This window comes from Dunckerocampus dactyliophorus, chromosome 14, assembly GCF_027744805.1.
Source record: "Dunckerocampus dactyliophorus isolate RoL2022-P2 chromosome 14, RoL_Ddac_1.1, whole genome shotgun sequence".
In the NCBI taxonomy this organism is placed as follows: Eukaryota; Metazoa; Chordata; class Actinopteri; order Syngnathiformes; family Syngnathidae; genus Dunckerocampus; species Dunckerocampus dactyliophorus.
In genome coordinates, this window is record NC_072832.1 from 26791057 (window position 1) to 26922500 (window position 131444).

A 131444-nucleotide genomic window follows, 5' to 3' on the forward strand; every position below is an offset into this window, starting at 1 on the left:
TAATACCTGGACTAATCAACGTCAACTTTGACTAATATTTGGACTTCATTATGTTAAATTTGGCTAATACTTGGACTAATCAACGTCAACTTTAGCTAATATTTGGACTTAATGATGTAAAATTTGGCTAATACTGGTAATCAAATTTGGACTAAAGGATATCGGATTTGGCTAAAAATTTTCATCAGATTTGTTTAATTCTTCAACTAAATAACATCAAATTTGACTAACACTTGTAGAAAAACGTGGCAAATACTTGGACTAAATGGTGTATATCTTATACTTGGTCTAAATGACAAGTGTTCTGCTGGAAATCGTGGACAAAATTATTTAAAACGTGTCCAACACTCGAGCTTAATGATCTAAAGCTTGTTTAATTTTTTTAACAAAATGACATCAAATTTGAATAACAGTCTGCTTGAGACTTGGGCAAAATCACCAAAAATATGTCTAATATGTATTGGACACAATTAAATAAAGATTGTCTAATATTCTTCACCTTTTTGTTTACTAAAGAGAAAGAAATGTATACTTCTATGCAAGCTACTGTGTAGTCATGTTTATCATTCTATACCACAAAGTACCTGTATGTCAAAGTTTTAGTGCTTTACTGCCATTGTAATTGTGAGGAGCGTCTCACTTTTTTTCTCGCAAGTGCAAAACAAAGAAGACTGTACTAATATTAAAGTCCAGCCTAGAAGCAATTATTTTTTGTCTCCATAGCATCACTGGAAGAATTTTTCTATCCAAATACATTCACAAATGTGAAAGATTCATTATCTATTGGGCAGTTTGGGGAACTAAATAATACATCATTACATTATATTTACCTTGGTGCATACCACCTACTTAACCAGCCTGCAAACCATAAAAGGGCTCCCCCTTGTGGCCTATTTTAATAAAACATCACATAACAAAACTGTAATGTTACACTAAAATAAAATAAGTCGCCCTTTCTTCAAGCGAAACGTGTCAAATTCTAACGAAACATACAAAAACAAGTTTTAGTCGCAAGGAAAACATTAACTGGTGTGGTTTGATTTGTTGATTCGTTTTACTCAACTGAGTTATCTTATCCGGGCGCTCCTACTTAACTTCCAGGAACCGCACCTCACGTGTCCACATCTCGCCGTGGAACATTGTGGTCTTGTTTTACATATGTCCACTATACTTTGCGTATCCGCGCCGTGAGTGGAAAATATGTTCGCTTTAGTGACGTTGTCATGTTACGTAACAGGGCGGCGTGACAGCCGGAGTGACACATCGTGTCGATGGGCGGGCCTCTTCAAGGTGGAAACTGTCTCAAGTGCCCCCACCCACTTCTGCCGCAGCAGGCTGAAACGTTGACAAGCACAAATACCAACAGCGGCACCAGGAAGAGACAGCTAACAGGCCAAAAGTAAGTAGTCAATTCCAGGATTTTTTGGGGGGGGACAATGGCTTCACTAACATACAAAGATAAGTTTAAAGACGGAGGGACTATTTTTGTGAGTCGTGCGGAGGTGTAATGTTACACTTTTCCCTCGCTAACTCGGCCCAGCGTCACTGCATGTTTATCTTTAGCTCGACCTAAAAATGTTATGGTTAAACATTCTGTTCCCTAAGGCCTGTTCATGCCGTCTTTGTGCCTAATCGTCATCATTTAAATGTGGTTAGGGCGACTTTGAGAAAATTAGAAGTGATTTATATTAGTCCGAGGCACGGGCTCCCTCCCACTGGGCGTGCTTCAAAGTTAGCTAGCCTTATTAGCGGATCACTATGTACTGCAAAAAAAATATTCTTATTTTGCAGATAATGTCAATGCAAGACTGTGCCATACCTTCAAATGGTAAAATCGTCATCAAAAAAGTTTTGAATTATTAAAAAAAACAAAAACATAAGACCCTATGCAAAAACACTTGTCAAAGATCCTCTATCCGCATCAAGGTTTTCTATGTTTAGTAACAATGTTTTGTAACATCAAGGGTTAAACGGCAGCACCCTGACCTACTGCAAAAATGCTAGTCAAAGATCCTCTATTGGACAGGAACACCCTGGCTTAGAGCAAAAATACTATCAAATATCCTCTATCAACTTCAGGGTATTGTATGTTTTGTTAACATCAAGGGTTAAACGGGAGCAAGTCCAGTAGATTTGCTTGAGTTATTTACAGGATCTTGTGGGTTAGATTGATAACCCTTGAATCAAAGAGGAATAGCATCACATTTCTACTCCGACTAAAAACACAGTTGGATTTTTGAAGCAACAATAGTTGCTCCATACCAGCGATGTCTCCCGTCTTCTCTCGTTCCAATCATTTGAGTGGTAGCGTCTTTTCATCAATCTGTTAAATCTACCGATTATTTACATAGCATAACAATCACCCAGCATCATAATGCATGTCATGTGTATGTCACATAGATATCGAACAAGTCCATTTTGCATTGTATTTATCAGGGATTTGAAAGATGTGCATTTTTTTTTTTGCTTAGTTTTTTTAGCGTTTAATTATATTACTGCAATGCGCCACGGACAAATAATAAACAGCCGCGGGCTAAAAATGACCCCGGGGCCGCAGTTTGGACACTGATGACTTAGACAGATTCTTAGTGTCGGGGACAAAAATCATCTTGTTGGCTGTCATAAGTACAGAGCCCCCGACGGGAGATGGTTTAAAAAAAAAAAAAAAAGAAAGAAATTTGATGGGTAAAAAGACGAACATTTGCAAACGCAATACCTTTTGCGAGATGTCTCACAACTGTTTACATTAAGAGCATTGTCCTTCCGCTGCTGCCGTGTTCAGAGCGGAAACAGACAGGACAATGCCGTGGGAGACGTTTATTGAGTTTTATTTTGGGCTGGACCTAACAGAGATATTAAAACAGTGCTTAGCAGTAACCACAGGTTAATAAGCACACACTAAGAAGGTGAGTAATTTAAAATGTAATCTTAGCCTCGTTGTTCTCCACGTCGCAAGCGGCAGGACATATGTCCGTCACAGACCGATCCTACCAGAAACAAGTGCTTGCCAAACGGTAGCTCACATATTTGTGACAGTAAGCGTTAAGGGGTAATGTACAAAAGAGCCCAAAGCCATGCTGCTTCTTCAAATAGTTCAATATTTGCTTGACATTTACTTGTCTTGTTGGTGATTTAGATTGTCCATATGACGGAGGGCTGTGCTGTTTTCAAGACCAACTGAATTGAAAAAGCAATAAAGGCTGCTAGTTGAATAGCCGTGATGTAGTGTTGAAATAACCGCTGTGCTTTTTGTTGACTCACTTGTCAGGGCTACAATAGACTGGGAGCTCAAACAAGACTTGTTACTGGAAGTGACACATTGTATCTCGTGACACCACCTTAGACACTAACATTTTATTACAATCATTGACCTGGACCTTCTCTTAAAGTCATATTTTCACCAGCAACACTACAACAGAAGTGAAACGTGGATATACTTAGTAATCAGTGTACAGCTCGTATTGCAGTATAGATTTACTATCCACTGAAAATGACTACACACAAACATGTTGTCTCAACGGCTGGCAACACAAGATAATTGAGACTTGCCTTACACGGTTCGGGGCTGCATGAGTGTTGCCGACACCGAGGAGCTGGGGTTTATTGCGGTGAAACAGGGATTCTGATTCTCGAAATAGCTGGCAACACAACTGAGTACCAAGATAGTTGTGATTTGGTGGTGGCTGCATGAGTGCTGCCAATACCGGGGAGGAAACATGAATCCCAACATGAGCATGATCCCTGATGATGATCACCCCATTTTATATTGATTTTTTTTTTTTTAAGTATTTTACACTCTTGGAAAAGTGTAACGCTATGTTAACAACAGATAAACAAAAAAAACACCCCCAACTGAAATGGCATAGCCGGTCCGCTGCAGCTACTGTCAGTCGCCTCTTGAATAACCGACTCTCCTGTTTTGTTTTCAAAGACATGAGCTACCCTGGGTACCCTCCTCAGGCTGGCGGTTACCCCCCGCAACCTGGTGTTTACCCACCTCAGCCTGGAGTGTACCCTCCCCAAGCAGGGGGCTACCCACCTCAACCTGGTGCCTACCCTCCTCAGGCAGGAGGAGGATACCCGCCCCAGGCAGGGGCCTACCCACCCCAGGCAGGAGGCTACCCACCCCAAGCAGGCGGCTACCCACCCCAGGCAGGGGGTTACCCACCCCAGGCAGGGGGCTACCCACCCCAGGCTGGAGGCTACCCACCGGCACCGCCTACAGGTAAGGCAAATGAGTTAGTGACACCATTTTTCTGGGCAACAAGGTTCTTTTAAATGTAGCTTGGAGAACATCCCCCACCCCTCCTTACTAAACAAACAGTCCTCCAGTGCCGTTGCTAGGAGAGACACGTCCCACAGTGCTCCCATTCTGAGTTCATCACACATAACTAGTTGGAATGTTCCAGTCATTCCTCCATTCATTGCTTGACACTCATACTCTGTAATTCCATTTCCTAGCAAACACAATCCTCAGCATGATTGGGAGCAACAATTGAGTGTCTTTGTGTTGCAGGCGGCTGGGGAGGGGGGCCGACTGGCGGATATCCCTCCATAGGTATGGACAACCTCACCAACCCTGGATACAACGCTGGCATGGTAGGTTGAATCTTTTTTTTTTTTTTTTAAATGCTTCATTGATACCCGCGATTGTATATGATGAGATTATTGCAGTTAGAATGAATTTCACAGCCGCTACTGGAACATTTGGCCCTTGCACTTGACGGTAAGTCTGCATCCTAAATGTGTTGCTTTTGTCGTCAGCGGATCTTTCTAGCTTTCTTGCATGATTTATAATTAAAAAAATTAAAAAAAACATCCATGCCTCTAAAGCTTGGCCATCCTGTGCGACTCCTAGTGCAGGAGTGTTTAAAGTGTGGCCTGCAGCACATTCATAAGATTAAAGTCAAAATATTCAAAGAAAAAAGTTGTAATCTAACAAGAAAAAAAAATTAACTTTACAAGAATGAGGTCGTAATATTATGAAGAAACATAACATCATTTTAGTAGCAAAGGTGAAATTTTAAAGAAAAATGCCGTAATATGAGAAACAAACAATACAATGAATAAAGTTGTTTAGGTTGCGGAAAAAGTTACGATATTGCGAGAATGAAAATCAAATTATTATGGCAATAAAGGCATAATTAGGAGACAAAATTTACAACAAGAAAGTTGAAATAGTTGGGGGGAAAAACAACAGCAGAAATGGGAGAATAGTCAAAATGTTAAAAAGTCATATTCCAACAAGAACAAAAAGTGTGTTATAAAAACTAAAAAAAAAAAAAAAAAAAAAAACAGCAAAAATTTGCCGTAATTTTACAAGAATAAAGTCAAAATACTAAGAGGAAAAAATAGAATAATGTAATATTATGAGGAAAATAACATTATTTTTGTGACATAAAGTCATAATAATAAAGAAAAAATGTAATATTATCAGAAACAACACAATAAAGTTGTCATTTTTTGAAAATTAGGTTGTGGAAAAAGTTACAATATTACAAGAAGAAAGTCATATTATTGTAATAAAGTCATAATTATGACAAGAAAATATACAAGAAGAAAGTTGAAATATTTCGGGGGGGGAGGGACAGCAGTTTTTTTACAAGACTAAAATAAAAATATTAAGAGAAAAGAAACACTTTCTAACAAGACAAAAGTTGGAATTTTACCAGAATAAACTTGTACTATTATGAGGAAAAATAATGTCATTTTAGTAGCATAGTTTTGAAATATTAAAGAAAATAATACTTTATTTTTTAAAAGTCATAATGCGAAACAAAACAAAATAAAGTTGTAATTTTTGGGAAATTACTTTGGGGAAAAAGTTATAATATTATGGGAATAAAGTCATATTCAAAAGCGCAAAGTTGATTCTAGTAGGTTTTTTTTTTACCTATACCACAAATGTGAGATGCATTTTTTTTTTCTTTGCATATATTACACGTGCGCCCACACACACACACACACACACACACACAAAATAAAAGGAAAACTAAAATATCACATCCTAGATCTAAATTCATGAAATATTCTGATTAAATATTTTGGTCTTTACATAGTTGAATGTGCTGACAACAAAGCCACACAAAAATTATCAAATGAAATCAAATTTATTAACCCACGCAGGTCTGGATTTGGACTCACACTCAAAATGAAAGTGGAAAAAGACACCACCTGTTGTCTATTCCATTTGCTGAACAGCATGTGAAATTGATTGTCAGTCTGTGTTGCTTCCTAAGTGGACAGTTTGAATAACGGCGCAGCTGTTTTGACTGAGTGTGAATTGAGTGTTCCCTTCATTTTTTTTTTTTGGAGTGTATGTATATTAGTTGCATCCTTTCATTTTTCACTATATGTGACCCTCGCTGGAAAAAGTTTGGACACCCCTGTCTTAGTGCTTTCTCTTTGCTCATCCTTTTACTTGTTTGCCGTGTTGTCGTTTGTGATGTCACAATTCCCATTTCACTGCACAGCACGGCCACACCTTGTTTGGATGCTCCCGCGAATGAACTTTATTGCAAATATTGTTGGGCATCATCAGAACAGGATCCAAAAAGGTGTGCCTTGCATTGAAGTAACATTGCACGTGTTACGGAATGCCAATCTTTCCAAATTACAGGCCAACCAGATGTGCCACGGCATTGGGTGTTTTTCTCCAAACCCATCCGTGTACCCCTACGTCCCTGGGGGGTACCCACCTGCCTACCATCCAGGCGGGTACGGTGCCCCATACCCTAACCAACAGTCATATGGCCTCTACCCACAGCCAGGAGGAACCATGCCCCCGCCCCAAGGTCCAGGGATGGGCTACCCAGGCCAGCCTATGCCCGGTTACCCCCGTGCACCATCTCCCAACCCTACAATGCCCGGCTACGGGGGAGCACCAGCACCTATGCCAGGGTACCCGAAGGTTCCCTCGCCAAATCCGTCCATGCCAGCCTATGGAGGTGGATCCATGCCAGTGGCCGCACCCATCAGTGTAAGGACCTCCACATGAAAGACTCATTATGATTTGAATATGCATTTGTACAGTTTAACTACGAATTTTAACATTAGAATTCAAACAGACCTTAGTTTCTGACCTTAGACTAGGTGACGGTATACGTAGTGCACCAAACACCTTCCTGTTCCATTACATGTCAAACAGGCGTCTTCAGCTCCATTTTTCCACTATTACACTTCTTTTTGCACTTATAGCCATTTGGAATCTTAAATTTCTTGCTTAAAGGTGCCCTGTCCTACATTACCAACGTTACAGACTTGCATACATGAGGACTTGATGAGTGACACCAGACTTGCATAAATGAGGACTTGACAAGTGACAACTTGTGAATTTCTCAGATCACAACTTTAGGAAATCCACAAATGGTAACTTGTTGACAACTCCCTGACTAATCACAACAAAGTAGGTGTACTTGGGAGGGAGGCTGCAGAATCCGAGCATACAGGCTTAGAGGAGAAGAGTGCAGATTTACTGTGAACACAACTTGATATTAATGGAGTATTGTATTCAAAGAAACTTACTATGGGGACCCTGCGGGTTCCAATATCATTTTGAAAGTTCCTGAAATGAACACTTTGTTTCCTATGGGTTCTAGTTTCATATTCTGAAACTAGTACCACTCAGGAGTTGTGTTTTGACTTTGTAGGTCCCACTGTGTTCATCTTGTACCCCAACGTTGTGCTGAAGATTTAAAACAGAATACTAAACTAACTCTTTGTTGGACTTGTGTTATCTCAGAAAGGATTCAGGGGGACAATCAAGGACTTTCCTGGAGCGGACCCTCTCAAAGACGTGGAGGTCCTGAGGAAGGCCATGAAGGGCTTTGGTGAGTTACACCTAAACAAAGACCTTCACGCTGTTTTGGCTGAATGTGTAATAGTTGTGCGTAGTCAGGTTTAGTGTAGTACTGTAGAGTACCGTAGTATAAACCATTTCTTCCTGTGTGCGTGTGTGAAGGTACTGATGAGCAGGCCATTATCGACCTGCTGGGGAGTCGCTCCAACAAGCAGCGTGTGCCTTTGCTCCGTGCCTACAAAACCTCCTATGGGAAGGTAAGCATACCGTCCGTGCTTATTCTTAACTTTCTCTCCCTTGTGTGGCAACCAATGCCTGTTTCTATTGCGGGAGAATGTACGCTTTTTAAAATAGTGTTGCTGTTTGAGACAGCGTTCTCCAATATAGCCTCACGTACTGTAGCTTGGTGTGCATTGACAGGCACACGACAGGTGGTGCCAGATAAATGGAAAGAGGGCTGGAGGATGCCTTTAGTGCTTGTTATAGTCACACCACAGCTGGAGTAATTCATGGTGGATTTCACTTATTCCATGCATGTTTCCGTTTTCAGGATCTGATTAAGGACCTGCATTCAGAGCTGTCTGGTGACTTCAGGAAGCTGGTCATGGCCACCTTGAAGAGCCCCGCTGAGTTTGACGCCTCTGAGATCCATTGTGCCATCAAAGTAAACCCACCTACTGTCATCCCTCATTTATGGTGGTTAATCGGTTCCAGACTCGACCGTGATAAGTGAATTTCCACCAAGTAGGATTCCTTATTTATAAATGGAATATCTTTGTAGGCAGGGCATTTTTAAACATTATTAGTGCCCTCTAGACGTGAAATAAACACCCCTGTTGTCAACTTCACACTCCTATTACCTAATATACACTGCTCAAAGAAATAAAGGGAACGCTCAATTCACACTCAGTCAAAGCTGCTGCGCTGTTATTCAAACTGTCCACTTAGGAAGCAACACAGATTGACAATCAATTTCACATGCTGTTGAGCAAATGGAATAGACAACAGGTAGTGTCTTTTTCCACTTTCATTTTGAGTGTGACTCCAAATCCAGACCTGCGAGGGTTAATAAATTTAATTTCAGTCGATAATTTTTGTGTGACTTTGTTGTCAGCACATTCAACTATGTAAAGACCAAAATATTCAGTCAGAATATTTCATGAATTTAGATCTAGGATGTGATATTTTAGTGTTCCCTTTATTTTTTTTTTTTAGCAGTATAGTAGACATAATATGAAAAAACAAGGCAAATAACAGATAATATAGACTCACATGTTATCATTGGGAGCCTGTCGCCATAACAAATTTTGCTGGTCGATACTCGACTTGATCAACATTTTTTGAGACAATTTTTTCAGTATTGTCATGAGAGGTGTAATTCACATTTGAACCACTACATGGTACTCAAGTATAGTGTACGTGTGTGAGGCACATTGGCGTCATACAGTTCAGGAATTGCTGTCTGTGACATGTACGTTCTCACAGGCCATTCGTACTGTCAACATTTGTAACATTTTCCCAACTGTTGGCTTTTCAACCGTATTGAATGGTTGCATTTCTTTTGCAGTGTAGCGAGCGACACTGTCTATGTCTATGTAGTTTGTTTATATTTACATTGCCGACCAAACTCCTCAGTAAGCTTTGACTGTCGGGATGAAGGCTCCGCTGCACCTCCTCCAGCGGTAGTTATTTTTTTCCCAGTTGGGAAATCTGAAAAGGATGGTTGTGTTTCATGTGTGCATACGACATGGTTGTGTTCCCCCGCTTCCTCATCACTACTTTCGAACAAATGTGACATATCGGTTCATCGGTGTTCATGCGCTTACCTTGTTCATTATGTTTAAAAGTGAAATATTCCCACACTGGAGCTGTTGCGTTCCATCACTTCTGTGCCTTGATTCATGTTAGCATATGCTTTGTCACGAGGCTAATTTGGTTCTAGCATCCTGTATCCACTCATTAGTAGCCCCGCCTCCACAAAGAGGTTCCACTAAAGAACCGATGCACAGGTACAGAGAAATGAGCAGATGAATCACACACACATACAACTTACGCAACACTTCTGTAGTTACTTTTACACTACTATTACCCAATATAGTCGACATAATGATAGAAAATAATATGTATTAGACATAAATAAGACTTTACATAGACTCACAACATTGACAGCATTCTTGGTGGCTATTATCTCAGTGTAACGTTCCTGACACCTAGTGGCCAGTGTAGTAGAATATACTGCAATGGCGCAGTGAACATTCACACAGGAGCTGCTGTCAGCCACAATTCAGGCCAGTCGCAGACACTCTCCACTAACCATGCTAACACTCAGAAACTCTACAGTAGCTAGCTGATGTCACACACGTCACTTCCCAGGCCCCACTTCTTAAAGGCACACACAACGTTATATTTTACACTCATTTATTTAGCCATTTTTATGATTTAAAATGCTTGATTTGGGCCAAGAATACATACAATTTGCTTAAGTATGCATATGTTTTGACTAATAGGCCGTATTCAACCACGAAAGAGCGATCATTTAAAATCCATTTTTATAAAACCACGATGGAGTGAGGGAGCGATATTTGAACCAATGTAGCGAGTGACGACTATTTGTAGTTTACTTAATTTAGCCATTTGTTAAATTTGCTTAAATATGCAAAAAAAAAATTCAAACGAATAACAGGCCGTACTCGACCATGAAACAGAGGTGATTTATTAATTACTATATTTACAAAGAACATGACAGAGTGACTCTGCTAAATTTTGAAGCACAAAGTGGCAGGGGCTTGCTGTATTGCTATTTTTGTCGTATTATTTTTAATGGGATGTCAGTGTTGCGTTGATCAGAATGAGACTGCCTGGAAGATTATTACATATTTAATATAGGACCGGATAATTCTACAACTATTTCCACACAATAGACTAGAATTATGAACTATTGATTGTAATTGTTCCTTTTTCCTCGCAGGGTGCTGGAACCGACGAAGCCTGTCTGATAGAGATCCTGTCGTCTCGTTCCAACGCCGAAATCAAGGAAATAAGCCGTATTTACAAAACAGGTAAGATGCTTGCACATTCTTACTCAACTGGCCTAAATCTAAGGAATTGTTGTTTGATAGCAAGACTTGACAGTGTGAGTGCTAGGATGTCTTTTATGGATCCTCCTATTCCAGAATACAAGAAGTCTATGGAAGATGCCATCAGCAGTGACACGTCAGGACACTTCCGCAGACTCCTCATCTCTCTAGCACAGGTACAACAACAAAACCTGCTTTCCTCATGTTTCTTTGCATTGACTACGAGACATAAGACTTCCTTTCCTCTATGTAGGGTAACCGTGACGAAAGACAAAATGTCGACCTTTCGCTGGCCAAGCAAGACGCTCAGGTAACATCTACTTTACCTTGACTCATAATCCACTTGCTTCTATGTTATCAGCATTTACTTCACAACAAATGCAACACCTTTCTCCACACAGGCTCTCTATGCTGCTGGGGAGAACAAGCTGGGGACAGACGAGTCCAAATTTAATGCCATCTTATGCGCCAGGAGCAAACCACATCTCAGGACAGGTAGAACCCAAGCACAGATCATCCTCGTGTTAGTGTTTTGTGTTCCCATGTTTCGTAGTAACGTACGCACTCCCATAAGTTACTCATATTGTGCATAAACAAAAAGAACTATTTTGTGTGGCCCGCGGAAGAATACATAGTCAGGCTGTCAAAAATAAGTAATTAAATTATTAAAGTAATTACAGTCGTCCCTCGTTTATGGCGGTTAATTGGTTCCAGACACGACCGCGAGGCGGACAGGTAAATGTGTTCCCCATGGAACCTTAATGACGAGTCTAGTGCCTGTCTCACTGAACAGTTACTGACACCTAGCGGCCAATGTACTAAATTCACAATTAGAATGCTTCCTCTGCCTTGTATTTGTATTTTAGCTCATTTAGTTAGCTCATTTAGCCGTTTTTATTCTTGAAAATGCTTAATTTAGGCCAAGAATAAATGCAATTTGCTTAAATATGCATTGTTTACCAATAGTAGGCTGTATTCAACCACGAAACGGGGATGATTTATTACTGAAAACACGTGATAGAGTGAGGGAGCAATGTTCAAACTGCAAAGGACGACTAAATGTTACATTTTTTAACGAAATTGACGCACAAGCATCACGGGAGGCCACACCTCTCTGTTACGATGGCGGACAGAGGCACAGTTAGCCTCCTTTGTTTGTGTCCAAGCAGGACCTAAATAGCGCTGTGCCCTCCACGCTGGTGAGGCACTGCACATGTGATCATGCGTTCAAGTGCACTGTGTAGTGGTACAATTTGCTACGTTCAAATGTGCTTAGAAAGCCCACTCAAAACCTGAGTTCAACTGAAAAGACGCAATTCCTCATTCCTTATAATAACGCGTGTGATTCAAATAGATGTTCACATGTGTGTGGTATCTTTCAGCTTGATTTAAAATTTCAGTTTAGTTGGAGCACAGCCAGATTTGGCCCGCCATATTGTTTTATGCGGCCCGTGAAAGCCTGGAAATTATTGACGTATGAAAGACACTTAATACATTTTTATTTTTGTTTATTTATTTTATTTTATTTTTGTTGAAATCCATTTAAAATTAATGATACAATTATAGTAATATGATATGAGTTCTTTAGTCAAATTTCTGCTTCACACCTTGACTTCTGATTTCTGTGTAAGTTTGTTAGTATAACATGACAAAATGAAAAGTAATCAAAGGTGTATAATATCATGAGGCGATGCTACATTTGCAGTATAAGGTTTCACAGTTACAGGCAGCCCTCTGAGGGCAACCATAACTGCATGTGGCTCACAGTGAAAACCAGTTTGACGCTCCTGCGTTAATTCACGCCAGTGTACATAACCCTCTCCTGTCATTTATTGATCTTTCTGTTCATAAAAATAGAGTACAAATGGGCACATGTCAGGCACATTTGCAAATGGTGATTAATCATGATCAACTCATTTGAAAAATTATTAATCTGATTAAAAACATTAATCATTTGACAGCCTTAGAATAAAAAGTGTTGTAAAACGCTCCGAAAGGGAAAAACAAAAGGAGTTGTTCTTTTTTTTTATTCTTGTTTCATCTTTTTGTTACCGTGTTTTATGTCCTTTAAGTTATAAGTTTAAGTTCCATCTGACATGGCCATTGTAGGAAGGGTACGTAGACAGTGTGTGAGTTTGGATAAACGGTGTTAAATATGTGCGTGTTTGCAGTTTTTCTTGAGTACCAGAAGATGTGTGGCAGGGATATTGAGAAGAGCATCAGCAGGGAGATGTCAGGAGACCTGGAGAGCGGCATGTTGGCAGTGGGTAAGTTAAAAAAACACACACACACACACCAGCAAGGCACCACACCCCAAACACGTGATTTTCCTGACATACGCACTTAATGACATGTTTAGTGCAACATTCACCTGGGAAATACTTTCACAATGATTAACATCCTGCTTTTTCGTCCTTTTGTTGTTGTTGCCACCATCAGGGTCATGGTACTGTAACCTGCATTTAGACCTTTCAGTGGCTTTGCAGAGTTGTCATTGTGATGTGTGCACTGCCGTTTTTACCTTTGCCTTTTTATTTTTATACTGATGCATGAGGTATAAAAGTATATGTCAATATATAAGGTGAGTTTTTGGCTTGAAGGAAATGAGGTCACCTCATGCAGAAAGCTGCAGATAGCTCTCTGTAAGTACACGATTCTTACTATATCTCTCGCATTAGAACCCACTATCACAGCAGGGGTGTCCAAACGTTTCCCAGTGATGTGAAACATCAAAGGATGCAACTTTGCCACTTTTGATATTTTGTAGAGCATGTAGATATGCTAAGAAGTTGTCGAGACCGCAAGAAAAAACTGCATCTCAGCTTTGTGACACAGGTAGGCCTGTCACTGGACAATAAGTTCTATTTGCCAGTAAACGATACTATTGCTGACATTATTTTGAGAGCATTTTTTCATTGATGTAATGAGAACGATGCGAGTACACCGTATCACAGTGGTTCCCAAACTTTTTACAGTGGCCTTTCTTTCATTAAAATGAAATATTAAACATGATTAATTGGTTAATTAATTTTATAGTAAGTAATGCTGGTTCAAAAATGTGTATTGTGCAGGGTCAAATTTTGAAAAAGGTTTTACATGGGCACTGATAAATAGACTAGATGTGAATTTCTCTTGGAGATGAATAAAGTATCGAAGTATCGGTCCTACATATATTTTATTTCAGCCGGCTGTTGGGATCCTTCCCTTTTGAATGGGTTGAACTTGAGCTTCACTTTTGTCCACTTGATACCACATTGAAAGGGAAAGTTGAACAAACATGATGAAGCAGTATCCAAAGTAGAAAAATACACACAAGCAGCGATAAAACCCTCATTTTTCAGCAGACTCTCCACTCTCTCATCCTGAGAGGTTTTCACAGTGCAGGGATTGGAACATCAATATAAGGTCAACCTTCAAGATGAAACACTCTTAATACACAAATAATCATCACATGTACTTACTTGTTCAGGTAACGCACACGGAGCAATGAACAATTTCATGCCGTGTCTCCTTCCTTCTTTCTGCTATGATGGTGCGCTCTTTGCTATGAGACGTTCGGGTGCGCTCGTAATTGTGAGTGTCAGGCGCTAATTGTTTTTCATTTTTATTCACGTACCCCCAGCGACAATTGGCGTACCCCACTTTGGGAAACTAGGCCATTTCTAAAGCAATAAGCTTTAAGAGTATTTAACATTTAACAATTGGAAAATCAAGGGCTTTTAAATAACATAAACGTAATAAACAAACAAAAAGTAAATAAAATGCAGTCTCTTATAGCAAAAATTGCACTTCAATAAAAATTCAAGATTCAAGAGTTTTATTGTCATATGCACAGTAAAACTGGTGGTTCTGCTATGCAATGAAATCCTTGTTCTGTTCATTCTCCCAAAAAAAGAAAGAAAGAAAACACAAGAAAAAGAATAAGAACATAAGAAACATAAATACCAATAAATTAAGCAACAACAACAGAAGAGACATTAATACAAATAAATAATACAAATAAATAAATAAAGTGCTATGAGTGTGTGCGTGTGTTGCGTGCGGCGTGTGTGAGTGCTTCGTTGAGAAGCCTGATGGCCTGTGGGTAAAAGCTGTTTGCCAGCCTTGTGGTCCTGGACTTCAAACTCCTGTAGCGTCTGCCTGACGGTAGGAGTGTGAATAATGAGTGTTGTGGATGTGTGCTGTCCTTGATGAGGTTGTGTGTTCTTCGTAGGACTCTAGTTTTATAAATGTCTTGCAGTGAGGGGAGGGCTGCCCCAACAATGTTCTGTGAGGTCTTGATCACCCGCTGGAAAAATATTTGTGGTTTTGAATCAGTGTCACTTTGGTTGTCTGAACATTGACAAAAAAACCCCTGAGAAATAACTGTGAAATACTTTGAAGTTGACAATGCGTGCCAATGCAAACGTCAGCTCATTTGCGTTTACACTTAATTTTCCCAACATTGTGTGTGGAGTGCGCGGTTTACATTTAATGTCGGAGTTTGGCCAAAGTACATATTTTGGATGCAGCAAAATGCGTTTGGTACACAATGAGGTGTTATACTTTGGGAGTCAAGGCAGCTGAAACGTAAGTTCCGGTGTTTTGTATTATTTATTTCATTGTCTTTGTCCCAAACAGTACCAGGGGCAAACGGGCTGAAATTGACATCAGATAGTGTTTTATACACAACAGGCACCAAGAAAGTATCGGTAGCACACGACATACACAGTGCCCCGCCCCGCCTCTCCCAGAGAGTGAATGACTGACAGGAGGGTTCACTCACTCCGTTCATTCTGCTACAGAACCAACACGCCCAGGTGCTGGGCCATGTACAGAGTGAACCCTCTTGTCATCCAGCCTGTTCGGTAGAGAGAGGAGGGAAAACAAACACGCATGCACGTCAATATACCGAAGCTGGCAAAATTAGGGCGTTTGTTTTTATTTATCGTGCGATTAATTGATTTATTGATTATGGTGACAGGCCTATTTGTAGCCTATTTGTATCAGCTTCACTCATTGCGCTTTTTTTTCCCCATTTTTGCTGTTGCTTTTTTTTATTTGCCAAATATTTCAACTTTCTTTTTAGATAATCTTCTGAAATGTTCTTTATGTAAATAATATGGCTTTATACCCATAATATTTGGACTTCTTTCCCCATAACATATCTTTTTACCCCAACCTCATTTTCCAAAAATGCCAACTTTATTTTGGTAATGTTTGAATTTATTTTGAACATGCGTACAAGTTACATTGGAATAGGTGCACGTAGTACAATTCACAGTTCATGTCCAAAAACGAGTAGGAAGAAGCAAAGCTTCAACATTTTGTTTTGTTTCTCATATTAAGACTATAAAAAAACATTTTCTTTAATAGTTTAACGCTAATATAAACTAAAATGACATTTTTCCTCATAATACTACATGTTTGTTCGTGTAAAATTGCAACTTTTTTGTCATAACAATACGACTCTTTTCTCTTTCATTCTCGTGAAATTACAGCTGTTTTTTTCCATTTCTGCTGCTGTTACTATTTTAACTATTCTTCCTTTCTTTCAACTTTCTTGTACATTTTCGTCTCGCAACATGAAGACTTTTATTCCCATGATATTTTGAGCTTATTATTCTACTTTTTCCCCAAAATTACAACTTTACTTTGTCTTTCTGATATTACCTTAAAATTGAATAACATTTCGTGAATTTTTTAAGTCAGTGCTACGAAAATGACATTTTTCGTCAGATTTTTATGCTATTCTCGTAAAATTATGACTTTGTTTCATTAAAGTAAGTTTTTCACTTAATATTTTGACTTTATTTATGTAAAATTACTGCTTAGTTTTCCTTTCATGTGGTAGCTACTGCGTGCTTTTGGTGTTTTTTTTGTTTTTCTTGTTCAGTTATATTTTTAGAATGCACTGCACGCCACAAATGGCCCCTGGGCTGCACTTTGGACACCTCTGCACTATCATTAACTACACATGTGCTTGTGTGCGTGTTGCGTGTTTTTTGGAGTTTTTTTTCTCCAATATTATTTAACAAAACATTGTAGTTAATTAAAGGCATTATTACTTTGAAGTGACATATGTTCTGTGTTGCAGTGAAATGCATTAAGAACACACCCGCCTATTTTGCCGAGAGACTTTACAAAGCCATGAAGGTGAGACACTAGCATGGAAATGTGTGTGGAACATTTCATAATGTGTGTGTGTGTGTGTGTGTTTAGGGAGCTGGCACCAAAGACACCACTCTGATCCGAATCATGGTGTCCCGCTCGGAGGTGGACATGCTGGATATCCGCCAGGAATATGTGAGAAACTACAGCAAGTCGCTGTATACGCACATCTCTGTAAGTATTATTATCATTGCACGCGAAGTAGTCGAGCACTGCAGATGCATATTGTTTATTTCCACCTCCGAACAGGGCGACACCTCTGGCGACTACAAGAAGCTCCTACTGAAGCTGTGCGGTGGGAGTGACTGAAACAATCACATGACACGTGCCTTCCATAGTAATTGGCTTTCTTTATATTGTATATGCACTATGTACTACACAAGCTGCATGCCAGCCATGCAAAGTTTACCACCTTGTGTTGCCACATGCTGTTTGCTGCAATGCAATGCACACAAAGCTTTTCTATTTTTTACAAGCCTTACATGAATATTACTGAGTTACACTTTATATATATATATATATATAAAGAGTTCAAATACATTTGAGAAAAAGCTTTATATTTTTTAAAATGATATTACCGCATCTGCACCTATATGATCAGATATTTCTATATCTGCTGCATCTAGCAATAGTGTCCTAATAATAATGTTCAGGAACGCTGGTGCCACAACACACCACGCCATGTCATCTACTTTAAAATGTCCATATTGGCATTGTTGTGCCAGGTCCTCTGAATTGTATTCAATTTATATCACATTCAATCGTATTTCAATTGTCCGTCTTGGAATTTGAAAACCTGACCAGTCTTGGAAAATAAAACTCTGAGAACTGAAGACTTGCTGCTTTGTGGCTCCCGTTGAAAATACACTCACAGCATTTCAACACGATATACAGTCTATTGATTACATTACAGTGTATTGATTACATTTACATACACTAAGTCCCCTACTAACGAACATCCGACGTGCGAACTTTCGGAGATACGAATCCATATTTATACTGCTACATGCTTGACCAGCAGAGGGCACTGTGACACTGCTAATGGGACCAACAGCGGAGAACAAGAGGAGGCGGAGGGGAGGAGAGAGAAAGCTAAATTGTAGCTGTATGATACAACCCGGACAGAGCGTGTGATTAAAGTTTATGAAGAGTTAATAGGCCTGCTTAATTCTACACCACCCACAGAACACTACCTCTTTTAGAAGAGTCTAACCACCACGATGATTTGTCTTTTTTTTCAATATCTCCTCCTCCACCACCACCACAACGACGTATGCTCGACCACTCCTCTTCAAAGGTAAACAACATTTATCATTACATATTATATCATTTTTATTATTGTTTTTTTCATTAAATATCCTGGTTTAATATTACTACTGCATCCAAACTCATATTTACATACATACACATATACTGTATATGTATACACGTACATGTAGTACCTATATCATTGGTAATATTACCTTTTCCCCTACTTAAGAACAATTCCACAATGGAACGGTCGTCTGGAACCAATTGTGTTCGTTAGTTGGGGACTTAGTGTATACACTAATCTCTCCTTTATTGTCGTTCATTGCTTTTAGACCCAACTGTGAAATTCTGCAAAAAAAATTGAATATTTTCATAGTTAGTGTTCCCTCGTTTATCGCTGGGGATAGGTTCCCAAAGCAGCCCGCAATCAGTGAAAACGGCAAAGTAGCCAGCTATTGTTTTTTTTTTTTTACAATGATTCTACATGTTTTAAGGCTGTAAAAGCCCTCACCATACACTATACACTTTTCTCAGACAGGCATGAACATTTTCTCACATTTCTCTCTTGTTTAAACACTCAAAGTTCAAATTTAGTTTGAATTTTAATGATTACTCTACTAGGTTGGGCATTTCACTCCTCTGACTGTTCTGGCACCGCTGGGCTGTAGCGTTTTTGTATTCTTGTTAAAACATTTTGCTCCTGTTGTATTTTCCTCCTCATCATCCTCCATGAACCAAAGATTCATTTATTCCATAATGGCACCCTGCAGCCGCAACTTCTACCTTCCTTCAGCAAAAAGAAGGAATGGGAGTGAGACAAAAAAGCACCGGGGAGGGGGCGCCATCATGGTCCTTCGAGGGAACAATGGAGCTTTAGGCTTCAAAGTTACCATATAGAAGATAAAATATTTATCAAATTAAAATCAAATTCACACTCCAAAAAACACCAAACCCACATCAAAAGCAGGAGGTGGTAAAATCAAAAGAAAACAAAATACATTTTTACACATTGAAACAAATTTCAACTCAGAACCATGACGAAAATACAGTTAATGACTAATTAGGCCAAAGCGTGACCATGCGCGCGTGCACAGGCAGTAACTACGTGATCCGTCCCGGAAACGCAATCGGTTCTGCGCATGCGCAACACTTACGTCCCCTGTAGCAAATTTTTACGGCAGCGTTTCCTAGACGTCACGTGCTGTGGTAGCTCTTATTTTTTAAATGTATCAACATAACCGTACTTCAAATATGTAATATACTGGGACACACTGCTACATACCATTACCAGGATTGCGCGAGGTGACCAAAAAGGGGCGTGCCTCAGCACCAACAAGCAAGAGGTGGAGGAAATGACACAGGACACCCCCCACCCCTTTTTTTTTATCAGACGGCCCCTAGCGGTGATCAGCTGGAATCTCAATTACAGTAGCAACGTCACACTCAATAGGCTGGATGGCAAAGTCCATCCTGCTACATATGTGATGCCACACTGTGGACATACTTCTAGTCATAGCTTGCCTCCACGTAGCGAACATCATGTCATTTCCATCTTCAGCATTTCTGCATCCTTACTACAATTGTAGCGGTACAAAGTAAAGGAACAAGATTTCATTTCCGTGGTGGTTATTCGGCTCGTGTTTTGAAAATAAAATGCTAACATCCGGTCGTAGCTAGTGTTGCTGGAAAACTTATCTTTGTGATTACTGGTGCTCGAAAGGAAATACGTTGATGGAAATACATCGATTAGCAATACATCGGATTCTTTCACTTGTGTGCACTGCTTGTGCTAGTAAACAGTCATATCAGAAACTCAACCAATGTCCTTCTCTTAGTTTGAAGTTTCAACGCAAGCATCCGCTCTGAACATAGAAGTAGCGGAAGTACAATGCGCTTAATGTTTACTCGAAAAAGTATTGCGTTATCTTGGAAAAGGTTTGCGAGGTCTCGCAAAAAATCGTCATCGTCAAGTTTTTTTTCTCCATGTCCCCTCGGGGGGTCCCTAATCAAGTTACAATCAGTTTTGTGTTTTCTAATGGGAAGGTTGCTGTGCCAGGCATAGAAATAGATATCCGCCGCATCGAGTGGGTTTGTTGACTGCTGCGATCCGTCAACGTCGCGGCCATATTGGATGGGTCAAGGCTGCGCTGTAAATGAATTCGTAAAGCGTACTTTGACAAATATGTCAAAGTACTTTCTTTATGGAATTAACTTACATTTGTTTGTAGAAATGCGCTTTACGAATTCATTTACAGCGCAGCCTTGACCCATCCAATAAGGCGGCGACGTTGATGTCTTTCTACAGTATGTCTATGGCGCCAGGCTTTGGGCTTGTTGATGATTTTAGCCGGCAGGGGGCAGTAAAACACTTAAGCAAAACTCAGCAGTTCTTTACACAAGTACTCTTGTGTAAATGGATGAGGACTTGAGGGCATTTGGCTAGGGTCTTGTGATGCTGTAACATAACACTAAAATAAATCCCTACGTATGAGAGTCCTGTTAGCATGACTTGAATTGCTGTTCAACATGCATTACATTGCTGGCTATAATGGTGTGTGCTAACTGCACTGCAATCAATACCTACATGGAGGACGGCTGAATTAATGGCATCCATAAAGCGGCATTGGTAATGTTGAACATGTCTGGGAGAACCCTTTTTTTAATAACTTGAAAGCTTGGATGGTGACAATCATAATTTTAATCAAGATAAGACACAACCTCATCATTATGGGGCAATCATGTAGTTTCCATATCCTGATGATGATCTGCAGCCTCCCATCTGTTGCAGGTATTTAACTGAAGCTGGTGATGTTTACTTTTAATTAAAAAAAAGGTTTAATTTGATGTCTCATTTCCCCCGGGACTTACTGTCACATTGCTGGGGAAAATAATCATGTAGAAAATGTAGGCGTGATGCTGAAGGACACCAATCATGTCCTTCCTCGTCATTAGCACATCTTTACAGCGTAGATGCACATACTCAATGAAAAAACACAGACACAAAGTATCCAATCTGTCTGTAGCGGGCACCTGCTTCCCTTTTCATATGAATGAATCTTTATTAATTTTTCATCTCAAGGGAGAGCACATTTGCACAAGCTCCGCTGCCAACGTGGCAGACTGGAGAGTGGCGGTGGGGGGTGGGGGTTGTGGATGTCACAATGAGATTGGGTGCCTGCATGAATAAGGTCAACACTCTTGCGAGCGCTTCGCCCGCAGACGCCTGCCTGCCTCTGTGCCAACAATCTTTATTCCTGCCGCAGACTGGAAGCGGACTGCATCCATCATCTTCATGTTGTATTTTGCAAATGCTAATACCATTTGTCAGCACTTGCATATGTATAGCTGAAACAGCCTGCGCACACTTGAATGGAGATGAATGCAGCCCGTGGCTGTACAGCAACAATACACAAGGACCCAAGAATCCAATGGTACGATGGAGTATCAGGGCCATGTTGAAAAAAAAAACAAATCTGAGATTTCAAGAGTAAAAGCGGTAAATTTAGGAGACGAAATTTACCGTCTGGTGTCATACGTGCCAGAGAGGAAAATAAAGCATAGCTCTTCAGGAAGAAAGGAAACTTCCTTTTATTTATGATGTGGCAGCAAAACAGATTAGCATGGGTTAGCATCATCTCACTTCCACTGTCTCACATACAACTTTATGTACGTACATTTTTTCTCGTAAATTTACCACTTTTGTTCTTGTCAATTTACGACTTTTATTTTCTTAAATTTCCATCCATCCATCCATCCATCCATCCATCCATCCATCTTCTGCTGCTTATCCCATGTTGGGTCACGGGGGCAGCAGCCTAAGTAGGGAAGCCCAGACTTCCCTCTCCCCGGCTACTTCGTCAAGCTCTTCCTGGCAGATCCCGAGGTGTTCTCAGGCCAGTTGAGAGACATAGTCTCTCCAACGTGTCCTGGGTCTTCCCCAAGGCCTACCGGTTGGACGTGCCCTGAACACCTCCCTGGGAGGCATCCTGACCAGACGCCCAAGCCACCTCATCTGGCTCCTCTCAATGCGGAGGAGCAGCGGTTCTACTCTGAGTCTCTCCCGGATGACAGTGCTTCTCACCTTATCTCTAAGGGAGAGCCCAGCCACCCTATGGAGAAAACTCATTTTGGCCGCTTGTATCCGCCATCTTGTCCTTTCGGTCACTACCCAAAGCTCATGACCATAAGTGAGGGTAGGAACGTAGATCGACTGGTAAACTGAGAGCTTTGCCTTTCGATTCAGCTCCCTCTTCACCACAACGGACCGATGTAGAGTCCGCATCACTGCAGACACCGCACCAATCCGCCTGTCGATCTCGCGTTCCATCCTTCCCTCACTCGTGAACAAGACCCTGAGGTCCTTCAACTCCTCCACTTGGGGCGGGATCTCATCCCCGACCCGTAGATGGCACTCCACCCTTTTCCAAGCGAGAACCATGGCCTCGGATTGGAGGTGCTGATTTCATCGCAGCCACTTCACACTCAGCTGTGAACTGATCCAGTGAGAGACCCAATCCTGCAGCGACCAAACCGGAACCCTCAACACCCTGGCTGCACCTAGAAATTCTGCCCGTAAAAGTAATGAACTCTCCTGGAGGTGGGAGTTGAAACTCCTTCTGACAGGGACTCTGCCAGACGTTCCCAGCAGACCCTCACAATACATTTAGGCCTGCCAGGCTGACCGGCATCCTCCCCCACCATCAGAGCCAACTTACCACCAGGTGGTGATCAGTTGACAGCTCCGCCCCTCTCTTCACCCGAGTGTCCAAAACATGTGACCACAAAGTCGATCATCAAACTGCGGCCCAGGGTGTCCTGGTGCCAGGTGCACATATGAACACGCTTATGCTTGAACATGGGGCTCGTTATGGACAATCTGTGACGAGCACAGAAGTCCAATAACAAAACAGCGCTCGAGTTCAGATCAGGGGGGCCGTTCCTCCCAATCACACCTCTCCAGGTTTCACTGTTGCTGCCAACGTGAGCATTGAAGTTCCCTCGCAGAATCTGAGATTTTGAGACTTAAGTCATACATTTCCGAGAATAAATTTGTCAATTTAAGAGAATAAAATTTGTATATTTACGTTACAGGAATGAAAAGGTGGGCCTTGTGTGGAGGGGGCGGGGTAAGGAGGGCGGAAGTGAGATGATGCTAACCCATGCTAATCTGTTTGTTCTCAGCTGCTGTGTTTTGCTGCCACGTTCTAAATAAAAGCTTGCCTGAAGCAAGAGGAAAGTTTCCTTCCTTCCTGAAGAGCTGTGCTCTATTTTCCCTCCGACACGTACGACATGTAATATTACCACTTTATTCTCGGAAATGCATGTCTTTAATGCTCGTAAATTTATGATTTCTTTTCACAAAATGTCAGATTTTTTTTTCAATGGCATTTTTGTACAATGGCAGCCTTGTATGTCCCATGAAATGAACAGCTGTGGCTGCTGCATAGTAAAGTACGCATGCAAATGTGGCGGTACGTCGGGTAACGTCCACCCCGGTTAGCGCATTGGTTAACATACCCAAATCTTAACTCAAATTTTGCCTTGTCTTGTGTTCGCTCGCTTCTTTAGCATCCAAAAGACCGTCCGGTTGATTTACGCCGCCGTCTGAAATCGGACATTATTTGCACGTGAGTGTGCTATGCATTCAGGGCCGCGGGCGCCATTTTAGGACGACAGCGTTTGTTTATATCAGAGTTGTCGAGAGATACACCACGTAACAAACACATGGACTGCACAAAGGAAAAGGGCGATGGACCGTACCAAGACAAGGGTGCAAGACCTCCCGGCTTTAAGAGAAGATCGTCGTCACTTCAGAGAGTGGCTACGTCATTGGCTGCGGTGCACACACATCTACTGAACAGTCTATCCACTCCGTGGTGCATCGAGGGTGAAACTCTGTGTCTCATTTTACATCCATAACACTCATTTCAGGTTCCAATGACAAAACACGGCAGCCAGAGTCAAACACAGCACACGTCACCATGCATCCTCGCCGGCGCACTTCTGCGACGTCGCTGCCACATAATGATATAATGAAGTTTGATATATTTTTACATTTCTGCAAATTGTGGTTGGAGCAGACTAATGTGTTTAATTTGCGTTATTTTGTTCATTGATGGTTTTCTGGGATTTTTTTCCCAACAAAGCCGGATAAAAATGATGTTAAATGTTCAGTTGTCATTTGTAATTATTTTTGCATCATTTTCTGCATGTAAAACTATAATTATCGTCTATGAAATGTGTTTTGTGTTAACATTTTTGGGTGTCTGGAACAGATTAATTGGATTTACATTATGTTTTTATGGGAAAATTTGCTTTGATTAGAGTCCGTTTTGGTTTGAGTCGGGCCTTCTGGAACAGATGAATGGCGTTAACCAAGGCATCCATGCATCCATTTTACATCCTCATTAGGGGCATGAGTGAGCTGGAACCTATCCCAGCTGAGTTTGGACTCTGGACAAAATAAATATGCAAAATGAACAACGCAATAATAACAAAGATAATGGTAAATTATGATATGCAATTAACATTAAATACGTTTGTATTGAATAAAATGATAAACAACCTCACCTTTTATATTGGATTTTTTAAATTAGAAATGTAATGAAAATTGACCTCATGGGTGTCACATTCTTTTTTTCCACATTTCTAGCTGGCATTTTTTTTTATTTCGACGTAACGTGAAGTCATATTCACGCCCATTGAAGAAATGGGCGTGTTTTTGTCAAACCCTGCCCCCTGTGACCATATACGGGCATTCGACGGAGCGTTGATTGACAGCGGACAGCAGCTGCTGAGTTGCCCAGACATGGCGGAGGATACAGTGGAGCAGAGGCACGGCGGCGGACTTCCATGACTTTTTCCCAGCAGCAGAGTCGTCTCCGAGCGCGTTCAACGCTACACCAGAAGAGGGGAAATGTGTCGGGCTGACGCACACACGGAAACGAGGCGAAAAACGACGTGAAAGGCCAAACGAGAGTAAAAAAGATGGGACAATGTATCGCTGTTTAGTGCAGTCAACAGCCTTGGGCAACAAATATGGCTCCTTGTGCCTTTTTGCTGTAAACATTCATCTCCCGATGCCGCGGTGGCTCCGGCGAACTTCTGCTGCAAGCCGCGATAGTAAGCTGACTTCCATAAGCTCTCGGTACTTTTAATTTCGCTAAGGATATTCCTTGCGTTAGCTGGACAAGCTAAGGCGACTACAAGTAGCAATGGAGCCAAAGCACAAAGAGTTGCTCGACCAGTGCCACCAGAACTTACTGGAGTCCATAACAGACGCCGACAGAGTCATCGAGCTGCTCATCGTCTCCGGTGCCTTGAGCCAGCTCGATCGGTTCGAACTGGACCAGAACTGCTCGTCCAGCGCGGAGAAAGTGGAGCACCTCCTGAAGATGCTGATGAACAAGGAGAGCGACCATTTCCTGGACCTGTGTGTGGCCCTGGAGAAGGCGTACCCTGACCTGCACACTGCCCTGTTCAGCAGCAGCAACGGTGGGGGACCTGTGGACCACAACACCGGTAAGGGAGCACTTCTGACCCCTTCTTGTGACCTGGTGCATCGATGTTGTGTTGTGCACATGACATGATGTGAAAGTGGCCATCTGTATGCATGTAGTTCTCTTTCTACATAGTGCCAGTCTTTCCTGTGCTTCACTCACAAGCCCTTCCTAAACGTCCTCTCTGTGATGTAATCCAAAGGAGACGACCATCAGTTCGCCAACGTCAGCATCAAGTTCGCCATCGGTGGCGTGCTAAGGTCACGGCACATTAGGTCGGCTGACTTGTTTCCATGACGACGGGGGTACCACTGTGCAGCACCTGCACGCATGCACGGGGCGCGTGCACGCTTACAAACCTACAACCTACGGGTTCGGGAGTGCGAACCTGATTTACCGTATTTAAAGTACATTTCATTTGTAGCTGCGCTTGACTGCCGGCAATGAGCCATCTGTGCGTGAAAGCCTCATCTGACTGAGCCACAACCGCAGACCCAAATAGTAAGCAGGAGATGCAGATGCACCGCGCGGAGCGGGTTCGCTATAGCCGGAAGCTTTGCTTGAAACATTGAGGTCCACTGCCGCCAATCCTTCCTGAAGTCGTAATACCTCTTGTATTGATTGTTGCCGCTGCAGATTAACGCTGATCCTGAAATACTGTTCATTTTTAAGCAGCTGCCAGTGTTCTCTTGTTCTCTCTGTGCCTGTGTGTTTCTTTACACACATTATGGAGCTGTCACGCTGTGTGCAATCATATACTCCATATGGGTCATTTTTGAGACCACAAGGGCCCAGGGCCTCTAATGCCCCCTTTTCACTACATGCTACCTAGAGGGTTCGCCATGACTGTGCTCACTACTGCTGGATTTCCACCTACAAAATCAGCTGGTATTTCTTGTACTGGTCAACCATTGCTTTAGGGTTGGGCATCGAGTCTCGAGCGCCGATGGGAACCGGGACTAACATTCTGATTCTCCCGGGATCGTTCGAATGTTTTTAATTCGATTCCTAGTTTGGATGTTCACACATTCGTGGTGTAGAAGTAACACAGTACCTCGTCAGACTTCCTCGAAGCCGTCAGAACCAGGGAAGTCCAACAATAAACGATGGCTCTCTCATGCTAATGTCAGCCAGGGTTTCAGGATGCTAGCTGATGTGGAAGTTTGGTGTAAGTAAAGGACAGGAACTACGGTAAGGCTAGGCAAGTTTAATTTGCACAGTCCATCTGTTAGCAACAATCAAGGGACCTTCTCAACTCACACAACACACTTCCGGCCATCAAAATAAGAGTGCTTAGGTCTATGTCCTGTTTACTTGTGGTAACAAAATAGGGGTGTCATAAAAAATAGCTTACGCAAACATTGAGGCAGCACAGAAAGTAACTACTTTTCAAAAGTAAACATCTTTTGTGAAAGTCTACTCCGGTAAAACGAAACTGCGTAACATTTATGTTCAAGTTGAATGCTTTGATGTTTGTGTACTGTTTGAAAATGAAATAGTCCTGTAAGAAATTCATAGTAAAGTTGATTTAAAAAAAAAAAAAAAAAAAAAAAAAAAGTTCATACCATTAAACAAGTCATGGAGAAGTTCAGACATTTCATTCTAAAATAATTTTGGTTGGCGCCCTCATTTAAACCATGCAAACTTTTATGGCCCTGCCTCTTAAAGGAATCGAGGATCGTTAGGAATCGGAATTGAAACGAGGGATCAGATTCGGAACCGGGACTGTTCAAATTCAACTGATGCCCAAACCTACATTTGACATGTCCACTTCTGGTCGGGCATTGGTACCGAATTTGCCTTTGCCGCATAACATTTGAGGATACATGGCTAGAAATAAACATGTTAATCATGCTAGATAGATAGTTTTTACATCCCTATCTATCTACAGTATCTATCCATCTACAGTATCTAACTTATTTTCTTAGATGAGTAATCTGAAGCTTGTTGTGGCCTAGTGGTTAGCATGTTGGCCACACAGTCGGGAGGTCTGGAAGATTGGGGTTTGTATCTCCGTTTGGGAATCTCTGTGTGGAGACTGGAGTTAGCATGTTCTCCCCGTGTGTGGGTTTTCTTCGGATACTCCAGCTTCCTCCCACATTCCAAAAATACGCATGTTAGGTTAAGCGGCGAGGCAGATAATCGGAGTCCAAGCTAACCATATTTAATTAGGTAGCGATCTGAAGGGTACAGTAGGTATGATTCCAAACTGTCACGCCAGTCAAGGGTTTAGAATTAAAGTGGTACCTTGGTGTTTTCCCTCAGGAAATAATGTTAATCTGATTAATACATTCCACACACCCAAAATATGAACAAAAAATGATTATAAATGACAAATGAAATAGATAAGGAGCAGGGGATCCACACCGGTATCTTCCATCGTTTGTGATCTCTGTTTTGTTCACACCTTTTACAACATTAGCTTCTTTGATTTATTCTTGCTTGGCCAGGATGGAATTTATCGTTGATGCGGCCAACAGACTAGTTTGTGTAACGCTTTGAAATGAATGAGCCTTACAGGATACTGTAGTATTGCGTCAACTAAGTAGCACCGCATGTGCTGTCGGGTGTGCGATCCAAGCAGTGCCGGGAGTACCAATGCCACACCATATTGGACGAGAACCTGGGAAACAGCTAGGTGAAAATTTGAGTTGAAAACCAAATCCTACTAAAAGTGGGGCGCTGGAAAACCGAGGTTTGACTGCTATCTTGGCCCCTACTGACAACGTCCTGTAAGCCAAAGGGTACAACTGTACTTTAGTGGAGTGCAGAGAGCTGGTTGTCAGCGTAGACCTGCACTTTGCAAAGCCAGAGCGTGTTGGTAGTGTGTACGTTATTCAACAGAGGATTAGGCCCGGTTCTCTTCTCTAGCTGGAATAAAGTGTTGGTGTAAGACACGCTTTTATCACGCCTTCACAGCCCCTTCTGCTGCTGGCTGCCTCTGTTTCTACTCCGCTCATGTTTCTTTTTAATATTATTGTTATTATCTTTGGTGTCGTGATTCGAGTTGATGCGATTACCACGTTTTAAGTGCACTTGAGAGAGAGAGCAAGGACAAGCCTCTCGCCCAGCACCTCCGGGGGCACAAGCGCACTGTTCTTGCATATAGGGACGGCGAGTAAATGAGTGTGTGTGATGAGTCTCGCTGATAGCAACCTGCTCTCAGCTCGGTCTGCCCGCATGATGACGCCTGTCTGTTCTCATTCTCCGCCATCTTTGCCAGCTGAGCCTGCATGCACGCACAGTCACGCACGATATGCCATTCCGATGCAGATACACACGCCACCATGTTGTCAGCGCCTTAAGGTTGTTTCTTAACTGATTTCCACAAAACTTGTCTCTCAAATCCAATACTTTAGTCAGAATATTGTCCGAGCATTTCTCCATCCGCCTCACAGGTGTGGCATATCAAGATGCTGATGAGACTGGCCACAATAAAAGGCCACCATGTATTGTGTACACAGTGTACTTAGTTCCTGGGGTCGCCAATTTTGATTGATTGGTGTAGTGTGGTCCCAAATTCATTGCTGTTTCACACTCCATCCATCCATTTTCTATGCCGCTTATGTTCACTAGGGTTATGCTGGAGCCTATCCCAGCTGACTTAGGGCGAGAGGTGGGGTACACTCTGGACTGGTCGTGTTTGGCACTCCATCCATCCATCCATTTTCTATACCGCTTCATCCTCATTAGGGTCCCGGGGGCATGCTGGAGCCTATCCCAGCTTACTTTGGGCGACAGGCGGGGTACACCCTGGACTGGTCGCCAGCCAATCGCAGGGCACATATAGACAAACAACCATTCACTCTCACATTCATACCTATGGACAATTTAGAGTCGCCAATTAACCTCACCTGCATGTTTTTGGAATGTGGGAGGAAGCCGGAGTACCCGGAGAAAACCCTCGCGCACACGGGGAGAACATGCAAACTCCACACAAGAGAATCGAACCCAGATCTTCCCGATCTCCAGGCTGTTCCTGTATTGGCCAACGTGCTAACCACTAGACCACCGTGCGGGTTTGGCACTCCATTTGAAGTTAATTGTAATCACTACTTTTAATATCATTGAATATGTCTATTGAATTTTTTGTTTCAATATTGTAGCATAATGCATATTTCAGCAAATCACACTTGTTCTTGGCCTAAATTAAGCATAAAAATTGCGAAATGACAAATACTAGGCAGAAGATGCTGAGATGGTGAGACACACTAGATCAGGGGTCACCAACGTTTTTCCTTGTGGGAGCTACTTTTCCAAAATGAAAATGGCCAAGAGCTACTCATTTTTGTAACATTTATTTTCAGAGCTTATTTTAAACCCAAACAAAGCGGATATGCTTGTTTTACCAGAACATGAACAAAATGCTGGTGTCCACAACTCACATGTTGTATTTCACAATGCATTTCTTTCTACTGTTCTTTCATTATTAACTGAAAACCTGAATGAAAAGCAGGCTTGCGGGCACCTCGTGTGGTCGTGGGGGGCTACCTGGTGCCCGTGGGCACCACGTTGGTGACCCCTGCACTAGACTACTCACTAAGTTTCCCTAGGGAACATATTTACTGTGACACTGCTCGAGCAGGAGTCTTATTTATTACTAGTTGGGCATTGCTTTACATTTGAATCATGCAAGCTTTTCCATTTAACCAGTTAAGAGTAATAACTCATTTTAATATAATTCTGTTGAAGGCAATGTTTTTCCCCGATTTTGTGGCACTCGCTGGAGGCCATGGCGCCAGCAGGCTGTGGGTGCCAATGTACTGTATCTCACCCATACTCCGATATGCTTAGGTACACTTACAATTTGTGTAACAACAGGAGATGTGCTGCCTCTGCTGTTTGTATCCAAGTACTGCACTCACATTTTGCCTCAACTGACAGTCGTAACTTCGCAGGAGGTCTGCACCCTATCTACCGAGTCCCATTCCACTTCTAAATTCTGATCGCTTTGCCCGTCAAACTTCCTTCACACGCTTCTTGCTGCAGACAAACAACATACAAACAAAGTCATTCATTATTCACTCCGTGTTGTGCGTCAGAATACTGGAGGGACTGGTGTCTCACGTCTTGACAAATCCTCCTAATTAAACTGCGGGGCAGAAAGATTCATTCACCACCCCTGTCACAAGAGCACATCCTCGTCCGCCAAGTGAATGTAATCAGATTCATATTTATGCAAATGGCTGCGAGCTGATTTCACAGCCTGGTTTTGAGATGCGACCTGAAGATGGACCTACACACACACACACACACACACACACACGCACACACGCGCATGCTGGAATATCACGGCCATGTGATATAAACACATTTCTCGCAGAGAGCAGCACAATTCAGCCTGGCAGGATGCAGCATCCACCTTGTCCTCGTGAGGCCAGTTTGCTTTTGTCCTCCTTTCCCCTGAATTCAACCTCCACTTTGCAACATGGAGTGCAGCACTTGGATGCAACCAGCAGAGGCGCTGTTCTCAACTAGTTTGCTGGCGGAAGAAGACCAACACGACAACGACTCCTCTGGACAGCATTATTTTACTCAGTGCAACACTGGCATTGAAACAGGAGTTCAGAACAGGCAGAATAGAAACAGTATTTTTTTTTTTTAAATGGTCATAACGGGCATATTTGTTATGATTTCCTGTTAATAGTGCTGAGAGTCATAGTCGTTCAGTAGTAGTAGCATCTTTCAGGAGAGATGAGGCCCATATTTGTAGAAATTAGGCCTGTCACGATAATGGATAAATACATTAATCGAGTGATGATAAAAAAAAAACGCTGATAAATTGTCATTTGAATGCATTGTGTTTGTATTCCTTGTCTCACTTTCAGGCTGGATGACGAGAGGGTTCACTCTGCAGCTGTCTGTGTGCGTTGGTGCTACAGTGGAATGAATGGAGAGAGTGAACCCTCCTGTCGTCTCCTCTCCTACCTTGTGTAGTAGCAGGTTAGCTTCCTGAGCCGGCGTGCGCTAACTTGAATGATGGCACAAAAGCGATAGTTTCTAAGGCGAATGCCACAGCCACAGTGTGGAAATAGTTCGGTATTAAACAGAATGAACAAGGTCAGCGCATGAACACCGACGACTGACACGAACAGTTTTCTCAACTGGGAACAAAAACTACAGATGGAGGTGCCTGGGGCATCGGAGCCTTTGTCCCAACGCTTACTGAGGAGTTTGGTCGGCAAAGTAAATATAAACAAAATAGTGCAAAATGGTGCGCTCTCACAGACAGTGTCGCTGGCTAGATTGCACAAACATACATACAGCCAACTTGTGTGTCACGCTAATGCCTCACACAGGTACACCGTACACTATACTGGAGTACGATCTAGTGGTTCAAATGTGAATTGTACCTCTCATGACAATGGAAAAAAAATGGTCTGACAAAATGTTGTCGGTAATATCGATTATCGACGAGAATTTATAGCACAATTATCGACCAGCAAAATTAGTTATCGTGACAGGCCTAGGAGAAATTTTTTTTTTTGAAGTCTTTTCCGGTCTTTTCCTGTCCTCCAGAAATATTATTAAAAAACAACAGCTAATTTTTTTTACTGAATTGATTTTTAGTTTTATGTTGTCTTATGCCAATCCCCAGAGGAACTACCATATCGTTACGACTGTGGGTGTTTATGTACTCAACTGCAGAGAGTAGCAAGTGTTTATTAGGGGCTGAGCAGTTTAGCAGAGATGAGAACTGCATTTGTACAAATGCATTTTTATATATTGAATGGTATTTTTGTCACACATACGTGATCAAATGCTATACGGTAATCCCTCGTTCATTTGTGGGCAATTGGTTCCAGAATTTCCAAGAAGTAGGATTCCTTCTTTGTAAATGGAATATTTTTGTAGCATAGAAAACCTGTTCATGACCTTCTAAATACGCTTTTTAGCATTATTAGAGCCTTCAAGACATGAAATAACACCCCATTTTTTTTAAACCTTTAACATTGAAGCTGTAGCTGGCAACATGACTTGCAGTGCTATTGTGGCACGCTTGAGTTGCCAAAATACACATGCAATGTATAGCTTATACAAAAAAGCGATCCCGTCAACACACAACGCACAAAGTAACCTCCCTACTGCACCATGTGTGGATACAAACAAATATCTAAGCGTATTACCCATGCCAAAAAAACACCCATACGTCCGCAAGGCATGCTGGGTAGCTTGCGGTACTCTTTCTCGCAGCGTTTTTCCATGTTTGTTGCTGGGTTGTCAGAGAAGTAAACAAGGAAGCGTTAACATACGCTACGTATCCAATGTTTTATCGTTCATAGTTAATGTTGTTGCAGCTGGGCTACGCAGCATGCCTTGCGGGCATTTGGAAATAACAGTTTTAAGTTACGTGGTATGTTTAGTGCTTAGTTGTTGTCTATCAAGTAGTCGATTTATGCAATGCTTTAACTTGCTGTGGATGTGTTGCTTTGTTTGTTGAGTTGTTTTGTTGCACCGTGAGAGCAAGTATGTTGTTCTGTTTGATTGATGCCACACACACACACACACACACACACACACACACACACATATATATATATATGTGTGTGTGTGTGTGTGTATATATATATATATATATATGTGTGTGTGTGTGTGTGTGTATGTGTATATATATATATACACACACACACAGTCAAACCTGTCTTAGTGGCCACCTTTATAGAACGGCCACCTGCCTATAGCAGCCACTGAAAAATTCCCCCCCAGCAAATTTACATGTTATAGACCCTGTGTATAGCAGTCACCTGTCTAACGCAGCCAGCGGCCACCCATTTTGTCTCCCTTGGTCAATATCTGACTGCATCTAGCGGCCAAATTACCAACTCAAGTAGAAGCTTCATGCACGAAAAAGTTTCGTTTTTCAATCAATGAAGCCGTCGTGTGTAGACTTTAATTACTGAGTCCTAGCTCAGTCACAATCATTCACAAGATCCACACAAACTGTCAGTTGTTCCACATAAAAAAGCCGTCTTCTTTTGAGCTTGCTATTTCCTGGTCAAACATGTAACTTTAAGAGCATTTGCACCAAAACATTACCGCAAAGTAGGCTGGGAACAGGACGTGCTCCCAGCGACGTTACAATAAAAAAAAAAAAAAACATATGCTAGCATGCATGCGGCAGCGGGAGCAAAACTGAGTTAGGTTGTACTTAATTGAAGTATTTTAGAATGTACTCACGTTATTTTTCATCAGTCCTCATCCACAAATCCATCAAAGTCCTCATCTTCTGTATTCCACACAAACAAAGCTGTCTTCTTTTCCGTTCGCTACTAGTCTGTTAACTTGTCAGTGTTATTCAGCTCCGAAGCAAAGAAGGAAACTTCTCCTGTTGCTTCTGCCAACTTTATTTCTTGAACACGGCCACCAGACAGCAGCTCAGAACACACACACATCTCTCAGCATCGTCTCTCCTTCCTGCTTGCCCACAAGGCAAAGGTTAAACAAGCCCCACTACATAGCTGTCCAGCCAATGCCTGTATGAAATGACACCGTTTATTTCCTGGTGTGGACTGGTCAATACTGTAATGCCGCTTGTTGTGGGGAAGGAGAGACTCACGTCGCCGATGCACTTTAATGGCTTTATTAACAGCGGAGAACACTGCAGGACTTTACATCCACGCCAACATAAACACACTTCCCAACTCTCTCCAAACTCACAGCTAGCACTGAGCCTAGCTCTCCTGCTCGGGACGCCCACCGTCACTTCCCGTCACTTCCTGATGAACTAAAGCTGTAATGACACTCTGCCGTATAAAAAGTAAAATATTAAAAACAAGCGTAAGACATTACTAGCACAGCTTTGTTCTGTGGGTCGTGGATATATTCTATCAGTTATTATTAAGCCCCTAGCTTCCTTTTAGTAAGTAAAAACCTTGGCTATGATTGCACTACATTGTCATGTAGACCTACAAAGTACACTTGGAAGAACAAGAGGTGAATAAATGTATTGCAACTGATGTGAAACTGATGAGGGGTAGGATTAAATAAGCTTTGCTTCTTCCTACTCCTTTTTGGACATGCAAAATTGTGAATTGTACTATGTGATGTGCTACTGTTTGACTCATATGCATGTTCAGGATGAATTAAAACCATGAGCCATGATAATAACAAGCCTAGTAGTGCTGTACAACTTTTATCCGCAGTCCGCAGTGCCCTCTACTGGTCAACATTATTATTATTATTTTTTTCCCTTTTTTTTCTTTTTTTTCCTCTACTGGTCAACATTATTATTACTATTATTTTCGCTTTTTTTTTTCTTTTTTTTCCTCGACTGGCCAACATTCAAACTGGACACCAACCTGTCTATAGAGGCCACCTGTCTATAGCGGCCACTTTTGCAGACTCCCTCTAGTGGCCGCTATAGACAAGTTTGACTATATATATATATATATATATATATATATATATATACGCACATACACATGCATACATGACGGCCCCACTGCCAAATTCTTTAACCCAAAGTGGCCCGCAAGTCAAAAAGTTTGCCCGCCCCTGCCATAGGCACGTTTACATTCCTATTAGCCAGTACAGTAGACATAATATTATGGCACACGTTAGCATTGACATTGCTTCCTGCGGCGGCTGTTGTCTGATCAGTGTAACGTTACTGACACCTAGTTACAAGTGTAGAATACTGTTTGGGGTGAAGAAGCGACATCAGCGAGGGACTCTATGCTAATGAATATAAACACAACAAAAATAGGAATGCAAACTATATCTTTCGCTCCCATCTTTGACGAGCGGAACATAAAGATGTGCAGCTTTTTCTTTGGGCACAAAAGGCCTGTTTCTCGCAGCGTGTCACTGAGCATTTCTCATCTCGTAACCTGATGATTGTTGGTTCCATCCTGGGTCGGTGATATTTCAACATCCATTCGACATTTCAGTTCAGCTTTTCAGCATTTGCACGCAATTTCTACTGACAGTGCATCCAACTGGCCTCACGACCGCAGAGCACGTGTGACCACACCAGTCCCAGGACATTTCAACTGGACAACGCATCCGCTGATTAACTGAGGCACGGCATCCATTATAGGAGAGAGTAGTATTTCTTTAGAATGATTTGTACGACGTAATAGAGGATGCATACTTGTCTCTGTACACGTTGATGGAGCATGCCAGTAAGGCGGGGGTGGGGGTGATAGAAAGAGGGTCGGGTAGGAGACAACAGGCCTTTTGTGCGGAGCAGACCCAAGTTGCCCGCTCAGCAGTTTGCTGTGTACAACAGCAGCCTGGGACGTAGACCCTGTGCATGTGTGTGTCTTCTCTTCCCACTTTCTGTCCCACTCCATAAAGCCCAGTGAAAAGACAAGACAGAGTTATGACCCCGATGCTCCCGTTGAGATCTCCCATGGGGTGGACCCGGCCCCACTTTCTCCCTCTCGGCGCACGTCAGGAGCTGTCACGCCATGACGCACACCGTCACTCACCTTGCTCGCTCTTCCTCAGCGATTGCGTCCGTCCTCCCTGCATCCCCGGTGTGAAGAGGAAGCCTTCGGTTCCTCCGCAGTTTGCTGTCCTTTCTGCTTAGCTTGATTGACGGCATTAGAGTGCATCGCGTTTTGTATGAGAGAGCGTCACTCTGTGCTTTTTATCGTGCTGCACGATCTCTGCTCAGGCTGCACTTTTAGCTCCATTCACCCTCAGCAGCGCCTTGAAAAAGCCTCGTGACAACAAATGTCAGCTTCCCAAAAACTGCTGGAAAAATAGCAAATTCATATTTTTTTCACTTTAAACAAGTCAGTCTTTACCAATTACTTTAAAGTTACCAGAAATAGATAAATAAATCAAATATGAATGATACTGTATGAAGGGGTATGTTTACATAATACCACCTTCCATCAAATACATTTCTTCTTCTTCTTCCTTTTCTTTTTCTTTTTCCCCTCTGTTCTTTGTCTTTTTCTACCCCTTTCTTTTTCTTTTTTTCCATCTTTTTTCCTTTTTCTTCTTTTTGTGTTGTTCTCCTTTTTCCCTTATTCCTTCTTGTTTTGTCTTTTTCTGACTAGGCCAAGATGTTTGACACAAAACTCGCTAGCTGTCTTCGGGATACAAAGTGGCAGCGTCTCAAAAACAGCAGTAAAAATATTTTTTATAAATATTTTTTTCCAATTTAAAGGAACCCGTCTTGTAAAACTATGTCTGCGTGAAATACACACCAAGTATTATTTATCGTGTATTGTTGAGACACGAGGCCACACGGTGGTCTAGTGGTTAGCATGTAACAGCCTGGAGATCCTGGAAGACCTGAACCCTGAGAACCCTGAAGACCTGGGTTCGATTCTCCCTTGGACATTTCTGTGTGGAGTTTGCATGTTCTCCCTGTGTGTGTGTGTGGGTTTTCTCCGGGTACTCCGGTTTCCTCCCACATTCCCAAAACATGCATGTTAGGTTAATTGGCGACTCTAAATTGTCCATAGGTATGAATGTGAGTTTGAATGGTTGTTTGTCTACAGGTATATGTGCCCTGCCATTGGCTGGCCACCAGTCCAGGGTGTACCCTGCCTGTCGCCCGAAGTTAGCTGGGATAGGCTCCAGCATGCCCCCGCGACCCTAAAGAGGAGAAGCGGTATAGAAAATGGATGGATGGATGTTGCGACACGAAGCCTTTTAACAACCAGTCTCCACTGTGTTTTCTTTCATTTCTGCGTGCTTTGAATGAGGAAAACGTACCATCTGGTGCACAAGTAAGGATGAAACATTGAAGGCCAGTAGTCCAAGTTGATATGTGAAGATGAAGGACTGTATTAGTTACACTGCTATACAGTAAATGTGGGACCAACAATGTCATTTTCAGTCTTTTTCTGTGGGACAGTTTGTGTTTTTTTTTGTGCAGCCTTGCCATTTTTGGCTACTTGAAGAGAGATGTAATGTTCTAAAACCAACAACCTCACATACAGTATATTCATTCAACCTCTTAAGGGTTCATCATATGTGGCTTTCTACGGAATGGTGTGCATTAAAAAAAAACAACACAGAATTGCCTGTGGTTAGTTTTTGAAGACATAATCGAGTCAAACAAAAAAATCACTAGTTGCAATTAGCTCCTCTAGCTAGTATGGATCTGCTGGTTAGAGATGTTGCTCAATAAATCAAAGCCTGAAAAACATGGCACGAAGAGGCTGACCTTAGCGTGCCCACAGGGTGTCTGCGTTATTGTTCCACTTGAATCCTGCCGTCCTGTTAAGTATCTCTCCTGAGTATCTTTTGCTGTGAAAGTGGTTGTGTATCTGCTGGCAGTTCTGTGCAAACCACAACCTGGAGGCTGCACGGTACAACAAGCCTTAATTACCGTCGTCCGCTTCCTAATGATCAGCCCTGTAGAAGAAACGCCAGTAGAAATACGTATGTTTACTAGCTGGGTGATGTCATGGAAATAAACAACTTGTATTTTTATTTATTTATTTATTTTTTTAACCTTCTCTTACCTTACCATCCAATTTCTCTCTTCTTGTTTCCTGTCCTCATCCAACCAGAGCGGCTTTTGGCGTCTGTTTAATCTTCAATGCCTTCATTTGTACCAACCCCTCACCCATTTACCCATTTGTCCGGCCGCGTCATGCAAGACTTTAGATAGTGTGATGCACTTTGTTTTTACCGCTTTAATGGATGACTTTGACAGATTCTATTACTGCACCGACCCAAGTATAAGACAATCATGAATATAAGAACTTGGCAAAGAAACAGCTGGTGCTTGGTGCTTGGTGCTGCGGCCCCTCCCCCATCACGCACCCACATGCGGGTCAGCAGCAGCTCTAAACCAGGGGTACATGATAATTATCCGACTGATAATTATAAGGCCGATATGAGGAATTATGACGTCATACCAGTAAATCCGATAACAAATAGCTACAATAACTGATAATGAAAAAAAATGCTCCAATGAGGAGCGATTACCCATACTGTGCTGGTGAGCAAATCAAGTGCTCCTTGAACAGGACTATACATAGAATCCTGTCCTGACATTTGTCTTTGTGTTTGTAAAATACAGTAAAAATGGGCATATTTCACACATAGTGGCAAATGGTGATTAATCATGATTAATTAATTTGAAAACTGATTAATTTGATTGGAATTTCTAATCATTTCACAGCCCTCATTTTTTTTGCTCACTTTTTCTCTTCCATAATGTTATTCCTCTCCCACATGCACACAGCGGCCAGTTATGCAAATTATAAGATGATGCCATCACAAACGTATTGCAGTACCGCGGGAAAGGGTGCACTCCATGGCATTTCCTTTTGCTGCTGCAGCAGGAATTAAATGGCCAGTATATAAATAAAAATAACATTACATTTTGTAAAATTAAACCAAAAAATGCCAATAAGGAAATGTCATTATATTTATTTAAAAATCCAAAATGTGTTGGTCATAATGAAATAATGATAATTAATTAATCATTTCAATATACTTTAAAATTGAATTAATTAGTGGACTATTTAATCTGCTACCCTAAGGACAAGTGGATGGACTATTTAATAAATAATTTCCCTTTGTTTAAAACATTTTCAATATTTTATATTTTAACTGCACATTCCTCACATCATAACCCTCCTCAGTAGCCTTTTTTGTGGCTTATATTGAATTTGTTGGCAACAAATCTAAATATAGCGTTCTCAAGACAACATTCTTACGGGCGCATTTCTGCGTCTGCCGACCGGTGACCTTTACAAAAGCTATGGCGTAATCTCCGAATTATCTGTGCACACCGTGAAAAGGCTATCTGAATCAACACAGTCGCCCTTGTTATTACAGATGAAAGGAATGTTGGAAAGATTATCCCAAAAAATTCCACTTGTGGGTTTCTTCCACTCTCACGCCGGCTCCTTTGGCAGCGCTCGCTGGGAAGACATTTTTCACCCTTTCCGTTTTCAGCTCTTGGCACAGGCAAGCTGCTCGGGACAAAAGCGATGTCTTCTTTGTGCCGAGCGCGGGGGTTATTTTGTAGCGAGGAGACTCGTAATGGCTTGCTGATAATAAAGCGGACTGGATAGGACTCAGGGGGACGTTTCAGCATCGCTGCAGCTTAGTCGTTATGACAGGTCTGCCGCGCCGAAGACCTTTCTTTGTCTTCATGACTATTATGTTCTATTTGAGGAAGATCATTTTTATCTTGTGCGTCAAAGAGCAAACAGCACGAAAAAGCCAACAGTGAAAAGATGTGGGTGGGTTTTTTTCTTCTTTTTGACCAGAGGCCTTGAAGAACGTGGAGCTTGTGAGTCAGGCGCCGTGTGCCGCGGAGTAATCTTTGCTCATGGAGTCATCACGTTGGACGTCTCTTATGTTTATGCTTAGCGTCCACTTCTGAAATCAGATGGCCCAGCCTTTTTACACTCGCAGTAAGGCTTCCCTGGCTTTTTGCCCAGATTGTGGGCCCAGCAGAAGTTGGGCCCGTTGCACGTCTTGTGAGAAGGGAGAGAGATTGTAGACCAAGTTGTGTTTGCAGTAGGGCTGTCAAAGCTAATGCGTTAACGGAAGTTTCACAGTTTTTTTTTGGGGGGGGGGGGGGTTGGACGCGCGATTAACGTGCACACGTCCTGTTTGACCCTCGGCCAATACCGTAGTTTGAGGAAGCAGCGGTCACCGTGGCGCTATAAGCAGGAGCAAATATTGAGCAGAAACTGAGAAAGAAAGGGGTGTTTTCTTTGGTAAATTTAGCTTTCAAGTCCTGGTAGATGGCTCTCACAACGCAACAGGACCAAAGTTACTGTCGCTATGATTGGAATTGTCACAGACTATGTCGTCGTCGACTTGCCAGAGAAGAAACAGGAAGGTACAGAAGCACTGCCCGTATTTTTCATTGTCATTTATACAGTGGTACCTTGGCATACCAGTGTGGATTGTGTAAAACTATGACAGGAACAACATCAAATTAAAAGCATGAAATGAATACAGAGCAACCATCCACCAGTACCAGCCTGGACTAGTTTTTCAGAGAGGTTGTGTACCACAAATACGCACATTAGCACTCAATAAGTTCATCAAATCTTACCTTTATGCATTCCCACATAGTATCAGCATTTGGGAGCAAATATGAGGTGAAAGAAAAAGGCTAAAAATACTGTATAGCAGTCTATTTGTGCTGCGTGGGAGAAGGTAAAAGGTGCAGAGGGACAACTGCTCTCTTTCTCTTTCTGTTTATTACTTTTGAATAAAATAATCCAAAATTCATGTCCCTTTACATAAAATTAGATTGAGTTATCGTAGTTGTGTATCGAATGGTTAAGTAAAATCGTTTAAGTAAAACTAAAATAATGCTATTTAGTAAGTGCTGATACACATGCGCAAATACACATTGAAGGAACACACATTGACAGGGTCAACGAAAATTCATTTCTCAAGGTCACAATAGATAATATGAACTGGTAATCTCACATTAAAAATATACAACATAAAGTGGCTAGAAATACCTCAATACTGAACAAAGCAAAATTCGTTCTAGACCAAAAATCACTCCATGCTCTCCACTGCTCTCTGGTATTACCATATCTAACTTATTGTGGGGACATGTGGGGAGACAACTAGAAAAGTACACGACACTCATTAACTATGCTACAGAAAAGGTGTGTGTGGAATCAAGTTGTGGAACGGATTAAGTAAGGAACTCAAACAATGCACTAAAATGAGCGATTTCAAGCAACAGTATAATCAGTTGATGTTTATAAAGTACAAGGAATAAGACACCTGAACCACTGTGCACATACAATGCTATATCTATAGTGCTATACACTGAGTCCCCAACCAACGAACACAATTGGTTCCCTTATGTCGAATTGTTCTTAAGTAGGGGAAAAGGTGATATTACCAATGATATAGGTACTACATGTACGTGTATACATATACAGTATATGTGTATGTATGTAAATATGAGTTTGGATGCAGTAGTAATATTAAACGAGGATCATTAATGAAAAAACAACAATAAAAATGATATAATATGTAATGATAAATTTTATTTACCTTTGAAGAGGAGTGGTCGAGCATACATCGTTGTGGTGGAGGAGGAGATATTGGAAAAAAAGGACAAATCGTTGTCGTCGTCAGATCTTCTAAAAGAGGTAGTGTTCTGTGGGTGGTGTAGAATTAAGCAGGCCTATTAACTCTTCATAAACTTTAATCACACGCTCTGTCCGAGTTGTATCATCCAGCTACAATTTAGCTTCCCATTTAACTTTCTCTCCCCAACGGCATCCTGTACCTGTTGGTCCCATTAGCAGTGTCACAGTGCCCTCTTCTTATCAAGCATGTAGCAGTATAAATGATGGAGTTACAGTACTAAAGGGCAAAATACATGAAAAAATAGACCAGTCGGCTTGTGTTCGTATCTCCGAAAGTTCGCATGTCGGATGTTCGTAAGTTGGGGACCTAGTGTATGCTGTAGTCCTCCCATTGGTTTTCCCAAGTCCTCCTTAGGGACTTGGTACCAAAGGAGTCACTGGTCGATGTCCGGGTCCCACAGCCATGGAGCAAAAGACTTGGATGGACATATCCGAAGGAATCAGCATTTGAATGTACTTTTCCATGCTGGCCAATTCATTCATCGGCGGGATGCAAAAATGTTCTGAACTCCTTTTTCCATGCCATTGCAGTACAGAGCAGAATAATGGTTCCCGGAGGTGTTGTCCTAGCGGAGGACTGCATGGGCTGTGGTTTACCGTCTCGTACTGTAGCTAACGTTGTCTTCTACTTCCTTAGACAGCAAACTAGTTGAAGCTGAATCTCAGTCGCTTCAAGACACAACTAATCAATTACACACAGTCAACCAACATTCTTAACAATCAGTTGATTAGTCCTTCATGTCCCTCTGTGCTATCAAGCTGAACCAAAGACAGCGGAGCAAGACAGTACATCATTTGGACCCAAACAAGAAAAATGCCGAAAAATCAAAAATCAGACCCCCAGACTATGATTCAGTTGCAAGATTGCTCAAAAGTCTGTAACTGCTGTATCATTTATAACGTCAGCTAATGTCTACGCCAGAGGTGTCCGAAGCGCACGGCACATTCTAAACATATCATTTAACAAGAAAACTAAAAAAAGGAAAAATCAGCAGTCTTTTTAAAACAATGAAGTCAAACTATGAAGAGAGAAAAAAGTTGTAATCTAATGAGAAAAAGTTGTAATTTTACGAGAATAACATAGTAATGTGAGGAAAAATAATGTCAGTTTTGTAGCATGAAGTTGAAATATTACAGAAAAAAGACATCTTTTTTTCAAGTCGTAACATGATGTGAAAGAAACAGAACGACGTATAAAGTTGTAATTTTTGGTTAATTAAATGTTGGGAGAATAAAGTCAAAACATGGGAAGGAAGCCATAATTACGAGAAGAAAGTTGAAATAGCAAACAAACAGCAGAAGTGGCAAAACTTACAAGAATAAACTCGTAATATGATGAGGAAAAATGTGGAGTTGAAGTAGTAAAGAAAAGAAATACAAACAAAATAAAATAAAGTTGTAATTTTTGGAAAATTAGGTTGTGTAAAAAGTTTCTAATATTATGGGAATAAAGCAAAAATATTGTGTGACAAACATGCACAAAAAAAAAAAAAAATCCGGAATGGGGGCAAACCCTTTGTCACACCACTGTATGTGACTTCATAGCATGTACAAAATATCAAGGTGGCAAAGTCGCATCCTTTCATTTTTCACAACGTGGCCCTCGCTGGAAAAACGTTTGGACACTCCCTGCGTTAGCGAATGGCCGACAAGACGGTAACTGCTGTATTATTGATAACGTGAAGTCATGTCTACGATGTGAGATAAATGATTTGTTTTGGCACAAAAGGTTTGAATCACAGCAGGAGAAAATCCCGACGTCTTCTAACCTGGGAGTGTATCGGGCAACTGGAAGCGACTCCTTTTTGCTGCGAGTGTCCTGAAGTAACATCAGCCAGAAATGAACACAGTTTAACACCTTCTCCCTTTCTGTGTTGAGCCATCAGCCAGCCTGGCCTCGCAACATGGTGACATTTAAATGCCCCGTCTTGTTGAGGCTTTTTTTGCCTCAGGGAACAAGTTCACACACACACACACAACACTGATGAAGTGCATCACTGATGGGTAAATCTTCCTGGGTGTAGCTGGAGGTTTTAATCTGGTGTCTCTGGTGACATTCCCACGCTGGTGCTCTGCTGGCGGCCGGCGGCGGTTTAAATCACCCAGCATGTACCGATCGGTACGGCCGAGGAGCCAAGCTTCATTGAAATGCGTTGTAGTCTTCCCGGGAACTGCGATGCGGCTGCTATTTGCTCGTCACGTCGTTACGCCATCAGTTGATCTGCGGTCTTGGATTGGAGCAGTTCTTCCCTAATCTCACTGGGATATCTTTGGCTTTGAGACCGTGACAAAGGCCATTGTTGACATGGTAACACCAGTGTTAGTCTCTGCTGACTTGTGCTCTCACAAAGCACGGCGTTACATCAGCTCAGGCCTGCAGTAACTCACAAAAGTGAGGTCATCAGCACGTGATTCTAACTTCTCTCGGGATAACACGATATAAAACTCGGATGTACTTTACAGTAGCCAATGTGCAGCAGGTGTGTCAATATTCAGTGTGAGCACCTTTTTGTTATCTGGCACTGCCTTAATCCTCTTAGGTAGGGTCACTATATTTTGACCACCGAAAACCAGGACACTCGGCCAGGCAATGAGATCCTCAAATGATACTCGAAGTTTGCTCAGAAATGTGACCTATAGGCTTGTGGGTGTTCATGGGCTCACCATGTTCATTCTGTTTTTAAACCGAAATATTCTCACGCTATGGCTGTGGCATTCGGCTTAGAAATGATCACTTTCATGGCTTCATTCATGTTTGCCTTTGCTTGCTTGTTTCACGACGCTTACTCTGCTGTGTGTGCACTACCTTACTAATCCGGCACACTGTGGACACCAAAAAGGGCCTGAATGACTGTCAGGAGGGTTCACTCGCTTCGTTTATTCCGCTATAGAACCAGCACGCCCAGGTGTTGACAGATGCACAAAGTGAACCTCCTTGTCATCCAGCATGTTTGGTAGTGAGAGAGGAGAAAAACAAATACGCATGCACATGGGAATATATTGAGGCTGGCAACATTATCCGTTTTTTTTATTTATCATGTCATTAATTGATTTATTGATTATCGTGACAGGCCTCGGTGCAACGGTACAGGTAACCCACGGTCCATACCTTGGTATTTGGGCTACAATTTTCCGTCCTCTTTAGATGTGTCCAGTAAGGATGGTAACAGTAAACCAATGTAGGCCAGTATATTGTACTACAAGCTACAGTATACGTATAAGCTTTGTGTTATAGGTGACAAAGCAAATGAGTGTAATATCTAATAATAGATCTCATTAGAAAGAAGAAAGAACAAGCCCCTAGCCCGCCCTTTGGACACCCCCGGTTTACAGTGTCTCTTTTTAGGAAGGTGCAAATGCGTCCGTAAGCGTTTGAACAGAGTGATGATTCTTTTATTTGTAGTCAAGTTCCTTACCTGACGTGCAGCCTTAATAGTTTGAGCTGCAGAACCCTTCGTGTCCCTACTGAACAATGGCAGCGTGCTGCTTTTATGTTATGCCCTCATCTTTGTCCCATTTATGGAGGGGAAGTGTTCAAAAACAGGTGCACCGCACCTTGACCTTGGGGCCAGGAGGCGGGGGGACCGGCCGGCACGTAGGTGAGGAGATCCACCGCTCACGGCCGACACGGATGGGCGAGACCGCGCAGCTTTTGTCGCCTATACCCTCTGATATGTACTCTGTCTGATTCTCTGTAGCCGAATGCCTTGTCTTTTTGTTCACTTTTGGGCAGACTGGCCTTCAGTTGAAATTTGCACAGTGTGGGAAATGGAACATTATGTCATGGGGAGGGCTTTTTGCCAAAACATAAAAAAACCCCACAGTCCATAAGGTGGATTGTCCCATGCAGGGTGGACCGAAGGCTACACGGTTTTACCATGTAGTTCTAGTGTCGAGTCATTTTTAGAGAATAGTACATCTCTACCGCTATACACGCTGTACATGATATCCTACATGCAACTTTCATTTCTATGGTGGTGTCCCGTGAGAAGATACAAATGGTTGGTTGCTAAAATGGGCGGTGAACTACTACTGTATGGCACAAGTCTTCCATTATTCAACAGGAGTTCAGAACATTCAGAGAGCCATTCCCCCCACCCCAGTGAACCAATCAATGACTGTGAATCCCCTCCTCCCAGTAGTCGAGGAAGGACTGTCACCTAAATGGTGTGTTCTTGTGTGTGTGTGTCTTGGTTTACCATTGATCTGTGAAGATGGAGTAAGACCCGTCACTGCCTCCATCCAATAGCTTCCATACTCCATAAATGCCACTATAACCAGGATTTAGAGGTCAGGGATGTAAATTTGCTTTCCCGTCTTTTGGCTTTGTACTGACACGTCCTCCCTCCCGCCTCACTTAAGCAGACCATAAAACAAGTGAGTCGTGCACAGCTATATATTTCTGTGTGTGTGTGTGTGTGTGTGTGTGTGTGTGTGTGTGTGTGTTTATATTATGGCATGCTAGCTTAAAAGGCTGTGAAGCTCAACATGCAAAAAAAGGTACTACAAGTATATGCACTCCCTTTATTTGTTTTTGCCACTGAGAATATCTGGCAGCTAATGCAGAATATATTTTTGCAACGCTAATGCAGCACCTTGACTGTGTGACCCTGGTGTTAAAAGGCTGGCAAGCGTCAGGCAAGCCAAGTCAAGATTCTAATTAGGGGTGCACGATAATTATGCGGTCAATATGAGGAATTATGGCATCGTACTGATAAATCCGATAACATAAAAAATAGTGCACGTAACCGATCATTCAAAAAAACGCTCCAATGAGACGAGATTACCCATACTGTGCGGATGGGCAAATCAAACGCTCCTTCTTTCTCCTGCCGGTGATGTTGACGGCCTGTTCTAACTTCCCCTGAGCTCACTTGTAAACAAACGTGCTAGTTGTACCAAATGCTCCACGATGAGGGGGGGAAAAAAACATTGAGCGCACAAAAAACCTTATCAGCCACCTGAAATGCCGGCACTGCTGTGTTTGAAAAGTGCAGAGACCTCCGTGGCGTGTGCCTGAATACAGTGCACCTTGCTGGGCCACAGCAGGTGGCTCCCTCCTTTACAGAGTGTCAAATCCTAATTTGTTCCAGTCCTTCTTACTTCCAGCAGTGCACAAAGTACACCTAACTCTCAATTAAAAAAACAGATATCGGTCATCGCTATTGGTTTGGGGGAAAAAAAAAATATATATATATATATATATTTAAATATATATATATATATATATATATATATATATATATATATATATATATATATATATATATATACTGTACATATCTATATCGTGCATCTCTAATTCTAATCATCTTCACTTACTCTTTTAAAGTCCCAGATGGCTACAGTGAGCATTTTCTGGAACCATTTGAATAATCTAGTCTCAGCTGAAGCCGTCTTCCTGTGATAAGGCTTCCCCCCCCCTCGCCACCACATCTCCTCATCCAGCCTCACCATGGCAACATGTGTCACCTCGCCTTATGTGCCGGAGAACTTAATCTATTCATCCGAAGCAAGCCAATGTTGCTGGCTGAGCACATCACTTCATCGGAATGGAAGAGAGAGAGAGAGAGAGAGAGAGAGAGAGAGAGAGAGAGAGAGAGAGAGAGAGAGAGAGAGAGAGAGAGAGAGAGAGAGAGAGAGAGAGAGAGAGAGAGAGAGAGAGAGAGAGAGAGAGAGAGAGAGAGAGAGAGAGAGAGAGAGAGAGAGAGAGAGAGAGAGAGAGAGAGAGAGAGAGAGAGAGAGAGAGAGAGAGAGAGAGAGAGAGAGAGAGAGAGAGAGAGAGAGAGAGAGAGAGGTGAGTTGTGAGTTGTGGGGGGGTGTGGGGACCCTGAAGGTAGAGGAGAGAGGCGAGTCCTCTCCCCCTCCTGACCTATTTAGATCATCACAACAAGCCTGGCCTAACGCTGCCCGGGGTCTTCCGAGGCGACGTTTCTCTCACCTCCAGTGTCTCGCGATAGAAGCTGCGTTACCAAAGCCCGTCACCACATCTAATGGCCGCTAATGGAATCTGTCACAGTCACAATTCAACCCCATCCATGCTTTGTTGACGAGGACATCATGTTTGCAAATGATCAACTGCACTCGACGGCGCTAATGACTTGATGATTGAACGTATGTTGGACCGATCGACCACCCAAAAAGCGGCCTGGTATCTGACATGTGATCTAATTGCTAATAAGCTCTTTCATCTTGGTGTGCTCGTTATGTTCGTCTTGCTAAATCCTGAGGATTGTCCCTTAATCCCAACCCCCCTCCCGGTTTGATGAAGTTTTACAATGCAGCGAGAAAGTCGTCTGCATAGTAACGGACCTGGAAACATGTACGGATAGTCGACACGCATTTTCAACCTTGAATACGCTTCGCTGCTCGCCAGTTTCAGTTTTGAGTCCAGCCTCTGAAACCTGGATGACAAACCAGCGTACGGTACACCGGCTCGCTTCTCCCCCTGCAAAATCCCAAGTAAAGGCTGTGATTGGTCGGCTTGTAGCACACTCTTTCCTGCCGGTGTGCGTAAAGCCTGCCTGTCCAAATGCCTTCTCCTCTAATTTTAGGTGAACATTTGCAATAAAAATGACTGTTGTCACGCCATGATTCGTTCCAGCTGCAGTAATACTCCCTTTCTCTCTTTAATTACCATCGTTCGCTCTCGTGAATAGTCTGCGAGAGTTGTGGTTACTCACAGAGTTGATGTGACATCACACGCTCAGACGAAGGGCTCTAAAAGCGGGGGTGTCCAAAATGCCATACATTTGCGGCCCGCGGCTCATTTATTGGTCCACGGCACTTTGTAGGGCATATTGAGAATTCTGCCATTTCTGATTGATGTTGATGAAACGTCCTGAGGCAAAATGTGGCACGCAACCAGCATTTTAATTTCATTTTTTAAATTGCTTTATTGGAGCGTACTCTTTAACTGATTTTTTTACTGATTTTTTTCCTCCATTAAATTGTAAAGGTTGTAGGTGACAAATATTTACAAGTCGCACATGTGTGTCAAACATTTGTGGGCAGTCGTCCCTTGCTACATGGCGGTTCGAACATTTCTCCCTCACTCTATTGCACAGGTGTCAAACTCAAGGCCCGCGGGCCAAATGTGGCCCGCCACGTCATTTTATGTGGCCCGCGAGAGCAATTAAACAGGTCAAAAGCGTGCTTTGATCAAAACCTACATTTCCCACAGTGCCTGTCGACTACAATACGAAGTGACGGCTCACCGCCACTAAACGGCAGTGTCTCCACATCAATGCCAACGAGTTGAATTGACAAATAAATAATGATCCCAAAATGTCCAGGGAGAGAAAAGTTGATGCGGATGGAAGACCGTTTCAAGAAAGATGGGAAGGCGGGTACTTGTTTGTGCTTCAAGGAGAAGGACCGATATGTCTTTTGTGTTACGAAGCAGTGTCGGTTGTTAAAGAGTACAATCTGCGTCGGCATTTTGACACTAAACACGTAGCTCAGTACGCCAAAGCTAGCCTTCAAGAAAAGCAACAAATCGCTCAAGAATTAAAAGGCAAACTGTGGTTGCAGCAGAGTGTGGTCATGAAATCCACAGCCAAAAACAAGGCGGCAGTGGAAGCTAGCTTTATTGTGGCTAAAGAAATTTCCCACGCTTCCAAGTGTTTTTCAGAGGGAGCGTTTTTTGAAGCAGTGCATGCTGAAGGTCTGTGCAGGTGTGTCCTGACCAATTACAGACTTTAAGAAATACCAGTTTTTAGCTTAGTTACTAACCTAAAAACTTGACCAATATACTGAGTCAACTTTTATTTTGTAATTTTTAGTTGATTACATATTATTTAGAGTAGAGTAGAATAGAGTAAATTTCCCCGCTGTGGGATAAATAAAGTACATACAATACAATTTATATGCAGCTGCTGTTGCAATAATTTAGTATTTGCAGGTTTTATGTTTGCATGCAGACAAATGATTGTAGTCAAACCATCAGTTGGATGCAAGACTGTGCAGCCTTTTTTTTGTAAAATGCTACATCTGTCATACATGTTGTTAGCAGCTCACAATTGTTGATTCTACAGCAATTAAGTCCATTTTAACTTTGACAAAAACGTTTGGAACAAAGTTAATGTCATAACTTGTGTTTTATGTTATTTTACTTAATTCACTTGGATAGTTTGATCGTTGATTGATGGAGTAGTGTGGGTTTCACAAGCTGACAAATTCAAATGATTTATGTTGTAACAGAGCAACAAGTAAAGATATTTTTTTCTATGCAAGTGTAATGTTTGTCACTTGAATAAGTAATAAATGTAGAGTTATTTAACATTAAGGAGTTGTTACGTTTATTTTACATTACATTCAGATACATTTAGTTTTATTTATAAGTTACATCTGGCCCCTTGAGGACAGACATTATGTCGATGTGGCCCTAAGTGAAAATGAGTTTGACACCCCTGCTCTATTGCATTTTTGTGGCTGACCAAAGCCTATTATTCATAAAAAAACTATGCGTATATAAGCAAAATGTACATGTTTGTGGCCCAAATAAAACATTTTCAAGCATTAAAATGGCTACGTGAACCGAAATACAAATATAAGCCATTAGGACCACCTTTCAACTTGTGAATGTGGTATTCTACTTTGGCCACTAGGTGTCAGTCATCGTTTGGTGAGATGAGCACCAGACTTGATCGAACGATATTTATAACAGGTCTACAGTAAATGATCTCACAACAGGCACAATAGTAACATAATAATAATAATAATAATAATAATAACACAGGCTACTGTTGCGGCCATAGCCCACAACAAGCTAAAACTGAACTCTGAACCCACGGCGTCGCTTCCTGTCCGCCACCCATTCTTCTCCCCTACAAGGTAAACTGTCTTAAATGTCTTATTTTCTCTGATCATATCTACTGTGTTGGGTAATGGGAGCGTAAAGGTGACTGTACGGGTGTCTAGAGGGTTCTAATGTAAAAAAACAAAAACAACCTATCTAGAAGGTCGTAGTGTGAGCTTGGGCATTGTGACTGTTGTTGGTATGGTTAATATTGTTGTTGGTGTTTATACGTGGTGATGTTAATGATGACTATTGTGATTTGGTTGTGTTGTTGTTTTTTGCGTGTTACTGTTGGTTTGATGCTTTTGAAAAGAAAAAGGATAGAAAAAAATTTAATTGTTGTTATCAGAGCTGCTGTTATTATGGTTGTTTATTATTGTTGTTTATTTATTATTATCATTATTATTGTTGTGATTATTGTTGTCGTTTGCTATGCCATGACTTCAAAAATATTCCATTTATAAGTAAGGAATCCTACTTTGCGAAAATTTGCTTATGTTGTTAAACGAGGGATTACTGTATTGTTGTTTGTTGTGCTTATTTTATTCTTGTTTTCATTTCATCATTTTATACCTTATTGGTTTCTTAGCTTATTAGTGCTCTGTTAGATTTTTTTTTTGTTTTAACTCATTCAATACCAAAGATGTATTTATATGTTTTTATGAACCCAAATGCCCGATCCCAAAGACGTACTTATACGTCTTTTGTGTTTCTTTGTGCGAGGGACAAACAGAGGGGATGGCGCAAGTGCACGCTCAAAGATGTCCCCTTTAGAGCAGTTTTAAGACATAAAAACGGCCACAAGGTGGCAGAAGTGCATCTTTTAAATGTAAATACACACTCGAGGAGGAAGGAGGAAGTGAGAGAGCGTGGAGGAGTGTAGCGTGCAGAAGGTTACGCATTGTAGGCAAATTTTAACACATGCACACACACACAGTTTAGTACCAAATGTGAAAATTGTAAATAGTTCATGGTGTTATATTTGTAAATAAATGGTTATTACATCAATGATGTAAAAAAAAAACTTTTTTGTGTTGTTTATGTTGGTATAGTTGTTTAGATATTTGAGCTGTCACAAAAGCAAAACATATTTGTGTCAAAGTGAAAGTTATGCTTGAAATGTATCTTTTCACAAAAAGCTGTTTTTCTCCCTTTTTTAGTCTGGAACTGATATTTTCCTGAAAACCTATGTTTTACTGCTGACTACTGAAGAATGCAAAAAGGTAGAAACAAACTTTTTTTTCTGGTCAAAGACAAAAGTGTAATGTTTCTTTTGGTAGGTTCCATGTTTATATAGCCATAGAACACAATATTCTGTCAGAATTGTCTAAAATGGAGGGGCTGAATTTTGAAAAATGGCTGGGATTGAATGAATTATTTTTTTTCTCAGTTTAATTGCACAGTTTATAGGTTACTTTTTAAAAACATTTTCCAGTTAGTTTTATGATTTATTGTGAGGGGAAACAACCAGGGTTCACTAACGATATCCACTGTAGCTATTAGCCGTTTGCTAATAGAGTGTCCTCCCGTCAGGATTACTGGACTGTTTAATTCATCTGATTGCCTTGCAAATAATAACCAAAAGCATCCAAGAAGCTACATTTCAGGCTTTTGCCTGTCGCAAAGCCTCGGTGATGCGGAGCTGGATTTTGGGGAAAAAGGCCTTACCCTGCAGCTGAGTGCTCATAAAGCCTGTCTTTTATGGCTTACGTCTGTTAACTGTGAGACCTGCTCAGCCAGATAGCGGGTTCAAGAAGTCAGCCGTCGAAAACCATGCAAATGAGTTTACAGGCTTTATTTTTGCATCGCCTTGCCGGCGTGCCGAGCAAGAAATGACGCGCAGCCCCGAGACTGCTTCACGTCTCAAAGACGGATAGAAAAATCAAAGCTGTGCCGTGCCACACCAAAAGTGTTAAGCACAAGGGACCGTCAGAAGAGATTAAAAGCCTTTCCGCCCGTGCTCCTCCTTTCTTACCATCCCACTCTTCCTCGGGTTTCCCTTTCACTCTCTCTTTATCTCTTTTCATCTTCTCCTTGTTTGCCCCCTTTCCCCATCCCCTCCTCTGTCTAGAGGGTCTAAGATGGAGTGGCTGAGTCTCGCAGAGCTCACACTTAATTAGGCTGGGCCGTGTCACACATGGAGGGGCTGGAGCCAGAGCGCAGCTAAAGCCAGTGGGGAGGCGAGGACAGGGATGGCGATAGGGAACAGTTGGCATCAATCTGCTGGCAGCCGTCTCTTAAAGCCGCTTCACAGGAACGCTCCTCATGTGTCAGAGTAAATATAGCGCACACCGTGCATTTGTTATTATTGTCCTCCATCCTGGATTTTATTGATGTCGGTGCTGCTTTGGATTTGGATTCTTCAAAGAGTGGCAGCGCCACGGCCCGCTTATTGTTTGGGCCCATTTAGAGGAGGCTGGCACGCACCAGCAGATTTGTTTTCCTTTTGTGATTTACTGGCAGCGTCTCACGAGATGCGATGGAGGCGAGGGCGCCTTGTTGGCTGCGGCACTTTTTCACTGAGTGGAGGAAATTGGGGTTAACGTCAACAAATTGTTGTCATTTTTTTCACATGACTGTGTTTGTGTAAGCCAGTGCTTCTCAAATAGCGGGATGGGCCCCCCTGTGAAGGGGCTCAGTGACGGGTGCGGGACTCATACATTTTTTTTTTTCAAAATAAAGGGCTGTGAGTGTCTTTTAGTCATGCTTGGTACCACCAACTCACACAATGGTTTGTACAGATGCATAAATAAATACGTTAACCTTTCCAAACACAAAAACAAAAACACAGCAGCAGTGGCGGCAGCTCCAATATGTAGCGTTACCTTGGGCTAGTGGCCTGAGGCATTGTGAGCGAGTGTGTGGGTTAAGCTAGTCGCTAGCCTGCTAGTAGCTAGCCGCTGTGGTGTGGCGAGGTGTCACTACGGCTGTAACGTACTGCTTGGGTGTAACAATGCTAATAACAATAATAGTAGCAATGTGGTCACATGATGGAAATGGAGTGTTGTTAGCGCGTTTTGGAGGTTTTTTTCAGAAGGCTTTGTAGGAGGAATTCGTGCGTCCCATCACCTGCATTCCGAGCTGCTTCTTTTTAGCTGTTTTTTATGTTTTCTTCAAATCTTTAGAACACATATAAAAGAGAAAGACGTGTCTTCATGTCTCTTTGAAGGAGCAAAATTCCCAAAAAGGGGACCAACAAGCACATGTGTGTAAAATTTGAGCAAAATTGGTTGACAAACATGGCCGCCTTCAACCAAAATGTTTTTACTTGGTGACTAATTGGCCTTAAGCCATTGAGCATTTTTCTAATGATTATAAAAGTTTGAGGATATATTTATCATGCATGCTAGCATGTCTTCCAAAGTATTTGGAGGAACAACCCATAGGGGGCGCCACTAATGTCCTTTCTGGTCATGTGATAAGATGAGATGCGTTTGAATTTTAAATGTTTTTTTTGCATAAGAAAGGGTAGAAGTAACATGCTCAGTTCCCAATATAAAACATTTTTGACATTGAACTGTGGTGTGTAAAAAGAAGCTAACCACCATTCTGAAGCATAAATACAACAAAGGAGTGAGCAAACATACAGAGAATCAGATGGAGGTGCTCGGGCAGTGGAGCCTTCGTCCCAACAGTCAATGCTTACTTAGGCGTTTGGTTGGCAAATATAAACAAAACAGTGAAAAATGTTGTACGCTCACAGGCAGTGTCATTGGCTAAATTGCAAAAACATACGTACAGGCAACTTCTTTGTCAAGCTAATGTCTAACACAGGTACACCGTACACTATACTTGAGTACCATCCAGTGGTTCAAATGTGAATTACACCTCTCATGACAATTAAAGAAAAAAATACCAAATTTTTTTGCCGATACTATCAATTATCGACGATAATTTGTAGCCCAATTATTGGCTGGTAAAATTTGTTATTGTTATAAGCCTATATCTGATTATTGTTGCCATGTTAGCCATAGTGTACTACTTCTGCACAATGCACACATCACACAGCTTTAAAAAAAATGCTTGTTTTGCTGGAAGGTTGCTGTTGCCCTTTAGAGCAGGAACACCGCAGTGCAACACATCTGCACAGCTTGTGTTCGCCTGTACAAGGAGGGGAAAAACAGTTCCCGCCATCTTAAGGATATGTTCAGCCATTGAGATGAAAAATGATCTTCTCTCCTTTCCGCCTGCATGTGTGTGTGTGTGCGTGTGTGTGTGTGTGTGCGTGTGTGTGCGTGTGTGTGCGTGTGTGTGTGCGTGTGTGCGTGTGTGTGTGTGTGTGTGTGTGTGTGTGCTCTTGACATCATACAAGTAATAAAGAGAGAATCCCATCTGAGCTACACATCAAAGCCAGGCAGGGTGCACGTTGAGGGAAGAGGCGGGTTCAATGATGGCAGCAGTCTGGAGTGTTAACGTGGAGCTGCTAAGGAGGAGCGTTGATGACAGTTAACAGCCTTTTCAGTGAATGTGTCGTAAACCTGCACAAGCAATACTGGAATACGTGCCGCAATGAGATTTTTACATCTGAATGTTGCTCTTTTGTTTTTGCCAGGTTCCACATACAGCGTCCTTTCCACCATGCCGTCCGACTCCGAGAGCAGCAGCTCCCTCAGTAGCGTCGGTACGTATGATGATGCCAGGACAGTGATATAACCATACATTAAAACAATATATGCATATTAATGTCACCTAAGAAGCTACAAAATAAGCATTCAAGGAAAATGTAAACCGTCGATCTCTGCTCATTTGCAATTCTTCGTCTATGGCCCAATAAATTCAGATTTTTGGTTCACAAAATGTTTTCCTTAGGAAATGTTTTCCACATCTCATTCACAGAAAGTTGGTAATAATTAATACATCACTGGTAATACAGGTGAAATGTACATCCACCCATATTTGACGTGTTTACAGTAATCCTGCATTTATGGCGGCTAATTCCCACAACGTAGGATTCCTGAATTATAAATGGAATATTTTTGGCGATGGAGCATAGAAAACCTGTTTATCACAATTTTTAAACACGCTTTGAACATTATAGCAGAACACCCGTATAGTCACCTTTACACTCCTATTAGCCAATATAGTAAACATAATAAGAGAAAATACTACATAAAGAGGCTATTGCCTCGTCAGTGTAGCATTACTGACACCTAGTGACCACTTTAGATTCAAGATTCAAGAGTTTTATTGTCATATGCACAGTAAAACTGGTGATTCTGCTATGCAGTGAAATGCTTGTTCTGTTCATTCTCCCAAAAAAGAAAAAGAATAAGAACATAAGAAACATTAATACCAATAAATTAAGCAACTACAACAGAAGAGACATTAATACCAATGAATAAATAAATAAATCAAGTGCCATGAGTGTGTGCGTGTGTTGGGTGCGGCGTGTGTGAGTGCTTCGTTGAGAAGCCTGATGGCCTGTGGGTAAAAGCTGTTTGCCAGCCTTGTGGTCCTGGACTTCAAACTCCTGTAGCGTCTGCCTGACGGTAGGAGTGTGAATAGTGAGTGTTGTGGATTTAGAATACTACATATCGCGTGGTCTTCGAATGCATCTTCTGAATGCCTTTTTAGCCTTTCTAGCCTTGCCTTTCTAATTTAGCCATTTTCATGCTTAAAAAATGCGTCATTTAGGCCAAAAATACATAAAATTTGCCTGAATATGCATATTTGTTGACTAATAATAGGCCGTAGTCAAACAGGAAACCGCAATGTATTTTGTAAAATGAATATATTTTGAAAAAACGTGATCGAGTGAAGCTGAAAATGTCAAACCGCCACATGGTGTGGGACGGCTCTATGACTTTATGCCCCAGTGATTATGTTTTTTCACCAAGTGTTGAGATTTTGCACTGTTTGATGGCCTTTAAACGCACCATAGTTGTGCAGCAACACCCAAAAGTGAGCTTGGCTACGTCAGCCCTAGCTTACACAATCAGTCCCGCCTCAAAACGTGCAGCGAGGTGAGCACAAGTTAATATATGATGCTAAGTCCTTACAAGCAGTGTGTAATATGTAGACCAGGGGCGGCCATTACGTCGATCGCGAGCTACCGCTAGATCGCCAAGGTAGTTTGGGTAGATGGCGTAAACGTCACTTTGTAGTTGTCATGACATCAGTCAGCTGACATTAAGCTCCCCTCCTGATTCGCGCTTGCTCCCCCGCAGCGTTTCAAGCTACACAGGAAGATGCAACTTTCATCTTTATGATTGTGATTATTTATAAACTAACTCTGCGGTAAGATGTCTATATCTATAACTAAAGTTATCTGTTCACTTGTAGCGGCTAGTTACGTAGAAAAAAAAAGTGTATTGTTTACTGGCTTTGCTTGGCGTCATGAACTCTACTACAGAAATCAGTGTTTACTACACTTTGGCTTCTTAAACTATTATTTCATGATGAAATTAAAAATGTGCCCATTGGTGAAACCTTTTCAATATGTAATTTTAAATTCTGTGGCCGCACGGTGGTCTAGTGGTTAGCAACACAGTAACAGCCTGGAGATCAGGAAGACCTGGGTTCAATTCTCCCTTGGGCATTTCTGTGTGGAGTTTGCATGTTCTCCCCGTGTGTGTGTGGGTTTTCTCCGGGTACTCCGGTTTCCTCCCACATTCCCAAAACATGCATGTTAGGTTAATTGGCAACTCTAAATTGTCCATAGGTATGAATGCGAGTGTGAATGGTTGTTTGTCTTTATGTGCCCTGCCATTACCTGGCCACCAGTCCAGGGTGTACCCCGCCTGTCGCCCGAAGTCAGCTGGAATAGGCTCCAGCATGCCCTCGCGACCCTAAAGAGGAGAAGCGGTATAGAAAATGGATGGATGGATGGATTTTAATGTTTGATAGCAAATGCTAACTGGATGTAATACATGAAGTGTGTGCCCTAATGAATGTTACATAGCTAATGTGACTGACATTAGCAGTACTCAGGTTATGTACACAACTATTTAGGAGTTATGTGTAATTATCTTTATTTCCACATTGAAGTGAATTATGATAGCAACTACTTTGATTACCTGTAAACTTTGAAAATGTGAATGTGAAATACTAATCATGAATATTTACATTTTGTATATGTTATGTTTTATAGAAAGAAGTATATCATTTTGACTTGTACTTCATGCTCAGAAAGTGCGTGAACTCCTGGTATACATGTATAACCTACATAAATACTTACTCATATTTTTAAAAAATAAATATAGCAAATATATATATACTTTCTATATTTATAGTAGTAGGTAGATCTTTGGGACTTGGTCATTTTAAAAGTAGCTCGCAGGCTAAAGTGTGAGCACCCCTGATGTAGAGAAACGCCTTCCCTAGCCTGCTAGCATCAAGCTATAGCCTGATGACCAAGCTAAAGGCTGCATTCCATGTGTTCATGGGTCATCTTACATTGTCATTTGTTAATGGTGAGTAGAAAGACATTTTATTTTGTAAAAATGTGTGAGGCACATTTAGGGCTTAAACCTGGGTTGTGTCGCGAGCAAACATTGGCAATTGAAGACAAAAGGGGTGAGTTATTTGCTTTCGTCAACCGCACACCCGCCGACTATGAGAGTGATATCTATGTTTTGTCCCACCCCTAGCCCTCAGCTATGACTGAGCAAGTTTTCATGCGATACAGATGATGCCCTGATATTAATCGCAAAGTTCAGGAAGTGAGAGATATTCCCCTCTTGCCCTCGCCCCGTTCTCCTCTTTCTTCAAGGATCTCTGCAGTGCTTGTTTTCCCCGTCTTTGACAAAGGTCCAAATGACTCAGCTGTGTTACATAAACCTCCAGAAGGGCCAAATTGTTGAGTCAAAGATGAACGTAATCCTCCAATTTCCTGCCCCGAAGTCCCTGTGCCATGGATGCGCTGTTCTACCGAGCCGTGACTACCGAGTGACACGTTTGTTTGTCTTTTTGGCTCAGAATCCAAAGGCGTACAGTCAGCCTTATCGTAAAAAGCAAATCACGCTCATGATAAATCCTCCCCTTTTTGAAGGCGCTCAGATGATGTTTAGTCTCTGACGGGATCTTTTCATACGTACTTAAATCCAAGATAAATACAGTCAAGAAAGTATGTCGAGAGTGGAAGTTAACCAAACAATATTTGGACTGGAATGTTCTCCTCAAAGCACACAGACATCACACCCATCCGTGTAGTTCTCTCTCGCCTTTCACTTCACCCCGGTCTCAGATTATGCATCTTGGAATTGCAAGATTCATCTCCAGATTTATGGCAATTTGGAACCGGCCCCGCCCTAGAGGATTATGTAGGAATTACGCTGCACACTCTCTATGATGATGATGATGATGATGATGATGATGCAGCAATGCAGGTCTACACGACTGACAGGCACACTTATTATTGATATATGATATTGATGATATGATGATATTATTGATATATTATTGATATAAACTAATAAGAAAAAGGTAAATAATTCACACATATGAAGCGACATCGAAAATGAATGAATGAAACAATATGTATAACAATAATACCACTAACTAAAACCTAATACTAGTCAGTTATTATTTATGATACATTTAATATTCCATCCATCCATTTTCTATGCCGCTTCTCCTCATTAGGATCGCAGGGGCATGCTTCGGGCGACAGGCGGGGTACAGCCAATGGCAGGGCACATATAAACAAACAACCCTTCGCTCACACTCACATTCATACCTATGGACAATTTAGAGTCGCCAATTAACCTCACTTGCATGTTTTTGGAATGTGGGAGGAAACCGGAGTACCCTGAGAAAACCTGCGCATGCACGGGGAGAACATGCAAACTCCACACAGAGATGCCCAAGGGAGAATCGAACCCAGGTCTTCTCCATCTCCAGACTGTGACTGTGTGGCCAACATGCTAACCACTAGACCACCGTGTGGCCCTATGCATTTAGTATTATTTATATTATTGTTTTTACATATGATATATCATTGTTAGTTAATGAACTCATTCAATCCCGGCCATTTTTCAAAATACAACCCCCTTCAGTAGCAGCCGTTTTAGGCAATTTTGACTGATTTTTCAAGGCATACAGAATATTGTTTTCCATATAAACATGGAACCTACCAAAAGATTAGACTCCCGTCTACCATCAGAAAATAAAGCTTTTTTCTACCATTTTCCAATCTTTAGTAATCAGCAGTAGAACAAAGGTAAGTTTCTAGAAAAGAGAGAAAACCAGCTTTTTGTGAAAAGATGCAATTCAAGCATAACTTTCACTTTGATACAAATATTTTTTTCTTTTCTGACAGCTCAAATATCTAAACAACTATACTACGACATGTAGCGTGTGTGCACGCGTGTATGCATGCGTTAAAATGTCCCTACAGTGCGTAACCTTCTGCACACTCCTCCATGCTCTCTCACTTCATTCTTGCTGTCGAGTGTGTTTTCACATGCATAACATCCATGCAAAGCTCTTTTCAAATGCACTTCTGCCATCTTCTGGCCGTATTTATGGCTTAAAACTGCTCTAAAAGTGACATCTTTTAGTGTGCACTTGCGTCATCACCTCGTTTTGTCTCTCACGCAAAAAAAACGTAAAAGATGTATAAATACATCTTTGGGACCGGGCGTACGGGTTTATAAAAACTTATAAACATGTCTTTGGTATTGAAATAGTTAATAAAAATAGCATCTTATTAGCCCGAGGGTCACCAATGTGGCACTGAAATATCCCTTTTAATATCTATGATTATCTCTGTTGCAGGTTCGCCCGTGAACGGCGAGGCGTCTTCCCCTCCTCCCGCCATCAACGATAACCGGCCCCCCGGCGACAACCTGGACACGGTGTTGTTTCAGCTCCGCCAGGTGACCAGAGAGAGGGATGAGCTCCGCAAGCGTCTGGCCTTGGCATCGCCTGGCACCACCTTTGATGACTGCAGGTAGAAAACCGCGCTTGTCCGGCACCTGCCAAGTCTTCCTTTTCAACTTTATTTTTAAAAAAATATGCACACAGGCTCATCCAAAGGGCACCTGAAATGCGTTGTATTTGATTATTATCCTATTTCTTCCATGAGAGGAATTTCAACACTTTGTGTCCTTGTGTCTGAGCCGTTCTGAATGTTTATTCCTTGCCTCTCCTTCTCGTCTTGAAGGCCAAATTCCAAAGCCAGCCATGACTATGAGCGCCTAAAGAGCCAGTGCATGAGAGCCATGGCAGATCTGCAGTCTCTCCAGAACCAGCACACCAAGACACTGAAGAGGTGTGAGGAGGCTGTCAAAGAGGCTGACTTCTACCAGTAAGTATGCCTCATGCTGGTTGGACTAGTTCCGCTCTCTTGAAGAAGAAGCATGCCCCTTTTGCCTGTCACACGTCACCCACAAGGGTGTGCAAAAGTTCCGCCGGGCTTTCTCGTTTGTGTTTACCTCCCTCGGGCATGTGCTCTTCCCAGCATGCTGCACAGCCGCGTCCTGGGCGAGCAGACACAGCTCAAGGAGGAGTTGGAGACGCTGAGGAGGGACAACGCTCAATTGGTCCGTGAGCACAACCACCTGAAACAGAACTGCGAGGAGCTCAAACGGCTGCACAGTCAAGACCAGCAGGAGTTGTCGGACCTGCGACTACAACAGCAGCAGGTAGAGTCCACTTGCGCCTTCCTGTGCTATGGATAAGTCAGGTAGGCTGCACTCTGGGCAACAAAGGGTGCTCTGACCCATATAGGATGCCGGGGATGGTGCAGTGCTTAAGTGCACGCTGCAGCTGGGGGGGGGGGGGGGGGGGGGGGGGGTCACAGAGCACTTCTGGGGGAAAAAAAAAGGCAAGCACAGAGGAAAAAGGGCTTTGGCTTGGCCAAAGGCTACACCGACCCAAAGCATGTAGCTACAAGATCAGGATATGTGCTGTGTGGACAAGGTTAACTCAGCCCTCCGGGCACTGCAGCTCTCACAGGAGTCCAGCAGGTGATATCAGCAAGATCTCCAGTTCGGAGACACACACAGAATGAATAATGCCAATTCAAGGACACACGTTGCTCCTAGTTTTGTTGAGTTTATTGTCAGTAGCTGCAATGTCTAAGTAAAGCTCAAACTACACGGCCATATAAATAGATCAATACTTGCACTTTCATGCCACCTGCTGCTAAGTCTAAGTACAGCACTAAGGACTATTTCACGCTATATATACTGTATATCATGGATCTACATCTCTTCGCGATAGACGATTCGATATGCATCTCGATACACGGGTTACGATACCATTCAAAAATGTGGGAAACTTTCAGAAAAAAAGGTAAATAACTACATCAAATTTTATGTAAAGGGATATATTCAACTTTGCAAATATGGGCAATTATTTTATTCAAAAATTTGTCAGAAATTTGCAGTTTTTGCATGTTTAAGTTGTTTGTAGTGAGTGGCAATTTGTCCTTGAATGCACCGGCTGCAGAGCCAGACTATTATGCTGTATTTTCCCCCATTTTCTTTCACCTCATATTTGGTCCCAAATGCTGGTACTATGTGGGAATGCATAACGGTAAGATTTGATGCCCTTATTGAGTGCTAATGTGTATACAAGGTATTTGTGGTACACAAACTGTCTGTCAAGCGTTTGCTAGTCTTGCGATACCCGGTGCATGTCTCTATAATCCATTCATCTAAGGACTTATGGCTGATCCTTATCCATTCAGGAGGCTGCTACCGATGCTACCGCTTGTCAAAACAGACATCCGGTCTTATCGGTTTATCGCTTCTTTGACTCAGAGATCAAACAAAGGTCTGGCATCCATTCACCTGTGCCTTTCATACACAAACCAACAGATAATTTGATGCATGCTAACTGGGGATAACTAGACACAGGCTCTATTTGAGAGTATAAACGGCAACAGCTGCATTGCCCCGTCCATTTGTCTCCGCGATGCACAAGGCGACTCGGACCTGTCGGCTCTCCTCAGCTACTTGCCCGCCCCGACGTCAAGGTGCGGTACACACGTTTTTGAACACTTCACCTCCGTAAGGAGGATGACTAAGGAATTTTAAAAAATAGATCAGAGAATATTTTCATTTTAAAATCAAAACAGATGAATTGAATACCAAAATAGCTGTTGAGTAATTGCATAATCGATTAATTGCTGAGCAGGAAAAGTGAGTTTTGAGTGCGGAATGCTCCACCTGTCTTGGTTTTGCGGAATACCCTCACACACAGGCAGAATTCCACCTCTGTCCATGCCTCCACTTTGTCCCTCCAGTCCGTGTTGGTGCTGTTTATGCAGGACAAGGGCATGGTGAAAGAAAGGGGCTACAGGCTGAGTCATGTGACCATTGTACTTGCAGGTAATGCGAGAAAAGGGCTCCTCGGAGGTGCTGAACAAGCTGTACGACACGGCCATGGACAAGCTGGAGGGCGTGAAGAAGGAGTACGACGCCCTCAGCAAGCGCTACAGCGAAAAGGTGGCCACCCACAACACCGACCTGAGCCGCCTGGAGCAGGCCGAGGAGGAGAACCGGCGGCTGCAAAAGCAGACGGATGCGCTGCTGGTGCAGCGTGACTCGGCCATGCACTACCAGCAGCAGTACTCCACTTCCATGAGGAGGTGAAAGCCACATCCTGTATTGTGTATATACATGTCACACTAATCCTATTGTTTCATAATGAGCCTTTACGTTCATGCCTTCACACAAACACCATCTGATGGACCAACTGTTAAGCTTTTTGAGAGGGAAGCCTGCCAAGTGAAAGTGTCCTTGTGCTTGGCGATTACACAAAGCACTGTTAATACAAGCTCACGTACAGAAAACAATGGAAAATCCATTTGGCACATCATCTTCTAAAATAACCTCAAGTGCGTACTGCCAGGTTCGATTCCATGCAGCAGGAGCTGAGCAAGTCCTCGGCCCAGAACAAGGAGCTCCAGCGAGAGATGGAGCGGCTGCAGTCGGAAGTGACGCGCTACAAGAACCTGCAGCTGAAGGCGTCCAAGGACTGCGACAAGTACAAGGAGGAGAGGGACTCGGTCTTCAACGAGTACCGCCTGATCATGAGCGAGCGCGACCAGGTGATCAAGGAGCTGGACAAGCTGCAGACGGAGCTGGAGGCGGCCGAGGCCCGACTGAAGAACACCTCCTCGGAGAGGGTGGTGGCCAGCGAGGAGTTGGAGGCGCTCAGACAGGTATTTCACACCTGGAAGTGTGGACACCTTTAGTGTATGTTTGCATTGAAAGTCTCACTTTACATTAATCTCTACGCTGTAATTCTGTTGTCCTTATTAACATTTTCCTCTAATACATACTATTTTAATTATTATCTTGCCGATATGAGGGAATTATGACATCATACAGATAAATCCGACAACATTAAAAATAGCTCCAATAACCCATAGTTTGAGGTGAGATTACCCGTAGTATGCGGGTGAGCAAATCAAGCACTCCTTTTTTTCCCTTCCGTCGTAACTTCCCCTGACCTCACTTGTAAACAAACATTCACTTTCCGAGACATTTCAAACCCATCGAGCGCACAGAAAACCATATCAGTAGGGGTGTCACGAGACACTCCGTTCACGAGATCTCCAAGAACGAGACGGGATTTTAAACAATAGAAGCACAGTAGAATTAAACAATAAAGGCACTATTGCTTGAAATTGGTACAGACAGGTTGCTTGACAACCTTATCCGCTTGCTGCAGCTTGCTTCACCTAGAAGACACACACACACACACACACACACATACCCTAGACACAACTTGGAACCGGTTAGAAGCAGACACATAGCCACACCACTGATACACGCAGGAGAGCGGTCCCACCTCTGCGAGAGTGGGACTCCAGAATAGGATGGAGAGCAGTTACTTCCAAGTTTGGGGATTCTTCCTTCGACTCTTATGGTAGATGGACCGAAGCCCCAACGCTGAGCTTTGGACATCTTCCAATTTTTTCCCTAAAGATTGAAAATATGGAAATGTGTCTGATCTCTTCTCGGGATAAACAAACTTGAATGTTTCATAACATTACTTTTTAAGAAAAGTACAACGAAAAATATAAACAATATATGGCAATGTATTGCAATCCACAAATTTTGAGTGCAAAGAGGAGACCTCCGTGGCGTCACACTGGCTGCTTGGAGCATGTGCCCAAATACAGTGCACCTTGCTGGGCCCCAGCAGGTGGGTCCCATCGCTCTATAATACAGTAATACAGTATACCCCCAAATAATAATGTATACAAATGTACAACCTATATGTATATATATATATATATATATATATATATATATATATATATATATATATATATATATATATATATATATATATATATATATATATATATATATATATATATATACAGTCATGTGCAAAAATTAAATATTCAGTTATTTATGAAGAAATGTTCACATATCAATGTCTGATCTTGTTTTTCTTTGTCTCTGGAAAAGAAAGTGATTTAATTGCAGGTAAACAACAAAAATTAACATTGTTTTACTCATTAAACGAAATATATCAACAAATATGCATATTCTAACTGAGGAAAAGGTTAGGACACCCTACCACCTAATAGCTAGTGTTACCCCTTTGGCTGAAATAACTTCAGTGAAACGCTTTTTGTAGCCATCTACCAGTCTTTGACATCGGTCTGAAGAAAGTTTGCCCCACTCCTCAACGCAGAATACGTTCAGCTGTGAGATGTTTGAGGGGTTTCTTGCATGTACAGCCCGTTTCAAGTCACCCCACAGCATCTCAATGGGATTAAGATCTGGGCTTTGACTCGGCCATTCCAGGACTCTCCATTTCTTCCTTTTCAGCCAGTCCTTAATGGATTTACTGGTATGTTTTGGGTCATTGTCATGTTGCAGGGTCCAGTTTCGCTTTAGCTTTCATTTTTTCACAGATGATCTCACATGTTCCTCAAGCACCCTCTGATACACAATAGAATTCATGGTGGATTCTATGATGGTGAGCTGGCCAGGTCCTCCTGCAGCAAAGCATCCCCAAACCATGACACTTCCACCTCCATGCTGCACAGTTGGTATGAGGTTCTTTTCCTGGAATGCTGTATTGGGTTTACGCCAAACATGTCCTCTGTTCTGGTGTCCAAATAATTCAATTTTAGATTGATCTGTCCAAAGAACATTATTCCAGAAGTCCTGGTCTTTGTCTACATTCACTCTGGCAAACTTCAGTCTGGCCTTCATGTTCTTCTTGGAGAGCAAAGGTTTCCTCCTTGCACACCTCCCATGAAGGTTAAACTTGTGAAGTCTCTTTCTGATTGTAGAGGCATGTACTTTCACATCAACAGTAGCAAGAGCCTGCTGTAGGTCCCGTGATGACATTTTAGGGTTTTTGGAGACTTCTTTTAGCATCTTGTGGTCTGCTCTTGGGGTGAACTTGCTTGGACGGCCAGACCTGGGCATGTTGGCAGTTGTTTTGAATGTCCTCCACTTGTAGACTATTTTCCAGACAGTGGAATGGCTGATTTTATATTCTTTTGAGATCTTTTTAAATCCCTTACCAGACTCATAAGCGTCTACAATCTTCTTTCTGAAGGCCTCAGACAGCTCCTTTGATCTCACCGTGGTGTTTTCTCTCACTTCAACAGTCATGGGCACACCAAACTAAATGTGAGGTTTAAATAAGGCAAGCCTCCTTCAAAACACTGGGTAATGATGTTCTAATCATGTGCACCTGATCTGATACACTTGTGTGTGATTTTAGCCATTTTAAGTGGGATTGAATGTGGGGGTGTCCTAATTTATTCCTCAACAAAAATTGCATTTATTTAAAATTACATTTTACAGAAAGTTATAAAAAATCATTTTTTTAGTTTTATTTGTTTAGTTCTATTACTTGAATCTCTCAAGATTGTTAAAATTGATATTAAATATCCATATGACCAAATATGGTAGAAAACACACAGGCTTCCTTAGAGTGTCCTAATTTTTTCACATGACTGTGTATATATATGTGTATGTGTGTGTGTATATATATATATATATATATTTTTTTTTTTTTTTGCGTACAAAAATAATAATGTACAAAAATATACAAAATAATTTATGTGTTATGTTGTTTCATGGTTACGTGTGCACGTCCATAAATTAATTAGGAAATTACTTTTGGTCCCTGTAGAACCCGTTACAGCGGAAGAATACGGTGTGTGTGTGGCTCACGTGCAGCTGCACTACTCAACACGGGACTGTCATGACTAGGGCTGCAGCCAACCATTATTTTCATAGTCAATGAATTTGAAGCTTGTTATTTCGATTAATCAAGTAATTGATTAGGCCAGGGGTGTCCAAAGAGCAGCCCGACGCCACATTCTAAAAATAGAATTTACCAAGAAATCAATCAAACAAACAAACAAACAAACCAAAAAATAATCAATATATTAAGAGAAAAACTTGTAATCTAATTAGAAAAAGTCATAATTTTACGAGAATAACATCATATGAGGAAAAATGTCATTTTACTAGCATAAAGTTGAAACATGACAAAAATAACAAATATATTTGTAGAATATATAAACATAACTAAAATAGAAAACTAAAAAACGAACTGGGAGTGGAGTCCCGTCACCTGTCTTGCTTGTTCTGGAGGCGTTAGGAGTGTATTTTCAGTGTAATTATTGGCCAGTTTCTGTACTATGATCACTGAAACGACCGCCAAAACTCGTGTGGCTTTTTAGTCCCCTTTAGTTGCTTTTTTTGGTGCTTACTATTGTTTATTACACTGTTTACTTAGCTAGAGCTGCTGTCGTTTTACTGTGATCAGCTGTAATGCTATGCTTGTGTTATGGAACAACTGCCTTTAGACTTGATAAAAGAGGCGATCAGTGAGGTTTTTTTTGTTGTTTTTTTTTTTTTTACTAGCTGGTGAAATGAAGGCCATGAATACCCAAGACGCTGCATAAAAATAGTTGCGCTCTTCCTCCCTTTTTGAAGAATGTCTCTGAACAATCTGGAAGCCTGCCCGGCTCAGCCTGTCAGTGACTCTCAGTCAAGTTTCACTCTCCCCTCATCCCGTCGCAGGAGTTGAACTCGTCCCTGGTGGACCGCGACAGGGCCATCTGCGAGAGGAACGAGCTCCTGGAGAAGTACTGCCATGAGGTGAAGGACAAAGCCGAGGCCCAGAAGGAGCTGAGCCAGGCCTGCAAGGACATCGAGATGGTGCGAGAGGAGCGGGACGTGGCCCGCAAGGAGAGGACAGAGGCCATCATTCAAAGGGATCAGCTGCTGCGGGAGTATTATCAGGCACGGCAGGTGAGCATCAAGTCAAAGGTGAGACGTCTTAGGAAGACATTAGATAGTGGTTCCAGTGAGGATTACAAGATGTCACCTGACTCACCCTGAAGCAGATTTAGGTCACCCTTCTTCAACTCACATACAGGATTTTTTGGAGGGTTTCTAATATCTACTATCATCATGCCGGTACAATCTAATGACATGCATGTTTCAATTTGCCTTTATAAATAGAATAGTGGTCACTCTCAGTATTAATGCATTCATGTAACTATATATGGAATACTGTTGTGATTTGCATTGATTTCAAACTGTACTGCATCATATTGAGTATTTGGAATATTTTCAACATTTTATGTACAGTCATTCATAATTCAAAATTATGTGTCAGCACAAAACAAGTCTAATGAACATTCCGGGAACAATACATGTTAGAAAATATTTTTTTGGTTTGTTTTTTATTTTAATTATTATAATTTAATATTAATTAAAGTTAATAATATTAAGTAATAATAAATATTGTATTTATTTAAAAATAAAAATACATAAAAAATAAATAAAAATTATAAGCCGGGGCGCTGCAATGATGTCAGCCTTCCTCTGGGATTTAGGCTCCTGGCTCCCTCTGGTGGACAAAGGTAGCATTGCAGAGCCTTGGCAGGCATGACCAATTAAATTCTTTGCTCAGATGAAATGCATTATGGGAAAATGTTAAAATAGTTTTTTTTATGTTAAACTCGTATTGATGCTTGTATTCTATATTTCTTAGCTACCTTTTGATTAAGTTGCTGTGTGATGACTTTAGAGATGACAGTGACTCAGACTGTTATATTGAGTAATGACCTGCTGCAATTTCTAATGGGTTTGTGAGTTGTTTCACAAAGCATCACCAAGGACGCAGAACCTGGTTCTCACAGACTCGTGCGCTACACAACATGCCATTTTATGACGTGGACATGTGCGGCTTTTAGTCCGGTGCGGCTCATGTATGTACAAATCTGGTTTTCTCTCTAAATTTAGTGGGTGTGGCTTAAACATTTCTCAGACAGGCGCACATTTTCTCACATTTCTCACTTGTTTAAACGCTCTCAAAGTTCAAATTTCATTTGAGTTTTAATGATCAATCTCTTGGACACAAATTATTAAGGGACTTACCGTATTCACTCCTCTGACGTGCCTCGTCCCGGCGCAGTTCGGCTGTAGCGTTTTTGTGTCCTTGTTAAAACATATTGCTCCTGGCTTAGTATTTTACTCCTCCTTGTAGTCCTCCATGGACCAAAGATTCATTTACAGTATTCCATAATGGCGCCCTTGCGCTAGAAAACAGGAAACACGGCAGTGGTGCACGAGAGATTGATTGACAATGGGCTACAGCCAATCAGAATGCAGAACACAATGGGTGGGTTAATCCCTTCGCCAATTAGGACTGTTGTGGCTCAGCATTTAGCCGGCTGACAGGTGGATCGACAAGTCTTTACTCCAGCAGCACACTCTTCAACTCTCACATGACATGAGTATACAACACCCTCTACTGGTAGCAGTGGTTAATACAACTAAATGATTGCAATGTCTGACGACATTGCGTGTGAATGCCTAAGCCTAATGAGGTGGGGGAAATCAGAAATGACCAAAAGAGGAATAATAAAAAGAAAAAAGGAATACAAATGATATGTGATGTATAAGAGTATTCAAGACTATGACATCATAAAAGACAATATGTATGATCTATGTTAAATGTTATGTTATGTTGCCATCTGGATGGTGCTCAACAATTTGATGTTGGAATTGGTTGAAGAATCTTGACGTACTTGAGTAAATAAGATCAAAGGAATATTCTTAAATTAATTAGTTTTCTGGAAAAATGGGAATTTTGGGGAAAATTTTAACTGTTTAAATGTGAAAAGTACATAACCCTAATTGTGCTGAACGATTTGATGTTTGAATTGGTTGAAAAATGTTGAAGTAGTGGATTCATTATGATCAAAGGAAATCACAGTAATTAAGATCAAAGGAAATGTGGGAATGTCAGGAAAAGTTGGAATTTTTGGAATGTCAGTTTGAAGCCCTGGATGTCTGGAATGTTTTCATGGTGGAATGGTTTGAATCGGTTGAGAAATGTGCGAATGGCGGAAGTTTGAAAAATGGCTCATTCATTTTCAATGGGAAAAATTCTGTGGGATTTTTGGAAAATCTGGGAATTAAAAAAAAACAAACAACTGAAATGGTCTCTTAGGATTCCTGAACGAGCTGAACGATTGGATGCTTTAATCGTGTGAATTGGTTGAAAAATGAAGGAGGAGTTAGCGGTCAAAACACGGCAGAATAAATAAAAAATGGTGGTATATGTTAACAGACACACGACAATAACAGACACACAACAGAGCACCGATAATCGCTCACACACCACAAGGCCGTAGAACACAATACGTGTTCATACGCTGTTAAAAATAAAGAAGCAAAATTGCACTTTAAAAAATCCACGAAACAGCGAACTCTCGAAAGGTGAACCACGATGTAGCGAGGGATCACTGCACACAACTTAATCAAACAGAAAGCCAAAGAAAAAGCATGCCAAAAGTATGATGATGTGCATGGCCGTGGACCAAACGCAGAGGCTTGTGTGACAAATTTGTGTCAGTCAAAACTGAGCATTATTATCTTTTAAAAAGGCGGCGTTTTGGATGGAAGTCTGGTGTAGGGTTTTTCCCAAAGTTGACAAGTAAGAATTCAGCATACGGCCCACAGTGCTCATATCATGCATTCATGCAGAAACAAGACTCCGCCACGCTGGACATGGAGCGTGCCAACAAGGAGATCGAGATGCTGAGGAAGCAGTATGAGGCCATGTCCCAGGAGCTGAAGGAAGCCACGCAGGAGACTGAGGTGGCCAAATGTCGCAGGGACTGGGCCTTCCAAGAGCGGGACAAAATAGTGGCGGAGAGGGAGAGCATCAGGTGCGATGAGCGACCTCCAGGTGATACACGGTAGCCTCTCTAACCCTGCTCTCCATCCCCAGGACGCTGTGCGATAACCTGCGACGGGAGCGAGACCGAGCGGTCAGCGACCTCGCCGACGCCCTGCGGAATTTGGACGACACGAGGAAGCAGAAGAACGACTCTTTGCGAGAGCTGAAGGAAATGAAGTGAGTTGGGTTACAGTAGGAGCGGGGGGAAGCTAATAAGCAAAATCCTCCTCCGTGTGAGCGAGCACGGAACAACATTGCTGCCCCCACCACCCACCCCCTGTCCCTCCGTCCCTCCTCCTAGCCTCCCTGCCTTGTGTTTAAAAGCTGCTGTTGTACTCTGCGTGTGGCTGGTGTAAGCTCTAATATTGCGCCTTCAGAGACACCACGGAGCTCACTCATTTGTCTGCCGGCATCTGCACATGCTGAGATTAACAAAGTAATCCCGGAAGTCTCTCCCTCACTCTGTGTGTGTGTTTATGTTGCGTGTAAAAGCTCCCTCTGCTGGCTGATGACGTGTATGACGGCCTAGATGGAAATACGTATAAGTTTAGCATTGTCATTCCCAACCACTGCGCCGCAAGAGAGCCCCCATTTCACTTGATTGATGAATAAATAAATAATTATTTATTGACTACAAAGGTATCTTTGTTCAAGATTTTATATGGCACCCCCCTCCATTAGTGATTCTACATATGGTGTAAAAAATACTTTATTTGAATTGATTAATTTAATAAAATAATTAATTTATAATATAACACATCACCCAGTTTACATGCTGAACAAATTGCAAATACATTTAAAAATAAATCAATATCTCAAAATAAAAAATAAAATAAAAATAACATAAAATATGCACTAAATAAAAATAATATAAAAATAATTGTAAAAATACTAAATAATAGTAATAGTAAATTATACACTCAACATCAAATCATTTAAATAACCACACTAACTCAAATACATAAGCTATACTGTATTTATACTATGCAATAACGATATACAAAAAATACAATAAATAAGTCAAATATGAAATAATTGCATTACAAATGTAATTACATTTTAATACATATTTAATTATTAAATATACAAAAGCTATATAAAGTACCTGTATGCAATTATATGTATAAAAAAGAAGTATTATTTGTAGTCATTGTCGTTGGGCATTGTTTTTTTATATTTAAAATTTATCAATTAATTAATTTATAATTAATGAATATAATCAAATTTCATGTAAGATTTTTTTCCCGATATTGCAGCATCCCTAGCATTTGCCTATATTGCATAATGGGCCAGCCGGCTCGGTTTCTATGGCAGCCACGCATAGTGGCAGGTGGAACAATGACATGCTCTTCCACTAGATGGCAGAACGTATGTAGTCAACCCACATTGTTGGCATTCACAACACAGAATAAGGGTTTTTTGTCTGGTGTGAAATGCTTCTATTCAATATTTTGTGCTTTGGCTGGATGAAAGGGAGAAAATGGAGGGACATCTGGAGAAGGAGGCCCGGTTCTGCCAGCTTATGGCCCACAGCTCACATGACTCAGCCATCGACACGGACTCTCTGGAGTGGGAGACTGAGGTGGTGGAGTTTGAGAAAGACCGGGTAAGAGCAGCTCTGCGTGCATTCAGGGTGTGTTTGTTTTCAACTCCTCGTGAACCGACCTTCTACTCCCAGGATGACATGGACTTGAAGGCGCTTGGCTTTGATATCGCCGAGGGGGTAAACGATCCGTATTTACCGGGAGACTGCGGTATATTTGTTACGCGGGTGGACAAAGGAAGTATTGCTGACGGCAGGTTAAGGTGAGAGCGCCGCGCTCACCACACGGCACGCTATCTCGCAGCGACTCCCTGTTGACACGGCTTCCTTTTCGCCGCCAGGGTGAACGATTGGTTGCTAAAGATAAACGACATCGACCTGACCAACAAGGACAGGAAGCAGGTGATGAAGGCGGTCCTTAACGTTGGCGGCTTGATCAACATGGTGGTGCGGAGGAGGAAGTCTCTGGGCGGACGGCTGGTCACTCCCGTTCATATCAACCTCATGGGACACAAAGGTACGCTTCAATGCATTCTACCCTTATGCTTACTTACCAGATGTTGTCTTTCTTATGTCAGTGGCACCGCTGCATATGTTCTTCCACTCGACTGTGGCTTGCGTTTCTGTTTTTAAGTCCCGCCTTTCATTACTGTCACTGTACTGTCATTGGCTGACTCTTTGGAAGAAAATCACCAATTGTGAAAAAAAAAAAAGACATGATAAAACATGTTTCAATGGTCAATGGCATGGTAACGTTTGATATCAATGTGGGTAATCAAATGCTGGACGATATTAGCTATCAATAACAAAACTGATATCGAGCATCTCTCGCAAAAGTAGTTTGAGAGAAGTAGCAGCTGCTGATATTGGCATCGTTTAATTTCGGGATTGAAGCACCGGTAAGAAAGCCAATATCGAGCATCTCTCACGACATTATAGTTGCTGCCAATATCGGTATCGGTAATGAAGTGCTGTATGACATCGGATATCAAATAGTTTGAGAGAAAAGCGGCTGCTGATATCGGTTATGAAACGCTGGATAATTACTGCTCTTCCTTGGTATTGGTAAGAAAGCCGATATCAGTATCGGCAATGAAGCACTGGATGATATCGGTAAAGAAGCCAGTATCGAGTATCTCTCACGACATTAGTTTGAGAAAAGAGTTGCTACAGATATCAGTATGGGTGATGAAATGCTGGACGATATCGGATGTCAGTAAGAAAACCAATATCGAGCATCTCTCACAAAAGTAGATTGAGAGAATAGCCGCTGCCGATATCGGTCTCGTTTGATATCGGTAAGAAAGCCAATATCGAGCATCTCTCACAAAAGTAGATTGAGAGAATAGCCGCTGCCGTTATCGATATCGGTAAGAAAGCCAATATCGAGCATCTCTCACGACATTAGTTGGAGAAAAGAGTTGTTACCAATATTGGTATCAATATTGAAGTGCTGGATGATATCGGATATCAGTAAGAAAGCCAATATCGAGCATCTGTCACAACAGATTTGAGAGAAGAGCAGCTATCTGTTGCTATCCGTATGGGTAATGGCTGTGGACGATATCGGTAATAAAGCCAAGGTGTCTTAGTAGCAGTATAGAATGTATGATTCCATTTTTGAAGTAACTTTCCCAGCAGGGTGAGAACTTAGTGGCTGTTTTGTCTGTGATGCGCCCCAGACAGCGGAATCGGCCTGGAGAATGGCGTGTTCGTCACCACGGTGGTCCAGGGCAGTCCGGCTGCCAGGGAGGGCACGCTCGCTGTGGGGGACAGACTGATCACTGTGAGTCACACACACACTGACGTCCACAAACTTCTTTTTAAAAAAATACAGTATATCTTTTCTGCCTTCCGTCACGTCTATCACACCTGAACTCACTCACTTTTCCCTTTGAGCTGTCTTAATCCCAGTTTTACTCCATCCCAATCCACACACACTCTGTACTCAGATAAAGTGGGATTTACTAGAATATGGAAAGTAGAGAGAGAGCAAAGTATTCTTCTTTTGATGCTTAGGAAGGTGAGATGGATCTGTATCCTCACACGCTTTTAGAAGGGAAGAGACATGATGTCAGGAATTGAACTTTGAAACGCACCTTGATAAACAAATGCATGCCTGTCAAAAGTCTGGAGACACTTTGTCATGCCGTCAAATGAGAACGTGTCTCTGAGCTTTTGACTGAAGCATGAAAAATGCAGAATAATGGTTTGTAGCAAAGACGATAGATTAGTTCCTGTCACCTTTGTGTTAACAAGCTGAAACATGAAAGGAAAGGGAGTTGAAATGTCAAACCCAGAAACTTTTCACTGCATAATAAAAGTAGATATCGCTCTCCGTGCCTTTTTTTTTTCTTAATCTGAGTTTGCCATCGTATCCACTTTGATATTTCCCATCTCCGGCTGTCTATTTCAACAATCCCTCTAAAGTGGCTGCTATTGTGATGGAAATGGGGAGATTGTGGCCCCTCAGACTGAAAAGTGCTGGCCTAGATTTCCTGAGCTTCTCCGTCGACCGTAGCCGCCACGTTCCAGGGCCCAGGCGTTGCTGCGTCTGTATTTGTAGACGTGCATCCTCTTTAAACACCTCTGCCGTGCACCAGGCACACCTGACAGGGAAATCATAAGAAAAAACAAAGTGCGGCGCCTTAATGAGGGAGGACCTGTCCTGATTCCTGTCGTCTGCTCTCCCCCAGATAAACGGCATCGCTCTGGATAACAAATCTGTGACAGAGTGTGAGGCCCTGTTGAGGAACGGCAGGGACTCTCTCAGCCTCTCTCTCATGAAGGTAGGCCACGTGCTCTCCGCTTCCTCACCTCAAATCCTCCAAAAACTTTCCTTCTTTGTTTTGCATGCCCTACTTTGCAAAACAAATCCTCCTATTTGATGCATTTCCACTCAAAAGAATCAACCGAGTAACACAAAACACTGATGTGCCACGGGCAAAGAGGAACCATTTAGGGATGAACTGCGAGTACCAGTCAAAAGTATGGACACCTTTTTCTTGATTTGCTATTTTACAGATAATAATTACAGATAATATTTTTGGACTGCACTGCTAATAATAGTCCATTATATAGTCATCTACCACGAAGCAACGATCACTTTTTTATTTTTTTTTATTTTGACAAAGTAAAAAACAAGTGTACACAATGTTTGCTGGTAGTTTGGACAGAGAGCAAGAAAAATAAAAAAATAACTGAAAGTAAAAAAAACAACAAAACAAAAAAGCCACAAAGTAAGCCACACACAGCCCAAAGAGACAGAGGTCCAAGTCTGTCTTGGAGGATAGGAATTAAATGGAAAACAAGCAAAGCAAATGCATAAATGAATCAAACAATAGGTGACAGTAAATGGGCCAGAGAGGGGAAGTGATATTAGAGAGCTCTGGTAGATGTAAAGTTATGGAAATACACTAAGAGGAGTCACCATACATTTTGGAATTTTTCTTTGGTGTTACAAATTAAATAATACATTTTCTCCAAATTTAAACAAGACATGATATCTCTCAGCCACTGAGCGTGGGTAGGCGGATTGGCATCCTTCCACCTTAATAAAATTGCCCGTCTGGCCAACAGAGAAGCAAAGGACAAACTTTGTTGTCTTGTGGGAGTCAAACGCAAGTCCAGTTCGCCTGTGGTGCCAAACAACGCTATTAAATGGGTGGGTTGCAAATCTAAATCGACAATCACAGAAAGAGGGAAAGGCTTCTTGAGACGTCATCTGTACTTCTATGAAGAAGGTGTCGGACGTTTCGCTCCTCATCATCAATGGTGGTTTGAGGTTTAATTTGGACCCTGTGTTCAGCAGGTTACTGAGACCAAAACCCACAGCTCTTAGTCATGCAAATGAGGTGGAGCCAGGGCCGAGCCAGAACAATAGATGCTAACGAGCCAGCAGTTAGCCAGAGTCGTTCATACCCAACTACAGGGAGCTACACTTCCCTTTGACCAGAGGTGCTAATGGCAGGAGAGGATTAGACCACAACTCCTCCCAGGCTTAGTGTAAGGAACCAATAGGAGGAGGGTGTTGGCACACCAATTCCGCCCACGCTTACTGTATTTAAGGCCTAGGCTACCAGCACTTATTAGTTTGCTGACAAAGCTCTTCGGATGAGGAGCGAAACGTCCGACACCTTCTTCACAGAAGTACAGATGACGTCTCAAGAAGCCTTTCCCTCGTTGGACAACTCCTGTACGACTGAGAGCCTACACAGACGAATCACAGAAAGAGTTTGAAAGATCTCCCTCCAGTACTTCTCCAGACTAGGACAAGACCAGAACATGTGAATACAGTGTGGCATCCTCCTCCAGCGATCACTTGTTAATAAATTTATGAAAAACTGCAACAGAGTGAGGGAGCGATGTAGCAAGGGACGACTGTACATATTTCGCATTCCCATTTTGTGGCACTTGCATCTTTTTTGCAGCCGTACTCAAACAAAACACAGACTGTTGTCTGACACTCAAGACTCTGCGGTGCGCTCGAACGCCCGAACGTTATATGCTAGCAACCTGCAAGTTACAGGTAAGCAACAGGCAGGCCCATTCAAAACTTCTGCGGAAATGTTTTTAGTATCGTTTATAAAATGTCCACAAAGGTTTGAAGTATGAGTGCTTTCCTGGGCTCATTCAAATGTGATCCTAAGCATCTCAGTGGGTGTGATTCGTGTATTTTCTGCTCCACAGTTCTTTCCTCAAAGTACATCCGGCCAGAACATCTTTGAAAGCCTGCGTGATTCCTCCGAGAAGTCCAACGGGCGTGTTCACCTGTCAGAAATCCACTCCCGGAACAGTCGCAACCTCAAACACAACAGCTCGACACAGACGGACATCTTCTGCCCCGACGTCGGGAGCACCAGCACAAGCAGCATCTCCGGGGAGAGGAGGAAGCTCCGAGGGGAATCCGATGAGCTTTACGCCGACCTGGGCAAGCCCTTCTCCATGGGTTCTCTTCACGCCACGAGCCTGCGGCCGGCTTCCGACCTGGGCACCGGCCGCTACGGCCCCAGCGCCTTCCAAGAATGCTTCCCCTACGCAAAGGCGCCTTCCTCCTTGCCGTTTGACCCCGTCTCCGCTCCAGAGTGCCTCACGATGGAGGCCAATCAGGACAGGAAGCACAGCGGAGGAACGTGGCCCAAGATGGTGGTGGGAGGCATGTCAGTAGCGCCAGACAACACCAGCCCGGTCACAGCAGCGGCGCAGCTCTCCATCTATAAATCACCCAAGCAGAGGAAGTCCATCTTCGACCCGGACACCTTCAAACGCCCTGAAACGCCCTCCTCCAAGATGGAGTACATGGCGGCCAATCAGATAACGGCGACGTCGCACTCTCCGCAGCCTTCAAAGACGGACTCCCTCTCCTCCTCTTCCACTCCTACCCCCACGCCCCCGACGCCCCCCACCCGCAGCGACTCCTTCAAGTTCAAACACAAACATCAAAGCAGCTCTGCCTCCGACTGCACCATCACGTCGGACGGAAAGGGAGACCCCGCCGTCTCCATGGCGACGGGTGAGCGGGAGCGAGACCGGAATGGGAACCACTACTTCCTGGACGGCAAAGTCCTGACCTCGAGGAAGTCGTGCGACGAGGACATCGGACGCACCAGAGGGGAGGAGCCAGAAGTGAAGAGGCCGCGCCCTAAGTCCGCCCCCGCCCTTCGCCGCAGGATGACGCCACAGACCATCACTCTTCCCTCCTTCCAGGTGGGTCCGTTAAGTGAATTAAAACACGAGTAGATAACAAGCTCTGTGTGCTAAATCACTCACACTCCCTCGCTGTATGAGATCAATACCTTTTTTCATAAAGAGACATGATGCATTTTGGAGGTGTGCGCCCTCACAATGGAGCCACATTTCGCATCCTCCCCTGGAGCCAAAGCCTGCATTTTGTCCCACAATTTACGGCTCCGTCAGAGCTGTGCCAGAGGACTTTGCCTTTTGGGCCAGCATGTCCGAGTGATGGATGTTGCTGCGCTGACACTAGCCGCCCAGGAGGAGCTGACAAGCTCTCCTGGGCTCAGACGGGAAGCCAAGAAATAGACAAGCCTGGAGCACAAAAGATCTCACGGCGGGGGGGATTTGGTTGCTGTCTCCTTCCTAAAGAGAATGCTAACATGTTCCTGTCGTCCATCACAGAGCTACTCCAACGACGAGCATTCACCAGAACCCAGGGACATGCTGCGCTCCTCCCCAAGTCGCTCCCACAGGCACAGCGTCGGCTTTGTCCCCACCGTCTACAACGGCACCCTGCCTCCCAGTGAGTCTCTCATATACTTTGACACCCCCACACTCTTTTCTTGACACGCTTGTCTGTTCTCTGTCAGATTCAGCCCACCGTGGCTTGTCCCCCTGCCCCGCCGTGACGGCCGTAATGAGGAATCCCGTGTACACTGTGCGCAGCCATCGTGTTCACACCAGCAACTGTCCGTCCGTCGCCTCCCAGATCTGTCACCAGCACACGCCCACCAGGTGAATTCCTCTTTGTGCTTCCTTATGACACATTCCCAGTTCTCCTGAAGGCAGCCTGAACGCAATCTTCTGGGTGAGGGGGGTCATGAGACACTCACCGTGATGGTACATGAAATTGGGCTGACGAGGACGAGCTAACTTTTAAGAAAAGTACAATAAAAAAATATGACAATATCTTGCAATTTCTACTATGTTACACTGTGTGTATGCTAGCGGCCCTGCCTCCACCCACTGAGACAAAGAGACTGTATGACTAACAAAAGGTAGGCCTGCCACGATAACAAATTTTGCTCCTCGATAATTGTTCTACAGATTATCATCGATAATCGATATTATTGACAACATTTTTGAGACCATATTTTCATTAATGAATTTACATAAAATACAGTATATGCCATATACACTAACAAAAGGTAGGCCTGCCACGATAACAAATTTTGCTCCTCGATAATTGTTCTACAGATTATCGTCGATAATCGATATTATTGACAAAATTTTTGAGACCGTATTTTCATTAATGAAATAACATAAAATATATGCCATATAACCGTATTGAATGGTTGCATTTCTTTTGCAATGTAGCGAGCGATACTGTGTGCACGCACCATTTTGCACAATTTTCTTTATATTTACATTGCCAAACAAACATATCAGTGAGCGTTGGCTGTCGGGACGAAGGCTCTGCTGCACCTCCAGCGGTATTTATTTTTTTCCTCACTTGGGGAAAACTGAAAAGGATAGTTGTGTTCCCCTTCTTCCTTGTACTACTTTTGATCAAATGCTACATATCGGTTCATCGTTGTTCATGCGCTCACCTTGTTCATTTTGTTTAAAACCGAAATATCCACCCACCAAGACAAAGACTATTGTCTTGGTGAACTCTGTTCATGCCGTTGTTCTATGGAACAAATGCGGCAAGGTGCTGAAAGCAATGCACAGAGTGAATCCTCTTCCTGCCTGTTTGGAGGCGGGAGACGACGAAAACAGACACGCATGCACATGGCAATATACTGGTGTCTAATAGTTTCAAATGAGTCTGATTCCTAAAGGTGGAAAGCATGAAATGAAATGTAGTTAGTGTTGCCTTCATGTTTTGGCCATCAGTGTACTGTAATTAACTGTGAAATATCTTTGCTATTCATATCAATGTGTATGCACTGCATGCCTCATTTCCAAAGGCCTCATTTCACCCTTCTCCCCCTCCGTCCTGCTTTCGGCAGCCCCCAGCATCAGGGTCGACTGAGCCTGGATCTCAGCCAGCAGAAGCGGGTCGGCGACTACGCCGAATCCTCATCGTCACGCAGCAGCCGAGCCTCACACGGTACAAACTCACTGCCCTCCAGCGCACGGCTCGGTCAGTCTGTCACACAAGCGCACACACGCACACACACCTGAAAGTTCACACGCTTGCTGTCACGCGCTCATCCTCGAATTTTACGTTGCTGGATTCTGATCTGTTGTTTCACATCTGCTGCAGGTTCTTCTAACAATGTCCAGTACCGAACCGAGAGGATCAAGATCCCTTCCACTCCTCGCTATCCTCGCTCCATGCTGGGCTCAGACAGAGGTAAACTGACTCAGTCATACAGTATGTAGGGTTGGGTGTCGTTTGAATCTGTTTCCGATTCTGATTCCTCGTTCCGATTCCGGTTCTTAGTGATTCTTGATTCCGATGCTTATAAGAGGCAGGGTTGTAAAAGTTTGCATGGTTTAAATGAGTGCGCTAGCCAGTAGGGGTCTACTAGACGAGATTTTAACTTTACTTTTAAGAAAAGTAGAATGAGAAGATCCAGTCTACTAATGTCATTTCTCCAACGTTACACTCTTCTGCACTGTGTTTATGCTACCGGCCCAGCTCCACCCACTGAGACAATGACTGACAAAAGGTCTCGCTTCGTTCATGCCGTTGTTCTATGCCAAGGTGCTGAAACCAATGGACAGACTCAACCCTCTTCCTGCCTGTTTGGCGGTGATAGATGAGGAAAACAGACACGCAAGCTCATGGCAACATACTGAGGCCGGCAAAATTGATCAAGTTCATTTTAATTTATTGTGTGATCAATTAATGTGTTTATTATCATCCCAGACCTAGTGCCCACGAGTCCTTTAGGAGCAAGAAAATCTTGTCACGTTTTAATCCTGCGAGATCTTGTGACACCCCTACTAACCAGAGTTCTGTGCTTAGGCAGGGGCAGCATATGTGACGGAGAGGGACGGGAGCATGTTTGTTTAGCATGAAGTTCTGCAGAAAAGTCTTATTTTCTCTGGCATTTGGGTATATTTTACAGTTTCATTCACAAATAATTCCAGTTGCACTTTAGAATTTCTAGGCATTAAATAGTACGTGTATTGAATGTACAGTATACTGTATGTACTGTATAACCTGCAACATTATTTTAACCCAATGTGGTCAGCGAGACAAAATGTTTGCCCAGCCCTGGTCTAGTGTGTATATGTCGTCTATGTTTACCTCCCAGTGTGTCTCCATGTATGGTGAACACCTCATGTTGTTTAATGTCCAGGCTCCCTCTCGCATTCCGAGTGCAGCAGCCCCAGCCTCATCACGCCGCCGCAGTCGCCGCTCAATCTGGAGACTTCCTCCTACGCCAGCAACCAATCACAAGGCTCCATTTCCACGTTACCTCGCATCTCCGTCAGCCCGGTGCCAATCGGTGAGCGCAGGAAAGACCGGTATGTATGAGGAGCAGCACATCTGCATGACTCGAATGCTTGTAATTGTCGTCTTGACGTTGATGAGAGAGAGCTGGGTGATCGGCACAGCGGCGTAGATGGGTTTGTGATGGAGACGAAACCCCACAGAGGCTCCTTCGAGATTCAAAGCAGGAGCGGTGCAATCCTTCATCAACGTGATTGGAAATAAGAGTCATTGCTGTCTTCCTGTGCTGTCATTTTTCTTCACTTCTGTCCTCCGACCACTCGTCCGGTGATCACAGGTCTCTATATGATGCGTGTCCTCCTCTCTCCCATCTGCCTTCACTGCCCATCCGCTTCCAGATCTCTTTACCGTAACCGATCTTTTCTAAGGATTCCTCCGGCTGCGAGGCCGAGGTTCTCCTCTCTCAGGAGCCTCAGGTTCGTGCTTTCACAACGGCAGCCCACCCACCCCACCCCTCCTCTTCTACCACCCCGTCGTCCACGTGCTTCACCCCTGAAGAGCCAGAAAATCCTTTGCACCAAACGGAATGCTGAAGTAGATTTTGTGATGTATATTTCACCCGTAATATATTTTAATTTTAGATGATTAGTGGTCTGCATGCTGCAGTGGGAACAGGGTTCCAGTATATACTCTTGTATATTTGCTTGTCCCCTGTGTACTTGTCTCCTTCCACTTGGGGGGACATCCCTCTCAGATTTCTGCATGTGATGTCCAGCGGTGAATATGCATGCGTGTTTATTGGCTAGAGGCCAATTTATCCTGCAGTCTGCAGTGCAGTGTGTATGTTATACAATGTTGTTATTATTATTATTATTATTATTATTATTATTATTATTATTATTATTATTATTGTTACTACTCAACTTGCAGCTTATGGGCTCGGCCTTGTTTGTACACCACTCTGTCTGGCCCTCGTCTCTGGCTGCTTGAGTCCATCCCTCTTTTCTGCCTTCATGGAATTGTGTGCCATGCCCCATTTGTCATGAAGACACACAAAGTTCATGTCAATCCTGCCTCATATCAAGGACCTGCTCACACACACACACACACACACACACACACACATTGCTGTGCACGTTAAAGCACAGGGTTGATAAAGTGGAAAATGTCACACTGGATCGATGATGCAAGTTTTTAATAAAGCGTATCCCTATTTTATATGAACATATTTCCTAGTAGTCACCACCTCGCTAATTAATTCCAGATGGACTGTCCACCTGAATAAATGAATTTTAATAATAATAATAATAATACTCTGCAGTTGAGTAAATAAACACCTCATACCCGATGTGTCGAAACCAAAAAGAAAGTGTGTGATGATGTATAGTCTATGCTGGACTTTGGATCCCACGATGTAGAGGACAAAGGTAGGTCTTTAATTGTCACTGCAGCACATATGCTTGAAGAACAAAAAACAAAGGCGCCCCGAAAAATGGGAGTAAGAAAAACCGAGACTAACAAATAACCGGCCTGACGGAGCTACAGGACGTGCAGCACTGGCACAAGCTAGCCGACTGGATGGCACCCAGGGAGTCCAACAGAAAACTAGTAAAACAGGATGATTAACAACATGAAGCGTGGCTTGGGGTCTTCACCATGAGTGCCATCCCATCACAGCAGGTGAGCTTAAATGGTTGATACAGATAAAGAGCAGCTGCACCACGTCCCGCAGCTCCGCCCGAGACTGGAGTGGCCAGAGCCCAAGTGAAAGACAAGGAAGAATCAGTAAAAAGGCACAACAAATGAGCAGTGGCAACAAAAGTAGCAAGACCTTATAACCCGTGACATAGCAGAGCATGACAAAGTGATTACATAAGTAAACAATCTAAAGGCAGCTCACTAGGAGAGACAATTACAGAAAGTATATTTATTATAATACGTATTATGTATTTTAATTGTCATTTGTGGGGAAAAAATAGAAACATTACAAAAAAAATAAAAAATATACAATTTTAAAATGTACAATATAAAAAAATTAATTATGCAATTTTTTTAAATTAAAACAATTTTAAAATGTTTAAAATTATGATACAATTTTTAAATTACAACAATTTTATTTTAAAATTTATTATACAATTTTACAATTAACACAATTTAAAAATTTTGTTTACTATGCTTATAAAATGCAGACCTTACGGCTAATAAATGCATGGCACCCTCAGAGGTTGAATAAACAAACACCTCATACCCGATTTGACTAAACCAAAAAGAAGTGATTTAAAAGAAAAGACGGTGACGAGGAGAGAGCCTCAGAAAGTACAGTAATTATAGTACATATTATTTTGTAGTATTTTGTTTCATTGTAATATTGCAGTTTTTCAATTGTCATTTGTGGGGAAAGAATACAAAGAAGAATATAAAATATTATGAAATAAAACGTTAAAAATAAACTTAATAAAATGTTTGCTGTATATAGAATTTTCAAATTTTTTAAATTATTATACAATTTTTAAAATAAACTCAATCTCAAAATATTGTTTAATATGTTTCTAAATTGCAGGCCGTACTGCTCATAAATGCGTGGTACCCTTTGCAGTTGAGTAAATAAACACCTCGTACCCAATTTGACGAAACCAAAAAGAATAAGTGATTTGGAATTAAAAAAAAAAAAAGAAAGAAAAGGATGTCCGCTGACGAGGAGGGAGCATCACGAGAGGGAGAGAAATTACAGAAAGTATATTCATAATTGCTGTATTGTATTTTATATTATATTTTATTTATTTCATTTTAATATTGCATCATTGTAATTGTCACTTGTTTAAAAAATGTAAAGAAAAATTAAAATAAAAAAAATTCTTAGAAGGTATTGTTTAATTTGCTTAATGCTAATAAATGCCTGGTAGTCTCTGCAGCTTAGTAGTAGTTAGTAGTAGTAAAGGTTGTAGAGGAAGCACATCATCATCACCCAGCGTGACATCATCCATCCATCCAGCCATCCATTCATTCATTCATTGTGAAGACGTCTTCTCTGCTTCCAGGCCATACTTGGAGGAACCCCGCAACGTCATCGTGCACAAGGGCGCCGAGCCTTTGGGTATCTCCATCGTGAGCGGCGAGAATGGCGGCATCTTTGTCTCCAAGGTGACTGGAGGCAGCATCGCCCACCAGGCGGGACTGGAGTACGGAGACCAGTTACTGGAGGTAGGAGGGATCCGTTGGAGTGATGCGTGACAGCATCATTTCGCTGGCCCTTTCCCAAAATTGAAACTGCTTCCTTTCTCAGTTCAATGGCATCAACTTGCGTAACGCGACGGAGCAGCAGGCTCGCCTCATCATTGGTCAGCAGTGTGACACCATCACCATCATGGCGCAGTACAACCCACACATGTACCAGCTGGGCAACCACTCTCGCTCCAGGTAAAAACACTTGTACTTGTCCTGACCCCCACAAATAAGCACAAGTCAAGGGTTGAGAATGGCATTTCTTGTATTTTGGGGGTTTTGTGCAGGAAAGCAAGGTGATGCATCCCAATTATTTCAACTTTCTTCTTAAATAATCTTAGGAAATTTTCTTTTCATAATATTATGGCTTTATTCACATAAATTTGTGAAAACATAATTTTCCAAAACTGACTTTGTTTTTTGTTTCCCATAATATGACAACTTTCAAAAAGTAACTAATTTTTCCTCATAATATTTTGAGTTTATTTTGGTAAAATTGCAACTTTATTATTAGAATAGGACTCTTAATATTTTGACTTTATTCTCCTAAAATTCCCCATTTCTGCTCCTTTTTATTTATTTATTTATTTATTAAATTTTCCAACGATTTCAATTTTCTTCTTGCTTCTTTCCCACAATGTTTTCACTTTATTATCGAAACATAACATTTTCAGCAAACTAAAAAAATTACAATTTCATTTGTTTTTGTTTTTGTTTTTAAATCATAATGTTATGACTTAAAATATTTTTTTCTGTAGTATTTCACAATTCTGACTTTTTCTCATTACAGCGTTTTTCTCTTAGTATTTGGACTTTATTCTTGTAAAATAACTGCTGATTGTTGTTTTGGATTTATGTTTTTAGAATGTGCTGCGGGCTACTAAACCTATGAACTATATTTTAACCTATATTTTTAACCTATGAACGGCTCTGACGCTATTATTTCTTACTTACAGAAGGTGTAAGTGATGTCATCAAATGTCTATTTATTTTTCGCTCAATAAACTACAAAGAAAAAAAGTCTTTTTTTCTTAGTATTTTTTTTTTATTATTTTAAAATGTTTAAAAATATATGTATACCAACACAGTATATGTCTTGTATTTAATTATACATTTTTTTTCTTTTTTAATCATAAACACATTTCAACTTTTTCTTCTAACGTCAGGCATTTTTGCGCTTTTTGTCCCATTTTGTTTTTGTTTTTTTTTTGTAATTGTATTTTTAGAATGTGCGGCAGGTCACATTTGGACACCCCTGTTAAATAAAGAAAACTCAGATGATTGTACTTTCTTATTGTGAGGCATGTGACTCAAGTATACGCTATCAAATAGAATTCCTAGCCTTACCAAGGACTACACCTCAGATGCTAAGTAACAGATACAGTATTAACACCATAAACGTAATGACTTGTTATTTTAGGTGTTTAGTGTTCCAACAGTGTTTTTTTTTTTTTTTTAAACCTGTTTTCCTAACGGGAGCAGCTCTCGTCTCGAGCCAGTCAGCACTCAGTCGACTCCGCAGGGGAGCGGCGCCGCCACCCCGGACAATCACTCCGCCATCGACACGCTCAGCGAGCAGGACGAGGGCACCCTCACCCCGTCCTCCAAGCAGGCCACGCCCACCACCAGCCCCCGCAGCTACGTCAGGTAAATAAACGCACTCTGGTCGCCAAAGCAATAATGAGCCGACACCACGTTGTCATGCGTACTTATTTCCACCCAGAATGCACTCTGACGGCAACAAGAAGGCGGCGGAGCCTCGACTGGTGACGGTGCACAGGCCTGGCGTGGAGGTGGGGGTCACGCTCTGTGGAGGCAACTTGCGGGGGGTCTACATAGAAAGCCTGGATGAGGACAGCCCCGCCAGAGGCGCTGATGGCTTGCGTCCTGGTGACCTCATTCTGGAGGTATGGCTGTTTCCTTGGGACAGCACATTGTGCCACAATTTGAGAGACAGCGCCGTCTGGTGGCGAAATCGGAGTGTGACAACCAAACCCGTGTGACGACCAACCCCGTTCTCCACATGTACAGAATCATAAAAATAAGTTGAACACTTCCAAGTGGGATTCACTAGTAATTACTGATGATGACAATCTTCTGGAATGGATTGTTTTTGAGTTGTGATGGTCTTCTATATTGAAAGCACACAGTGTGAGTGATGGTCACATGATGCTATGGGTTTCCTACACAAGATCGAGTTTTTGGTGTCACTTCATGTTTTTAACTCATTCAATTCCAACCCCTTGAGTAGCGGCCATTTTGATTGATCTTTCAAGGCACATAGAAGATTGTGTTGTATGGTTATATAAACATGGAACCTACCAAAAGACAGGTTAGACTCCCGTCTTTCATCAGAAACTAAAAGTTCAGCAGTAGAACATAGGGAAGTTTCGGGAAAATATCAGCTGCCAACAAGAATAAGGAGGAAAAACAGGTTTTTGTGAAAAGCATAAGTTTGACACAAATTTTCTGCTTTTGTGACAGCTCCAATGTTTAAACAACTATACAACATAAACAACACAAAAAAGGGTTGTTTTACATCAAAATAACAATTTATTTACAAATATAACACCATGAACTATTTACAATTTTCACATTTGGAACTAAACTTTGTGTGTGCGCGCGTGTGTGCGTGTGCATGCGTTAAAATGTCCCTACAATGCGTAACCATCACACTCTGAGCTCTTTTCAAATGCAGCTCTGCCACCCTGTAGCCCTTTTTATGGCTTAAACCTGCTCTAACAATGACATCTTTCACCTCCAGTTGCTTCTCGTGTAAAAAAATGTGAAATACGTAAGAATATGTCTTTGGGTTTATAAAAACGTGTAAATATGTCTGTGGTATTGAATGAGTTAAAAGTGGGAATAGGTTGAAAGAGCTTTGAGATTAGTCTTCTGGCTTCCACAAATGTTCACAGAACTTCACTGAAGTCACCGTCTGGCTGCGCTCCTTCCGCGTCGGCGATGCCAAATCTTAAATAATGAGCCATTCCTGGCACGCTTAGCTCAAAGGAGGAGCTGCTGTATGAAATTAGCATGCAGCACCTTTCCGCGCCGTGCCGCTCCGTCCTTCAATCTTCCCTCCTGTTTGCTCACTGCCCGAATCAATACGGCGCCACTTTAATTCAGCGGAAAGCGTAGACGGAGCACATGACGTCTGGCTTAAGTGCAAACACGCAGCACCACCTTTTCACTGCTCCTGTGTTTCATCATCATCATAATAATAATGTTGTCATTTTCCTTGCAGTACAACGCAGTGACTATGAAGAATAAGACGGCGGAGGAAGTCTATGTTGAAATGTTGAAGCCGGCCGAGACGGTCACGTTGAAGGTGCAGCATCGTGCGGACGACTTCAACGTGCTCAAAGACGTTCCAGGCGATGGCTTTTATATCAGGTGTGTGAATATGCATGCAGTATTTTCGACACACACACATACAGTATATGACACAGTAAGTCAGTGTTGGAGTACCACTCTGTGAAAAGATGCCGTTCATTTCCCCAAAGCATCCTCTTCTGTGTTGCTATTTATAGTAGCGCCACTGCAGCGCCCCTCGGACACGCAGGACTCTTTCTCATCTAACCAATTACGTCTCACATCCTCCCAAATTTAGGTTGCCTCATCTTCCACTTGCCACGCGCACACCAAGACCAGCAACCTTTTCCAGCTCATTGCAAAAGCAGAATATACAATCATTATCTTTAAGTTTAATGTATTATGTATAATATATTTCATATTTACATTATTCCTAATAATGTTAAAAAAAAAATAGTATAAATTCATAAATCACTGCTGTTTTGTGGTTGAATGAAGCATTTTTTGGTGTCAGTAATGTTACATTGGTGAGACAATAGCCGCCGCAGGAAGTACTATACAGAACAGGAAGTTATTTTCTCGTATGTTGTCTACTATATTGGGTAATATGAGTGTAAAGGAGACTATAGGGGTTTTATTTCATGTCTAGAGGGCTCTAATACTGTTAAAGCGTATTCAGAAGCGTATTCAAAAGGTTTACTATACTCAAACTACATAAATATTCAATTTACATGTATAAATAAGGAATCCTACTTCAAGGAAATTTCCTTATCACACTTAAAGTTTAGAGGAAGGGGAGGAGCTTGTTGCAGCAGCTGCCACGGTCACCTCTCATGCAGGCAAGCGTGCTGCTGATGTCATGTGCAGGAAATACACTCAGCCTGCTTGCTAGTCTGCCCAGAAAGGACTTATGAGGCTCCAGTGGAACCCCAGCAAAGTCTACACTGTTCACAAACCAACTTCCCCTTCTTCATCGCCTTCTTTGTCTTGTTATCTTACCCAACCCGCCAAACTCTCCTGTCGGATACGTCCTCCCCTCCTATCGCCTCATCAGCTTTGTGCTCCCTCACAAGTGGCCATCTATCTCTGTCTCTGCCTCCAGAGCACTTTACGACCGTGTGGGGGAGGCCGAGGGAGACCTCACGTTCAAGAAGGATGACATCCTGTACGTGGATGAGTCGTTACCAAAGGGCAGCTTCGGGACGTGGATGGCCTGGCAGCTAGACGAGAACGCGCAGCAGATCCAGAGGGGGCAGATCCCCAGCAAGTACATGTGCGTGCACACACACCACATGTATTTCTTCTTTTTTGTGCTGCAGCTGCGACCACAATATGCGCCGTAGGTGCCATGCCACAGGTGTGGCAGGGCCCATTTTACATGTGTGTTTTTTATTTGAATATAATATTGTTAATTTCACTTTTCATAATATAATGACATATAATTGTATATTTTAATATGTTTCATATATTTATATTTTATTTATTTGTATTATATATATTTGTAGAATGTGTTAAAAAAAAATGGACTCTGTTGAGCCAAGCAGCCCGTAAATCAAATACACTGCTCAAAAAAATTAAAGGAACACTTGGAAAACACATCAGATCTAAACTGGGGGAAAAATGATGTTGAATATGTTTCCTGATAATAAGTGGGTGATGTATTAGTAACAAAATGATGCCACATCATTTGATAAAAATGAAAATGATCACCCTATAGAGGGGGGAAATCAAAGACACCCCAAAAATGAAAGTGAAAAAATGATGCAGCACACTGGTCCATTTGGCTAAAATGTCATTGTAGCAACTCAAAATGATTCTCAGTAGTTTGTGTGGCCCCCACGTGCTTGTACGCATGCCTGACCACGTGGGGGCATGCTCCTAATGAGACTACGGATGGTGTCCTGGGGGATCTCCTCCCAGATCTGGACCAGGGCATCACTGCGGTACCTGGACGCATGGAGGAGATTCCAGGAGACAGGTAGTTACTCCAGGAGAGCTGGACAGGGCCGTAGAAGGTCCTTCAACCCTCAGCAGGATCGGTATCTGCTCCTTTGTGCAAGGAGGAACAGGATGAGCACTGCCAGAGCCCTACAAAATGACCTCCAGCACAAAAGCACAAAAACTCACATCAAGGCATCTAGAAACATCTAAAATAAGATTAAAAGGCATAAAATATCCAGATCAAATGAAATGAACATAAATTAAACTGAAATAGAATAAAGTCTCATAAATAGTAATCGTAAAATATAATAAATAAATAAAATAGTTTCAAAGGCCAGGATTTCATGACCTTTTTAATGATACTACAACATTTATTGGAATGATTTAATGACATGAATAGTTTTGGTTTTGTTGGGTTTTTTTTGCTTTGCTTGTTGCCTTAAGCCATCCTCCAATGTTGCAGGATGGACCAAGAGTTTTACCGCCGACACAGCGTGACGGAAATGAAGGAAGACTCGGGCAAGACCCTTTCGGCGGCTGCCCGTCGCTCCTTCTTCAGGAGGAAGCAGAAACACAAGCGCAGCAGCTCCAAAGACAGCAAGGAGATGGTGGCTCTGGACGCCATCAGCACCGACTCCATCCCCTTCCTGGAAGACTGTGTGAGTCTGGCCTATCAGAGGGTCCAGAAGGTGGAGTGCACCTCTCCTAGACCCGTGCTGGTCCTGGGGCCGCTGACGGACCCCATCAAGGAGATGCTGGTCAAAGAGTCTCCGGGGAAGTTCTGCAGATGCCTGCTAGGTTTGTTCTTATGCTGCATCTTCACCCTGTAGACATGTGACCTTTCAGCAAGCTCCTACGTCCGCAGAGGTGATGAAGGCGTCCCAGCAAGCCATCGAGCGAGGCGTCAAAGACTGCCTCTTCATCGACTACAAGCGCCGCAGCGGCCATTTTGACGTGACCACCGTGACTTCCATAAAGGAAATAACAGAGAAGGTATTTCATCCGATGTTCAGCCTCCCCGCCTCGGATGTCCGTGAAAGACGCGGCGTGGTGTTTGTCCTTGCAGGGTTGTCACTGTTTGCTGGACATCGCGCCGCACGCCATCGAGAGGCTGCACAGCGTTCACATTTATCCCATCGTGGTCTTTGTGCGCTACAAAAACGCCAAGCAGATCAAGTAAGTGATTTTTACTTCGGTCTGATACTGTGGCTATGGTCAAAGGCAGGGGTGTCCAAAGTGCTCTTTTATTGGTCCGCAGAACATTCCACACTGTGTTCCAAATGATTATGCAAATAGGATTTTAGTATCATAAACATCAAATGTTTTGTTTTTCAATGAAATTGATGGATGGCATTGTGTCTTGGGGCTCTTTGGATTACGCATGTCAATCTCGGACAACTGTCTTAATTACTTTGCCAGGTGAGCCCAATTCAACGCAAACTACTTAAAAATTATATTTCTTGTTATTAAAGGGATAGTTGGGAAGTTGTATGACATCTCCATCAGCAGTGGACTTTGTCAACAATGACTTACCCCCATTTGGTCCAGACCAGTTCTGGTCGGCCTTCTGTGTCGCGGAACGTAGTTCGGCTTAGTTGCTGGGTGATTTAAGTAAGGAGTTTGGCTTCTCAAGGCAATATGCGTTCAGAAGCGTCATTATAAAAATGCCTCAGACCTCACAAATCGCTCTGCGTTATATTTGTCTATATTTGCCATTTTGTTTACGTGTGTTCCACAGCGGAAGAAGATGCGAGCGAGAAAAAGGATCTCTCTGCTGACGAAAAAGCGTGAAATATTGCAGTGCCTCGGACGAGGCATAAAAACATTAAATAATTCACAATCATTTGTACGGTGAAGAAATTTGTGGCTGATTCAGATGATAGCCGGGGTTGTGCTGATACTGTAAAGGCATAATGACAAAGGTTTCTGCCAGACAAATGTATGGAATCAGGAGAGCACCTGCTAAAAAGCAGAGCAGCAAACAGGTATTTGAAGCTGCTGGTGCCCCTGAAGTCCCATGAACCTCAAGGTAGGATCCTCTGGACCAGGGGTCACCAAGGTTTTTCCTTGTGAGAGCTACTTTTACAAAATGAAAATGGCCAATAGCTACTCATTTTTGTAACATTTATTTTCAGAGCTTATTTTAAACCCAAACAAAGCGAATATGCTTGTTTTACCCGAACATGAACAAAATGCTGGTGTCCACAACTCACATGTTGTATTTCACAATGCATTTCTTTCTACTGTTCTTTCATTATTAACTGAAAACCTGAATGAAAAGCAGGCTTGCGGGCACCTCATGTGGTCGTGGGGGCTACCTGGTGCCCACGGGCACCACATTGGTGACCCCTGCTCTAGAGGCTTGCAGTTATGGATGGATGAAGTAGATTATGGCCAGGCTGTGATGTCAGCAAGGAGGTGGCCGAGTCCTGTTTTGCCGGTAGCCAGTAGGCCCTTTATGGTCATTTAAGGTGTGAAAATGATCTCAGCAAAGTATGTAGAGTTTCTGATGGACCACTTTCTTCCGTGGTATAATATGAATGACCTTCATGCATGACAATGCACCAAATCATGATGCAAACATGTCGTTGACTGGTATGGGCATAAAAGGAGAGGAGCTCCTGGTTTGGTCCCCCTTTTTTTCCTATGACCTCAACCCAGATCACAACAAAACAGCAACCGGGGGATGCTATTCTGACATCTTGCAAAGAAATTCAAGCAGAAACGTGCCAAAAACCTCCAAATTCAAGGTATGAATTGTGAAGGTTATATCAAAGAAGGGATGTAACTTGGCTTGTTCAAATGTTAGTGATTGAAATAGCTTTTGCTTTCAGTAAATAAGAACTCCTTATGCTGCAGATTCAACAAATGACCATTTTCGCTTCTGAACAACCAGTGCTTTAAACCTGTGTTGTGCATAATCATGTGGAACAGTGCGTTTAATTTTTTATTTTTGAAAAAAATACTCTAATCATTGTGAGGTTTGGTCAGCACTCTAAAGGTTGATGACTTGAAAACGATCATGATGCTCATTTATGTTGACTATTTAGCACAATCACAGAAAAATATCATTTGCATAATAATTTGGAGCACAGTGTAAAAATATCATTTAACAAGAAAACAAAAAAAAGGAAAAATCAGCAGTAATTTTACTAGAATAAATTCAAAATATTAAGAGAAAGTTTTTGTAGTAAGTAGTAATTTTATCAGAATAATGTCGGAATATTATGTTATTATTTATGTGATATTATGTATACATATATTACATATATTAAACATATATTATTATGCAAAATAACCTCATTCTAGTAGCATAAAGTTGAAATACTGAAGAAAGTTTAAAAGTTTTTAAAAAAAAGTTATATTATGAGAAACGAAGCAAACAACGAATAAAGTTGTAATTTGTGGAAAATTACATTGTGGAAAAAGTTATCATGTCACGAGAATTAAGTCCAATTATTATGGAAATAAAGTCATAATCAAATTTACAAGAAGAAAGTTGAAATAGTTGGAAAATGGAAAAAGAGCAACAGCAGAAATGGAAAGAAAAACAGCTGAAATGAAGTCAAACTACAGAAAAAAGTTGTATTCGTATAATTTAAAAAAACACGCAATTTGACAAGAATAAATTTGTAATAATATTAGGAAAAATGTTTTAGTAGCAGAGTTGAAATATTAAAGAAAAATGTTATTTTATTTTGTAAAGGTCATAGTTTTATGAAAAACAAAATATAAAAATTAAGGGTGCACGATAATTGTCAGGCCGATATGAAGGAATTATTACGTAATACCGATGAATCCAATAACATTAAAAAGAGCTCAGATTACCGACCATTTAAAAAAAACACTCCATTAAAGCGAGATTGCCCGTACTGCGTGGGTGAGCAAATCAAGCGCTCCTTTTTTCTCCTGCCTGTGACGTTAACGACTGGTCGTAACTTCCCCGCAGCTCACTTGTAAACAAACATCCACTTTCAGAGACATTTTGCGTTCTAGTTGTAGCAAATGCGCCGCGATGTGGGGGGAAAAAAAAGTGCATGGAGCCACAAAAAACCTTATCAGTCAGCTGAAACGCCAGCGCCGAAGCGTTTGAAAAGTGCAAAATGTGTGCCAGAGACCTCCGTGGAGTCACACCAGCTGCTCGGAGCATGTACCCGAATACAGTGCGCCTTGCTGGGCCGGGTGGCTCCCTCCCCTCTATGCTCTGGTTCTCCTGATTAGAAGTAACGTCATGATATTTGATGAGGACAAACCAACAAATCCCAATTTGTTCCAGTCCTCCTTACCTCCAGATGTGCTCAAACTACACTGAAATCTAATTTTAAAAAAGTAGATATAAAAATAATGTCGTTCAATGGATGTTGAAATGTTTTAGCGTTCCACCTTTTGAATTTTTGATCCGTTTCTGTTTGTCACGGCGAGAACCCTGATGAGTTTGAAGGACAGGGGCGCGTGTGTCGGGCACCCAAGGTCACAGGTCACAGGTCACGCTTTGATGTTCCGCAGGGAGCAGAAAGATCCCGTGTATCTGCGTGACAAAGTATCTCAGAAACATTCCAAGGAGCAGTTTGAAAGTGCACAGAAGATCGAGCAGGACTACAGCAAGTTCTTCACAGGTGCGTGCGTGTGCGTATGTACTGTACGTGTGTGTGTGTTTTTTTTTCTTGTGCAGTGTTTAATGCAGGATGTGTCCTTGCAGGAATTGTCCAGGGCGGCTCCCTCCCTTACATTTGCACTCAGATCACGACTATAGTGGATCAAGAACAAAGTAAAGTCCTGTGGACTCCACTCGGCTGCCCCTAGTGGACCAGGGTGGCTCTCATCTCTCTATCTCTCTCTCTCTCTCTCTCGCACTCGCACACACACACACACACACACACACACACACACACACTACAGTATGTCAATGATTGCTATCAATTTTTCATGTCCGTACTGAAGAGCAAAAACGTAGCAGCAACTTCACATCCGAGCTCATCCAGTCTTCCCTCAAGGAATCCATCTTTGTGTGTGTGTGCGTGTGCGTGCGTGTGTGTGTGTGTGTAAAGCGTCATCAGCGTGCGTCCCTTTACACTCCTTACTTTATTCTTCAATATGAACTGACGTGTACCACGGGCCACATTGGGAGGAAATCTGAGATTTTGAGAATAAAGTCGTAAATCTACAAATAAAAACTTGTAATATTACGAGAAATAGGTTGTAATGTTGCAAGAATAAAGTTGTAAATTTACGAGGAAAAAATGTGTAATATTACGAGAATAAAACAATACATTTAGGAGAATAAAGTTGTAAATTTACGAGAATAAAGCAATACATTTATGAGAATAAAGTCGTAAATTTACGATAATAAAGTCGTATTATTACAAGAAAATGTCGTAATATTATGAGAATAAAGTCGTACATATACGAGGAAAAAATGTGTAATATTACGAGAATAAAGTAGTACATTTACAAGAATAAAGTTGTAATATTACGAGAATAAAGTAGTACATTTACAAGAATAAAGTTGTAATATTAGGAGAATAAAGTGGTACATTTACATGTCATGGTGTCAGACGTGTCAGAGAGAAAATAGAGCATAGCTCTTCATTCCTCTTGCTTCAGGCAAACTTTTATTAAAAATGTGGCAGCAAAAAAGAGTAGTTGAGCATTCAGCATTTAGATTAGCATGGCTAGCCCTTTACGAGAAAAGTTGGAAATGTACAACTTTATTCCCGTAAATTTACAACTTTACTCCCATAAATGTATTACTTTTTTACTCGTAAATGTACAACTTTTTCCTTGTAAATTTACGACTTTTGTTTTCTCGTAATTTACGGCTATTTTCAATCTCATAGTCAGAAATTTACAAGAAAATAAGTTTATTTAAGACTTTATTCTAGTAAATTTACAACTTTCTTCTTGTAAACTTATGACTCTTTTTTTCTCTCATAAATTTACAACTTTATTGTAAATCTCAAAGTCGTAAATTTACAAGAAAAAAAGTTGTAAATTTATGACTTTATTCTTTAACTAATTAACTTTATGAGATTGAAAGTAAATTTACGATAAAAAGGAGAAGCGGTATAGAAAATGGATGGATGGATGGAAGTTGTAAATTGTAAATCTCAGATTTTTTATTTTTTTTAATACTCCATGGAAGACATGCGCCCCCCCGTGATGTACCCTAACTTTAACACTAACCACACCACTATCAGGCCCACGCTGGTAACAATGAAAACGCAAAACAAATCAACTTGTTTTATTCCAATTTAAAAGCTGTACTATCACCAGAATAAAGTTGTTGTTTTCCAAGGGAAAAAAGGTTTTTACTTTGCTAGAATAAAATGATGATGCAATAACGAGTCAAGTCCAAATTCCCACATAGGCAACTTAAACATCTTTATTTCATCTTCATCACGTTACAACTCTTTTTTTGTTTGTTTGTTTTTGTTTTAATATCTGCAATTTTCTGAAGACATTTTTCCAAATTGCCATTTTTGTCACATGAGTTTATTTTTGTGACATTTTTTTCACAACTTAAATCATTTGAATATGGTGAGTTTATGCCGATACATTCATTACTCTTACATGGCCTACAGGAGTAAAGTCATAATATTAGGAGAACATTCGCTAGAAAAAGTACAAGAAATCATATTATGATGAGGAAATTATAATTTCAATGTAATTCTCATGCAAATGTATTCAAACAGTTACAGTTACTAGTTACATTTCAAAATAATTGTCACAAAATTAAGAATGATTTTACGTCTTTATATTTTGCTTGTAAAATGACGTTCATTTTCTTGTATTTAATGGCTTTAGTTTTAGGGAAAAACATTTTTCTCCATAAAGAATAGATCATATATTGCAAGGGGAAAAAAAACATGAAATTTTAAAGATTTTTAGTTGTGGTAAAATTCTGATTTTATACTTAGCACTCACGATACTGAATGACCATGAAATTCTTTTTTTTCTTGTAATTTTCTAACAATAAACGTGGAGTATTACAAGAATCATGTCATTTTATAAGAAAAATGTAAAAGTATTTTTTTATTGTAAGTTCTAATCATTTAAAAAGGATTAAAATGAATATTTTTTCTCCTAATATTATGGCTGTCAAATGACATTCTTTTTCACTTTCATCATATGGGGGTCGTTCTATAAATACGATGGAAAAAAAGGCAGGATTTTCCAAGAACGACGTAATATCGCCAGGAAAAAAAGGTTTTTCAAGAATTCTCAAATTCTCAAACAGTCGTCCCTCGCTATATCGCGTTTTTTCATGAATGAATGAATGAATAAATGATGGTTGGTGGTAAACTATGGTCTATTATTAGTCCAAACATATGGAAATACAAGTGATATGTAGTATTGTGGCCACTAGGTGGCAGTAATGACACAAAACATTGATGAGACATTAGCTTGAGGTCAGCCATGGCATGTCCCACATGATGGAATGGAAAAAAAAAAAAAGCACTCCTCCCGTCCCGTGTGGAAGCGGTTAATTTGTGGCCTCCACTCTGTTTGAAACCCTTTCTTAAGTTTAGAAGAAATAAATGTGAGGCTAACCGGTTAGCTAGCATCCGTCTAGAGTCCCTGTAGCACAGGGATAGGGAACCATTATAAAGTTATAAATAAATATAATATATCTAAATATTTTAAAAAGTAAGAATGAAGTTGTCAATTTATGACAAAAACGTTGTAATATTATGAGAGGAAAGTCATAATTTTATGAGAATAAAGTTGTAAAATTACAAGAAAAAACTCGTAGTATTACAAGAATAACGCCGTAAATTTACGAGAATAAAAGTATAAATTTACAAGAATAAAGTTGTAAGTTTACAAAACAAACTTGTAATATTCTGAGAATAAAGTCGGAATATTACGTTGTAGTTCGACTTCGTATCACGGCCACATTGAGGGGAAAAATACATAAATTTGAGGTTTCAAGAATAAAGTTGTAAATTTATGAGAATACAGTTCGTACATTTACCAGAAAAAACTCACTAACATTACAAGAATAAAGTCGTAAATGTACAAAAAACCCTTGTAATATTACCATGATAAAATTGTAAATGTAGGCGATAAAGCGGTGACTTGATGTTGCAGGCATTGCCTGAGACAGCTACGAAAAGGGGGGACTTATGTGACCTTTGGCCTTGGGCATGTGGAGGGGGCGGGGTACGGAAGGCTGACGTACGAGTGAGGGGCTAGCCATGCTAATCTGTTTGTGCTAACGATGACATGTGACCTTACGACTTTTTTTCTCGTAAATTTACACATTTTTCCCCCCCTCAATGTGATCCTAGTGCTCATCCGCACTCTTAGCTCAAAAAGTACCCAACCTCGCTGTAGCCTAATAGCTGTGCAATGTGGCGTAAACAAAGAATAACAGGAGTGTAAAGGTGAACATAGGGGTGTTATTTCATGTCTACAAGGCTCTAGAATGTTAAAAGTTGTATTTAGAAAGCCAGAAACAGGTTTTCTCTTCCATGTGTTAACCGTGAATCCTATCCAGTTCATCGCCATAAAGGAGGGACGACTGTACCAAAATCATTTGCATTCAATTAGGAGTTTTGGCCAAGCATGCTGGCAAAATGTTCATCTTCTTCTTCTCATCATTTACAGCTTCTTCATGGTAATATTGCAACTTTATTTTTGGAATTGGGTGACTTTATCCTAGGCGTTTTTGTCGTGGGCCTAGCCCCCCCAGGACACGACCCCCTCCCCACTGGTGGTGTTTGCTTAACGAGACGTGGAAAGACTTCTCCGCTGAAATCCATCCTATTGTACACTCTATACATGTTCATAAAAATAATCTATGTAGCTGCGGTCCCACTGCCAGACCGTGCCAAGCAAGCACGACCGCAACCCCCCACACCCCCCACGCCCTCACGCCGGCTCTATGCATTGTGTTCCTCAGCCTCGTTACGTAGCAGGAAGTGCGAGTGCGCTTTTATGGGCCTTTTGGAAGTGCCTTCGGTAGAAGATGCCTGGTCCGGAAGCGGCTTCGGAGCTGATCTGAGACCAGGGCGGTGGCGGCCGCGGCGAGCGAGCGCGTGGCAAAGTTTCATTTCTTGTTTTTCCAAGGTTGGACGGGTTGAATGCACTCCAGGGCGAGACAGACCACTGTGGAACTACAATCCTTCTATCTCTTTAACATGTATTTAACAATATACAGTATGCACATATAGATATAAGAATACTACATACTTGTATGTGTGTGTGTGTGTGTGTGTGTATATATATATATATATATATATATATATATATATATATATGTGTATGTATTTTCACTAGGTCACACGCCTAGGAAGATCTGACAGTCAAGTTAGCATGTTTTTTTTAATTTGAATTGTCATATTTTTGTGGTTGCTGGTGAGTCAGGCGATGTTGCCATGAAAAGAAGACACGACCGAGCAGCACTCGCAGGGTAAAACCGTAACTCGTCATCATGTTTAATGATCATGTTTAGTGACTTTCACTGTTATTTAAATGTTTTTTTTATTACTGTTATAATAATAATTATGACGACCACACGGGAAGACACAAATATTCCAAGCCTTCCTGCATTGTGTTTTCTTTGGTGCCAAAATCCACTCACTTTTTCCCCTTCTTATTGTGTGTGTTTTTTTGTTGTTGTTCTGTTTTGCACTTGTTGAGCTGTGAACCTTAAACACGTGACTGTTGCCAGGTTTCCAGTAGACACCAACACTCGGTACGTACTCGCGTTTCTACCGTTTCACGTCTCACGTCAGTTTCCTTACATTTCATTCTCAAGGGCCTTTTTTATTCTCACAAACTTCTAGGAATTATTCAACAACAACAAAGAAAAGGGATCTATTCTTGCACAGTTTTTCAGAGGAAATGCGGTCCACCGGTTTGACTATTGGGCTAAAAGTAATAAGAAATTGTAACGTTGCTATTTTTGTGTGTAGCTAGCATGTTGTAGGGAAGATGCGGGATGGGATGCTTGTACTTGTAGATGATGCCGGGTACCGATTCAACGTCTCTTTCTATTCAAAAGAATGTGATTTGTATGTCCGGACATTAACATGACAATAAAAGTTGTTTTTTTGTGTGTATCACAAAATCAAGACTCCCAAGTTGCACTATTTCTCACTCCTTATGTCAACGTGTAGGTGGTAAACATGCTTACAATGTCTTTTTTAAATGAACTAGTACAACCTTTTACATTTGGATTTTTATTTTATTCCATTAAAAAATGATTGTAAAATGTCAAACAGTAAGAAAAAATATTTAATTATGAAAAAATAAAATATTTACAATATATTGTAAAAAAAAATAAAATAAATCTGAGGTTTCGAGAATAAAATTGTAAATTTAGAAGAAAAATAAATATTAGGAGTTTAAAACAAATCTGTCTTAATGGGTTGCTTTCCCAACTTTCTAACATCAAAAATCTTCACTGTGTGCACAGTTACAGTATTAGGCAAGTCACTGTTTTCACCATACTGTCATTGTTCTGCATATTTTCCAATCCCAAACTGAATAAAATGGAATACCTATTGACTATTGGCTTTAAGCATGCCAGGTGATGTGCATGTGTTTACTGAGGGAGGGTGTGGCCTTTATTGGGGAAACTGCCAAGATATCAGCACAAGACCACAGAACCATTCAATGTTTTGTTGCAAGTGCACAAAATGGCGAGAGAAAAACACGCAAATGAACTGCCAAATATTGGCAAGAAATCAAAGGTGAAGCTCCCAGGAAGCCATTATCCTCCAGTGCCGTCATATTCCAGAGCTGTTATCTAGCTGGGGTGTCCAGAAGTACGGTACTCTGTGTGCACATTTTCCGATTTTTCTAAAGTTTTATGGCCTGATGAGATGAGAGTGGCTCTTGATGGGCCAGGAGGACGGGCAGAGAGCTCCGCCTTTACTGGTAAGGGCTTGTTGGGCCTTTTCAGCTTGAAGATGGACTCCAACTCAACTCCCAAACCGACCACCACTTTTTGCCACACAGCGGTACAGGAAAATGTGCATCTTTCAAGAAGACCATGAAAGGTGCACCTCTCTGAACAGTCTGGGAGGCTTTGGTTGCTGCACAACGTTGATGAAATGATCAAGAAAGTGACAGACTCCACGGGTGGAAGGAAGGCTGTTCCGTGTTATTGAAAAGAAGGGTGGCTGTATTGGGCACTGATTTGGCTTTGGAAATGGCAGAAATATTTATTTGTAAAGTTTGTGTTGTTTATCGTTCTGACTTTTAAAAAATGATAAAAGTTGCCGAATAATTGTGCACACAGAGATACTCTCAACAAAAGCCCAAACCTCACTTCCACTTCCTGAAATATTCAAATTGCCTCATGATTGTGACGCACCACTGTGTACTGTATATCCAACAGATCTATGAAATGGGAGTCGGTTCTAAAAAATGAAAATCTGAACTATTGCAGATGGGTTTTTAATTCTAAAATTGGTAACACTACAATAAGGTACACAAAATGACAGTCGTTAATGAAGAACGACCCTACATAACCCTAACCACTACTCATTAGTTCTTCATTAGTTCCTCAGTAGCTTGTCTAATAACTAGTCTAAATGGATGTGCCTTAGTCATTAGTTCCTCAGTAGCTAGTCTAAATGGATGTGCCTTAGTCATGAGTTCCTCAGTAGCTAGTCTAAATGGATGTGCCTTAGTCATTAGTTCCTCAGTAGCTAGTCTAAATGGACGTGCCTTAGTCATGAGTTCCTCAGTAGCTAGTCTAAATGGATTTGCCTTAGTCATTAGTTCCTCAGTAGCTAGTCTAAATGGATGTGCCTTAGTCATGAGTTCCTCAGTAGCTAGTCTAAATGTATGTGCCCTAGTCATTAGTTCCTCAGTAGCTAGTCTAAATGGACGTGCCTTAGTCATGAGTTCCTCAGTAGCTTGTCTAAATGGATGTGCCTTAGTCATTAGTTCCTCAGTAGCTAGTCTAAATGGACGTGCCTTAGTCATGAGTTCCTCAGTAGCTAGTCTAAATGGACGTGCCTTAGTCATGAGTTCCTCAGTAGCTTGTCTAAATGGATGTGCCTTAGTCATTAGTTCCTCAGTAGCTAGTCTAAATGGACGTGCCTTAGTCATGAGTTCCTCAGTAGCTAGTCTAAATGGATGTGCCTTAGCCATGAGTTCCTCAGTAGCTAGTCTAAATGTATGTGCCTTAGTCATTAGTTCCTCAGTAGCTAGTCTAAATGGACGTGCCTTAGTCATGAGTTCCTCAGTAGCTAGTCTAAATGTATGTGCCTTAGTCATTAGTTCCTCAGTAGCTAGTCTAAATGGACGTGCCTTAGTCATGAGTTCCTCAGTAGCTAGTCTAAATGGATGTGCCTTAGTCATTAGTTCCTCAGTAACTACTGTACTGCATTTTTGTGTACCTTATTGTAAAGTGTGACCCTAAAATTATTTTCAAATACTGTAAGAGTTTGTAAAAAGAAAAAAAAATCCAAACTATAAAACTTTAAATATTCTAACAAAATGGAAACATCTTGATAGTTTATTGAAACAAATCTAAAATATAAACATTTTATTGTGAAAAAATGAAATTATTCTTCGAAAAATATATAAAATATACTGTATATTCTAAAATATACACTTCCTAATACTCTTTTTTTAAATTAAAAAGCAAATACAAAAATAAGCTTTCTAATGTCTTAACATTAAAAAAATAATCTAAAATATTTACTATATATTTGCAATATATTCTAAAATTGTACAATTGTATTCATTTGGGAATTTTTAAAAAATTGTCTCAAAGGTTTGTTTTAAGTATCAAACTTTATAATAAAAATATGCACTATATCCAATATATATATATATATATATATACTATTACAAAAACCTAAATATGTCAGATTATAATATTTTATTATAAAAAAAACATTATAAAAGTGATGTAATATTTCAGTCTTTAAAAAAGTAATAAAAAAAGGAATCAAATATAAAATATCTAAGGATAAAAGTCTGAAGTATTGCCGCTGTGTTTTTAATTCTAAAAGTATTTTCAAATGATACAGTCTTAGAGTTTGTAAAAAAGAAAATAAATCAAAAACTATAAAATTTGAAATATTCTAGTAACATTTAAAAATGTTGCCAGTTTATTTAAACATCTAAAATATAACATTTTTTTGTTAAAAAAAGTTAATTATTCTTATAAAAATTATATTTAATGGAAATTAAATCAATATTACTTTATTGTAAAACGTTCTAATATTCTTAAAAACAATTGAAAAATCAAATAGAAAAATAAACTTTCTAATGTCTGTCTAATAAAAAAAAATTTAATAATTTAATTCAAATAATTCAAATATTTACATTTTACTTTTAGTATATTCTATAATTATATTCTGAAATATCAGACTTTATAATAAAAATATGCACTATATCCAACATATGTAATGTATGTATAATATTCTAGTAGAAAACCTAAATATGTCAGATTATATTTTATTTTAAAAAAATATGAAAGTGATACGATTTTTAATATTTTTCTAAATGGAATCAAATATTCTAAAATATCCAAGGATTAAAAAAAAATTATTGCCACCATTTTTTTTATTCTAAAATGATTCGAAATAGATTCTAATATTTTGTAAAAAAAAAAAAAATATATATATATATATAAACCTTGAAATACCTATCAAATTATAAACATTGATATAGTTTATTTAAACAAATACATAATGAATATATAAAATATAAACATATTGAAAAAATAATCAAAATTATTAGAAAAATATTGAATAAAAAAATAAAAATATATTCAACACGTTCCAACTGTAAAGTATTCACTTCCTAATATTTTCTTAAAAAAACAAAACAAAGAAAACTGGAATAAAAAAAATTATCTTTTTAGTGACTATTCTTAAAAAAACAGAACGACGTTCCCATGATTCTAAAGAATGTTTTGAACAAAGTTATTTGCATTTGCAATCATGGGCGTGGTCTCTCGCACCCGCTGCCATGTCCGTGTCAGCCATGTTGGAAACTTTTCATGTGTGTCGCCACTTTTTCACATCTCTAAAAGTCCAGACTCCATGTCTGCCCACATGTTTAACACGAGTTAATCAACATCCTCCAAGCAGGCGCAGATGATGGCGGCTTCCTGTGCGCCACAAAAAACACCAGAGATTAGCTTTAGGATGACGTCATGTGCACGAGCATCTGCTCTCAGGGCGACAATGAATTTTCGTCCCTCCGCGCTTTTGGCAAAGCACGTGCATTTAATACAACAAAGACGCTAGTTGAATGCATTTTTACTTTTAAAAATATCAATCATGAGCAACATAATCATCGGAAGCATGTTCATCATTCAACGATTCAATTTGTGGACATAAAATCAATACTAGTCCTTTCCTGGAAGTTCACTGCCTTGCCAGCAGGGGGAGCGCTTCAGATTTGCTGCATTCAATATGGCTGCCAAACCACCAACGTGCCGCAGCTACAATAACCACACTATTATGGACATACAGTATACAAATATTTCAAATATATACTACTACTAATAATAATTATATCAAAATAAAATAAGTAAAGAGATAAAACTGGACTTTCTACGGTCCTGTCCAGCTCTCCTGGAGTAACTACCTGTCTCCTGGAATCTCCTCCATGCGTCCAGGTACCGCAGTGATGCCCTGGTCCAGATCTGGGAGGAGATCCCCCAGGACACCATCCGTAGTCTCATTAGGAGCATGCCCCCACGTTGTCAGGCATGCGTACAAGCACCCCTCTATAGGGTGATCATTTTCATTTCTATCAAATGATGTGTCATCATTTTGTTACTAATACATCACCACTTATTATCAGGAAAGATGTTCAAGATCATTTTTCCCCCAGTTTAGATCTGATGTGTTTTCCAAGTGTTCCTTTAATTTTTTTTGAGCAGTATACTTTTAAAATGTAAATATAAATAAACATTTAAAATATATAATAAATACGTAATAAGATACTGCTACTACTCATTTGTTAAAAATAAAATATGTACATATATTAAATAGTAAAAAAAAAGTTTTAAATAATTTTGATTTTTTTTACAAACATTTCATAAAATATTACTACTAAAAATATTTCAATATAATGAAATAGTTATAATGATAAAAAATAAAATGACAATAAAAATGGTGTTCATACTACTACTACAACTACTAGTACTAATAAAATAGTTTGAATAAAATCATATAATGCTACTACTATTCATATGTAAATATAAGAACAAGATCAAATATACGTAAAATATATAAAGAATACATAATAAAGTACAGCTATAATAACCCAATATGCAAATGCAATGTAACAGTTGGAATAATAACCAAGAATATACACGTGAACATGACAAATGCAGACTACAACACCACTGCTGCCACCGACATCCCTAATAAGATGTGTGAATGCAATACAGTTGTTTTTAATAATAGCGATAATGATTGCAAAATACTCCTACTACTGCTCATGCTTAACGGACTGAATATTGTTAGCAGTGTTTCAGGGTGGACCACTCGATGCCTCCACCAGTCTGGCCCGCGCTCAAGTCCAACAAGACCAGTGACCTTTGACCTGGCAGGATGAAGCGTTCCCAATACTTATGTCCATACAGCGCATGCCATTTGACGGATTAGATTTGAACGACTGAGGCCGATGATGTCGTGTGGAGCTTTGAGCCGCAGGTGTCAGCGTGCACCTGCCCACCGCCGCTCCCAGGGGCCACTGGTTATTCACCCCCTCACCCCCCTTCTTCCCCCGCCCCCGAGGCAGCTGTCCCACATCCTTCCATGCTTGCACCACCAGGCTTTCTTCTTCTTCTTCTTCCTCATTGGCGCCGAGGCGCACCTGTTTATTTTAGGAAAGTGAATATGTGAGCTACAACGAAGGCAGGAAGGACGTCATTGATCACACTTACTGCAGGTCATTTACGGAATGGAGCGCCATCATGCACGCATGGACAAACTAAACGCTGTGTCATTAACACAGGAAGCTCCACGCTTAATGAAACGGCATTATTGGAATTCATAAGCAACGTGCCAGCATTCACTCCAGCGGATAAAACAAGAGGAAACTACTGGAGGAAGGCTATTATTATCTCCTGGCCGCACCAAACATCAGCATTACACCCGCCATGCTCTACTGCGCCTGCTTTGCACGATGCTGCTCATATCCATTGTCATGCTGGACATATGTTCATTATTAAAGTCTACAGGTGGTGCGACCATGTGACTTCTCTCAGCCAATTACAATGCTGGGCGCGCTCGTAATAAAAATATACAGAAAAATATGTATTTGATATCACCTTACTTTAAGTAGAATACAAATAGAAATACTTTAAATACAATTATTCAAAGTAATCATCTTTATTATAGCAACATTTTATTAAAAAATGGAATATTAGCAAACTTCCATCCATCCATTTTCTATACCGCTTCTTCCTCATTAGGTTCGCGGGGGCATGCTGGAGCCTTCGGGCGACAGGCGGGGTACACCCTGGACTGGTGGCCAGCCAATGGCAGGGCACATATAGACAAACACTCACATTCATACCTATGGACAATTTAGAGTCTCCAATGAAGCTAACATGCATGTTTTTGGAATGAAACCGGAGTACCCGGAGAAAACCCACACACACACGGGGAGAACATGCAAAGTCCACACAGAAATGGGGAGAACCAGGGGAGAACCGAACCCAGGTCTTCCCGATCTCCAGGCTGTTCCTGTGTTGGCCAACGTGCTAACCACTAGACCACCGTGCATATTTTATTTTTAAAAAATCTAAAATAGCATAGACATTTTAATATTTTCTGGAAAAATACATCTTTTTTTTGCACAACATACATTTATAATAAAAAATATAACTTACTTTAAATAAAATACAATTATTTTAAATAATAATATTTATTACAACAAAATTTCATTTAAAATGTTTAAATATTACAAAAGTTAATATTAAAAGCATTCTAAATAAATGTCAAATATATATTACATAAATAATAAATAACTGAAATAAAGAAAACATGTAAATGCAAAAAACCCTCCCAATATTAACAAACCTAACATTTTATTCCAAAGAAAAAACAAAAATAGTGTAAACGTTGTAATTATTTTACTCAAAAATAAATTATAATTACATGTATTTAAAAAAATTTAAATCTTTACACACATTTGAATATTTTGTTAAGAAATATTAAAATGTTGAATCTTATAATCAGATCAAATATGACAAACTTGATGCTATTTTCTTCTAAACCTGGACGACAAACAAGTGTGAAACAGATAAAGTATTGAACATACTTCTACTACTATAAAAACGCATCCTCCATCATAATCATCACCGTCATCCTCAAAATGAAAACCAAATGAGCAGCTCCATTTCTCCTCATCATCCTCCATCTTTATCATGAATGTTATTATATTAATCATTATTATTAGCACTTTAGCTCCTCCCCCTACCTGTTCCAGCCCCGCCCCTCGCGGCCACCCTCTCTCCCCCCGTCCTTTGACTGACAGGCGCTCGGCTGGCGGCTGTGTGCCGTGCGTGCTTGCTCGCGAGGCTGCCGGATGGAGAGACGCGCGCACACGGAGAGACGCAGCACATCCGGTTCTTCGCCACATCGAACGCGGCGCTGAGTGACGACGACGCCCGCCGGAACATGTCGAGTCGTCGGCTTATCTTTTAGCCACGAACGCCCTCCCCCCCTCACCGTCGCCTCGCCCGGTGAAAGTGACATCGATTACCGCCCCCTTGAAAGCCAGGAAGGTTGGATGGAAGACGGCTAGAGCTGCAGGTGTCGCCACCGTGGATCTTCTTCATTATTATTATTACTATTAGTATTATAATTAGTAATAAAACACAACTTTTTTGGCTCTTTCCAGCGTCTTGTGGTGCGCCACGACTCGAACTAACTAAGCGGCTCCCTCGGAGGCCATCTCTGCCATGGAAGCAGGGGAGCCTCTGAGGACCACTTTTGTCCTTTTTTGCTGATTTTAACTCCCAATTTGGATCGAAATGCCTTTCTAGTGCTGCTATTTTGGGCAGGTTTGCGTGCGCCGTGCGTCACGCTGTCGCCAATAAACGGAAAGACTCTCTCCAGCGGGCGTGCGTGTCCTAATATTCGGCTAAAAGGAGAAGGTAAGGGTGGTGGTCGTACGGGAGGAAGGAGGGCGACGAGGGGCTGGTCGTAGGTTGTTTTTGTTGTTTCCCCGAGCAATATGGCTGGTGAGTGGGGCTGGGGACGCTGGCACAGGCTCTCCAAGGCTCCTCCATGCTAGCCGAGGCGGATGGCACCGTCCCCCATGGCAGCGACAGCTCTATGAGGACAAGCAATAGCAACCCTCATCCCAAAGCGGACTCCTCGATCCTGATCTCCAAGATGGAAGACGTCGTCATTCCCTTCTCGTCCGAGGTGCCCTGTGACAATAATGGGCAGCGCATGTGGTGGGCATTCCTCGCCTCCTCCATGGTGACCTTCTTCGGGGGGCTCTTCATCATCCTGCTGTGGAGGACCCTCAAGTACCTGTGGACTGTTTGCTGCCACTGCAACATTAAAAACAAGGTAGGGCTGCCATCTTCTTTCTAGCCTGGCGAGTTGCTTGTTGTGTGAGTCACGCTGGAGAGTCCTTGGCTGGCTTTGATTTCATCATGGCTGCTGCTGCTGCTTTGATATTGGAGATGTAAATAAACAGGCAGGAGGTGAAAGCACGAGAGCGTCCATGATGGATGGGAGGATGGGAGGATGGAGAGAGTGATGAAGGCTGATCTGCTGTGACCTTGATGTGTGTCCACCTGCAATGAAAGTGTAATATATCAGCCCCGACCCGTGCTGATCTTTGGCCTGGTTTTTGTGTTGTTTTGTGTTGATGCTGAGGAACATCCACAGGTGTGTGTGTGTGTGTGTGTGCGTGTGTGTGTGTGTGTGTGCGTGAGACTAGACTGGACTAGTATTGAAAACGATCCTATCTGTATGGGAATAAGTGACACGTGTTTATGTGTTAGCATAGCCCTGTTATGTCGAGATCACTTCTGGGGGTCTCGTCTTGGACTTGGACATGGTAGACTCAGGATTTATTCTCAAGGCCTCCCTCATTTATAAATTGAAGGATTTGTTTGGGTATTTAATAGCCACTCCCACACAGAGAGCCGATAAAATTCCAGAGACAAAACATTAGCTCCACCTGGGCCTTTTATATAGAACCCATATTTCCGTATTGTTGTGCCCCGCAATTAGATTTCACCCCCCCTGCTCCTAGCCTCTGTTACGGCTTTAAGGGGCTATCCGCACGGAAACGTTTCCAGGTCAAAACGGCAAAGTATTTTGTCGTTTCAGCCTCTCATCCACGCGGGAATGGCGTTCTGGGTGCCCTGAAACGGTATTTTTTTCCAGAGTGGGAGAATCTGAAACCGCCGGCTCACCGTTTCCGTACAGACTAGCAATTGAAAAATGATGACGTCACCAGAAGTGAGCTGTGACGACAAGCCAACATAATATCTGAACATTTCGAGTATCATGACTCACCGCAGTCGACTTTCTCCCGGTATTTTCTTGTCTTATAGTCCCAAAGTGACGCACATGTAATTCCACTCTGTAAAATCCCAAGAACGTTCCTGTGTGGACAGGGCCTAATGCTACTTCCAAAGTTGGAAAATTGCTGGGTCAAAAAGGCACCCTGCCCCTTGTACAGCTCTCAGCTTCATCACCCCCATTCCGTGTCTGTGCCGTGTTGTACAGAACGGCGACACAGCAAAAAGCCAGGAAAAAGCAGACGTTTACAGGCAGTGTGACGTAGCGTTTTGGACAGAGGGATTTATGAAGACCAACACACTCGGACAGCCGTGCTTGGATTTGTTTGTGTTTGTTTTCGTTCACACAGAGATCGTGTAAAATTGTCACTCCAGAGCTTTAGTAGAAGAGCTCATACAGAACCCAGCGATTTGTTTATGCTAGCCCCTTTCCCACAGGCGCTGTCACAGCTATGATGCTAACTTCTAAAGGCAGAACATTACTTGGTCAACATTGTTATGCCATTCAGTGCCACTTTGTACAGAACAGCAACACAGAAAAATGCCGGCCTTTACAGGCTGTATTCAAGTTCCATATCACATATCACCTTAGTTTGTACATTTGTGTAAATGTTGTCATATCAACCTGGTCTTGGTCTTGACTTGGTTTCAACCCCTCAAAGTCTTGGCTTTAATTGTATGAGCTTTGAGTCAGTGTGATTTGTTGTCACTTGGATTTTTAATGATGTTACTTGTGACTACTCGAAGACCAAAAACCTTTATATCCACAAACTTTGGAGACAATCGCCAAAGAACCCACATTGGGAATATGAAGTGTTTTTGTTAGCTGATTGTCAACTGACCCAAATCGCCCCAGAGTTTGTTTACGTGAACCCGTTGACAGATTTGGTTTGTTTGGTTAAGTGTGAATGCAATCTTTTTTTCATATTTTGGATCATAGTGAACAAACCAAATTGTCGCAGCAAGCGCACCTTGGCTTGTTTTAATCAAACCTCACCTGTCACGTGTGAACACGCTCATTGCAGATCTGCACCAAAATGTAATGGATTTTTCCTTAGACATTTTGATAGTCACTTATCGTTAAATTGCAAAACATCCACGCCAGGTTGATGTACTTTGCCTGCGAAAACACGTAAACACCAGTTATGTGATCCAACAGACACGATTAGACGCCATTGAATCGATAGTTATATCCCATCTGGACAGCTTTCATTTGCAGTGAAGGATTGTTAGGGCGGCTTTGCAGTTCAGGTTATCACTTCAATGTCTCTCCGCCGTCATTGTGTTCTCTGCTCCGTGTCATCCATCGTACCTGACACCGTCTCGCAAGGATACAGATGGAAATAAACCACAAGCGTAATTGGGTATCCATCTTGTGACTGCTGGTGGTGCTGCTGCTGCTCGGGTCTCCTTGTAAAAGAAAGGGAAACCACGTCTCTGTGCTGCTGTTTTGTCTATTCGGGAAAGGCTACGTCATCCGGTTGGGTGACTTTGGAAGGGCTTGACACTCGGGCTGTTGCGGAGGGAAGAGGCTTGTTAGGAGTATTAGGAGGTGGAAACTGGATCTGTGTTCAGCTGACTGGAGCGGGCAGTGTCAGAAACAGGATGTGTCTTCGTTTGGGGGGTCGGAAGTCGACTCTCTGGTTGGAGTTTAGGACCGATGTGAGGATAGAAGAGGAAGCGAAAGTGGGGGAAATGAGGCTGATGTCATTTACTCACAGCTGTGTCCTAATTCTTGATGGTTGGGATTTCAGGGGATGATTGATGATTGGAGATGCAGCAAAGAAAACATGGCAAGTGTTTCAATAGCTGCCGTCTTATTCAGGGGTTGCATTCTTTAAAGCAGGGGTCCCCAACCACCGGGTGGCAAACGATAAAACAATACTATTCAAGTCAATGTAAGTGCATTTACGATTAAAAAAACAATGTGGTTTGTTATTTGAAAAATACGGTAATCCCTCGTTTATTGCGGTCAATTGGTTCCAGACCCGAACAAGAGAATTTTCACAAAGTAGGATTTCAGCACATTCAGGGAGAAATTCTCTGACCCCACTGAAACAAATATATGTATATATATATATATTTTAAATAGTAACATGTTGGTGGCATAACAAGTGTGTACAATTAATACCAGGGGACTTAACAAAGATCCATGAGGAACGCCACACAGAAATGATGCAGATTTTCCTAAAAAGACACATATTGTGTACGACTGCAACTGACGATTACTTTAATAACCGATTAATCAGTCGGTTATTATTTCAATTAATCGATCAATTGGATTAAAAAAACATTTTTTATTTCCACCTCTTTATTCAGAAATAGAATATTTGAACTGACAGAGCAAATAAGTGCACAAACACCAGGTTGCCGCTGGAATATTTTGTTAAAATAATATTCAATAATCAAAAATCGAAATGTTTGTCAAATAGCTTCAGTAAAACAATAAATGTCCACAAAAATACAACCGTTATCATTTTCTTTGTCGATTCATCTGAACCTTGTTGTTTCACTTAATGGAGTAATCGGTGAGGCCATAGATGGACCAAATTAATGTGAAGCAAACACCTACAGGAGAGGCTAAAGGAGGCGCTGATGCAACTCCTTACCAATGGATTAGGCTTGAGAGCAATTTTAATGCCATAACAACAGCCACTGGGTGGCAGAAGTGCATTTGATGAGAGCTCGGCAGGGATCATGAGCGGAAGGAGAAACGCCACAGAAAGAGGGAGCCCTTACATAACGGCAGCTGTTACATTGCGTACCACAGGAAAAAAAAAAACACATTGTAGGGAAATTTTAACGCATGCACATGCACACACACACACACTCAAGCATGTGCACACACATAGTTCAGTTCAGTTCAGGGTGTTTTATTTGTAAATAAATTATTTTGATGTAAAAAAAACAACTTTTTTTGTGTTGTTTATGTTGGTGTAGTTGTTTAGATATTTGAGATGTCACAAAAACAAGAAATCTTTGTGTCAAAGTGAAAGTTGTGCTTGAAATGTGTCTTTTCACAAAAAGCGAGTTTTCTTCCTGTTTTAGTTGGGAACTGATATTTTCCTGAAACTTCCCTATCTTCTACTGCTGATTACTAAAGAACGCAAAACGGTAGAAACACACTTTTTTTTTCTGATGAAAGACAGGAGTCTAATGTTTCTGTTGGTAGGTTCCATGTTTATATAGCCATAGAACACAATATCCTGTGTGCCTTGAAAATCTGTCAAAATGGTCTAAAATGGCCGGCACTGAAGGGGTTGTCTTTTGAAGTAATTGGTTCCAAACCCGGCCAAGATAAGTGAATTTAGTATTTAGTATTTAGGAATGGAATAGCTGGAGCATAGAAAACCTGTTTACCACCTTCTCAATACACTTTTTAACATTATTAAAGCCCTCTAGACATGAAATAACACCCCTATAGTCACCTTTACACTCCTATTGCCCAATATAGTAGACATAAGAGAACATATAAGATTTAATATAGACTCACACATGTTAGAAGTGGGAGAGTTCCTACTGAAGGATAAAGATGTGAAATGATCTTCTGCTATGAAATGGGCAGTGATAACGGCTAAGCAGCGCAGCGGGCTCATTATTGAGACATCCTCCTCCCAATAAGCCGGTCTCTCACTCTCTCAAAGTGTGAGTGACTTTCAGAGTTCATTTAGCTACAATTTGTCCATATGATCCAACTTACACCCAAACTGGACTTACATCACAGTCTCGGAACGGAACTGCTACGTAACAGGAGGACCACCGCTACTGGTGGACCACCTCGCATGACTTTCCTCTCTCTTGTTATCCTATTTTCTGTGTTGTTGTTATGCCGCTTCTTCCTCTCTGCTGTTTGGTTACCTAATAGTCTAGTTAGCCACTCTGCGTCATGCCACCTCCAGAAGTTCTTACATGATGCATCTGTTAGTGGGAAATGTGTGGTTGGGGGGGAGCAAAGAAAGAAGCCACTTCTTTTTCTCAACTAGCATGAATGGCTATGAAGCAATCATTTATCAGGAGTGAAGCGGCATGACGACGTGTGCTTTATGTGGACGTTTGTTTTTTATCCTTTTTCCCAGATGAAGATATTTGCATTTCCCAGTTGTTGAGGTTAGCAGACACGTCTCCAAAGCTAAACACATTAGTCATCTTGCTCTTTACTTGTTTATTCAACAACATTTGACGGATCAATTCTTTTTCATTCTTTCAATATGTTACTTTCCGTTGAATAGGAGACGCTCCCTCTCTGGATGTTCTGAACTCCTGGTTTAATGCTGGCATTACCTGAAGCTGTGTGATATAGTGGATGGCTGCGTGGATAAGTGACATCATCTTGCTCTTATTTAGAACAATATTAATGCAATGTCTGCTATTTAATTGTGCAGTTAATCGCTCGCCACTTTGGGCTTTCGATCTCACGGCTTCACTCGCACCTTTTTTCGACACTACATTAATAAATCATTGCTATTTAGTGGTTGAGTACGCTTTCTTATTTGTCCAAAAATACGTATATTTAAGCAAATTTGATATATTATTGGCCTAAATGAAGCACTTAAGCATGAAAATGCCTAAATGAAGTAAAATACAAATATAGGCGCATTCAAAGATGTTGTGATGATACAGTATGTAGTATTCTACACTGGTCAATAGGTGTCAGGAATGATACACAGGCAGCACAGAAAGTACTGTACAGAACAGGAAGAAAAAAAGAACAAGGAACGCTCACAATGCTAACTTGTCTGACCTTATGTTATGTCTTATTTATGTGTAATACGTCTTAATTTCTATTAAGTGTACTGTACTATATTGGGTAATAGGAGTGTTCCTATTCTAGGAATCGTAGAATAATAGTGTGGGGTTTTATGCCAGGGCTAAATAAGCAGCAATCGCTTCTCACTGGTCTTTTATTTTGCAGTGTGCTTACTGACAAAAAACATCATCGTGACCAAGATGGCGTCGGTTCAGAAAACTCGCTGAGGGGCGGCATATCAAAGTCGTGTCAGAGTCACCACAACATTTCACTCATATTTCATAGTTGTTTGTTTATTTATGACGGTAGTATGACAAAAATGTTTTATTACGTGAGTACTTACATCAGTACTTCCATTTTGCTATTGTTTTCGTCAAGCTTTTTTTGGGTGTCATGACCACTTTAAGCTTGCGGTTCAGCCAAGGACATGCAACAGTCTCCTGCGTAAGCCCCTGACAAACGCTGTTATCCGCTTCGCCCATACCTGACTATGCAGCATTAAGAAAAGAATTATGCAGCATGCAAATATTACAAGTCCCGTTACGTTTCCCAACAGAGGACTACTGTATGCATACATCTCAAGCAGGCCTAGCATTCAAACATCAGCGTGTTTTGGTGAGAAGCAGCTGATGCAGCTACTGTACCCAGCACCTTCAACCTCCCCCCAAGGTGCAACAAGAGAGTGTTAACGGGCACTGTAGAGCCGACAGCTGCCAGGATTGTACAATTGTTTCTGTCCAAACAGCTCAAAGCAGGAGGTTGACGTACGTAGCGGCGTTAACCTGTACGCTACCTCGCCTCTGACACTGACATTTAGCTTTGTTGCCGTTCTACGCTTGCATTTTTGTTGCGTGACTGAATTGTTTGTGGCGTCTAAATGTTCTCACCTTAATGAGTGAGTCACTGCAGGGGATGTGAGTGTTTTAAGGTGAGTGACACTGTAATTTGTCCCATTTCTGTATAGTACTTCTCATTTGGGACATTAAGTGAGGGGCCCAGAGTTTCCATACTTTCTTCTCATTGGTAAACGCTTGTAATGCTGACTTAAAATGATCATTTATAATCACAATTAGTACTAAAAATGATGGTAGGCCCAACAAGGATTATTTTTTATGTACAATAGGATTAAATTCCAATATTAATGTGTATAAATAAGCATATCTAATAAGCCCTATAGCTCAGATTTTCAATGTATTTTTTGATGGGCATAATAATCAATTTTGTGCTGTTGGTGGGTTTTGCTGATCCAGAAAAATGGGAAGTTGGACTTTTCCAACTTCCAGCGACTAAAAGCCCCGGGGACCACCACCGCTTGCTTGTTTTTTTGTTTACTTTCGACAAAAGCACAGAAGTTTCAAGGGTGATAGTTTGTACTTTCCAGCGGACATCTTGTGCGACAGCGTTACTCTGCTCAATGCGACTCGAGCATGGAAACAGGAGCTCAGAACGTTCAGAAAGAGATTCCTCCACACATTGGATGATAACCTGTAAGAATTTCCACTAGTGCTAGTGGTACAGTTGTTCCTTGCTACGTCGCGGTTCGAACATCACTCCCTCACTCTATCGCGTTTATTCAAGTAATAAATGAATAAATGGCCGCTGTTTCGTGGTTGACCAAGCACTATGATTAGTCAACAAATATTGAAAGACCAGTTGTATGGAGTATTGGTAACTAGGCGTCAGTAATGTTACATTGATGAGACATTACCTCACATGACATTACCTTCACACTGCATGGAGTCAGCCATGGCATGTCCGACATGATAGAGTCTTCCTCCTAGTCCATGTGGAAGTGGTAAGTTTTTTTCTTAAGTTTAGAACAAATAAATTCGAAAAACTGGTTAGCTCGGGAGCAGAGTATGATTAAAGCGGCGGCCGTCTCCCGTGTCCCAGCAGTAGCCTGCACATTACAGTTGAGCAAAGTGTCGTAAACAAAGAATAATAGGAGTGTAAAAGTGACTATAGGGGTGTTATTTCATGTCTGCAGGGATCTAATACTGTTAAAACCTGTATTTAGAAAGTCATAAACAGGGTTTCTATGCTCTAACATTATTATTATTATGATTATTTTTTGTCTTAGTCCATGTGGGGTGTGCAGTTGTAATTGAGCCCCGCCTAACAATAACTGACCAGGAAAAATTGCCAGAGCAACTCTGCTGATCTACGTTGTCTTTGTCAATTTAGAGAAAAGTAAGACAGACTGCCAAAAACGCGCACATGTAATTGAATGTACAAACAGGTTTTTCTTTGTGTGTTTGCATGCCAGCCAGCGTCCAGCGGGATTATTAAAAATTCATCCCGTTGTGCCTACTGGGATGGTGAGATTCCTCTGTGGGGATAGGACAAATATTGACGATGGGTGAGAATTTAGGAGCGTTTTGTATGAAAAATCAGGCTGTAATTAAGTGGTTGTTTTGCAGGCCTTTCTAACATCTTAAAATATGATCCCAGGCTAGTCTGGAAGGGTAACCTCCCGCATCTCCTTGTAACAGCGGCCAGAATCCATGACCCGTCTAGCATTCATTAGCATTCAGTCGTCTGTATCCTTAAAGATGGCCGCCACAGTCGAGCACTCGGGACCAACAGAGCGGCCGATGTTGCTGATGTTCATTTTCACTTCCACAGTGACGGCTTTCTTCTAGTTGGTGCATCGGGAGACATCATGGCGCCTTAAAAGGTAACGAATAAGCGATGTTACTCTTTCTCAGACCATGAAACACTGTAACACGGAACGCCGCAAATCGTAAAAAGTCATGTTTTTGTCGTTTCACTTCATCATGGAACTTTTCACAGCTGCAATAATGAATCAATGAATCATCGATTCATTGATTATCCAGTTAATCGACAACTATGTTGGAATACGATGAATCGTTTTTTGGATGTGAAAATGTAAATATCCTCTGACTTCAGCCTCTCAGATGTCAGTTTTTTTAATTTCCTTAGTCATCCATGAAAGCATAGCTATTATCTTTTATTATGTTGTTTTAGGCAAAACAAGATATTCACACACATCAGCTTTGACTTTGGAAAGCACGTCTTTGCCTCTTTTGTGATACGATGCCGGCCAAACCCACTAACTGTTTGTGTTTGCTTCGTTAGTGATTTCGTCCGTCCCAAGCAATTACAACATCGCTCCCTCGCGCTACAGTATGGCGGTTTTTCAAAAATGAATAAATGATGGCTGTTTCATGCTTGACTGTGGTCTATTATCAGTGAAAAATACTGAAAGACTAGTCACATGTGGTATTCTAGTCACTACCAGGCCTCAGTAATAGTACATTAATGAGACATTACCTCAGTTAAGTCAGCAATGGATGAAGAGTCCGACATGACATAGTGAACCTCCCGTTCCGTGTGGAAGTGCTACATTTTGTCTTCTTACTTCGTCCTTCTTCCCCACCCGGTTTCAAATCTAATTGGAGGCTAACTAGTTAGCTCAGCATATTGCCATGCTAAAGCCGCGGCCGTGTATTGTGTTGCTTCAGAGGTCCCGTTGCCTGCACATAGTTGGTGCGCAATGAGATGTAAACAAAACTAGCAGCTTGGTGACTATAGGGGTTTTATTTCATGTCTGCAGGGCTCCAATACAGTTGTCCCTCGCTATATTGCGGTTCGAGTATCACTCCCTGCGTTGTTTCCAGAAATAATAAATGAATAAATGATGGCTGTTTCTTGGTTGACCATGGCCTATTATTCTATTATAAGTTATATGGTAAGTTACAGTACATGTAGTATTGTGGCCACTAGGTGTCGGTAATGTTATGAAACATTACATTACCTTTCACGCTGCATGGAGACTGGATACTGAGCCAGCAGGGTCGAGCCGACATGCCATGGCTAGGGCAGACACACCGTGGCTGAGATCAAGTGGAAGAAATGTCTCTCCTCCCATTCCGTGTGGAAGTGGTAAGTTTTTGGTTTCTTTGTCCTTCTTCCCCACTCCGTTTGAAACACTTTAAGTTTAGAATAAGTAGGAGTGTAAAAGTGACTAAGGGTGTTATTTCATGTCTGCAGGGCTCCAATCATGTTACAACCCGTATATGCAAAGTCACAAACAGGTTACAAAAATATTCCGTTTCTTAATATTGAACCCTACTTGGCGGGACCAATTAACCACGATAAACAAGGGACAACTGCACTCGATTCGACGAAACGACAAGCTCCAGATGACTCAACTAGGACAAGAATTACAGTAGTTGCTCTAATGCAAGTAAGAAAGTGCTTTAAAGTACTGTAATGTTCAAAAGGAGTGTTTTCATGGCAAGCTATTGACTTTGAGTGCAGCATGTCTCAGATCTCTGTAGCAGGATTAGCCCTATTGGGGGTCGGGCGGGGGGGTCAGTGATGCTCATGTTACAGGAAAGTTGTCTGGTCTGACTGCAGTGTTCAGGATGGTTTCCTTCTTTGTTCTTGCAAGGTTGCTCACTCGCTCTTCACTCAATCATTCAATGGTTGCTGTTGTTGTTTTCATACCGCAAGCCGGTGATAAACGGCAGCCTCTGGGAATTTCACATCACAACAACTCATTTCCATAAGTGAATGTTGCTATTGATTTTTGTGCACTGAAGCTTGGCTTTCATTGCCGCCCGCCGTTAATTGAAAGCTTCAAATCCCTCCGTCGTGTTTGCATGTCTCAATAAGTAAGGAGCGCTCTGCCTCTCTGTGTGCTTTAGCGCTAATGGCTTTGCGTAGGTGTCTGTTGTGTGTCCTCCTGCGCTTGGCAACACACCAGCTGCATTTTGTTGCAGCCTGGCGTGGAGAGCACGCGCGCGCCCGGGCCGTCAGCTGTCGCTCTCACTAACCGCGGCCCTAACTTGGCGCGGCGCGAGCCGCTCACCAAAATAAAACATTTGTGTAAACCGAGCTTCAGTTTAATTGTTGTCATTCACCATCGTTTTTCCTTGCCTCCGTCGCCAAAGTGCTTGCTCATGTCGGAAGTGAGCGCACTGTTTGAACATCTATTGTTTTATTGCATATACAGTGTGGTATCCAGTACCACTCAAAAGTTTAAAGACACTTTGTCATGTTATTGAATGAGAAGGTGTCTCTAAACTTTTGACTCGGACTGTGTATACTGTATATGGTTTGTAGAAAGGTCTGGCTCCTCCATGTCCTACTGACACGTAAGGAATGTGTGCGCCTAGCATGTTCCTGTGGTCAGTGGTTGAGCTTGCATGTGTCCCCTCATGTGTTGTTGACACTTGCGGGCGGGACGAGGCGGGCGGGCGGCGAGCATGCTCCTGAAGCAGAAGGCAACGCGTGACCGCTTTCCACTGCAGCCCACACGCCTCTGACCGCCCGCCGCTTGGGAATAAAGGTGTCAGCAGTCTTATCGGCGTTAAATTTAGCCTTATAAAAGTCAAAACATCACAGGAGACATATCTTCATGTCTGGGAAAAATGCAGGTGAAAAGTCACCTGTAGTATTTACAAATGATGAAAAAGTAAGCAGAAGAAACTGCAAAAGGGCCCGTCATAAACGGCTTTTTCCCGTGTCGTTGATGCGTAAAAACAGCAGAATGTGGGTGACAGAGTAACAGAGGCGGAACAGTGCCTGTGTGAAAGGGAATAGTGTAAAGGCAAGGCAGGGAAGTGAAGTGACTTCTAGAGGCCCGTTGTGTTGAAAGTGATTATCACTGTCTGACAATCATCTGATCCCGCCTCACTGGAAGTACATATGCAGGATCTATGAGATTATATCTGTAACAAAACTTATGTGTTCATTTGTAGCGGTGAGGCGAGTTATGTAGAAAAAAAGTCAAGTGTTTGATGGCTTTGCTTGCCGAAACCGAAATAATCTCTACCGTCACAAATAATGTCGATTCATTTATTCGAGACACCCAAAAATATGAACAAAAAATAGAGACTTTATACAGAATAATGATAGTTTTTAATGCTTTGTTTGGGCACTCAATTCCGCGGAGTGATACAGTACACGGGCTAGTTTGACACATGCCGCATCGTACGATAACCCAGACAGCGTACAAACACAGAGGCAAAATTTTGGCCAAAATCTCTGTCCGATCATGCCAAAACTGCGTGAGAAAACCGAGGTTATACTTGTATAAATATAACCTCGTAAGTATAAGGTTGTACTTGTACCTTGTCTGCTGCTAGCTTGTTAACTAGCGCCTGGATGATGGCTAACAGTTGCTAGAAAATCTTTTTTTGTCTGTTTAATGATGATAAACGCACGTTTGCGGGATCCTTGAATAAAAGTGGCTATTGATTGCTGCTAATATTACTTTTATAGACATTTTTTGTTAGTTTAATGAGCTTTTCTATCCTTGTAGTTACCAAAATGATACAGAAACGACAACTGATTTCCACAAATTGTTGTGTAGCTGTGTCCAATGTCATTTTTTGGCAGAAATCAGCCCCCAAATGTGAATGCTTTAGCCCTGTCAATCCTAACTCTTTGGCTAACTAATGAACAAACAAAGTCAGAGCAAAACACGACACTCCACTAGTTTTTTTTCACTTTTATTCGAGCAAAAAAAGATCACTTAGTTTTACCAATCGAGTTGCGATTAACCAGCTTTTGCAAGATCTCTGTGTGAAAGAGGCTGATGTTTTATGGTCGTTTGCTGCTTAGTTTGATGACGTTTTTCCCTTTACAGTTAGCATTGTTCACAAAAACGACTTAACCGGGTCCCACGAATCTTTGCTGGGTTGTGGCACAAATCCCGAAGAAGAATCTAACATGAAATCGTGGAGTACTTTTGACGCAGAACGCAAATTGTTGAGTCCCGACTGGAAGCCCTCGGTCATTTTTCTTGGCTAACTGACACGCAAAGTCACAAATGCTTTGATTTTTTTCGTTTACAGTCACCTAATCTCAGTTTTGGTGAACAAATGGTTGGATTCATTTGTAAGTGTTTTTTTCCCACATAAACAGTTCAACCCGGCTAGCGCCACAGCTGTGTTAGCTTACTTTAAAAACATCACGATTCAAGTTAGCAGCAGCTAACTATCAACTTTCTTCCCTCGCACTCGTCTAACGCTGGAATGTGTGACTCATGCTTTATTCTGCTTTGGCCAGCCACGCTTTTTCTAGGCCCTATAATCCTTAATTCACGGGGCCGTGACTTGATGGCCATCTAGGGACAAGTTTAGTGCGCCACGCTGATGTATGTTAATCCGCCGACAAGGAGAAGGCCATATATCACGGCTGGACTATGTATATCATGAGGGCGGACGCACGCTTGCGGCCCCGCTAGCCAAAGTGCCAGCCTGCTGTCATCCTGTTATGTCTTCTTTGGCCCGTCAGCGTGCTATTAAAAGGCCGTCCACACCCCAGGAAGTATTCAGAGGTTAAAGGTTAGACAGGAAGGGTATACCTGGCTCCACCGGGGAGGAGAAATGTGTGATAGGCTCAAAAAAACGAAGCAATCTTTCCCGCCGGAAAATAATTCAAATTCACACCCAAAAATATTAGAGAAGCACTCAGAGAGCGCAGACCTCCGGCAAGCGCAGTAGTTCCGATAAACTGATTAATCGAACGATTAAAAAAAAAAAATTGACATGTGCATGCATGCGTGTTTCATGCGTGTCTCTCTAAACCACACAGGCTGGATGACAAGCGGGTTCACTCTGCATGTGTCTGTGCGCATTGGTTCTATAGTGGAACGAACGGAGACATTCATTCTCTTTATGGAGGCGGGGCTACTCGTGAGTGGATACAGAGTGCTAGCAGTTAGCCCCGTGAGCCAGCATACGTTAACATGAATGAAGGCACAGAAGCGATGTCTTCTGAGGTGAATGCCACAGCCGACAGCCCCATTGTGGGAATATTTGGGTTTTAAACAGATGGAACAAGGTGAACGCATGAACACCGACGAACCGATACATCGCATTTGTTTGAAGGTAGTGACGAGACCATATGCCATATAATTCATAAAAAAGTCTATAATATCAATTATCGATGATAATTTGTAGCACAATTATCGACCAGCAAAATTTGTTGTTGTGACAGGCCTAAAATAATGCTACAGTCCTGGATTTTTTTTTGAAGTGCTCTGACCATTTTTTGTTGAGTTATATGCACCATCCATCCATCCATCCATCTTGTATTGTATTGTATTGTATTGTATTTGTACTTTATTAATCCCACAGCAGGGAAATTCACTTGTTACAGCAACAAGCAAGATACGCAAGTAAAGAATACATAGTGACTACAACATGGTTCAGGTGGTGCAGGTGTTGTAGAGCCTGACAGCGGTCGGTATGAAGGACCTGCGGAACCTCTCCTTCTTACACCGTGGGTGTAACAGTCTGCTGCTGAAGGAGCTGCTAAGGGAACCCACAGTGTCATGTAGCGGGTGAGAGGTGTTGTCCATGATGGATGTCAGCTTAGCCAACATCCTTCTCTCCCCCACTTCCTCCACGAAGTCCAGAGGACCGTCCAGGACAGAGCTCGCTCTCCTGATCAGCCTATTGATCCTGCTCCTGTCCCTGTCCGTGCTGCCCCCTCTCCAGCAGCCCACAGCATAGAAGATGGCTGAGGCCACCACAGAGTCATAAAAGGTCCGTAAAAGAGTCCTGCACACACCAAAGGACCTCAGTCTCCTCAGCAGGTGGAGGCGACTCTGGCCCTTCTTGTAGAGGGCGTGGGTGTTGACGGACCAGCCCAGTTTGTTGTTACGGTGAACACCCAGGAATTTGTAGCTGTCTACCTATCTTCTTCCGCTTATCCGCCTAAGCAGGGAAGCCCAGACTTCGCTCTCCCCTAGGTACTTCATCCAGCTCCTCTCGGCGGATCCCGAGGCGTTTCCAGGCCAGTTGAGAGACATAGTATCTCCAACATGTCCTGGGTCTTCCTACCGGTTCATTGTGCCCTGAACACCTCCCCTGGAGGGTGTCCGGGGGGCATCCTGACCAAATGCCCAAGCCACCTCATCTGGCTCCTCTCAATGTGAAGGAGCAGCGGTTCAACTCCAAGCGTCTCCCAGATAACCTTATCTCTAAGGGAGAGCCACCCTACGGAGAAAACTCATTTCGGCCGCTTGTAGTCGCGATCTTGTCCTCTCGGTCACAACCCAAAAAGCTCATGACCATAGGTGAGGTGAGGGTAGGAATGTAGACTGACCGGTAAATTGAGAGCTTTGCCTTTCGGCTCAGCTCCCTCATAAACTCCTCCACTTGGGGCAGGATTTCATCCTGGACCCGGAGATGGCACTCCACCCTTTTCTGAGCGAGAACCATGGACTCGGACTTGGAGGTGCTGATTCTCATCCCAGCCACTTCACACTCAGATGTGAACCGATCCAGTGAGAGTTGAAGGTCACAACTCGATGAAGCCAGCAGGACCACATCATCTGCAAAAAGCAGAGACCCAATCCTGCAGCATCCAAACCGGAACCCCTCAATGCCCTGGCTGCGCCTAGAAATTCTGTCCATAAAAGTAATGAACAGAATCGGTGACAAAGGGCAGCCCTGGTGGAGTCTAACCCTCACGGGAAACGAGTCCGACTTACTGCCGGTAATGCGAACCAAACAGGTGGTCCGGTACCCCATTTTCCCCACAGAATGCCTCGAAGAACACGGTCAAATGCCTTCTCCAAGTCCACAAAACACTCCTGAATCTGAGCTCCAACTATCCGGCAGATCCTCCTCTCCAGAACCCCTGAATAGACTTGACCAGGAAGGCTGAGAAGTATGATCCCACGATAGGGGACCACCACCCTGGTCTGCCAGTCCAGAGGCACCGCCAACGATGTCCATACGATGCTGCAGACTCGTGTCAACCAAAACACACCTGCAGCATCCAGGGCCTTAAGGATCTCCTGCCACCAAGGAGTTTTTTAACCACCTTGGCTCCACCTTGGAGTCCCCAGGCACTGCTTCCTCATTGGAAGACGTGTCTGTGGGATCGAGGAGGTCTTCGAAGTAATCCTTCCACCAGCCCACAACATCTCGAGTGGAGGTCAGCAGCACACCATCCCCACCATACACGGTGTTGACCATGCACTGCTTCCCTCTCCTGAGACGGCGGCTGCTGGATCCTGACGGTGATCAGAATCACCCACAAGATTTAATCAGTTCTTCCATATCCCATTTCCGACAATTACAGAAAATTTTTATCCAAATCCATTCAAAACTTTTCAAGTTATTTTGAACACAAATAGACAAACCGATTAACCCCAGCAAAAACATAACCTCTGTGCTGTGCTTGGGCTTTGCGCTGCACTTTTCTGCTGAAGAAATGTAGTTTTTTAATACTTTGTTTGGGCACTCGATTCTGCGAAATGATACAGTACAGGGCAGTTTGACAAACGCAGTTTCGCACGATAACCCACACAGCGTACAAACATAGAGGCAAAATTTGGGTAAAAATTTCTGTCCAATCATACCAAAACGGGGGCGTTACAAAAAAGGTAAAAAAAAAAAAAGGTTTGGTTGTACTTACCCTACTTACCTTGCATGCTGCTAGCTTGTTAGCTAGCGCCTGGACCATGGCTAACAGTTGCTTGAAGCTTCCAAAAGAATTGCATCAAATGTTCTTGCCGTTTTTAAACAGAGAGGTTATAAATTTGTGAATTAAATCAAATAAAACAATACAAAAGAAATAAAAGCTATTAACAGCAAAAGTGTTTTTGTGAGTTTTAAGCTAACACACAATGGCGGTGACATAAGCCAACCGTGTGTCCAATGTGTCCAATAAAAAGCATCTCTTACTGTGTGAGCATTTAACACTTTTTATTTTACAACTTGAGATAAAACGTCTTACCTTGCTAGCTTGCTACCTCGCTAGCTTGCGAGCTAGCGGCCGTCCCGAGTCCCTGCAGCATGGGAGTTGCAATGTGGTGTGAACAATCACTACGTTGACATGCAGTCAACATTCGGGTTAAGATTGATAACATTCGGAATAACACGTTTACTTGCGTGATATGAAAAGTAAAACAAACAACAAAAAAAAACACAGACGTCTTGACGCACAGAGAAAAACGGAATATGAGCATATTGCGTTTTTTCAAAAGGGTAGTTGGTGTTTACATGGCCGTGTGCGACCGGGCTATTGCTAATATTGCAGTTATGATAGGGTTATTTGACTGCATGTAAACATACTAAATGAATAGGAGTGTGAAGGTGACTATAGGGGTGTTACTTCATGTCTACAGGGCTCTAATAATGTTAAAAACTGTATTTAGAAAGTCATAAACAGGTATTCTATGCTCTACGAAAATAGATTTATTAACATTTATTAACATTGAATCCTATATCGGGGAAATTCATTCAACGCGGTCAGGTCTGGAAGCAATTACCCGCTATAAACGAGGGATTAGTGTATATACTGTATATTTCTTTTCGCGGCAATGTTTATTTAAAGGCTGATTTGCAACCTATGGCGAGCAAAACAGTTCCAAATAAGACACCTCCCCCAGCGTACAATTGCACGAACTGTTAGCGCCGGACATCCCTGCCGTGCTCGGCTCTGGTGGGCTGTTTCCCTTTTCTGGCTGTGGTGATCACACACCTCGGCCCTTGAGCTGCGCGTGCCGTGCAGTACGGAGACGGTAGACTGGGAGGTTGTGTGTGCAGGGCACGCACGGCGGTGACCTTCAAAGATCTCAGTGGGGGACGCTTGTGCTTCCTATTTCCAGGTTGGCTCTCTCTTAGCAACGTGAGCAGCGCTCGCTCTCGGAAGGTTATGACAGTCGTCACGGCCACTAAGTGCTCGAGCAACCTGTTTGGGTTAACCTCCGTTAAATAAGTCAATCCAAGCATGCCAGCTGGAGTTGGTTTTTGTCCGCTTGCCAACCATCCTGTAATGCTGACCCCGCCCCCTCGCCGAGAATAGATCATATTATTCCAATAGGCTAAGAATAACAGAGTTCATTTGGTTCAAAATAATGAATAAATAATGAATAACAGTGTTTCTCACAGGACTGCAGTGTACTTGTGGCAGTGGTGGGGGGCCGGGGGGGCGTAATTGTCAAATTTGCATAATCGGCCTTGTCCAATTGGCAGCAAGTCTGTAAAAGTCCAAGAAAAGCAAAACAAATATGTTTAGAACCACAAATGAACTTTCTTCTGTCAGTTAATTTAGTCATTTCTTTTAATTTCACAAGCAAGACGGAGCCGCCCGTGGGGAGGGGCCCACAGCAGCACTCGCTGCTTGTTGAGAAGAGCGATACGTGCTAAAAGTCACCAAAAGCCTCTTCACTAGATTTGTCGCTTGTTGTTTTTTTAGAAAGACGGGCCTGAATACTCGCAAAGTTGGCAACCCTGATCCCTCCTGCTGCATCTTCTTATTCTCTGGTGTGAACAGGGAACGCTAAATCTATTTGTGGCGTTAATGTGTGCAAAAACATTAAATACATAATTCTCCATACAATTTTGTTTCAGATCTGGAACACATTCTTTGATCAAATTTGTCTTAAAAATGAATTATTAAAGAAAAATTAAACACAAGCCATAATTTTAAAAAATCAATAATAAAATATTAAAACTTTTTTTTAAATACAAACACCTTGCTGATAAAACCAGTCCAATCAGTTTTGGTGTGCAATTGTATTTAATTGTGCTTATTATGAGCACTGGCTGCTGTTTATTATAATTATAATTATTATTTTTTTAAAATTTGTTTAGTTTTCTGTTCTGTTTTCATAACCAATCCAATTAGTTTTGTAATTACAGTAATTGTGCTTATTACGAGTCTTTATTAGTTTACCAAATTTTCCATAATTTTTAGTGAGGATCTTGACAAAGTTGGGGAGATCTTTCTATTAAAAGTATAAAAATAAATAAAATATAAATCATAAAATACATAATACAAGTTACTTTTTTTTCTCTAATTGTTAATACTGTTTGTATTTTAATTCACAAGCGGGTGAGCAAGAACTAATTAATTCACCATTGTGGTCCAGTGTGTGGAAACACTTTGGCTTTTGTAAAGAGGGAGATGCTTTACATAAGTTGCTGCCGTAAAAAACCACGGCAACACGACAAATCTCTCCGACCACCTACTACGGCGCCATGGGATTTCACACAACGCTGGCCATCCAGGCAACGCTCGTTCCCGCTGCAGCAGCAGCGCTAGTTAACATCAAGGTTAACAACGGGAATCTACTTCACCTGCACTGTCAGGTGTAGCCAGGTGTTTATTTCACAGTCACACTGGGTGAATTTTTGGCTAAAACGTTACTGAAACGTTTCGGATCGTGTCGTTCTAAATGAACAAATCATGGGAATCATGATGTGAATGGAGTTGTTATTAAAACGAATCTATAGAAGATATCATAACATTGTTGTTGGCTGCACCTGCAGAAGCAGGAGCAACCGCTACAGGAGCAAAGTATCTTCCATCAGCAGTGCAGTAGCTACCAAGCAGGCCATGAATGGCAGCCAAACACCACTGAGGCAAAGTTAGTGCGCCCGCTACACACTGACATTACCTCCTGACTCCTTCTCCTGACATGTACCAGAATGCTTGCACGGCACCACCAACCCGGCTGTCAATTACATGCCTGCTAAAGAGGGACGCTTTCGCATCTTGCTCAAGTTCTCCGAAAGCTGTGAAATCTTGCAAGGCGGAAAGCGCGCGGGCCAATTTGAGAGCGACACGAGCTGAGCTGTGTAAGATGACGCGGCCATGCGTCGAGCGTAAAGCCACCAACGACAGCATGCGCAGACATCATGCAGCAGATGATGCGCATGGATTCATCACCATGGATGGATGGATGGATGGATGATGTGTACCACTGGCGTGATGCGTGTGCTCTGAATGCTCACGCCATGTTCCGTTCCCCTGGTAGCCTCCTTAGACACAAGACTATTTATCCATTCATCCATCCATTCATCCGTCCATCTGTCTGCCTATCCACCCATCAGTCTATATAGTAGTTTTTATTCAGTTGAAATACTTGGAGATATTCTACTCTGATACACTGATGGTTTTTACTCAACCACTTTTTGCTATCATCAATATTTGATATTGATAAAATTACCGTAATATCTGGTGTATAAGCCACTACTTTTTTCTTAAACTTTGAACCCTGCGGCTTATACAGCGGTGCGGCTAATTTACGGCTATGTTCTAATCTCGTGACATCTCCTTTACATCAGAACTACTAGTAATTCTTTAAATTCTGTGCCACTGGCGAGTCAGTGAGGAGACGGTTGCTCTTTCTTTGGCAGGAGCCAATCACGAGCTATCATTGCACTCAGGACAAGCTTATCAACCCACTGGAATTTGCTGGAGGTCGTTACTCAATATAACAGTCTGAATCATGGTGTCGTCTTACAAAGAATGCTAAAATCATCACACAGCAACTTAACACTCAAAAGGGAAACCTAAGAAAATTTTTTAAAGTTTCCACATAATGCCTTGCGTCGAAGCAAAGCATTCATTGGTGCCTGCTGGGGTGCTGCAGTGATGTCAGCCTCCCTCTAGGCTCTGGGCTCCACTGGCTCTCTCTGGTGGACAGAAGCAGCATTGCAGCATCATCCATCCATTTTCTATGCCGCTTGTCCTCCAATGAAATGCTCTGCTCAGACGACATGCATTACGGGAAAACGTTAAAATAGTTTTTTTCATTTTAAACTCATATTGACACATGTTTGTTTATTCCTGAGGTGTACCGTTTGAGTGTTAAATTGCTGTGTGATGAGTTTAGAATTCTTTGGAAGATGACACCGTGAGTCAGACTGTTATATTGAGTGATGACTTCCCGCAATTTCCAATGGGTTGACAAGCTCGTTGTGAGTTTATTCATAGCTCATGATTGGCTCCTGTCAAGTAAAGAGCTGATTGGTCCTCATGGACTCATGCTTGCCACAATGAGCCATATTGTGACTCGGACACGTGTGGCTTATATATGTACAAATCTGTTTTTTCCTCTAAATTTAGTGGGTGCAGCTTATACACCAGAATTTACAGTACAGTATATAATAATAAAATAATACAATTATATTTTATTAACTGTTTTCAGTGTTATAATTTGGGTATCTAAAATATTGGAAAGTCAGAAATGTAATCCCAGAAAAAATTAAATTGTTTACATGATATAATAATAATATAATTATTATTTATTATAATTGATTTACAGGTCTTACTACTTTAAGAACTTCTAAACTCTACTCATGATAATTTATGATACTGAATATATTTATTTATAATTTGACAGGGTTTTTAAAAATGTTTGTAATACTTAAAATGAAATGATAGGCTTGTTTTGTTATATGTAATTCTAACCATTATTATTTCCTTTCTTTCCTAATGAACCGAAAGGTCGGAGTTTAAGTTAGAAAATAGATTTTGCCCATTTCATTTGATTATTTTTACATGATTATTTGATTATTTGCCAGTATCGCAGGGGATAGGTTCCCAAAATAGCCCGCAATAAGTGAAATCCGCGAAGTAGCCAGTAGTTTTAAGGCTGTAAAAGCCCTCCCCTTACACTTTATACACTTTTCTCAAAGAGGCATGAACATTTTCTCAGGTCTCTCCTGTTTAAACACACTCTTAAGTTCATATTCCGTTTGAATTTTAATGATCAACGTAGTAGGTTGGACACAAGAAATAATTAAGTGACTCACGCTTTGCGTTTTTATGTCCTTGTTGAAGCGTGTTGCTCATGCCTTCGTGTTTTACTCCTCCTCCTCCTCGTCCTCCGTGGGCCGAGGATTCGTTTGTTCCGTGGTGGCGCCCTGCAGCCGCGTGGCTTCTGCCTTGCTGCGGCGTGTCCGGGGGTCCTGCTTTTCGTTGGTGTTGTGGAGGGAGGGCTTGCGACCGTGCACGTTCGGAGTCGCACGGTCGGAGTTGCACAGTCGGCTTCTTCTGTTCCTTCTATTTTTTACAGTTTTGGCGGTTAGCAAGCAGCTCACACGGTTAGCTAGTTTGCTAGCCATGTGTGGCCATGTCCACAACAGGAGATTGTCTCCAGCCAATCAGGGCGCAGAAGACCACACCACTCAACTTGCCACAATGCAGTTCTTCTTAAAGGCTAGAGCGTGTGTACATATGTTGTACATATGTGTACATATGTTGTGGCTCGAGCGTGTGTACATATGTGTACATATGTTGTGGCTCGAGCGTGTGTACATATGTGTACATATGTGTACATATGTTGTGGCTAGAGCGTGTGTACATATGTGTACATATGTGTACATATGTTGTGGCTCGAGCGTGTGTACATATGTGTACATATGTGTACATATGTTGTGGCTAGAGCGTGTGTACATATGTGTACATATGTGTACATATGTTGTGGCTCGAGCGTGTGTACATATGTGTACATATGTTGTGGCTAGAGCGTGTGTACATATGTGTACATATGTGTACATATGTTGTGGCTAGAGCGTGTGTACATATGTGTACATATGTGTACATATGTTGTGGCTCGAGCGTGTGTACATATGTGTACATATGTGTACATATGTTGTGGCTAGAGCGTGTGTACATATGTGTACATATGTGTACATATGTTGTGGCTAGAGCGTGTGTACATATGTGTACATATGTGTACATATGTTGTGGCTAGAGCGTGTGTACATATGTGTACATATGTGTACATATGTTGTGGCTCGAGCGTGTGTACATATGTGTACATACAGTATGTGTACATATGTTGTGGCTAGAGCGTGTGTACATATGTGTACATATGTGTACATATGTTGTGGCTAGAGCGTTTGTACATATGTGTACATATGTTATGGCTAGAGCGTGTGTACATATGTCTTGAAGGCTGACATTGAAATAGTTAATAAATATACAGTATCGATACAGTACATACGGTATTATTGTAACATTTCAAGGTGTGTGGCGTGTGCATGTGAACGTGAGGTCCCAACAAGGCGATGGCGTCCACGCTGCTCGTTTGAGAGGTGGAATCCATTGACCACGTGTTAGCTTTTAAACAGGACGGCCTGGGCTTGTTCAGCACCATGGAGAGCTCCGGGGTGGCGGGTGAGCTCCTAAAGTAAAGCAGAGAGGCTCTTTGGCTGCTGTTTAAGTACGACAAAGTGCTCGATCATCATCTTGTGTCTTTGTTTCATCCTTTTAGAAGATAGTTTGAAGAGATGGCGAGGCAAAGGCTCTAATGGAATTGTTTGTTTGAAGCTCTTAGGGGCTTTATTTCTTTCAAGTACCGCGTCCTGGCCATGTCACTCACAAAATAAGCAGTAGTATTTTTTCTATGGCATATTTTCTTGTACGCTTCATGTTTTGAATCCTGTTGTGTTCCTGATGAAGTGGCCAATAGGTGTATATTACAAATTGTATTTTAAAGCAAGAAGACATGAATGTGACTGCATGAGCAAAGTAGTAGTAGTAGTAGTAGTAGTAGTAGTAGTAGTAGTAGTACTATCATGGCCATTCTTTACACT

The 131444-nt window shown here is 41.7% G+C and overlaps 3 protein-coding genes across 45 annotated transcripts in view; all 3 read left to right on the top strand.

The window, feature by feature from the left end:
- Positions 1-1197: 1197 nt before the first annotated feature.
- LOC129193956 (annexin A11-like) lies at positions 1198-20369 on the top strand. Of its 5 annotated transcripts, XM_054798786.1 has the most exons (16): positions 1198-1399; positions 3932-4225; positions 4517-4599; positions 6620-6979; positions 7742-7829; positions 7961-8055; positions 8349-8462; positions 10767-10857; positions 10972-11051; positions 11129-11185; positions 11277-11370; positions 13047-13142; positions 16952-17010; positions 17077-17199; positions 17275-17362; positions 18323-20369. In XM_054798786.1, exons 2-15 carry the CDS (start codon positions 3934-3936, stop codon positions 17332-17334), a joined length of 1692 nt encoding a protein of 563 aa, XP_054654761.1. In that variant the 5' UTR covers positions 1198-1399; positions 3932-3933; the 3' UTR covers positions 17335-17362; positions 18323-20369. The 5 variants fall into 5 exon arrangements, with proteins under 5 accessions (XP_054654761.1, XP_054654763.1, XP_054654760.1 ...); XM_054798785.1 differs by lacking the exon at positions 18323-20369 and having other exon boundaries at positions 1214-1399; positions 17275-17858; XM_054798787.1 differs by lacking the exon at positions 18323-20369 and having other exon boundaries at positions 1235-1399; positions 6767-6979; positions 17275-17858.
- Positions 20370-23422: 3053 nt separating this feature from the next.
- dlg5a (discs, large homolog 5a (Drosophila)) lies at positions 23423-100734 on the top strand. 5 transcript variants are annotated; one of them, XM_054797890.1, is made up of 34 exons: positions 25648-25797; positions 51797-51859; positions 55189-55257; positions 60354-60528; positions 60742-60885; positions 61039-61222; positions 62915-63174; positions 63438-63750; positions 67601-67831; positions 70580-70764; positions 70827-70952; positions 72249-72381; positions 72454-72581; positions 72660-72835; positions 74001-74104; positions 75015-75107; positions 77008-78024; positions 78457-78577; positions 78645-78789; positions 80010-80143; positions 80267-80356; positions 81312-81480; positions 81805-81882; positions 84445-84607; positions 84690-84823; positions 86111-86275; positions 86352-86535; positions 87876-88024; positions 89046-89216; positions 90348-90682; positions 90750-90877; positions 90951-91060; positions 94391-94500; positions 94584-100734. In XM_054797890.1, exons 2-34 carry the CDS (start codon positions 51850-51852, stop codon positions 94685-94687), a joined length of 5838 nt encoding a protein of 1945 aa, XP_054653865.1. In that variant the 5' UTR covers positions 25648-25797; positions 51797-51849; the 3' UTR covers positions 94688-100734. The 5 variants fall into 5 exon arrangements, with proteins under 5 accessions (XP_054653861.1, XP_054653863.1, XP_054653862.1 ...); XM_054797886.1 differs by lacking the exon at positions 51797-51859 and having other exon boundaries at positions 23423-25797; XM_054797887.1 differs by lacking the exon at positions 51797-51859 and having other exon boundaries at positions 23424-25797; positions 80010-80110.
- Positions 100735-107370: 6636 nt separating this feature from the next.
- Positions 107371-131444, top strand: part of kcnma1a (potassium large conductance calcium-activated channel, subfamily M, alpha member 1a) — a 264345-nt gene continuing 240271 nt past the window's right edge. For all 35 annotated transcript variants that reach the window (XM_054799657.1, XM_054799671.1, XM_054799666.1 and 32 more), the window contains exon 1: positions 107371-108405. In XM_054799657.1, the coding sequence (XP_054655632.1) occupies positions 108115-108405 (291 nt within the window). In that variant the 5' untranslated portion in view covers positions 107371-108114. The remainder of the gene's footprint in view (positions 108406-131444) is intronic.

What these genes read in the sequence shown, in the direction of transcription:
- dlg5a (XM_054797886.1), top strand. Translation starts at nt 25,491, where the DNA reads ATGGAGCCAAAGCACAAAGAGTTGCTCGACCAGTGCCACCAGAACTTA. An exon ending in CAGCTCCCTCAGTAGCGTCG is followed by an intron (nt 55,258 to 60,353) that starts GTACGTATGATG and finishes TCTCTGTTGCAG; the next exon opens with GTTCGCCCGTGAACGGCGAG. An exon ending in ATTGCTGACGGCAGGTTAAG is followed by an intron (nt 72,582 to 72,659) that starts GTGAGAGCGCCG and finishes TTTCGCCGCCAG; the next exon opens with GGTGAACGATTGGTTGCTAA.
- LOC129193956 (XM_054798786.1), top strand. Translation starts at nt 3,934, where the DNA reads ATGAGCTACCCTGGGTACCCTCCTCAGGCTGGCGGTTACCCCCCGCAA. An exon ending in TCCTCATCTCTCTAGCACAG is followed by an intron (nt 11,052 to 11,128) that starts GTACAACAACAA and finishes TCCTCTATGTAG; the next exon opens with GGTAACCGTGACGAAAGACA. An exon ending in GACTTTACAAAGCCATGAAG is followed by an intron (nt 17,011 to 17,076) that starts GTGAGACACTAG and finishes GTGTGTGTTTAG; the next exon opens with GGAGCTGGCACCAAAGACAC.